Here is a 143,876-nt window from a genome sequence, read left to right as displayed (position 1 = left end):
GCACCGTTAGGCAAACTAATGCTTCATTGTGGGCCAGTACTGCTGAAAACTGGAAGTAACTGCTGAGTTTTGGCACAACCATCATAAAACGTGGTCGTGTGACTGTGGAATGCTGCAAACAGTCATAAAAGTGAGCTGGTCGCTGAGCGCTTGACATGCAGTCACATGACTGTGGGAGGGGCAACTCTCAGAACTTTGATCCAGGTCCCTGAAAGGTCCCTGAAAGGATTAGAGCATATACAGAGCAGAGGTGGGTTTCAGCAGGTTCTGACCAGTTCTGGAGAACCGGTAGTGGAAATTTTGAGTAGTTCAGAGAACCGGTAGTAAAAATTCTGACTGGCCCCACCCCCATCTATTCTCTGCCTCCCAAGTCCCAGCTGATCGGGAGGAAATGGGGATTTTGCAGTAACCTTTCCTGGATTGGGGAGGAAATGGGGATTTTACAATATCCTTCTCCTGCCACGGCCACCAAGCCACGCCCACCAAGCCATGCCATGCCCACCAAGCCACACCCACAGAACTGGTAGTAAAAAAATTTAAAACCGACCACTGATAAAGAGGGTGCCTAACTTGACCTTTGATTCCCTGCTGAAGCTGAGCTCCATTGTAACCTAATGTGCCAACTGCATAAATAAAGCCTCTAGGCGAATTGCCGAGTAGCTAAAATGACTTTTTGTGAAATGTAAATGTACATTTATATTTTACAAAAATGTAAAATGTAAAAACTGATGTGGTAGGAGAAAGGTCTTTTGTTTGAATGTTTATGGATAGTTTTGTAAACCTTACACACCTACAAAGTGTTTGTTTGTTTGTTTGTTTGTTTGTTTGTTTGTTTATTTATTTATTAGTTCAATTTATATGCTGCCCTTCTCCGGAGACTCAGGGCGGCTTACAATGCGTTAAGCAATAGCCTTCATACTTTTGTATATATCTGCTTAGTAGGGCTTTCGCCCCACCCCCCCAAGCGGTGTTCTTTTCTATACAAAGTCATCTTATTGCCCCCACAATCCGGGTCCTCATTTTACTTACCTCGAAAGGATAGAAGGCTGAGTCAACCTTGAGCCTGGTGAGATTCGAACTTGCAGTAATTGCAGGCAGCTGGTGCTAGTTAACAGCACCTTAGTCTGCAGCGCCACCAAGGCTCCTGGTGTTCCTGGTGGTTCAACCAAATTTTGTCAAGTTCAAATCCTTTTCATTCATCAACACAGGAATTGTTGTATCAAATATGGGGTGATCCTGGGAATCCCTCCCTCCCGTGGATCACATCCAACCATTGGTGTTGGATCTGTGGAAGATGGGCATATGCTCAGCTACCTTTAAATTGGGCAGGAATCTGTATTTTGGGAACCATTAAGCCCAGCTTCTTTTTGTTACCCTTTAAACAAGGAGAAAAACTTGGAGTTGTAGTATATGATGAGCTGGGATGAGCAAAAAGAGAAATACCTGGTGGAATAGGTGATTGGGAGAGGGAGAAGAAGTGGCCTCTTGAAAGGATCATTCAGGTGTATGGTCCAGCGGTTTGGGCCAAAGAAGGTAGCTGGGGTTACCAGACCCCAATTTATATGTTGAATAGAATTATTAGATTGCAAGCAGTTTTAGAAATAATTACTAATGAAACGTCTTCCGCCCTTAATTTGCTGGCTAAAACTAATACTCAAATGAAGACTGCTATTTACCAAGATAGATTGGCTCTAGATTACCTTCTAGCCAAAGAAGGAGGAGTCTGTGGAAAATTTAATCTAACCAATTGCTGTATTCAGATAGATGATGATGGAAAAGCAATTGAAGAAATCACAGAATGTATGAGGAAGCTTGCCCACGTTCCTGTTCAAACCTGGGAGGGAATCTTAGACACCTCTGGATGGTTTGAGGGAATGTTTGGAGAGTGGAAGAGAATTTTGTTCCTCATAGCTCTGGCCTTTGGAGGATTGATGATATTACCTTGTTTGATACCTGTAATAAGATCAGTTGTTACTAGCACAATTTCTGGAATAACAGTTGTGGCTTCGGGAAGACAGGACAAGCCTGGCAAAGTTCTTACTTTGACACCTGTACCCAAGCAATATTCACCATTGTTCCAGCAATAGGAAGCATCCTATTGCCTTAAAAAGGGAGGATATGAAAAGGTCCGTGAAAGGATTAGAGCATATACAGAGGGTGCCTAACTTGGCTTTTGATTCCCTGCTGAGCTCCATTGTAACCTAATGTGCCAACTACATAGATAAAGCCTCTAGGCGAATTGTCAAGGAGCTAAAGTAACATCTTGTGAAATGATGTGGATTCTGCTTGTATTCTCAGCAACATAATGAGAGATAATAATGCTAACATAGCTCTGAGTTTTATATGCCAGAAAATGTAATTCTTTCCCTTCTAAGGTCCACTATTTTCAGAGCGCTGAGAAAAATCATGAGGTTTGCATGATATGAAGCTATGTAAAGCTACAGTATATGGAAGCTATAAGAAGTTTGGAAAAGGGTTTTTTTGTGTGTGTGTGTGCCTGATTTTCTCTCTTTGTCTGCTCTGTTAAGGTGGGAGACAAAAAGGGTCATCCAGTTTTGCTTTCTGCAGAAAATAAAAACTGATTATCAGTAGCCTCGTGTTCAGAGTTTCATTGGACTTATCAGATTCTGAGCTGAACTCAAAAATCTTACACAGGTTACAAGTACCTACAAGGGGAGTCGGTCATAACTTTGAACAATCACTTAGCGACTGTTTGTATGTTGAGGATTACCTACCCTGTTCCCCCCAAAATAAGACATCCCCTGATAATAAGCCCAATCGGACTTTTGAGTGCATGGCAAAAAGGCCAAGCACTTATTTCAGGGTTCAAAAAATATAAGACAGGGTCTTATTTTCAGGGAAACACAGTATATACTGTACTGAATTTATATGAAAAGAAAACTTCTCTAAATTTGAGACCGTTCACACAAAAGACCCAACAAGGGAAAAAAGACATTTGTCCTCATTACCTTATCTTTAAACCATGTTAAAGATGAATTATTTGTGGGAAGGGAATGCCTAATCTTCTTGTCAAGTAAAACAGAGAATTGGGCTTCGGATTAATTTTACATTTCAGCCCGAAAACTCCCCCCCCTCCTCTCATTCTCAATCTGCACAGATCTCCCTCCAGTTGTAAAATCTTATCCTCTCACTTTGGCCAACATTTTTCGATCCTGATGCGCAAACACCCAGCTCCAGCCCATTGCAATGCTTGCAAAGCTTGTTCTTCTACTTCTTTCCCTCCTGGCTTTAGCCTTGAGCACTGTCCAAAGACACACAACAGAGGAACACTGTTTTTAACCAAAGTGAATTCCTGGGTCATGGAAAATTTGCTGAATCAGCAGCGGAGGAACGGAGGATTAAAGAAATGTGCAGACATTGAACAGTTTCTCTTTTAAACCTCCGTTCCCTCCTTGATCTAAGCTATCAGCACTAGGGAGCCAGTCCAATGCTCACTCATACCCTTACAACCAAATGTCTGCTTCCCCCACTAACCAAAGCCTAGTCCAGCCTTTATGTGACGCAAATGGGAGGGAATTATACGTGGGGGGCAGATTTTAGTGTGGTTTGGCTGTGGAGCTCCTTGGGGGATTTGGGTGTCTTCGTAAGGGAGGCCTGTGGGGTGAGAGAGAAGGAGAGCATCATGTACCCCATGGAAGGAAGGGTACACACGTACAAGCTCATAGCCTCACATGTGGGATGCACTCCATCTTAGTACAGTACAGAAAATTTCAAGCACATCCAGGCTCAAACAACCCCCAGCTGAAACATCTGCACCTTCATCTCCTGATCCACTTTTGTTCTTTTTGAAGACCCTGGGAAAGTTACGACATAGGCAGCTTTCCAGCTATGGCTCACTTCTCTGGAAACTGACTTTGGGCCCAATTAGAGTAGTGCAACAGGTAAAGCTATCCATAGTATAGTTAACCTGTCTGGAAATATGTATACCCAAAGGAAAAGGTAAGGAAGATAAGCTCTTGCAGTTGAATTGAAGGCTAGCCATTTTCACAGATCTTGCTTCCTTATTATAGAGCTTGCCAGATGTGCTAAACTCACGGTTGAACTCAGGATTGAACATCAACATGATGATGCTACCTAGTTTGATAATGAAACATCTGCAAGAAAACAACCAATCTCAGAGAGCAACAAGAGCAGAGAGCGCCAAGAATCCCATACTAAAAGAACTGGCTGGGAATTATGGGATTTGCTGTCCAACACATGTGGAGTGCATAGTCCATGAAAAGCTGGTGTAGATCAAAAGATGCTTGCCTTGGGTAATCCCAATATTAAAAAACAACAACCCAAAAAACAAAACAAAGGTATCTTATGCTTAAGTGTCTCATGCTTATGGGATAGAGCTCAAGTGAGGTTGTCTGGAATTGCGATTATCATTATTGATTTATCAGATTTTGAAATCACCCATTTCCCTCACAGAGGGACTCTGGGAAGTATACAAATAAATGTGCTGAAAGACACAGGCAAGATATGGGTATTCACAGATATTTAAGGCTATGTAATTACAGAAAGACGTAGGGACACGGTGGCTCAGTGGCTAAGGCGCTGAGCTTGTCAATCGAAAGGTTGGCAGTTCAGTGGTTCGAATCCCTAGTGCCACATAATGGGGCGAGCTCCCGGTACTTGTCCCAGCTTCTGCCGACCTAGCAGTTTGAAAGCACATAAAAAATGCAAGTAGAAAAATAGGGACCACCTTTGGTGGGAAGGTAACAGCGTTCTGTGTGCCTTTGGCATTTAGTCATGCTGGCTACATGACCACGAAGATGTCTTCAGACAGCGCTGGCTCTTCGGCTTTGAAACGGAAATGAGCACTGCCCCCTTGAGTCAGGAACAACTAGCACATATGTGCGAGGAAAACCTTTAATTACAGAAATGTATATATTTATATCTTCCCATCCTTCTTGTTCACATTTTTTGGATTTGAAATCATCTAGCCACTACGGGAGGGAAACTACTTCACATAAATACTTTGTCCTCCATTGTCGCCTCTGTGTCTCTGGGCATAACAATAGCTACCACTGAAGCTGCTCTAGTTCTCTGGTCATGTCCTTTTGATTTTAAGCCAATCTAAGAAAACCTTGTCTGGATTGAGCATTTTAGCAGAAGCTTGTAAGGTATGTAGTCCAGACATCTAACCCCCCCATTAGATAATTTGCATGGTGCTTTGCTCTTCCATTTTTCCAGATAACCAACTGCCAATATGGATGAGTTTCCCTGGGCATATATACTTTTCTATGTGTGATTATATGAGCAACCAGGGTGTTGGGAATAGGCTATGAGGTTGCTGAGGTTGAAATCTTTCTATCTTAGATAACTGGAAAAACAGTGAAATTGTGCACTACAGGACTATTTCTTTAAAAAAGAAAAGCATAGAGAGAAAAGTAGGAATCTCAGAGAAAGAAAAATAGTAATTTTAAAAACCTGTCAGGCTTTGAACCAGCAACTTTCTAGTTACAAGGCAAGTTGTTAAAATTATTATGTTACTGTAACATTCATATACCAGAGATTATGTTAAGTATTTGCTCAGTTGAAGGGCCATAGATGTTCCCTGCGAAAGAGCTAGTGTAGTGCTATGCTTTGTTTGCAACAAACTGAGATATGTTACCCCAAATGGAACAGAACGTTTAAGGCAATACATATGAGAAAAAAATCCTTTGAAATTTGGCAGAAAAATACCCCCTGAAGACATTTCAAAGTGTGTGGAGCATTAATAGATGACAACATCTTTAATTTGTGTCCTTCAAATCCAATTACCTGTCCATTCTGGTGACAAAGTGAGTAAGAACTCACCTGCTTTATCAGGATACAAGTGTTTTTTTTATAAATGTCTGATGTAGGTTTACTTTCTAAAATGAAAGGCATCCAGATTCAGATTGGCCAGGAAGCTTCAATTTTACTATTGGTACAATCTTTGCTCTCTTTTGCCATAGTTGTTCTACTTCTATTTGCAGGTCTTTGTATTTTGTGATTTTCTCCACTTCCTTATTATTTCGGTTTGTCACACAGTCAGCCAGATGTTCAAATTGAATTTGGCATTTTTGTCCACCTATCAAGTCCTCCTCAAGGACCTGGGATAGGCAGATGTTGATGTCAGCCAGATGTTTAAACCTAATTTGGCATTTGTGTCCCAAGGACATGGGACAGGCAGATGCTCTGGTTTGATGGAGTTAAAGGTATCATTCAGGATGTAAGCTTTTCCAAATAAAGCTGCCTTTGGCAATTGACTGATGGTGACTTGATCAATGCCAATGGTGTTCAAGGGATGCTCCAATTATTTTGGGATTGAGCCCAAGGAACCTATTATTATTGCTACTATCTTTGCTTTCTTTTGCCATAGCCATTCCATTTCTATTTGCAGGTCTTTGTATTTCATGATTTTCTCCAGATTATTATTATTATTATTATTATTATTATTATTATTATTATTATTATTATTATTAATGACTCAATGGCATCAGCTTCTGTTGTGTTCAGGGAAGCCACAAGTCAGAAATGCCATAGGATACGTGACCTCTGAGCCAATCCCAAAGGATATGAGTTCATTTCTTTTATTCAATAATAGTCTTAGGGACTCTTCCAGCACCGAGGGAAAAACAACATGAAATGAATGCTGACATCCCTTCTACCATGTTCCAAGGCTCCAGTGCCAGCCTGGTTTGGCTCCAGGGAATCCCGTGCAAAGGAACGCTGGCATCTTCTCCGGATTGGCGTCTAGACATTCCAGGAGAATCCGAGATGCGCTGCCAGGGGTGGGGGTCACCATTTGGGCATGGCGGTTAGACTCCTGAGGTTGCTGCGTCCTTGGGCCAGATGAGCTGTTCCAACAAATCTGGGTCATTTTCTTTTTTTTTTTTTTCTTTTTTCAATTTGCATGAAGAGACGGAAAAACATTTGCTAGCAGGTGGCGGAGCTGAACCAGCCACGTTCGGAAGCCCGTCTGTTTGTGTGTGTGTGTGTGTGTGTGTGTGTACACAAGTACATGTGGCAATTCCTTCTCCCCCCCACCCCCCTTCTTTCAGCCAGATGAGGCATTTAGTATAGAACTTTTCCAGTCTGACTAATGAAGAAAAAATAAAGTATTTTATTGCACAGAGCAAATAATAGGCCAACATTTTTTTAAAAAAAAAAATAGCTAACTTCCCCAAAGAGTGGAAACTCTTACAGTAGGGGGTTGAGGGTCCAGCCTTGCCAACTGCACCCCAGGAATATCCAAGCTGTCGGCATTACACTGACATTCTGCAGTGCTGGATGCAACTTTTTCACATTTGGTTGCCACAACTATTCAGCCAGTTTAAGATTTCAAAACAAAAGGCTCTAAAGGCATTAATTTCTGTCTGCAGTAAGGGAGGGAAGAAGGTTATCTGCACCCACAAATTTGTTCCCTGAAACAGGCCCAAGCCCACATGCCAAACTCGATCTCGTCTCACAGGGTCATGAAATCACAGCTCCCACTCGTCCTTCCTGCCCGAAATCCGAGCCACTCCCCTCCTTTTGAAGAAGGGAGATCCGTTGCTGTCAGCACCAATTCTAGGTTTTTGTGGGTCTGTCCTCCACCCTACCTGACTTCAGTTGTTCCACGCTGGGCGCTGGGGCTAGGTTGGGTGGCTATCCTCTGGGTTGCAGACGCAGTTGTGCCGTGGTCGGACAAGGTCCAGAGAGACAGGATGGGAGTAGGAACAGCTGCTGTTCTCCTTTCTTGCTGCCAAGATACTTTGGCGAGAAGCCCAGCCAGTGCTTGACCAAAGGGAACCTTGGAGACTGAGGCTGCAATCGATCATTATCAGTTTTTCTTATTCAAATGTACCCTCACATGGCCTTCACGGTCTCACAAAACCATTGCAGCCCTGTGAATTTCACAATCCTGATTCTATAATGGCCAGAAGGAATGACCTTGAGGGACAGGAAGAAGAAGTCAACCAAGACAACAGTCAGATAAAAGAAAGGTGAACCCTGAAAACTAAGAAAACTACTTAGACAAGAGCCTCTTCAGCTCTCAATGGACGAGGGTCTCCAAACTTGACAATTTTTGTGGACTTCAACTTCCAGAATTTCCCAGTCATCCATGGAAGCTGAAGTGCACAATCTTAAAGTTACCGAGTTTGGAAACCCCTGTTTGTGAAGATAAAAGGAGGGAGGGGGAAACCCATTCAGATTTGCAATATTCTGTTACAATAATTTTATAATAAGAGTAATATTAGCATTTGTAACTTTGATTTTTTAGTCCCACCTACTTTGTTGAGCCAAAAGGTTCAAATCACCCCACCACTTCCAGCATGCAAGTTGCATGTAAACATAGTACAGATAGTCCTCAACTTACGACCACAATTGAGCCCAAAATTTCTATTTGTTAAGTGAGTATTTACCCCATTTTATGACCTTCTTGCCACAGTTGTTAAATGAATCACTGCAGGTATCAAGTTAGTGACATGGTTGTTAAGTGAGTCTGGCTTCCCCATTGATTAGGCTTGTCAGAAGATTGCAAAAGGTGATCACAGGACCCCAGGACACTGCAACCGTCATAAATATGAGTCAGTTGTCAAGCGTCTGAATTTTGATCACGTGACCATAGGGATGCTGCAATGGTCGTAAGTGTGAAAAATGGTCATAAATTGCTTTTTTTCACTGCCTTTGTAACTTCGAATGGTCACTAAATGAACTGTTGTAAGTCGAGGACTACCTGTACATAGCCTAGCATCCACCACACACTGTATGTTTCGTGGTCTGGAAAACTGACTTGCCAATGGCTTCATTTTACATATTTATTGCATGTTTCCTTTGCATGTTCCAAGAGAAGAGAAAACCTGTTTGGCCAGTTTTCTCTTGTGCCAAACCAGCTTCATGGCACCCCTGCAGAACAGAGGACAGGCAGCATGCAAACTGCAGCCACCACTACACTTTTGAGATCCTGATGGAATAACTTGCTACAGGAAGTCCTTGATTTCCGACTACAATGGAGGTCTATGACAATTCACCAATGCCAACTCACCATGGCTAACTTGTCACAACCAACTCACCATGGCCAACTATCTGCAAGGAATATAAATCCTTCCATTCCCCACTATCCTGCAGAGCTGAAGAAGCTTCTTGGATGAGAAGCGAAACGTCTTCAAAAGAAAAACAAAAAAGTCCAGTTGCCTCCAGAAAAAACACTTTTGGGACAACCGTAACCTGGATGACTGAGAATCTCTACAGACTTTTCCACCACCCCCCCAGGGTTGTTGCTGTAGGGAAAACAGGAAAAAGAAGGAGCATTATTTATGTTCTCTGACTTGAGCTGTTTAGAAAAATAATAAAGGTGGGCTATAAGTTTTTTAAAAAAAAAACTGGGCAGGAAGTAGGGATGCTATTCAGCAGGTTCTGACAGGTTCTGGAGAACCTATCTTAGGACCTGGGTATCTACAAGACCGCCTTCTGCCACCGGTAGCCTCTCACCGGCCAGTACGCTCCCACAGAGAGGGGCTCCTCAGGGTGACGTCGGTCAAACAGTGTCAACTGGCGGCCCCCAGGGGGAGAGCCTTCTCTGTGGGGGCACCTGCCCTTTGGAACACGCTCCCCCTGGAGATACGGAGGATCCCGGATTTATGCACTTTCCGCCGTACCCTCAAGACTTTTTTATTCCAACAAGCTGGGCTGACCTAACTCTTTTTAATTGCTTAATTTTAATTTGCTTTTAAAAAAAGGGGTGTTTTAATTACTTTGGGCCAAATTTGTTTAATATGTTTTAGATTGTTCTTAAATTTTATATTGTATGTGTTTTATCTTTGGCTGTTCACCGCCCTGAGTCCTTCGGGAGAAGGGCGGTATATAAATCCAAATAAACCTAAACCGGTAGCGGAAATTTTGAGTAGTTCAGAGAACCGGCAAATACCACCACTGGCTGGCCCCAGAGTGGGGAGGGAATGGAGATTTTGCAGTATCCTTCCCCTGTCACGCCCACCAAGCCACACCCACAGAACTGGTAGTAAAACAATTTGAATTCCACCACTGGCAGGAAGGACAGAAGAGGCTGAAAAGCAAATAAAGGGCAACTCCTGTCTGGTTTGTTTTGCATAACTGGGGGAGTCTTCCTTTGTCCTCTCTAGTTTCTCCAGGGAGTGAAGTAGAGTCCAAATACATACCAACTTTGAACCTGCTGTCGTCGTGGGATCCCCTCCACCCGGGGTTGCCAGCTTCCCCTCCCTTGGAACCGGCCAGCCAGACCTCGTTCACCAGCAGACAAGCTAAGCCTGGGCTGTTCCATTCCTTGCACTCTCTCTGAACATGAGCCCAGTCTGAGGTTTGGGAGTTGGCCTACTTGTGGTGAAATTAATGGAGCCAACTGCTGGCCGACTCCCTACCGGTCTTTCCTCCCTCAGACAGAGCTCTGATCTGACTCCCTCCGGAGGCTTCCAAACCACGACCGACATCACCCCAGCTCTCCGGAGAGGCTCGGATGCTGGCTGCAGGCCTCCTCCTGACCAAGCCAACCAGCCCTGCTTTTGCCCTCCTGGTCACCGAGTTGTGGGTGGGTGTGTGCGTGTGCATATTTTCTCTTTTTTTAAAGGTCAGCCCCGATACTAGAATTGGAGAAGCATGAAGGCAGACTTCGGAGGAACCTTTTTTTTTACATTACAGGAAGTCCTCGACTTATAACCCGTTCATTTAGTCACGAATGAAGGCAAATTTATTTATACAAGTTCATCTAGGGACCGTTCTAAGTTATAACGGCACTGAAAAAGGACTGTTTTTCACACAACCATTGCAACGTCCCCATCAGTAGTGGATTGCCCCCGGTTCGGGCCAATTCGCAAGAACCGGTAGTAAAACCGGTGGGAGGCTCCGCCCACTGCCCCAGATGTCATCATCAGTGATCTCGCGCATGCGTGCGTGATCCTGTTGCGAACTGGTAGTAAAGGTAAGTAGAACCCACCCCATGATCACATAATCAAAGTTCAGACACTTGACAACCGACTCATATTTATGACGGTTGCCGTGTCCCAGGGTCATGGGATCCCTTTTTGTGACCTTCTGACAAACAAAGTCACTGGGGAAATCAGATTCACTTAACCACTGTGCTAGTAACTTAACTGCAGTGATTCACTTAACAACCGTCTCGCTTGGCAATGGAAATTTTGGGTTCAGTTGTGGTCGTAAGTCGAGGACTACCTGTATTCAGTCCTTGATCACTGCAGGAACCCACTCTGCTCTGTCAAACAGTCCTCTTCTGAAAACCTCCAGTTGGGGGGGATCCACCACTGATCTAAGGAAATTGATCCACTGCTTAGCAGCTGCCACCCTTCTTCCTAATAACACATTAAATCCATTACACAGGGAGCTTCCAGCTTACAATCATTCACTGAGTAATTGTTCACAGTTACGACAACATTGAAAAAAGTGACATGACTGTCCCTCACACTTATGACTATTGTTGAAAGAAATATCCATTTGCTTCAGTTCCAAACTGGGAGAAAGGTACTGAAGACAAAATGGAGGCTGGACGCTGATTGGAAAAAGGGTCTATTTATTGAAGCAGAACCACCAAGCATATGAGATTCTGGGCAGCTGACCCCATGGAATTGAGAGTGGGTTCTCTTGGGCTTTGAGCTTCCTGTTCCTGTGCAACAACATGTATTCTATTGTCTGTTGTAGGGGTTATAGCTGGCTCTTAGGTTGTCTGAGCTAAGTTTGGTTGAAGTTTGGAAGGTGATGCAATGTCCTTAGGAGATTGTGCAATGTGGTGAGCTCTGTTGCTAGATAGTAGTGGGTTAATCCTACCTTTGTTCAGATCTTGCTGAAGGGAGTAATGGATTACCAAATCTGCATTTCTAAAACTGCCCCAACTTACTATCTGCTTGGGGACAGGGAGCTGGGGCTCTGAGTTTCTGTCTCTTAAAATTTTTATTTCTTTTTTAGGAGAAATAATTTATCCTACCTTTCTTAATATTTCTCAAAATTTTTCATTCTTCTAGATGAGAGGTAGGTGATAACTTCCTACACTATCATAGCATCCAGTCATGTGATCAAAATTTGTGTGCTTGACAATCTGCATGGTATTTATGATGGTGACAGCATCCTAGGGTCATATGATCATCATTTGCGACCTTCCCGGCTAGCTTCTAATAGGCAAAGTCAATGTGGGACACTGGATTTGCTTAACGGCTGCATGATTCATTTAACAACTGTGGCAAAAAGGGTCATAAAATCAGGCATGACTCATTTAACAATTATGTTGCTTATCAACAGAAATTGTAGTTCCAATTGTAGTCATAAATCGAGGAGTACCTGTATTTAAATTTCAGCTTTGGGATCTTTATCCTGCTCTTAGCTTGGACCGAGAACACTTCTGCTCTCCCACATCCAGCCCTCTTGCAAATAACAACCTTCCAGATATTTGTCAGCTGCTATCATTAGAGAGTTCCCAAGCTTAAGATATCCAGTCCTTCCAACTATTTCTTGGAGGTTTCCAGGTGCCGTATATTCTTATCCCCTCTCTGAATGCACACCAGCTTCTTCCTGTCTAGTACCCTGAACTGGATAGGCTATTCCAATTCTATACACGGTACTGACCAAAGTGGATCTGTTACCTCATGGGAATGAGAAGCAATGCTTCTGTTAATGCAGCCCAAGCTTACATTAGCCTTTTTAGCTGCCACATCACACTATGTCAGGCTCAAAATCAAGAACGGCACATGGCAATTCTTCCAAGCTGAGTTCTTTATTGTTGCACACCTATAGACAAAATCTTGCCAGAGTGAAGTCTCTACTATCTGGATATATAATATACTCTGTGAACTATTAGGGAGGGTGTCAGAATATTCAGGACTGGACAGACATGGTAACAAGGTCAGCCAATGAATAGGCATAGCAACTAGGTCAGCCAATGAGGTCTGTTCTGCTGAATTGAAACTGAAACTGGAAGGAGCGTGGGCGTGGCTCTGTATTAAGCTCTGAGCTCTGAAGCTGCAAACTTGTCTGTCTGCTGTACTCTCCTTGTGTTTTGCTTGTAACTGCTATGTTGGAAGAATCTGCTATTGATAGTGTACATTTATCTTCACGTACATTTATATAGAATGTATATAAAGAAGTTAATGAATCCTGCCATTTCAGTCTGCCTGTATGTGCTTTCTGAATGTTTGATTTCTGCAACAAACTCTTGACAGAGGGGCTGTCTTTACCCTCTGTCTCTCACACATAATATTTGGACTGAATTGCCTCTTACTTCTCTGGACTGCACTCCATCCCTCCTGGGGATCGACCTCCTGACTACGTTCCTTCATACATTGCAAGTAGTTCTCGACTTACAACCAGAACTGAGCCCAAAATTTCTGTTGCTAAGTAAGACATTTATTGAGTTTTGCCCCATTTTATGACCTTATTTGCCACAGTTGTTAAGTGAATCACTGCATATTTTAAGTTAGTAACATGTTGTTACGTGACTCTGGCTTCCCCATTGATTTTGCTTGTCACAAAAAGCGATCACATGACCCTGGAACACTGCAACCATCATAAATAGGAGTCAGCTGCCAAGCATCTGAATTTTGATCATGTGTAACCATAGGGATGCTGCAATGGTCAGGTGAAAAATGGTCATAAGTCACTTTTTTCAGTGTCATTGTAACTTTGAACAATCACTAAATGAACTGTTGTAACTTGAGGACTAGCTGTATTTATACTCCTACATTCTTCTTACCTGCACTGTCACCATGCCACGCCTCCCCAACCTGTAGCTCTAGTTTTTGTCCTTTTTTGTCCTAGGTGTCCTTTATTCACCTAGGTACTGTCTAAGTTATTAATGTTATCAAATCAAATCTTTATTAGGGTCAAAGATCAACATAGTCTAATATCCTAGGTTAGTGTCACCTGCAAATTTGATCAGCACCCCTGCCATTCCATCTCTTATGTGATTTATACAGATATTGTGCAGCACTAGGCTAAGGATGCAGTCTTGACTGCTCCAGGAACGTGCACAATAATTTCTGAACAGGTTTTATAGATGATAATTCAGCTCAGTTGCAAATCTCCTGGACTGTAGCATCATCTTGCCCAGATGCTCTCAAACAAGACTACCGAATTCAGAGACATGACTTTCTCCAAAGCCCTAACAAGTCTTTACATATAAAATTACCCCTCTTTTTCTTGAGCCTATTTCTTTTGAATAAGTAATACTTGTCTAACGTTACATTCTAATTACAATTTTTATTTTATTAGGTTTCTCTGCTCCCTATCAAGTTGATTTCCCTAGTTTTCTAGAACCCTCTGTTTGTTGCCCTCTTTTATACTGGTGTATAAAAAATGGAGACAGGGAATGTCATGTTTTCCTTGTCTGCCTACTTCCATAAATTGAAGATTTCCAAGGACCTTCCTGTAATCCCTCCACTATCATGCTCAGACATGTTTTTAATTCTAGCACTTCTTTACTAACCCTCTGCCTTCTATTTTATTTAAAGACCCTATTTAAAGGCCTTACTCATTTTCTCCTGTATTTGTTAGATATAGCTTATATTTTCAAGAATCTACTATGCAAATGATGTGAACCATGGATTGGAGACCCAAAACTTTCTCAATTACACCATCTTATTAGTCCATTTTTTTATTTCAAGATTTTGTTTTCCTTTCTTTTCTTTTGACCCATGAACATTGTGATTGGCATCCTTCAGTCTCAAGAGACTATGGTATCGTGCTCTGGAAAGAGGTCCTAAAACAGCATCTAGTGTGACTAAAAAGGCCAATTCGAGAATGGCAATCCCTTCCACGCTGAGGGCAGATACATTCTGTCCACTGCCCAGCCCCCAGATTTCGCTGGTTCCGGGACTGCCTCTTTGCCTCAGCCTGCCGAACAAATGTCTCTTCGAATTGGAGAAGGCCATGCTGCGTCTTTAGCCTCCAAGCTGAATGAGTGGAGATCAAGGTTTCCCAGTTGTTAATATCCATTCCCAGGGCCTTTAGGTCCCTCTTGCAGATATCCTTATATCGTAGCTGTGGTCTCCCTCTGAGGCGCTTTCCCTGCACTAATTCTCCATACAGGGGATCTTTCGGAATCCGACCATCGGCCATTCTCACGACATGCCCCAGCCAGCGTTGATGTCACTGTTTCAATAGTGTATACATGCTAGAAATTGCAGCACGTTCCAAGACTGCACTATTTGGAACTTTGTCCTGCCAGTTGATGCCAAGAATTTGTCGGAGACAGCACATATGTGCTGACCCATGAACAAGAAACATAGAATTACATTCGTACACAAGTAGTTCTTGAGTTATGACCATAACGAGCCCTACAATTAAAGTGTATTGTGATGGTCGTAAAGAGGGTCACCATGTGACTGGATCCAATTTTAAGACCCTTTTGTGGCAGTCATAAAGCAAGCAGTATGGTCGTTAAGTGACATTAATCAACCCAATTTTATGACCCTTTTTGGTAGATGTTGTTAAGTAGGTTAGGGGCCCAGTTTTGCCAGAAATAATCCAGAAATAACTGCTAGTTTTCAGCAAAACCATTACGAAACAGGGCCATGTGACTGTGGGATCTGAAAACATCCTTAAATGTGGCCATGTTGAGCTAAGATTCAGTTGTGTGACCACAGGAAGAGGCCATTGTCAGAACCTGAGAACCGGATCATAGATAGCCTCTAGAAAGCACTGTCCTGACCAGTTGCTAAGCAACCGGTCATAAATCGAGGACCACCCATGCATACTTTTATTCCGTGCAGCAGCTTGTCGTCCAGGGTGACAAAAATTAAATCTGCTTTCATGTCGGCTAATATGTGCCAAACCTGAACCACACAGCCCTGTCTCACTCATTCCCTACAATGCCGGCTTCCCATTGCGTCAACAAGCAGCTTCTCTTCCGCTCTGCTCCCTTCCGTTAGAACGGCATTCGTAACCACCAAGTCCATAATGGTTTGGACTGCATTCTTCTCACATTCCTAGGCCAGTGCCTGATCTACAGGGAGTTCCCTGCTTGATGTCACTCGACTTCAAGGACCTTGGCTGCTTTTGCGGTTGATTCAGATGGAACAACAGTGGCTGCACCCTCCTGTTTTCAGCATGGCTCCCTGTTTTGTGTCCCAACCAGAGGGTGTGAGGCCATGAGAGGAAGGACAAAAAAGCCAAGATGGGCCACAGGAGTTCAGACAAGAGTTTGACTCTTGAGAAAATGTCTTCTCTGAGATCCCTGAGAATGATTGTTATTAATGGTTAACAATCTCCAGCCCCAATTTTCTTTGCAAAAGCATGGATTATGAACTTGGCCAAAAATGAGAGACAGATTGGAGACGAATGAATTTTGTGCTTTCAGAGTTAAGAGGAAGAACCATTTTCTTTTCCTCAGATGGAACATCTGCCATTAACCAATACATTCAATCTACAGCAGGGAAGGGCAACTGTGGCATCTTTATGACCTGTGGAATTCAACTCCCATAATTCCTGAGCCAGTCATGAGTGGTTCAGGAATTCTGGGAGTTAAAGTCACCATCTTATGTCTACAGTCGCCAGTCTACAGTCTACAGTCGCCAGTCGCCAGTCTACAGTCAACATCTTAAGTCTGACACTTTGTTGTTGAAACAACCAACGTAATTTGGGGGCTTTGCCCCTTCGCCTTTCCTGCTTTTTGTAATAAGTTCCTTAACAACTTTAAGATGTGAGTTCTAAAGCAGGGGTCTCCAACCTTGGCAACTTTAAGCCTGGCGGACTTCAACACCCAGAATTATGGGAGTTGAAGTCCGCCAGGCTTAAAGTTGCCAAGGTTGGAGTCCTCTGTTCTAAAGGATCAAATTCTTGCATGGTTTTTTTTTTGTTTTTGTTTTTGGCCAGCCCAAAAACAATAAACTATGATCCAAATGTGGATTTAGGATTTTTTTTTCCAACACGAAAAAAGGTTCTTCTTTCATGCATAAGATTTGGGTTTAGTGCATATATTAGGATAATAATCCCCTAGAGTTTTTTTGCTGAGACCCCCATATTTCTACAGATGTACAGAAATTGATCAAAATGTCATGCCAAAAAGAAGAAGTAAGTTCTATAGTGAAGTCATATTTTATTTTCAGAGATTTTTGCATTTTAAATGAATGTGTAATCTGATAAGGAATTTGATACCCATAATCTGAAGTGTGGCATTCCACATAGGAATAGCAATAAACAACTCAAGGTTATGAATGTACACAATACTCCTTTCTCCTATTTTCCCCACAACAACAACCCTGTGAGGTGGGTTGGGCTGAGAGAGAGTGACTGGCCCATAGTCACTCAGTTGACTTTCATGACTAAGGCGAGACTAGAACTCAGAGTTTCTTGATGATTGGCCCAAAATCACTCAGTCAACTTTCATTCCTAAATCAGGAATAGAACCCAGTCTTCGATTGGCCCAAAGTCATCCAGCCACCTTTCATGAATTAGGCGGGACTAGAACTCAGTCTCTTGATGATTGGCCTAAAATCACTCAGCCGGCTTTCATGACTAAGGCGGGATTAAAACTCAGAGTCTCCTGGTGATTGGCCCAAAGTCACCAAGCCAGCTTTCATGGTAGAACTGATGCCTTAGCCACTAGACCAGGGGTCAGTAACTTGCGGCTGTGGAGCCACATGTGGCTCTTTCATCCCTCTGCTGCAGCTCCCTCTCACTCAAAATATGTGTCACAACCGCCAATGTGTGACACCCGCCAGCACTCAATTTATTGAACTTTTCAACCCCGGTAGGCCAACCATGGATAAATCCAAGAAAAGAAAGTTTCAAAAGAAAACAGAACATTTAATTCAACTACATATGCTAGTTTTGTGGCCGCTCAAGAAATAGTCAGGCACGGGAAGGGTTTTGTGGCTCCCGGTGTTTTCTTTTCTGTGGGAAATGGTTCCAAATGGCTCTTTGAGTGTTTAAGGTTGCAGACCCCTGCACTAGACCAAATTTACACATGCTCACTCAGAATTCCCATTGTATTCAATTGGGTTTATTTACCTGCTAGTGGAGATAGGACTGCAACCGTCACAACAACTCAAGTAATGACTAGCTCATTATGTTTGAGTAATCCTGATTACATTAATGGCACTTATTTAAGAGTAGAAATGTATAGGACTGCACTGTACAGTATGTCAAGATCCAAAGTTTAATGCGATGTAATGCAAATAAGGAAATTCAAAAATTGCAGAGGATTTTTCTGCTGAATATTTCCTGGTGCAAACAGGTATACATATTGTGGTCAAGATACTCCAATTTTCCTTAGATGTCCAAATTAAATTCAGGATTCTTATGCTAACATATAGAATCTTGAAACAGCTTGGGCAATACTATGAAGGAAGGAATTCCTCTTGAAATGTTGAATTGTTTTTGCAGGAGTTTTGGTTGCCATGAGGTAAAAAAAAGATGCTGAGACTCTAGAAAGAGTGCAGAGAAGAGCAACAAAGATGATTAGGGGACTGGAGGCTAAAACATATAAAGAACGGTAGCTGGAAATGGGTATGTCTATTTAATGAAAAGAAGGACTAGGGGTGACATGATAGCAGTGATTCAATATCTCAGAGGTTGCCACAAAGAAGAGGGCGTCATCCTATTCTCCAAAGCACCTAAAGGCAGGACAAAAAGCAATAGATGAAAACTAATCAAGGAGAGAAGCAACCTAGAACTAAGGAGAAATTTCCTGACAGTTAGAATAATTAATCAGCGGAACAGCTTGCCTTCAGAAGTTGTGAATGCTCCAACACTGGAAGTTTTTAAGAAGAGATTGGACAACTATTTATCTGAAATGGTATAGGGTTTCCTGAGCAGTGGGGCAGCAGGTCCTGAGCAGGGAGTTTCCTGAGTAGGAAGTTGGATTAGAAGACCTCCAAGGTCCCTTCCATCCCTGTTATTCTGAGTGGATCTGAAAAGGGACTCTTGGAAATATCTTTAAAAAAGGACTTCCCCCCTGCTAGCATCAGAATCTAAGGAGCTTTCCCATCCTTATAAATTTGGACACTCCCTTCCTCATTTATGAAATCTTGAGAAAGTAATTTTTACCTTTGCCAGACCTTCTTTAAAATGCTGCCCAGGATTTTACTATGGTGGCTAAGAATATTCTATTGCTTTTTATTGTTATTATTTATAGAAGACATAATGTGTTATGATGGTCTAATGTATTTTAGTGCTTATTAGCTTTGATTTATGATGTCGGAGTTATATTACTAGCCATCAGAGGCTGCTTTGCAGTCAGAGAATGGAGGAAATAAATAAATATATAAATAACTAAATCAGCAGGGAGAAAGCCAACCATCCAAAGCACATTCCCTAATCTTCTCTTTCCATACTAAATAACGGATTTTTTAGAAAAAGAAAAAAAACCAAATTATATGTTTTTGTGACAAAACAATAGATGAACAAGAAGATTTTTATGAGATAGATGTTGTCACCTGGAAAATAGAAGGAAAAATAGTTACCTATGGAAATAACCAGGAGATAAGTCCTTGAAAGTTTCAAGGTCAAGTTGGAAAAGTTTGAGCAACCAGATTTTCAGAGCAATCAATGTTTTGTGTTAGGTCGTTAGAAGAAATGCATGGTAGGGCTGATTGGTAGTATGGAAGTCCATTTTGTAGCTCATTGTAGCTAACAAGGTAAGTGCCTGCAAGTCTCCTTAGCAGTGGTGGGTTATCCCCGGTTCGGACCGGTTCTATAGAACCGGTAGTAAAACTGGCGGGATGCTCCGCCCACTGACCCGGACGTCATCAGAAGCGATCTGCGCATGCGGACATGATGCGAATCGGTAGTAAAGGTAAGTAGAACCCACCCCTGCTCCTTAGCATATGCAGCTGAGTTTTATTTGCTGATGCTACTGAAGTAATTCAGCCTGATGGCTTGTTCCAAAACAGAGGCGATGCTTTCTCTCTCTCTCCCTCCCTCTCTCCCTTTCTCTCTCTCAATGTACAGATCCAAGTTGCTTTTTCGCTGTCAGCAGATATGAATTGCAAAACCTGATTCTATCAATTACCGTAGATGGCAACAAAGCGATACAGAAAACCTACACTTTGTTGCCATCTAGTGGTCATCTGTATTTTTGCCAGATGTGATATAGTAGTTCTAAAAGAATAACATAATTACAATAGAATAGCAGAGTTAGAAGCAGGGGTGAAATGCTCCCGGATCAAACCAGATTGCCTGATCCGGTAGCAATTTTTCCTTATGGTTCGGCGATCCGGTAGAGATCGCCACCCAGGTGTCATTATTTCCTGGTTTTAACCAGGAAATAATGTTTTTTTACCTTCTGGGCATGCATGTGACATGCGCGTGTGCGTGCTTCCGAACCGGTAAGGAAGGTAAGTAGATTTCACTCCTGGAAATTTTCTAATCCAACCCCCTGCTCAAGCAAGAGATCCTATACCATTTCAGATAAATGGTTGTCCAATCCTAGCTTGGATTTCCTACAGAGAGTCTTTTCTTTTGTAAATCTCAGCGCTTAGGGTCTCATCTTAGGCTGTTTATTTATACTCCACCTTTACTATCTTTATAAATAAGGCAGTGAGCATACCTGATTCTCCTTCCTTCTGCTATTTCTCTCACAACCACCACTCTGTGAGGTGAGTTGGGCTGTGTGTGTGTGTGTGTGTGTGTGTGTATGTGTGTGTGTGTGTGTGTGAGAGAGAGAGAGAGAGAGAGAGAGAGAGAGAGAGAGAGAGAGACTAACTAACCCAAGGTCACCCAGCCAATATTTGTGCTTAAAACAGGATTGGAACTCACCATCTCCTAGTTTCTTGCTGTTGCCTTCACCTCTAGACCAAACTGGATCTCAGGTTGCTGCAGAAAAGCTAAGACTGAGGTCCACAACACCCGGACAATGGACCAGTATCGGGCCATAGTTAAGAAGATGAAGGTGAGCAGCAGGAGGGCAAGCAAAGCTTCACCTGTAACAGAGCCATGGTGGTGCAGTAGTTAGAATGAAAGATTGCAGGCTAACTCACCGTTCACTGCCAGGAGTTCGATTCTAACCGGCTCAATGTTGACTCAGCCTTCCATCCTTCTGATGTTGGTAAAATGAGGACCCAGATTGTTGGGGGAAATATGCTGACTATTTGCAACCACTCCCCAATGCTAGCATCACCACCTCAGCTCCACCTCAGATCATCACGCATGAGATTCTCATAGGAGCATGACTCCTACTGTAAACTGCACATGCGAGAGGTCTAAGTCACGTGCTCCTCCTCCTCTCCCCCAGTCCATGGAAAAATTGTCTTCCACCCTGGTGCCAAAAAGGTTGGGGACTGTTGAACTAAGAGGTAGTGAAAGTCTTGAATTGTCATTAAATAGCACCAGCTGCCTGCAATTACTGCAAGTTCAATTCTCACCAGGCTCAAGGTTGACTCAGCCTTCCATCCTTTCGAGGTAGGTAAAATGAGGACCCGGTTTGTGGGGGCAATAAGCTGACTTTGTATAAAAAAGGACACCGCTTAGGGGGGTGGGCGAAAGCTCTACTAAGCAGGTATATACAAAAGTATGAAGGCTATTGTTTAACACCTTGTAAGCCACCCTGAGTCTCTGGAAAAGGGCGGCATATAAATCGAACCAATAAATAAATAAATAAATAAATAAATAAATAAATAAATAAATAAATAAATAAATAAATAAATATTGCAAACCAGAAACAGGTCTGGGAATATGTGAGACAGATGTCAAAATGAGATTCAGTGATTTTCTAAAACTTGCATTTCCTGGATGTTGAATTAACCAATCTTCTAAATTGACACAATATTGGGGAATACTCAATAAACCTCTTCTATGGGAGCTGCCTGGGAAACTTTGTGATAGTCACCAGTGGTGGATTGCTACCGGTTCTCCCTGGATTGGGCAAACCAGTAGAAGCAGCAGCAGGAGTTTTCGCCCACCTGCCTGGACGCTTCTGTGCATGCGCACACATGCCCACGAGTGAACCGGTAGCAACGGGCTTTGAAACCAGCTCCTGATGGTTACTCTTCCAGCCCATCTTAGGTCTGTTATTGTAAGAGAAAATGGGAGGGAGGGACTCCAAGAGAATGCTTTCAGGAAAAGTATACCTCACAGGAAGGGTGTTCTGAGAGAAAAAGGAGGAAGGAGCATTATGCATAACACCCCTTAAACTGCTGAAGGGACGGGAGGATATAAATCTAAGAAAATAATTGGTTAGGTTTGTGCCACATATGAATCTGCGGAAAGTAAGCAAAATGAGCAAGATGTCGGAATGCATCTTTTAGGTTTTTAACCCATCAGTCTTTAATCCTCTGAGTTAAAGTGTGTTGCGTAAATGCAGCCAAGCTATCAGTTATCAATTCAAATGAAGTTGTCCATCTGTGGAAAGGAATAATATTTGAGAATAGCTAGGAAATCTGGAGGTTTTGAGTCCTCATCAAGTAATATGTCAAGAAAGAAAGAGAGAGACAGACAGACAGACAGGGGTGTGAGGTGAGAAGGGAGGGAGGGAGGGAGGGAGGGAAAGAAAGAAAGAAAGAAAGAAAAAAAGAAAGAAAGAAAGAAAGAAAGAAAGAAAGAAAGAAAGAAAGAAAGAAAGAAGGAGCAAATAACCAGAATACAAATGCCACCTCTCTTCCACCTTTTTATGGATGTGGAAAGGGACATTTCTAATATTGTGGCTTTTTGTTCACCAATGGGAAAAAAATACAGTTGTTAGCAATGTTTATCCTTTCTACGTTTCTGTTTATATCTGGGTCTAGAGGTGGAGGAAAATGCCATATTTAATACAGCCAATCTTAAATCCATTCAGCTTTATGCCACTGCCCCTCCAAAGGGAGTGGGCGACTCCTAGTGGCTAAGACCAGTAGTACGCAAAAGACACCAGCAATTGCCTGCTTAGAAAAAAACATTTCAAACAGCTCCAATAAAGGACAACCCAGATTCATGAGCTCCAGCTCCTCTTCCTTTGTTCTACTCTCCTGAGGTTTGGGGTCTTAATGTCACCCCTGGCTATGCTGGATGAGGGAAGCACCACCCAAGAATTCATCTGGTTAGGAAAGATTTAAGTCTGGCCAAGGAATTGTAGAGCTTAAGGGTATGGGATTTGGAACAAAGGCGGATACAGGGAGTCCGTGACTTATGACTACTCAAAGTTATGATGAAGCCCCAAAAAGCTTCCTGGATTCAATGTTCCAACAGCTGTTCCCCTCTTTATGATCATGTGACTCCATTTTGGGTGCTCAACAACTGGCATGCATTTATGACCATTTGCAGCACCTTACAGTCACATGAATGTCATTCATGACGTTTTTGCAGGAAGTTATCATATGCAGGTACTCTGACTTACAACAGTATGTTCAGTAACCATTTGAAGTTACAACAACACTGAATAAAGTGATTTATGACCATTTTTCACACTTGGGATCATTGCAGTATCGATTTACTGGTTCATATTTACTCGGCAACTGACTCACTTAACCACTATGATACTAGATTAACAACTTCAATGGTTCACTTAACAAATGTGGCAAGGAAAGTTATAAAATGGGATAAACCTCCCTTTAAAAAAAAATCTCACTTAGCAACATAAATTTTGGGCTCACTTGTGGTTGTAAGTTGAGGACTACCTGTACGTCTGGCTTCTGCTCCCCTAAAATTGTAATTGGGTCCAGTGATGTGATGATCCACTTAATGTCCATCACAACTTGTGGGCTCAGTTACAGTCATAAGTCAAGGCCTATCTGTACATCTAATTCAAATTGGGATGGTGAAATATGATGAAATTTGCGGCCCACACAAATCCCTGACTTTCTTCTTGAGTGCTACTTAAGGGTAAATTCAAGGATGAAAATTACACAATTTATGTGATGTTTCATTCATTGCAGGGCATCTTTCTTGATGCCCTCAGAGGCCTATGATGAGGGAGACTTAAAGATAAGCCCACTCTCAAACACGGAAACTCTCTGGGTGACTTTAGACCATCTCAGGCACAGTTTTCACTCCAGCCTTCCCTGCAGGGATGCTGTTGAGCAGACAAAGTAAAAACAGATTTCTATGGAACATTCTTGGGCTTTTAGAGGGGAGATGGTAGAAACCCAACAACTAAATAACTAAATCTGTATATGATCTACTTATACAAGAAATGTTTCAGGACCATTAATTCTGCTTTGGTGTGGCTTTCCTATTGTTGTGGCTTATTTGGCCAACTATAAAATAAACGTAATTAACTTACAAGGCATAACATTGTATTTACTTACTCACTCACTCAGGTTTCTATGCTGCTCTAATCCAAAGATTCCTGTTCCAGTAAATATCATTAAAACAATAATAAAAAAAGTCAAAATAAACAACCTATCCCAATTGCACCACATTGGTCAACAGTACCAATATCCTTTGTGGGGAAGGGAGTGCAATCATCCTCCCCTCTCAAGAATGTCTGCAATGGGGTGTCAAATATAAAGTCAAAAGGATGGCTTTGATTTTGCAAAGTCTATTGATTTTTTCCCCTTTTTTAATCTTCTTTTTTTGGATACCCCTGTCAATCCCCAAAGCCCTCTAGAAAAAAAACCACCAGATCTACAGAAGTGTAGCCAGGAGAAGGCTGACTTTGCCTTTAAATTGTTTGGGGATGGGGGGGACACTTTGCTCAAAATGCTCATGCATGACTTGTTCTGTTTAGATATTTCTATCGCTTGGATCTAAGGACTCCTTCAATTCTGTTGCCCAAGGGGAAAAAAATCCGTGCACAAAATTGTTTAGATATGATGCTGAACAGTAAACTAGACAGCTACACGTTGGCCTAATGTGCCTTGTGAACCAAATCCTTGCAGTTAATATATGGGTCAATCTGTTGTACAAATGGTGAAAATTGGATTAATGGAATAAACCATGCTTAAGTTCACCTTGGGTAATTCTGGCAGAGAGGATTGGAATTTAAATGTCCTTTGTGAATAAATATTTCCCCTTCTGCAAGGGGACACGATATGAACGCTGAGGAACAATCAGAAAATTATTGTTTCTCTTGAACAAGATGTAAAAACTAGCTGTCTCCAAAGTCCATTTTAATTTCTAGACCACATTTTTTTAAGGTAATGGAGGAGACCCCAGTACAGGTAGTCCTTGACTTATGACCGGTTGCTTAGCAATCGTTTGAGTTCCTACAGACCCCCTCCAAAAGGTGCTTATGACACAGACATTCTGACGTCCCACAGTCATATGGTCACATTTTGGGCACTCAGCTGCTGGCCGACATTCATGGCCTTTTGCAGACTCCCCTGTCATGTGACCACGATTTAATTTTTTTCTGAAAATCAGCTTTTATTTCCGGTTTGGGGCAAAAACACCCCCTGGCAAACAATGGATTCGTTTTAACGTCTGTGGGGGTTTCTTAATGACTGCATTGTTCATTTTATGATCACTATAAAACAAAAGTCGTAAAATAAGGTCGGTTACTTGGTGATCCACTTTACAACTGTCCCAATTTACCATCCTAATTGACAAGCTCCAGTAGGGTCGTAAGTCGAGGACTGCCTCTAGTTACTGGAGGGTGTGTGTGAAACTGGTGTCCCTTCAGATTATGACATGGCAGTCACAGCTGGGAAGATGCTGTTGGATCCCATCATTTCCCCTGGGGCTCTGTAGCTATGACCTCAGTTTCCAATAAACTACAACCTCCATGTTTTATGAGTCTGACATGAAGAGAACGGAGGCTGTATTTGCATTTAATAACTCTTGATTAGATTCCCTTCTGTGCTGCGGGGCGCCAAGAACAATGGAGCCACAAGCTGCTGGGAATTTGAAAGTTGGCGTCCTGTTTGAGAACCAAGCATAAATATCCATCTTCGATCCTTGGCTGTGTGGGGTAAAGTCATAAGTAGGGGCATGGAAAGAGGGAGGAGGGCTGAGATCAGCAGGCCGAATTAAAGCAGCCCGCTTGAAAGAAAACTTTTCTGGGGAGAGGAAGTTATTTAAAACATGTTAATTTAGGGCAGGGGTCCCCAACCCCTGGACCACGCCCACGGGCCACTTCTGGGCTGTGAGCTGTTGAGAACTGGGCCGCCCAAAGCTTGCCTGCCACTCACACAGAACTATCGCCTCTCCTACCCACCCACCCCTCAGTCTGAAAAGATGGAAAGTTGGAGAATTCTGATTTAAGGGAATTATATATTTTTTTTGAAAAAGTTTTTTATTTTTCTCATCAACATATCTTAAATGTACAGTTTCTTATCTAATATACATATTGTCTTTTAACTTTCATACTAATATAATCTTCATCCTAAACAATTTAATTATATTCGGGGTTGCTCTTCTACCATTTCATCTCCCTTGTTTTCCAACAATCCTTCTTCTCCCTCTCCTTCCCCTTCCTTTCCCCCACACCTCCCTTCTTCCTCCCTTCTAACCTTCTCTCCTACTCTTGTTTTCCCTCTCTTTCTTCCTCTCTTCTCTCCTCTATCCCCCTCCATCCTCTCTCTATTGTTGTATTCATTTTCAATTTAGTATTTTCCAAAGTGGTATTCGAGCAATCCCGATTTTTACTTTCTTTTCAATTACTTTTTCATTTTACTATGATTTAGGGGAATTAAATGTTCTGTTTTCAGGCAATTTCTACACACCCTGTGACAGGCCTTCAACTCAGGGTCTGTATATAAATAATCCAAGAGCTTCTTATAATCCCCTCTTCTTCCTTTCTGGCAACATCTGTCCAGGTACTTTCATTATACAGAGGAGATCCCATTGATCTTTTCCACAACACACAAATGGGGATTTTACTCCAGGCTACCTGAATGAATCCCAAAGACTCAAGAATTGTTTTGGCTGAATCAATCCAGAATTACAAAGTGACCCATCTCGAATCATCTTTATTCCTTGAATCATAAAACCCAGATAACCAGAAGCCAGGTACAAAGACAGGACATCTTCTGTTTCCTGGATGGCATGCTAATGACCACTCAGGATCCCTTCCGAAGCTAAACCATGATGCTACTCAATGACTATTAATGACTCAATGACGTCTCTGCTCAGTGCTGAGTGATGCGCATTTTCTATGCTTAGGACAGATTATAGATCTGGGCCAGCTGAGCAATTTCAGCTGGCCCAAAGAGGGAAACAGAACCAGAAATTTTGCAAGGAGAACCCATGGGGGTTCAAACTTGAAAAAATTATGCATACTATGCAAAGACCAGCAGTGGTCTAATGCTTTATAAGGCCCCATAGATTGAAGACACAGCTGCTAAAGCATCAGCATTCCTCATACCATCAACCTCCTCTCTAGGCCATGGGATAGAAAAGTGTTAAAACATTGCTGATCCTTGAGTACAGGTAGTGCTCGACTTACAACAGTTCGTTTAGTGACCGATCAAAATTACAATGGCACTGAAAAAAGTGACTTATGACTGTTTTTCACAGTTATGATCTTTCCAGCTTCCCCATGATCATGTGATCAAAATTCAGCTGTTTGCATAAACCCAGCCATCTGATCTCTGTACCTATCGACTAACCATTTATAAAAAAGTTCCCATGTCATAAAATATTCAGAATCTTCTTTTTCTTTAATTTTTAGCGTTAACCTGGCGTTATGTGAAATATGGATTATATGAGAAAGAAAAATTGATTAGTAAACATTTTGATGCTTATATAATTGATGTTAATATGGAAGATAGTATACTTTATAACAATGATTGATAATATCTACCATATGTTTGTATGTTGATACGATCATAATCAGTGCTGAGATTCAGCCAGTTCTCTCTGGATCGGGCAAACAGGTAGCAGTGACTGCAGGAGGCTCCCCCACTTGCCCGGACGTAATGCGCAAGCACTGTGCATGCACAGAGGGCCATGTGCATGTGCAGAGGAGCTGCGAGTGAGTGAAGCGAGCATGTGCAAGCGCTCATATTTGCAAACCGGTAGGGAAGGTAAATTAATCCCACCTCTGAGCATAATGATTATGAGAATATTTAAATGTTAACACTTTTGTTACCTAGAAAGCACACTGTTCAATTTAGAAATGGAATCTGTGATATTAAAACAATAAAAACAGTAATAATAAAAAAAATTCAGCTGTTTGGCAACTGGTTCATATTTATGACCATTGTTGTGTCCCGGGGTCATGTGATCTGCTTTTGCGACCTGACAAGCCAAGTGAATGGGGAACCCAGTTTCACTTAACAACCGGGTTACTCACTTATCAACTGCAGTGATTCAGTTACCAACTGAGGCAAGAAAGGTCGTAAAATGGGACAAAATTCACTTAGCAAACGTCTCACTTAACAACAGAAATTTGGGGCTCAGTTGTGGTCGTAAGTCGAGGACTACTTGTAGTAGCATAATTTTCTCAAATTTGAACACCCGTGGGTTCTTCTTGCAAAATTTGTAGTTCTGTTTCCCTCTTGGGCTAATTGAAATTTCTCAAGTCTATGATCTGTCCTAAGCACAAAAATGCCAGCATTCAGCACTGAGCAGAGATGTCACTGAATCATTAATAGCCATTGACGAGATACAGCTGCTAAAACACCAGCTTTCTTCATACCATCGGCCTCCTCTCCAGCCCTCCCGCAGCCCCCAGTACCTCTCAGAACCAGCTTTATCATGCCACCCCCACCCCCCCGCCTCCATTATCCATCAACTATTTTCAGGACTATTTTTTGCAGGTTTGTCAGATCCCAACCCAGAGACGACATACAAAAAAAAATCCAATGAAATCCAATCCTTTATTTGCATACACTGAATGGACAGAATCTTTCCAGACTAAAGCAATCAACTTCTAACCTAACACACATCCTGAGAGATTCTAGGGCAGTGATGGCTAACCTTTTTGCCATCACGTGCCAAAAGCAGGGGGAGTGCAGGGTTGTTGCGCGTGTGCGTGCCCACACCCATAATTCAATGCACCCTGCCCCCCACGCATGCGCGTGTGATCCCTCAGTCTTCCCACCGCTTTTGTCATGTGATGGGCAAGGTAGGCCCATTTTTCGCCCTCCCCAGGCTCCAAAGGCTTTCTAAGAGCCTGGGGAGGGCAAAAACAGCCTTCCCCACTCCCCCCAGGGCCTCCAGAAGCCGGAAACAGCCCACTTCCGGTGGGCCTAAAAGGCCCGAAAATCAGCTGGCCAGCTTGCACATGCGTGCTGCAGTTAAGCCAAGGGCAACGCTCGCATGCCCACCAATACGGCTCTGCGTGCCACAGGTGGCATGCGTGCCATAGGTTCGCCATCACGGTTCTAGGGTATGCTACCTTCCAGGGCTTTAAAAAAGCACTAAAACTGTGCTTAAAAATAGCCGGAATAACAGATGAAAGACAGGAGGGGTATCTAATGCAATAGCAGAACTTTTCAGCAGTTCACCACAACTTTGCCTTTTTTAAAAAAGACTCCACAACATCGTCTCACTCAAAATCCGTGTTTTCTTGTTCTTCCTGTTATTCCCCCCCCCCACACACACACCTTTCTTTCTTTTCTTTTCTTTTTTGTACTTTGCAAGTTCCCTGCAGCATAAACCTGTCTCTTTGCTCTGTTTTAAAGCTTTGCATCCATCCACTCAGCATGGGAACAAGTTGCCATAAATCAGAAGGCCAGAGACCATCACCCCACTCCAGTTAAGATTGGGAAAGATTAGCATTGTAACTCCAGGTTGAAACTGCTCATCAATATGCTCGATGATCCTCAGTGAGGGGACCTGGAGTAACCTAACCTTCCTTATGGCCTGTGGAGAGGAAGCAGCAAGATCGGTGCGGGGATGAGTTTTTATCCCATTCCCCCTTGCTAGTGCAGTCCATCTCTACCTCTCACAATGGGTTTGGCCTGCTCTGGATCCTGAATCCCTGAGCCCAGGCGCCTGGTTGCTAAGTGACCATTCTAGAACCCCCAGGTTCTATGACACTTCTCTGCGATTCTGACACCATCCACGCCACAGCCCAGCCTCCTCCCCAGGCCCACCCGGACTGCACAATTTGAAGATCGGCTTACCAATCTTTCCCCAGTTCCTGTGAGGAGCCTGCAGTGGGCATCTGCCCCACATGGAACTGACATCCCTAAAGGGAGAGAGATATGAGCCAGCCTAGCCTGGCTTTATTTATTTATCTAGTGCTGGTTTTGAAAGGTAAGAGAAGAAGGAATCAGCTTCAAGAAGCATTGCAGTGGGAGGGGACACCAGCAAGGGACTGCCTCTCCCATCCTCCTCCTCCTCGTTATCCTCCTCCTCCTCCTCCTTTCTGATTTTGTGCCCTTTCCTCCCACCAGGTATTAATGGAAGTTTCTTCAGGCCTCTCAGTGAGTAAAATCCAGCGTTTATTATTTCCTTTTTCAATTTGTGCTCATTTTTTCCCTCTCCTTAAAACATTTAGCCCAAAGGCTGCATTCAAAAAGGTCAGAGTGCTCCCTCTGGAGGCAACAAGAGGAAGCACAGCCCCATGTGTCAACATTGCTGTTTTGGGGGGACATCTGTAATGTTGACCATGAATACACTGTAGTCTGGGCGGTAGGCTCGGCTTTGGGATCAACATCAGTACCTGGTCTTGTTGCAAAGAAAGATAATTCTTTGAGGAAACTCAGCTTTGTACCTTGGTTCGAATTGTTCTTGAATGTGGGAGTTTCGAATCCCTAGTCTCCTGCGTGAGCAGCGGGTTGGACTAGATGACCTCCAAGATCCCTTCTAACTCTGTTACTGTTAAACTCAGGGAATGGAATTAGAGATAAATCAAGTGGTCCTGGCCTTAATAGTGCTCCTTTAGAGCTTTCCATGGTGAAATGTAAACAGAAGCAATATTCTGACTGGTGTTCTGCCCCAGCTCCGGATTCCCGAGGATATTGACACACACCAACGGTCCTTATCAAATTTATTAAGTAGCAAGAATAAACCAAAGTCCGGCAAAGATTGGCAGCCAGTCCAGAAAGCAAGATACGATAAGACTTTTCCAAAAATGCTCTAATGATAATTACAAGTTGTTTCTAGCAAGAAACTTACTAACGGCGTGTGACTTAAATAGGCTAAGGGAATGGCCACTGAGCCTCAAGCCTTACTCTCGAGGAGACTTCCTCCTCCTGAGTAACCACTCATGCCTTCTGCGTGCTCGAGCATTGAGGAGAGGCTCCTCCACTTCGCTCTCTCCACTTGAAGGAGCCTCTGGAGGTTCTGAAGGCCCGGGCTGAGTCTCTGCCTCTGGCACCACATCCTCTTCAGCCTCCTCGATGTCCGACGCGAGCGCAGGCTGCTGGCGCGACACCACATCAGCCTCCTCGTCGTCGGGATCAACCACGATCCACGCAGGCCGCTGGCGGGCCACAACACTGGGATGGCCCATCGTGGAAATTCCTCCCTTGCTGCTAAATCAAAGGACCATTTCTCATTTTGAGTATTCAGTGTATTTTCAACTGTGATGCCCAATTCTTCTAAGAAGCAACACAGGACTACAGATAAGCCTTCCCCAACTAGATACTTTCAAATATCTTGAAGCCATGATGGGCCATGTGATCAATCTAGCATATCAGCGACTATCGCAGTTTAGAGAAGGCAGGGGTAGAGTTTGGAGATAAAATAGTTGTTTCTCCCTGGGTTTCCAACCCCTGAGGCCCAGGTAGCGTCTCCTTAGTTTAGATTGGTTCTCTACTTGATTAGTTTCCAATTGTCTTAGATTTGAACTAGCCAGCCTTAAAGAGAGGACTGCAGGAAGGACATGATGTGGCCACTAATGTAATACAAAAGAGGGCAGCAAAGTAAGGCAGGTGAAGATGTAGTTTAGGACTCTTTACTTGCATGGACCTTATAATGTAGAAAGCTGCCATTCCATCATCTGACATTTTGCTTTATCATTAAAGAGGCCTTCTTATAGTTAAATATGGCTGCCTGTCACCTTTAGCTCCAATTAAGCTTTTTTTTGTTTACAGTTAACAGGCACATTCAGCTCCGCTCTACTTGCTTTTGGGTGGTTTGCATCCAGAAATAAGTACAAAAGTTCATTAAAAAATTATTTCCCTATTTGATTGATTAATATTATGATTTGGTCAGTTTTCAAGAATGTCTGGTTAAATGCCTCTGGGAAATTCCCAGCAAGGCATAGTGAGTCTTCCCTCATGGTCTTTACGTCAACACAACATGTGAAGCCATAATGTTAGATACCACAACTGTGCTGAGTTATGTCTTTGTGTTAGTGTTGGCAAGAGGGAAGAACAAAATGAGACAGATACTTAGGTGATATGTTCTCCATTTCTTCTAGCCTGCCGACTGGACGCCACATCGAAAAAACTCTGTGGTGGTGAAGCAGAGATTTTCTACCCTCACCAATGCTTACTGAAAGGATGCTGTTATCTGAATAACTCCTGCTACTTCCACGTTCTTGATGGTAAAACCAAGAACAATCCAGAAATTGCTGCTCCTGTTAATGCCCATGTCTAGTTACTTTCTTTCTGAGGAACCAAATCTGTTTCAAGAAGGCCATTTTCTCCCATGTCCCTTTGCGAGTATTTTCACTATAAACTTCTACTAATTGTCATATCTAGGTGACAATTAGTAGATTATATGTCATATGTCATATGACATATAATATGTCATATCTAGGTGACAATAGGGACATGGTGGCTCAGTGGCTAAGATACTGAGCTTGTCAATCGAAAGGTCGGCAGTTCAGTGGTTCGAATCCCTAGTACTGCGTAATGGGGTGAGCTCCCATTGCTTGTCTCAGCTTCTGCCAACCTAGCAGTTCGAAAGCACGTAAAAAATGCAAGTAGAAAAATAGGGACCACCTTTGGTGGGAAGGAACAGTATTCCGTGCGCCTTTGGTGTTTAGTCATGCCGGCCATATGACCACAGAGACGTCTTCGGACAGCACTGGCTCTTCGGCTTTGAAACGGAGATGAGCACTGCCTCCTAGAGTCAGGAACGACTAGCACATATGTACGAGGGGAACCTTTACCTTTACCTTTAGGTGACTTCCAGCAAAGGATTCTGGAGGTTGTAGTTTGAAGAAATGTCCAAAAGACCTTGAAAAGCTTTCCTCAAAGGATGCTTTCCAGCTGTGTTTAGAGTACAACTCTTAGCCTGGAGGATGGAGAAAGACTGGATTAGTAGCTTGTTCCTTGTTAGCCTTCCCCAGCAAGCTGCCCTGCCAATGGGTTGAGGCTTCTCAGATATACTAGCTGAGAAGGTAGGTCAGATGTCCAACTTTTAAGACCTGTGGAGTTTAATTCCCCACTTAGTCATACTGGCTGGGGAATCTAGGAGTTGACCTCCACAAATCTTAAAGTCACTAAGGTTAAGATAAAGGTAAAGGTTCCCCTCACACATATGTGCTAGTCATTCCCGACTCTAGGGGGCAGTGCTCATCTCCGTTTCAAAGCCAACGAGCCAGCGCTGTCCGAAAACATCTCCGTGGTCATGTGGCCAGTATGACTAAACGCCAAAGGCACACGGAACGCTGTTATCTTCCCACCAAAGCTGGTCCCTATTTTTCTACTTGCATTTTTTACGTGCTTTCGAACTGCTAGGTTGATAGAAGCTGGGACAAGTAACGGGAGCTCACTCTATTATGCGACACTAGGGATTCGAACCGCTGAACTGCTGACCTTCTGATCGACAAGCTCTGTGTCTTAGCTACTGAGCCACCGCGTCACCAAGGTTAGACATCTCTAAAATAGGTGTTGCAATTTTGAAACATTGGTGATTGTCAGTTGGAAGGGTCTTCTCAGCTTTCCCCTTTCCAAGCAATGTCATTTTCTTAGGAGATAGCATGACAGCCAAACCAGTTTGCATCTGCTCTATAAACATAAATGGTACATTGTACTTGGAGAAAACATTTTCTGTTTTTCTTAATAAGTGGGAGCATTGTGATTTGGAGAGGCTTTTGAAGCGCTGGCTGTTTAAGTGTCACAGGTCCCAGTTGGTCAATGCCTGTGACATAATTGACAATAAGGAACACAAATATTTCCCTGATTCATCCATACCACGTTCTGCCAAATATGAATGTGCCATGACTAGGAATATGAATGAATGTGGAAATGATTGCTCCATAAAGCTTCTTAGGCATTGCTCCGTAAAGCTCCTTGGGATTCATTAGAAGCAATCCTGTTCCCAGTTTTGCATGTAGATACCTAGAGGTAACTATATGCAAAATGTGGTGGCTCAGCGGCTAAGATGCTGAGCTTGTCGATCAAAAGGTTGGCAGTTCAGCGGTTCAAATCCCTAGTGCCGCATAACTGGGTGAGCTCCCGTTGCTTGTCTCAGCTTCTGCCAACCTAGCAGTTCGAAAGCACGTAAAAAATGCAAGTAGAAAAAATAGGGACCACCTTTGGTGGGAAGGTAACAGCGTTCCGTGTGCCTTTGGCGTTTAGTCATGCCGGCCATATGACCATGGAGATGTCTTCAGAGAGCACTGGCTCTTCGGCTTTGAAATGGAGATGAGCACTGCCCTCTAGAGCCGGGATCGACTAGCACATATGTGCGAGGGGAACCTTTACCTTTACCTAGAGGAGGCCCCAGTGGCTCTCCAAAGAAGATGCAGAATATGATATGGTGGACCCTATTACAACAAGGTGTCATTCCTCCAAGGTAGATCAGATTAGGAAACCAAAATTATGCATGTTTATACTACTTTTATTATAAATTCATAGGAATTCTGAAAGTCTACATGAGCTTCCCTCCTCCCTTCCTTTATCTTCATGTCAGTGGACTGGGTCTTGTCCAAAATGCTTCCTTGAGTTACAGATTGGCCCTGGACTCAAGTTTCTTTTATCTGACCTTTGGCTTTTATTTTATCTGGCTTTTATTTATGGTTTCTTTTATCTGACTGTTATGTCTCTCCTTCATATTCCTCATGGTTATTCCTTCTGTCCATTCCTTCTCTCTATGGTTATTCCTTCTGTCCATTTGAAATAGAGAGGTTCGTTGGACCAACTTAAAATAGTTCAGTAAGGCTGTAGAATTAAGGGACTCATATCTCTTCCATTTAACTTCCTTTGTTTCGGAAGGACACTGAAATGCTACAGGAAAACCTAGAAGTGGTTTGATAACTACATTTATCAGTGGGGTGAAGGAACCCTCACATCTAAAGCTTTCCCCAAATAGTGCCTTTTTCACATAAGGAAACATATATGTTGCAGAAAAAGCTAGGCTGGAACCCTATTATTCCCTAACAATCCATACTGGGGGTTATTCTTTTCAAGAATAAATTTCTTCTTTTCAAGAAGAAACAAAGCTAAACAAGCTGCCAACTGAAATTTTTTAATTTTTAGCTGACCATTAAATATGAGGGACATTTTTATTTGCAGTTAGAAGCTGCACTGTCCAGCAAATGATATACTGGTGGAAATCGTTTAACTAACATTGCTCAGGATTAGCTTTTCCACTGCTGAGATAACTAGAATCAAAATTACACAGACTGCCCTTGAGACTGGGGGAGTTTAATTTTCCACTGACTTGATAGACTGGTATTCTTCTCACAAAGTAGAAAAAAAGCAGGGTGGAGTTTGACAATGCTGTATACTCTTTGACCAGATTGCCTCGCTCTTCTGCTATTTATTATATGTGGGTTGGTAGTGCAGGATAATGCATTTCAGGCAGCTTATTTTAAGGTCTATTTGTACTGCCAATGAGGGCCTGTTTGGTGTAGTGGTTAAGGCAATCAGGATAGAAACCAGGAGACTGAGAGTTCTAGTCCCACCTTAGCAGTGGTGAAATCTGAACCGATTCACTACCAGTTTGCTGGCTGCGCATGCACTGTACACACCACGCACCAAATGCGAGGTGCGCGCACACAGTGCACGCCAAAAGGAGACGTGCATTAAGTAGAACAGCGCGCGAGGTGGGGGTGATCAGCTGTGGCACACAATATTTTTTTAACATTTAAAAGCATTGCATTTAAAAGTTAAAAAAAAGGCCTCTGACGATCATGCGGCTCAGCTGTGATCGTCAGAGGCTTTTTTTTACCTTTTAAAAATATTTTTTTAACAACCTCTTCAGCCGAAGATCCCTTTAAAAAAAAAAAAAAAAGCCTCTGATGATCACGCAGCTCAGCTGGGCATGGGGGGGGGGCAGGGATTTTTGCTACCGGTTCTCTGAACCACCCGCCACCATCGCTACCGGATCAGGCAATCCGGTCTGAACTGGGAGCATTTCACTCCTGCACCTTAGGTACAAAGCTAGTTGGGTGATCCTGGGCCAGTCATTCTCTCTCTGGCCTTGGAAGGAGGCAATGGCAAACCACTTCTGAAATGTTGCTAGTACAATTTCAGGAATTTGTCCAGGCAGGTGCCAGAAGTCAACAGAAGCTTGACTGCACCCCCCACTCCACCCCCAAAAAACTGTCAATAATATTTGAATGCGGTTTGTGGGCTGGACCCCTTCACATTGCATGACGGCATGTTATCTGGGGATGGGAGAATATCATAGATTAAGTTGGAGTCATCATCCTCACATGCTTATTTTCTACACATTTTCTTGGGATAAACAAAATGTTGACATAGACAACCCCATCAGCCCAACTCCAGAAAATAATACTGTTTTTCCACTGGATTCTGCTGCATGTATTTCATTGATCTTGCATTCTTTTTTTTTTTTTAATGTTGTGCACATTAAATTATAAACCTCACGACAAGTTATTGCTGAAAGGCATTACATACGGAACAAAATAAAATCAGTCCAGAGATTGGCCAGAAAAAAAAAAAAGTAGGAGAAGCATGATAGATATTATCATTACAACCCTTTGAACTGGACAGGAATCCTGGAGCTGAGAAAATAATGTCCAAGTACTATATATACTCTATGAAATAAGTTCTTCCATAAATTAGAGTTCTCAGACAAAGACCATGTAGGCCTTGCTGGGGATAGCTGTCCTGCCTCTCCTTTCAATGGTATTTTCTCCCAGGTGTTACAGGAAGTGCTAAATTGTGGACTATTAACCAATGTTCATTTATTTATTTATTTAGATTGGAAGGCTGCCTGACTCCCAAATAACACTGGGCATTTTGCATAGTCAAAAGGGGTGGGGTGGGGGGGAACCAAAACCAAACAATTGAAAAAGAGATGTATAAACAAACAAATAACAACAAACATTCTAAGGAATCCATTTTAGGCCTGGAGCAAAGCCAGATTTTCAAAATCTTATGTAATTCTTGTAGAGTTCAAGCCACATAGAACATAGAATAATAGGGTTGGAAGCAGTGGTGGGATTCAAATAATTTAACAACCAGTTCTCTGCCCTAATGATTTCTTCCAACAACCAGTTCACCAAACAGCTCAGAAAGTTAACAACCAGTTCTCCCGAAGTGGTGCGAACTGTCTGAATCCCACCACTGGTTGGAAGGGATCTTCTAATCCAACCCCGTGCTGAAGCAGGAGATCCTATACCATTCCAGAAAAATAGTTGTCCACCTGAATAGTTGGTGAGATGCTTTTTCAGACAGATGTCGTGATGGAGAAGGTACACTTATAGAATAGAATAGAATAGAATTCTTTATTGGCCAAGTGTGATTGGACACACAAGGAATTTGTCTTTCGTGCATATGCTCTCAGTGTACATAAAAAGAAAAGATATATTCGTAAAAAATCATAAGGTACAACACTTAATGATAGTCATAGGGTACAAATAAGCAATTAAATCATACTAGGAAACAATCAGTATATAAATCGTTAAGGATACAGCAACCAGTTACAGTCATACAGTCATAGGTGGGAGGAGATGGGTGATAGGAATGATGAGATCCCACTAGACAAAATGGGATCCCACTAGACAACACTGCTTAATTTAGGGGATGCAGCATTCCTCCAACCCACCCCATTTACAGGTGATACCTCAAATAGCCATATTCCATAAAGAATTTTATAGGTGAAAACCAGCACTTTTGAACTGCACCCAGAAGCCATCTGGCAAACCAGGGAAGTGACAGAGCAGTAATGGCACATGGACATATGGAGGCACATCCATTACTGCTTGTGCTACTGCATGTCTTTTGACGAGTTGTCACTTCTGGATGGTCTTCAGATGCAGCCCCAGTAGACCATTTTGCAATACTCCTGATTGTGAGGTGAGGAGGGCACAACTGACAGTCTGAAGGGCCTCCTATTCTAGGAATGGGTGCAATAGGTACATAAGATGGACCCACGCAAAGATTCTTCGGGCTAGTTGCCACCAGCTCTCTAAGCAGTCATTTTAAGCCGAGGAAGACCCCCCAGGCTGTCCCCAATATCCCACAAAGTTCCCCCCATGGGTTCATTCAATGACACCGTAGGACATTAAAAATCGTAACGTGGGGACTGCCGTCTTCAGTTGCACAACTCAGCAGGTGCCCCAGTCCTGCATACAATTGCATATTGCTGATCACACTGCCACAACCATTATCAAGGGGTAGGGAAACCAGAGCTTTGCAAAAAGTTCCTACAATTTGACACCTTCTGACCTCACATCTCAGCCTGAGCAACATCTGTTGTTGTTTTTTTCCCCTTGCAGTTGACAAACAACGGCGCAATGCAGGCATTCTTGGAGGAATCCTTGTTACTCTCACCATCCTCTTGTGTATCTTTTTCTCCTGGTAGGTTTTTGGTCCTTGTACTTGTAGAACCTGGCTACCATATTGTGTTGTAGGACATTATGGGGAGGCAGTTTTCAGCATTGATTGGCATAACTTGTTGATTCATTCTTTGGGGTTTTAGTCATCAAAACATCAGGACCCTGAGCAGAAATAGGTAGTCCTCAATTTACAACCGGTCATTTAGTGACCATTCAAATTACGATCGAGCACAAAAAAAAATAATAATAAGGTACAGATTTGAAATTTTAATATCTCCTTATCGCCCATGTTTGCATTTTGGGTGCTTGACGATACGTCAGCATTTATGACTGTTTGCAGCATCCTGTGGTCATATGACTGGGATCTATGGGTCTTTTTGTCAGAAACTGTCAAAAACAATGGGACAGTGGATTCGCTCAATGACTGCAGCAGTTGGGTAATGATTGCAAATTCATTTAATAACCGTGGTGATTTGCGTAACAACTGCTGCAAAAAAAATAAATCAGGCTGGTCTCACTTAATGACCAGCACAATTTACAACTATAATTCCGGACTCAATTCCAATCATAAGTAGAGGATTACCTGTACGTACTATACTCTTTTTTTTTGCTCAATTCTGAGATTTGTGGGAGTTGAGCATCCAGTAGGCAGCAACTGCATTCTGCACTTTTTGGGGGGTTTGGTGGCTCCCATATTTTCAGATCATATCTAGAAAACTATCCATATTACAGCTTTTCTGTTGGAATCAAATAATAGGAGGTGTGGAAAATGCTCCCTGTAGAAGACAAAAGCTAGCTTTCATGCCTAAAGTGGGAGTAGAACTCACTGTCTCCTGGTGATTGGCCCAAAGTGCCTTGTTGGTTTTCATGCCTAAGATAGGACTCACTAGAACTAAAATCTCCTAGTGATCAGCCCAAAATCCCCAGCTGGCTTTCATTCCTAAGGCAGTTCTAGAACTCACAGCCAAGAGATTGTAACCTTGTAACCTTGTTCTGTGTTGAAATCCTTCCTTTCCGTAACAGCTGAAAGTTGTTGCAAGAAATAGAATAGAACAGAACAGAACAAAACAAAACAAAACAAAACAAAACAAAACAAAACAAAACAAAACAAAACAGAATATAATTTTTTATTGGCCAAGTGTGATTGGACACACAAGGAATTTGCATAAGAAGGAATTTGTACATAAGAAGACAAGATACATTCATCAAGAATCATAAAGTACAACACTTAACGATAGTCATAGGGTACAATAAGCAATCAGGAAACAATATCAATATAAATTGTAAGGATACAAGCAACAAAGTTACACTCATGCAGTCATAAGTGGGAGGAGATGGGTGATAGGAACGATGAGAAGACTAATAGTAATAGAAATGCAGCCTTAGTGAATCATTTGACAGTGTTGAGGGAATTATTTGTTTAGCAGAGTGATGGCATTTGGGGAAAAAACTGTTCTTGTGTCTAATTGTTTGGGTGTGCAGTGCTCTATAGCATCGTTTTGAGGGTAGGAGTTGAAACAGTTTATGTCCAGGATGTGAAAGATCTGTAAATAAAATGCACACAGGCACATCTTTTACTTCCCGTCCCCGATTCTGATGTTGTTCTTTCCCACACAGGAGATTTAAAGAGTTGCAGAAGAAGGAAAAAGCATCTCGGACGTCACGAGGCGGGAGCGAAATGGCCGATTACTTAGTCAAGCTCTTAGATGAGGAAAGCGAAGCTGACGACTACAAGGGACACGAGCTACTCGATTCCTGGGCCCAAGGAAGCTATTCACCCGAGCCAGGAGGAGGACAACAGTGGAGTCCGGAGCTTGGCTCTGAAACCAGTCCTGAACCAATTAAACTAGCGGAAGAGTCTCCACCGAAGCCAGAACCTGCAGGTGGACCCCCGCCACCTTCGGAGCCCCCACCTCCAGCACCACCACCGCCAGAAGCAGCACCACCCCCACCCCCACCGCCACCGCCACCGCCACCCCCACCGCCACCCCCACCCCCACCACCTCCAGAAGGAGCACCACCCCCACCGCCAGCACCACCTGGAGGACCGGCACCACCAGCACCACCACCCGGTGAACCAGGAGCTCCTCCTCCGCCACCACCGCCGCCGCCACCACCACCACCACCTGGAGAACCTCCACCTGCTCCACCACCTGCTCCACCACCTGGTGGTCCACCTGCTCCACCAGGAGCCCCTCCCCCAGCCCCTCCCCCGGCCCCTCCTCCAGCCCCACCGCCGCCCCCGCCCCCTCCCTAGCGTGATTTTGGAATCTCCTGACGCATTTATGGTCACCAATAAAAGAGTATAGTTTTCTTTCTGTCACGTTGATTGATTGAGTCAGGGTACCTAAATCTATGAGCACCCCAGAAGAATTCATGCCTTTCCGCAGGGCTCAGGAATCTCTCTCCCTGCTCAGCTCTCCCTCTCTCAAACCTGCCCCAGGTATTCTTCTCACTTTCTACCTTACGGCTTGTCTGGTTTCAAAGCTTAGAGATAAAAAGTTATTCCCAAAATCGTTATTCGTTCCCATGTGTAGAAAGTTGCCGTCACAAATCTCAAGGGGACAGGACGTTTTTTAGACTCATATGAACCAAGAAAGGATGAGAAAGTAGGCTAAAAAAAGAATGGAAACTGGTTGGATTTAGAATAGTAATGGTAGTATTACAGTAGTAGTCCTTGATTTACAGCAGTTCGTTTAGTGACTGTTCAAAGTTATAACGGCACTGAAAAAATGTGACTTAAGACCGCTTTTCACAGTTACGACCTTTGAAGCATCCCCATGATCACGTGATCAAAATCCATATGCTTAACAAGTGGTTCATATTTATGACCATTGCCGTGTCCCCGGGTCATGTGATCACCTTTTGCGATTTTCTGACAAGCAAAGTCAATGGGGAAGCCAGATTCACTTAAGAACTGCAGTGATTCCCAAAACTCACTTGACAAATGTCTCTCTTAACAACAGAAATTTTGGGATCAATTGTGGTCGTAAGTTGAGGACTACCTGTGGTAGTAAAAGGAAAAGTAATAATAATACCACACCTGGTTCTTTAAATATATATATATGTATACACTCTCTCTAAATATTTATATATTTATAAACATAAAGAAAGCAAAATTCACCCAGTACTGTACAGCAATAATATCACAAGATACTATGTGGATATGGGCAGGAGTTCCAGGGTATTGAATGAAGAGTCACATGCTTTTCTCAGTGAGGTCCAGTTTTAGAAGAATGTCCAGCTAAATCCATCCTGCAGGTAGAGCACAAAAACAAAAAAAAAAACCGAGTTAATCACAAGCTTTTTACAAATATTCATCTACCATGAATAAAGGGAATAATGAGTAGGTTTGGATAAGAGAGGAAAAAGAGTCAATAATTTTCAAGCCCTGAGCTTAAGAGATGATCTATTTAAGGGACAAATTTTGTTCAGAAGATACCCACATCGGTTTCTCATGGAAAGAATGGAAAAGACCCAGAATTCAGGTGATATAATATATCGATAGGTCTAGATAAATGATTTTGTTCTGGGAAATGCTGGAAATGTTACCGATACCACTCAACATACGACTGTAATTAAGACCAGAATTACAGTTGTCAGTCATGGCAGTCGTTAAGCAGGTCACCATGTGACTGTGCCTGGTTTTATTTTGCACCTTTTTTTCCTGTGGTTGAGCGAACACCGTGGTTGTTAAGTGAACACAGCAATTGTTAAGCAAACCTGCTTTCTGCAATCGGCATTTTTGCCGGAAGTCGGAAATAAATGTCGAACACCCATAAAACAACTGGAGAACTCGCAGTCTTTTGTGACCACGGGACACTGCAACTGACTATGAATGCAAGCTGGTTGCTAAGTGCCCGAAATTCAATCATGTGAGTGAGTGTGTTTGTGAGAGAGAGAGAGAGAGGGAGGGAGGGAAAATGCACACAGTCACCAGAACTTACTAAAAGAGGCCCCAAGTAGCCTCCGGGGAGATCATTTGGCCAGGCAGAGAGATTGGCCTCTCCCAAGGTTGGCCTTCCCAAACTTTTTAAAGTCATGTGATGGTTGATGGTTGTGTTGTATTCAACCAATGATGTAGATCAGTGGTCCCCAAATTTTATGGCTTGGTGGCCCAGCAGTGTGGGGAAGAAGGGAACCAGCCCACCGCTCGTGCAGGTCAAGCTGCACATGCCCTGCCCAGCTGCTTGTACACTCCGGTTTCGAATAGGCCGCGGCCCAGTTGTGGGGTTGGGGATCCCTGATGTAGATGTAGCATAGGAGACTGTATTTGCAAGCCAAGGCCATCCAAGGCAGAGCAACAGGAGGAAGTCTCCGGTTTCATCCAGACATGAAAAATGATATCTGTGGCCTGCTCCGAATATGTGGCATTAAAAGTTTAATGAGGATGCTGAAAGATAAACTAACGCAGTCAGTGAGGGAAGTAATAACAGGGAGGCCTGAGCTCTAAAAGCAGCTTCTAGGCCACTGCAGGAAAGAGACTGCTTAATCATATAGGACCTTTATCCGGTCCAGTAGGACACCTAGAAAAATAAAAAATAAAAAATTGGAGAGTCTGAGATCAGTCCTTTGTTTCAAGGGAAGGCAAAGAACGGACTTTGGTTTAAGGAAGCAGAAGCCATGAAGAAGTTCATCCACAATTGTCCCCCGCCTTCTCGATTACACGTACTGTGTTTCCCTGAAAATAAGACCCTGTCTTATATTTTTTTGAACCCCGAAATAAGCGCTTGGCCTTATTTTGGGGGAGATCTTATTATTTTGGGGTCTGTGGAGCAAGATGGGGCTCCTCTTGCTGTCTTACCTGATTTCCAGCTCTGTGTTTAAATATTTTTGGGGAGGGGTTATTTTTGGGGGGAGGTTTATTTTAGCGCATGCGCTCAAAAGCCCGATTGGTCTTATTATCAGGGGATTTCTTATTTTCGGGAAAACAGGGTAGTCCTAAACTTAACAACAGCTCATTTAGTGACCGATTGAATCATAACGGCATTGAAAAAAGTGACTTATGACTGGGTTTTTTTGCACTTAAGACCGTTGCAACATCCTCATGGTCGCATGATCAAAATTCAGAAGCTTGTCAACTGACTCATATTTATGATGGTTGCAATTTTCCGAGCTCATGTGATCCCCTTTTATAATCTTCTGACAAACAAAGTCAATGGGGGAAAGCCAGATTCAATTAACCACCGTGTCACTAATTTAACAACTGCAATGATTCACTTAACAATGATGGCAAGAAAGGTTGTTAAATGGGGCAAAACTCACCTAACAGACATCTCATTTAGCAACATTGAAATTTTGGGTTCAATTGTGGTTGTAAATCGAGGATTACCTGTATAGCAGGAACAAAATCCAGCTGGTTCTGACAGGTTCTGGAGAACTGGTAGCGGAAATTTTGAGCAGTTCGGAGAATCGGCAAATACCACCTCTGGCTGGCCCCAGAGTGGGGTGGGAATGGAGATTTTGCAATATCCTTCCCCAGGAGGGGGGAGGGAATTGAGTTTTTGCAGTATCCTTCCCCTGGAGTGGGGTGGGAATGGAGATTTTGCAGTATCCTCCCCCTGGAGTGGGGTGGGAATGGAGATTTTGCAATATCCTTGCCCCAGGAGTGGGGAGGGAATTGAGTTTTTGCAGTATCCTTCCCCTGGAGTGGGGTGGGAATGGAGATTTTGCAGTATCCTTCCCATGCTGCAGGCACCAAGCCACACCACCAAGCCACACCATGCCCACTAAGCCACACCCACAGAACCGGTAGTAAAAAAAAATTGATTTCACCACTGCTGTATAGTATGTGATTTGAACTGCATTTCTAAAGGATCCTCTTTTTGCAAGGAAGAAAGATATTAGCCTTCCTTCTATCTTAAAATGAGGTGGATTGTTCACTGCAGCTGTGGCCAATTGAACCTCTAACATATGAACCATGGAACAGGAAGTCCACAGTTTCATTCTCACTTCTGCTGTGAGAACAGCTTTTACTTTCTACGCCTTCATCTCCTCCCCACTTGCCTTTTATTGTGGATTGCCTATAAAAAGAACGAGGACATGGTACATACAGTACATTCCACAGTGTTTATGCTCTGGATATGAGGTCAAAGAGAAGTAAGACTGATAGAAGAGAATATTTGAAGCTCAGAGTTGAACTGTGGGGTCCCTGATGATCTCTGAGCTTGGTTGTTTTCTTGCAGATGTTTCATTAACCTTCATGATGATGTTACCTAGTTGGGTAATGAAATGTTTGCAAGTAAACAACCAAGCTCAGAGAGCACCAAGGAGCCCACAGAAGCAAGACTGTCTACTTTGGACTCCTATGATCTATGCATCAGTTATCCAAACCTCTCTCTTTCCACCAATGGTGGGATTCAGCCGGTTCTGTCCGGTTCAGGAGAACCGGTAGTAGCGACTGTTGGATGCTCCGCCCACCCACCCGGATGTAATGTGCAAGCACTGCACATGTGTGGAAGGCTGTGTCCATGCACAGAGGAGGTGCGTGTGAGCGAAGCAAGCGTGCACGCTCACATTTGCAAACTGGTAGGGAAGGTAAGTGAATCCCACCTCTGCTTTCCACAGAATGTTTCTTGGGAATGAGAAAAACCCAGTGCATGTAGTTGTGACCAGGAAACCTGACTGGCAATCCTAAGAATGGAGGAATATGGTCAGAAGTGTCTCAGGTTGAAGGGCAAAGCTTTGAAAACACTCTATACACAGTGAAGTGATGGTGATAGATAGTGGGATATACATATTTAGGAATCTTCATCTGTATAAAACCCAGAGTTCTATTCCAGTAACAAGAGTTGGCAAAATTATATATATATACATATATATATATATATATATATATATATATATGTATGTATGTATGTATGTATGTATGTATGTATGTATGTATGTATATTTTCTCCCCGTAAAATTTTACACGGGAGAAAACCCGAATAACCAAAGACCTACACACACACACACACACACACACACATACATATACATCAAATCGATATTTTGCTGATAAATTGATATTTTGCTGATAAATTTGGTATAAAATTGTTTGTCGTGAATGCGACTGCTTGAGGGCTCCTGGATTGGAGCTGAAAGGCGAAAGGGAGCAGAATGCCTACTCCCACATGTTGGGGTAGATCAACATGTGGGTCCAACATGTGTCTTGATAAATACTATATATATATAAAATGTATATGTTTATGTATCTATAGTATATGTATATGTAAATACAAACACCCATATACACAAACACCCATACAAACACACAACATTAGGATCTTGTTGATATGTGATTCATGCTACCATGTTTCCCTGAAAATAAGACCCTGTCTTATATTTTTTTGAACCCTGAAATAAGTGCTTGGCCTTATTGCCATGTACTCAAAAGCCCAAAGATTGGGCTTATTATCAGGGGATGTCTTATTTTGGGGGAAACAGGGTATTTAGTCAGTTAGTAGTCATTGCCAATTGGTTAGTATTTTATTTCATTTTGAATTTAGGGTTAGTGTTCTGTTTTATTTTATTTTACTTTATTATTTCATTTCATTCTTTTATTTTATTTATTTCATTTTATTTTTACAGGTAAAGGGTTACAAGTAATCCTTATGTAGCACTGCCTCAATTATTGTCCATTCGCAGCTACCAAGAAGGTGAAAAAGTAATTTTATGACAAATGCAGGTAGTCCTTGATTTACAACAATTCATTTAGTGACTGTTCAAAGTTACAATGGCACTGAAAAAAGTGACCTATGACCATTTTTCAACTATGACCTTTGCAGTATCCCCATGATCATGTGATCAAAATTCAGAGGCTTGTCAAAGGGTTCATATTTATGACTGTTGCTGTGTCCCAAGGTCATGTGATCACCTTTTGCGACTTTCTGACAAGCAAAGTCAATGGAGAAGTCAGATTAACAACCAGGTTACTAATTTATCAACTGCAATGGTTCACTTAACAAATGAGGCAAGAAAAGTCATAAAATGGGGCAAAACTCACTGAACAAATGTCTCACTTAACAACTGAAATTTTGGGCTCAGTTGCGGTCATAAATAGAGGACTACTTGTACTCACATTTACAACCTTCACATGTCTCTAAAGCAAAGGAAAGCTGAAATAAAGCCACTAAGCATAGTTGCAGTTTCACTTAGTGACCACTTTGTTTAATGATCAATTTGCCAGTCCCAATTGTGATTGCTAAATGAGGATTACCTATAGTATCATATTCGGACTATAAAAATTCCAGATGACTAATAGATGAACAGAGAAATAGAGAAAACGGTTGCTCTTTGCTGCCATCTAGAGATCATCTTCATTATTGTAGTCCTGATATGGTACTCCTTACTATTATGTAATGGCTGCAAAAAGCTGGCCATGAGTTTTCTTCGGAAAGCATAATCCTCTGTTGGCTAGATTAATACCTGTCTACCGTAAGTCTAGTCTATAATGAACAACCATTAAAAAGATGTGAGAGAAGCTATCTTTCAATAAACTAAGTCAGCTATATGATGCATTCTATTAGGGGCTATATTTATATCATAGCAAAATAACAGAATAACAGAGTCGGAAGGGACCTTGTAGGTCATCTAGTCCAACTCCCTGCCCAAGCAGAAGACTCTACACCATTTCACCAAAATCAATCAAATCACATAATAATTTAATACCCTTTGGTTAGCAAACCAACATCACGTGTTGTATGAACTCAAGTTATATATACATTGTTTTTTAGTATACTTTTTGGCATATAATGACTTGTGCAAATGTTTGCTTTTTTAAATCTGTTATTCTAATGATTCCCTTCCAATATTGTATCACACTAGTGGGCACCACCCAGCTCTTCACAGCAGCAGTTTGGCAAAAAGTCAAAAAGGTATTTGTTCCTGGCATAGACTCATTGGCAGAGATTGCTGTGCTAGCCAAATGAACACATGTTGTGTTCATTGAAAAACCACCTTTGCATGAAAACCAGGAAGACAACCTTAATTAACACATCTAGAAGAATTGCATTTGACTGAATGCTGGACAGATTCTTTCCAATTATATGGTTACTGTCATATATTTGTTTCTTGGGAGCATCCTGGATGACCTTGGAAAAGATATCTTTGAAATCAACCGTAATCAAGGTTAACTTGAAGAAGATATTATTTTCATTGACCTTTCATTTGCAGTAGATGTTGAAAGCAGAGGACTTCCCAGTCTCTCTAAACCCAGCCTTTCCCAGCATGACGGTTTGTAGATGGGCTGGGCTGTAGCTACCATTTACCTCTAGCTCTGCAGGCTAAGGACAAGGAGAATGTCTTCCACAGGGTAACATATAAATGAGAAACTAGGATAATACCATGGTAGGGTGAAAGAATATGGAAATTACAAAAGTACAGGGGAAGATAAAGAAAAAAATTTCATAAGTGTCAGATCCACAATCCAGCTTTATTTACACTAATGGAAACCAGCTCTTTCACAGCAATTCCACAAAATGCTGGCATGATGTGGAAATCTGTGACAAAGTAGATATCGTGATGATGATGGAGAGCAACAGAAAATCATGCAAGGAAAGAAAAATGGTAGCTGGTCATGCTATTCATCCAATCCTATCCCTGTGAATGACACCCTACTACTCAACTTACAACCACAATTGAGCCCCAAATTTCTGTTACTAAGCAAGACATTTATTACGTGAATTTTGCCCCATTTTATGACATTTTTTGCCATGGTTGTTAAGTAAATCACTGCAGCTGTTAAATTAGTGACACGGATGTTAAGAGAATCAGTCTTCCCCATTGACTTTGCTTGTCAGAAGGTTGCAAAATGACCCTAGCACATTGCAACCATCATAAATATGGGTCAGTTGCCAAGGGTCTGAATTTTGATCACTGACCTTGGGGATGCTGCAATGGTCCTGTAAAATATTTCATTTCATTTCATTTTATTAAATTTGTATACCGCCCTACTCCCGAAGGACTCAGGGCGGTGAACAGCCATAAAATAAAACATATAAATACAAAATTTAAAATGGAGATAAAACAAATTAAATAAATTTGGCTGAACCATTTTAAAACCCCAATAATTTAAAACCAAATTTAAAATTCCCATTTAAAAAGAGGAAAGGTTTAGGTCAGGCCAGCTTGATGGAATAGGAACGTCTTAAGCACGCGATGGAAGGTACCCAGATCCGGAATCCTCTGTATCTTGGGGGGAGGGGGGAGATATAGTCAAAACTCACTCTTTTCACTGCTGCTGTAACTTTGAACAAGTCACTAAACAAATTGTTGTAAGTAGAGTACCTGTAATCACTAAGGTAAATTGCAATCCCTATTTGTGCATTGACTACAAAATCAGCCGAGGTAATTCTTTTTAATGCTGCTTAATATACATGACAAACTAGATAAAAATAAAGCCCAGAAGAAAATTAGTCTAGATTACACAATGCACCTGTTTATATTACAGGAATGGGAGCTGGGCTAACTATGAACTCCCAAAGTCCCAATTACTGTTAGGATTGCAAATGATTCCACAATGGAACAAGAGATGGTAAAAGTGGCAGAGTTGGCACGGACTATTCTAATTAAAGAGAATTTATCTAGTTTTGTTTCCATTTGGAAACAATTTCTCGATTTTGTATTTGAAGCTGAAAAAAAATGAAACTCTAATTTTAGATTTTGACAATTAAAATTATGTTGCTGTTACAGAAATGGCAAAAGGTTGAGGCTGTAACTTTTTTGGTATTCCACTGCATTGAAAACTAGGAAGATGCTATTTTTTTTCTTTCTTTTTCACTTCTTTCTGCAGCTCTTTTTAATTTTCTTGGATTTTGTTTCTATTTGCATTTTATCGTCTAATACTTGAATAAAAAAAATTAAAAAGATTGCTAATGAACTATAAATAAACCCAGGGCACCTTGCTATAAGACGGTTTCATATGGAAGTTAATATGAAGAAATCAGCACACAATTTTTGATAAAAGGAATAAAAGCCAGGGATTCAGATGCACGTATAGCATAGTTTAGAGAGGAGTTGGTTGCTCTGTTATGAAAATCCTGATGTGATTTGTAAGGAAAAGAGAGCATATGTTACCTCTAAGCTGCTTCTCGGCTAGTTGGAATAGTCCTCATGGCCAGCCCACCACCTTGGCGTCGCGACCAGGTCCGTGAGATCTTCCTAGCCAGCCGTGCCAGCGTGCCTTTCTTGGCATGATAATCCCTTGCCAGCTCTTCAGGGGCGATCTCAATATTGCCCGTGTACCACATAATCCAACCCAACAGGCTCAGGAACACCAGCACCGCACCCGAGTAGATTAATAGATCCCCAAAGTCTCGGCCTCGCAGCCTCAGTCTAGCAAAGATGCCGGTCAGCAGTGCCCCGGTGCCTGCAGCGTCCATGAACACCGCAAATGCAAGGGCCAGCCGGCAACGGCTCAATCCAGAGGAGACCATGGGACTGGAGCTGCTGAATGAGGTGCACTTACTTGAAAGGAGTTGGGGAGCCCTTGAAGAGGGGGGAAAATAAGGCTCCCAAAGCACAGGTTGCAACGGCAATTGGCAACTGCAAAGGGGGTCCCTCATAAACCAGTATGCAGATTTACAGCAAACCCAGCTGAAAGAAAGGAAGTGGAGGAAAAAGAACAGCGGGAAAGGCAAACTATTCAGGCTGGGAGTGGAAAGAAGGAGTGCCCAGTGAGTGCACCTAGAAAGTGGTTCAACCAGTTTCAGAAAGGGAGGGACCAACAGTTTAATTAACCCTCCTGTACCCTCAGAGCTAAGAAACTTGGTTAAGCTCCCACTTGCTCACCATCCTCCTTCAAATTTCTCCCAAGGAACTCAAAAGGCCGGGTCCTCAGACACCCCCCCCATTCCTCCCCCCACCCAAATCTGCCTTCTCACACAGCTGGGAGAGTACTGGGTATTCACTGTCTTTGGTTCAACTAACTTCCTTGCAGAAAGCAGGAAGTCTCCGGCTGTGTATTTTCTTTTCTAAAATCCCCCACCATCCACCTTTCCTAGTGATACACTTGGATGCTCCGTTCTCCCCCTTCACAATACACTGAGCCCGTGATGGTGAACCTATGGCACGGATGCCACAGGTGGCACATAGAGCCATATCAGTGGGCGCACAAACATTGCCGTAGCTCAGCTCCAGCGCACATGCGTGCACCGGCCAGGTGATTTTTGGGCCTTTTGGTCTCACCAGAAGTTGGGAAATGAGCTGTTTCCGGCCTCCGGAGGGCTTCCGGGAGGGGGGGGAGAGGCCATTTTCCCCGTCCCCAGGCTCCTAGAAAGCCTCTGGAGCCTGGGGAGGATGAAAAACGGGCCTACTGGGCCCACCATGCCATTGCATGCTAAAAGCAAGGGTGGGGCGCAGGAGGACGCATGCGCACGAGCGGGGGCTGGGTGCATTGAATTATGGGTGTGGATGACCTCCCCGTGGTCTCCCCGCTTTTGGCATGCGATGGCAAAAAGATTAGCCATCACTGCACTGAGCTGTCCATAAAAGGAATCTCACCCACTGACGTTTTTCAGGGCTGCTGCTTGTGGATCCGTTCACACACTCACCTGACAGCCATCCAAGTACAAGGAAAGAAGGTGAAAAGAATTTGAGAGGGTTCAGGGTGAGTGAAGAGCCAGATGGTGTGCGGCAGTACATTTTGAAGTCCACTTTTGCAAAGTTATCATTATTATGTTTATTTCATAGAATATAGAGCAGGGGTATCAAATTCATGGCCCGGGAGCCGAATCTGGCCCATGCAGTGCTTAGATCTGGCCCATGGGGCTGCCCTGGAAACAGCGAAGGACTGGCCCGCAATGTCTCTGCCAGCGAAAATGGAGCTCCGTTTTCCCTGGCAGAAGGTTGCAGGAGGCTGTCGCAGCTGAAACAGAGCTCGGGAGCCCATTTTCACTGGCAGAGTGCTTGGGCCACCACAGGTTCCCCCAACATGAGTGACGTTGAGCTGGCCATACACACTCTGGCCATGACTCCCCCTGGCCCCCGCAAGGTCAAACACAACCCTGATATGGCCCTCAATGAAATCGAGTTTGACATCCCTGATATAGAGTAACAAAGTTGGAAGGGACCTTGGAGGTCTTCTAGTCCCACCTCCTGCTCAGGCATGAAACCCTATACCATTTCAGATAGTTGGTTGTCCAATCTCTTCTTAAAATCGTCCAGTGTTGGAGCATTCACAACTTCTGGAGGCAAGTTGTTCCACTGATTAATTGTTCTGTCAGGAATTTCTTCTTAGTTCTAAGTTGCTTCTCTCCTTGATTAGTTTCCATCCATTGCTTCTTGTCCTGCCCTCAGGTGCTTTGGAGAATAGCCTGACTCCCTCTTCTTTGTGGCAGCCCCTCAGATTTTTTTTTTTAATTTGATTTGTATGCCACCTTATCTCCATAGGACTCAGGGTGGCTCACAACAATTAAAATCAAACCAGATAAAAACATATTAAAATACAAATTAAACGTATGTTAAAACTCATTTAAAATAATCAAATCCCATCAGTCCAGGCTGGGCGATTTAAACAGCCATGTCTTTAGTTCGCGGCGGAAAGTGCAAAGGTCAGGGGCCAACCGGAGCCCAGGGGGAGTTGATTCCAAAGGGTGGGCGTGCCCACAGAGAAAGCTCTACCTCTGGGAGCTGCCAGCCGACATTGTCTAGCCGATGGCACCCTGAGTAGGCCCTCCCCTGTGAGAACGCACCGGGTGGTGGGAAGCTGTTGCTGGTTGCTGATGGTCCGACAGATATCCTGGGCCTAAGCCATGTAGGGTTTTATAGGTCATCACCAGCACCTTGAATCTCACCCGGAGGGCAACTGGCAACCAATGCAAGTCGCGCAGGAGAGGTGTAACATGGGAGTATCGGGACCCTCCCATCACAACCCGCGCGGCCGCATTCTGTACCAGCTGAAGCCTCCGAGTGGTCTTCAAGGGTAGCCCCAAGTAGAGAGCATATTGGAACACTGCTATCATGTCTCCCCTAGTCCTTCTTTTCATTAAACTAGACATACCCAATTCCAGCAACCATTCTTTTTGTGTTTATTTGATTTTTATCCCACCTTTATTAATTTATAAATAACTCAAGGTGGTGAAAATACATAATACTGGGTTGGGCTGAGAGAGAGTGACTGGCTCAAAGTCATGGTCTCCTGGTGATTGGTCCAAAGTCAACCAGCCAGCTTTCATGCCTAAGGTGGCACCAGAACTCAAGGCCTCCTGGTTTCTAAGCCAACACCTTACTTACTAGACCACAGTGGCTCTCTATAGAATTAGAAATAGATTAACAGATTTGGAAGGAACCTTGGAGGTCTTCTAGTCCAACCCCGCTCAGGCAGAAAACCTTATATTATTTCAGACAAATGGTTATCCAATCTCTTCTTAAAAATTTCCAGTGTTGAATCATTCACAACATCTGGAGGCAGGCTGTTCCACTGGTTAATTGTTCTGACTGACAGGAAATTTCTTCTTAGTTCTAAGTTGCTTCTCTCCTTGATTAGTTTCCACCCATTGCTTCTTGTCCTGCCTTCAGGTGCTTTGGAGAATAGCCTGACTCCCTCTTCTTTATGGAAACCCCTCAGATATTGGAACACTGCTATCATGTCTCCCCTAGTTCTTCTCTTCATTGAACTAGATATACCCAATTCCAGCAATCATTCTTTATATATTTTATCCTCCAATCCCCTATAGATTCAATACATTCCAAATTTATTGACTAAAAACAAAATTCCCCAAGCTCTAAAAAAAATTAACTTCTAAATAAATGTGATTCAAGCTGTAGTGTCTATTTCTTTGGCCTCTCTTTCCCTCAGTCAATGCATTACAAAATGTGCTGTACCAATAGGGGAGAATATTTGTAGCTCAGGGTTGAAATGAGGGGTCCTTTATGCTCTGGGCTTGGTTGTTTTCTCGCAGACGTTTCATTACCCAAACTAGGTAATAGCGTTAGTGAGCAGAAAATACCAAGGACTCCTCAAAACTTGCTGTGGTGGGAATTGGCCATTTTCATGGACTACATATTCTGAATCATGAGCCAAATTGCACCCTCTAGTCTGCTAATAACCTGCAAATGTCTTTACCTTTCTCTACTATTACTTACAATAGGAAAAGAGAATCACCATTTTAGCCTGGAAATTAAACTGTTTTGCTTTCTCCAGGTAACTAAAAAGATTCATTGTAAAATCCTAAATGAAAAATTCAGAAGTAAATACATCAACAGGAGTTACCAATATGTAATATGCCAAGCAGTTTGAACCGCATTGTAAAAAAAGCTATGGCATGGACTATGATCCATGAAACCTTATATGGAGTAATAAACTGGTTAGTCATTGATAGATCATAAACCTCTGTTTTTACTAATGATCCTGCTGTATTCAAAACCAAAGACAGAAAAAACCCAACAATTTGGATATGGGAATAAGAGACTTGTGTTGTCTGATTGATTCATGGGAAATTCAAACTCCATAGTTCAGGGGTGGGCAACTGTGATCCTTTTACAACCTGTGGACTTCAACTCCCAGAATTCCTGAGACAGCCAAGCTGGCTCAGGAATTCTGGGAGTTGAAGTCCACAGGTCATAAAGGGGCCATATTTGCCCATCCCTACTATAGTAGATATTTTTTATTACACAATCAAAATAACAAAGGAGGGTGTGTAACCTTTAAGCCCCAAAATCCTTCGTCAGGCATAAGGCAAGACAATGAAAAGGAACTATCCACTCCTTTCTCTGAGCAATATAGCCAAGACAGACTTTGTGCTAGAAGTAAGGCAGTGTCCCATAGATATTTATCATATGTTGCCTCTAAATCAATAGAAGACAATCTGGAGTTTGTCGGGTGTTTTAACTTCATTTCCCATAATTCCTTGCCAATGGCTTTCTTGAATGAAGCTGACAGGACTCCAAAACATTTGGAGGTGCCTGGACATCTTATTCCTGCTCTAAATAGTGATCAACTCTCAACTTTCCTTATCTAGTTGAACTTATTTTTCATTTCCAACTGAAAACGGAGCTATTCAAGTTTTAAGTATAAAATTAAATATTTGAACAGAGTTACCTATGATCAAAGGGTCATCTGAAGAAGCTGCCCAAAACTGATGGTGCAAAGATTCAGCGAGATGTGACTCTGATGTTTGAATTCATGCCAGGTTCCAGCCATCGCAACTGATTCTTTATTCCAAATTTGCCAAGGGTATTTGGGAATTGCACTCAGGATAATAGCAATACTACTACCTTGGGAATCTCTGAGCTCAACCTTTGTAGTCAGCAGTTGATGAAAGAACTAAGATTCAGAGGTCTCCTTAAACAAGTATTAGGCAACGTAGTCCAGAATGGTATGCTTTGATCTATACAGCTTTGTGAAGTAGAAAAAGCTTTTTGGTTATGCCCCTACAGGAAATAAAACTATTTGCATTTTAAATAAACACTGATGTTTCTTTTTTAAAAAAATATTGGGCTGGAATTAGCTTTTTTTTTACATCCCTGCCTAATGAAAATACTTGTGCAACATGAAAGTTTTCATCCTTTTCTCTCAGACTTTAATCAAATATTCTTTGAAAGTGCTAAAAATTCCACAAACCTTATCTGTTGAGTTGGTCCTTGTAAGAGATAAATGGGCCTAACAGAAAAAGAAAGGTGGAAGAAATCACTCTGCACAATACACCTATAACCAAGATTTTTGTTTTTAAAGTATTTCATTGACAATCATTTATTTTCTCAAAATAATTTCTAAACATAGAGTTGAGATGTTAGCCTACATTCACAGACTCCTGGTGATCCAGACTGGGAATATATATATTCTCCTCGAGCAAAATTAGCACTGGGGGGAGCATGCCTTTTACCCTATATAGCAGTGATGATGAACCTTTTCGGCACCGAGTACCCAAATCAGAATGCATGTATGCCGGAGTGCCAGAAACCAAAGACCAGCTGGCTGGCAAGTGCATGCCTGCTTTTTAGGCGTTTTAGGCTGTTTTTTGGGTCATTTTCAGGCCATTTTTAGGTCGGTTTTCGGCCCAAAAAATGGCCTGAAAAGGGCCTGGAAAACAGCCTGTTTTTTGCCCATTTTTTTTGCCCATTTTCAGGCTGTTTTCTGGTGCTCCAGTGCCCTCAAAGATCAGCTGGCTGGCGTGCATGTGCGGGCCAGAAACCAGAAGACCAGCTGGCTATGGTGTGTGAGCCCACAGAAGGCTCTGCGTGCCATAGATTCGCCATCACGGCTATATAGCAAAGGCAGATGTCCAGCTTTTTTTTTCCTAGACTGGAAAATGTCAGGAGAGTTCTTGGAAAATCAAGGAAGAAGTTACTATGGCTGAGCTGGGAAAAATACAGATAGTTCTTAACTTACAACAGTTCATCGGCACTGGAAAAAAAGTGACTTGTGACATTTTTCACAATTATGACTTTTGCAGCATATCCATGATCATGTGATCAATTTCAGATGCTTGGCAATTGGTTCATATTTATGACAGTTGCAGTGTCTTGGGATCCTGTGACCTTATGACAAACAAAATCAATGGGGAAGCCAGATTCACTTTACAACCGTAAAGTGTTATTAACTTAACAACTGCAGTGATTCACTTAACAATTGAGGCAAGAAATAGAATAGAACAGAACAGAACAGAACAGAACAGAACAGAACAGAACAAAACAAAACAAAACAGAATAGAATTTTTATTGGCCAAGTGTGATTGGACACACAAGGAATTTGTCTTGGTGCATATGCTCTCAGTGTACATAAAAGAAAAGATACGTTCATCAAGAATCATAAGATACAACAGTTAATGATAATCATAGGGTACAAATAAACAATCAAATCATATTAGGAAACAGTCAGGTCATAAAATGGGGCAAAACTCACTTAACAAATGTCTCACTTAACAACAGAAATTTTGGAATCAATTGTGGTCATAAGTCGAGGACTACTTGTATTGGGTTGTATTATCTTCCCAGTAACTCAGATAAATGTCTGGAATTGCCTTCAGATACTTGCCTGAGGGAGGGAAAAAGAGGATTTTCCTTTGGGATTCACACTATCTCTACAAAGGAGATAAAGCTTTTAGGCAGAAGCTATGTGGAATTTTAATTTTTTTTATCTTTTTACTTAATTCCAAAATTATTTATTTCTCTGCACAAGCTCAATGATTGCACATATTTCTGTCTTTTATGTGTAAGGTATATTGTGAGTGTTGTGGTGGCCTAGTGATGAAAATGCTTGTCTTGTCTACATTAGAAGTGTTAGTAACCCCAACGTCATTAATCAGGGAAAATATGTCACATATAAGGATAAAATAAATGAAGAAGGGGGACTGAAATCGAGACAAGAATTAAAAGAACAAGGGGTAGATTTGGAGTGGTGGTCCTATTTACAGATCTAATCATGTTACTTGAAAGACATGAAAGACTGGGGCATCAACAGGGAATTAATGATAATAGATAAGCTCTTTCTGGGGACAAATGATAAATTGGTAAAGAAAATTTATAAATTCTTATTGGATTATAAAATGGAAGAAGAGCAGGTCAAAGAAACGATGGTGGCATGGACAATAAATTTTGAGTACAATATACAACTAGAAAAATGGCAAGAATTATGGGAAAAAAATAGGAAAATAACATTGGCAATACCGTATAAAGAAAATTTATACAAAATGTTCTACAGGTGGCATCTTCCACCAGCGAAATTGGCCAAAATGTTTAGAAATTGATCACCAAAATGTTGGAAGTGCAATCACGAATCAGGCATGTACTACCATATATGGTGTCATGTAAAAAAGCAAAGGAGTATTGGCGGAAAATTCATTTATGGCTGACAGAAGTAATTGGAGAAAAAATAGAATATAAACCAGAACTATTCCTATTGGGAATTATAAATGGGAAATATAGTAAAGGGGTAATTTACTTAATAATACATATTATAACAGTAGCAAGAATGATTTTTGCCCAAAATTGGAAAAATAAGGAAATCCCCCTAGATGAAGTGATCAAAAAATTTTTGACATGTGCGGAAATGGACAAATTAACATTGGAATTGAAAAATAAAGGCGAGTCAGATTATTAGAAGATACGGAGCAAATTTTATTAACTGTTGGAACGGAAAGGAGGGATGAAAAATATGAACTGACTAGAACTTATAGAATGGAGAACTAAGGTTATGTATGTAATTACAATAGAATGAAAGAGGATAAGACAAAAGTATAAGTAATATAGCTAGAAAAATGATGTCTTTATATATGTAAATACTGAATAGACCAAATGTATATAAGTAGCAAGGTATATATAATACTTAGTATCATAGTATGTATGTATGGAAAAGATAATGCCGGGACGGTTACACTGTGTCCAATGTTTTAATATGTGTTTAATAAAAAAACTTCAAAAAAAAAAAAGATGTTCGTCTTCCACTTGGAAGACTGAGAGTTCAGTCCTAGGTAGCATGGCAGATGTTTCTCTCCTACGTTGAAAAGAAAAAAAATATCTGCTGCAAACTTCGTGTGGTGTCAGGAAGGGCATCCAGTCAGTAAATGCCCAGCTCCATCCAGTTGCCCCGAATTAAGGGATTATAGCAGGGCTGTCAAACTGGTGGCCTGCAGGCTGGATACGTCACACGCAGGCTACACCCACCCCAGCTCTGTGAGGGGGGAAAACATCGTGAAACATCACATGACGGCAATGTGATGCCACATGTTTGACACCCATGGATTACAGTGTCATAAAAAGGGAGTTTTTTATGTAGATGATGTATGAAATACATTTTTTTTTCAAATCTATTGGGACCATATGTTCTTGAGCTGTTTAAAACTTGGAGCCTAAGGAAAAATTAGCCCATCAAAGCCAACTTGCAGTCTTTTGTATTTTAGCAAGGATCTGGCTGTTTTCTATTGCAGGGGTCCCCAACCCTATTTGCAATTGGGCCGTGCAAGTGCATGCAGCTTGACTCACATGAGTGGCAGGCCAGCAGGTCGCACATGCAGCACAGCTCAACTAATCGAGCTACGTGTACATGCATGTGCACACCAGCCTACCACTCTTGTGGTCCAATTCTCCTCTCCCCCACTCCCAGCCAGGCTGCCCAGCCACAAAGGTTGGGGACCGCTATTCTATTGTACACTGGACAGCAGTATATTGTAGGTCTTGCAAGACTGTATTTTATAATTTAAAAATGTTAAGTTGATATGTGATTTCATAGATTTTTTTTTAAATAAAGTTTGGTTTTTCTTTATCTCTTGTGAGATTATTCAATCTCCCAAAAGGTAGGCAGACCGATATCTTTAATACTATCTTTAGGACATGGTGCTAGAATAATTATTTCATTCTTGTCATCTATTTACAGAAAGGTAGCAGGGCATGGAAGTCTTATTTCTCACACACACCAGAGGTAAGGCATCTCTTGGGAAATTCAGTGGTAGAAATGGAAACTACTACCAAGTTCTAACCTTGGGCAGAAAATAGGACCAGAGTGAAGACTAAAAGATTTCAGAAAGGAGGCTTGAGACTTTCCAGTTTATCACTACATACAGTATATGATCACCTCCTCTGACCTCATAGCCACCAGATGTGCTCAGAGTACAACACTTCAAATTCTCATTCCTTGGGATTTGTAGTCTTAACACATCTGTGGACAGGCAGATTAGGGAAAGCTGGTATAAGCTGATTACTTTGCTACTGCCAGAAATAAAATTATTTGATAGTAGTTATTCCTTTTTGCCAAAGATGACTATAGAAATGATTTCTGAGTAAAGATGCTAAGATTTTCTTTGTTTATGACAAGATCCTGTATAACTTTAGGTTGTATGTCTTTAACTGAACACCCAAATCCAATTAGATGTGTTAAAACATATCTAAGGTATCTGTATTCTCCTTACGCTTTCTTTCTTTCTTTCTATCTATCTATCTTTCTTTCTATCTATCATTTTACATCCTTTATTCTATTTTCTATCAAAATGGCATGCAATGCTTCTAAAAATGCAACAAGACAAAGTTAAAAACAATAATTGCTCTATAATTAAGCAGCCATTCAAAAAATATCAGAGACAATACTAAAAGTTACAGGAAGTTAAGTATTTTACAATGTTAACAATATTTTGCAAGATATTGTGCAAAAGACAGCAGAATCTCAGTGCTACCACCAAGAACACTCTGCTTCTTACCCTTAGCTGCTATCAAACCTGGATGAAGCAGAGTATAGTACCATCAAAAACTAAAAGCAGTTTAGTACCTGTTTAAATATAAGAGTACCTGTTTAATGAACCTGGGTATAGTTATATATGTACTTATAAAGTAATCATAAATTTAGTGAAGTTTCTTGTTGGGTAATGTACATAAAATTGCATTCTAAAAGGCTGTCCGTCTCAAAACACAATAAAGCAAATTAACATGTTCTATATAAAAATAAAAAACTTATATTGTGCAAACAACCCAAGAAAACCTTTAGACCTGTGTTCCGCAACCTGGACAATTTTAAGCTGGACTTCAACTCCCAGAATTCCCCAGCTCCCCGGAATCCTGGGAGTTGAAGTCCAACTCAGCTTAAAATTGCCAGGTTGGGAAACTGCTCTAGAGACTTATGCACGTGCTGGGAAAAGGAATGGGCGGCTCAAAAGCAAGGCAGCCAAATCTCTAAATAGTAGAGTAACCTACTTGTAAAGCAACAGGGAGTTGCAAACCAAGCTCGTGTTATTCCCCACGGGGAAAACCCAGTATTAATATTATCCAAGACGGTGCCCACACCTGAACCCCTCCCCCCCCATGCCAAAAGGGACTCACGTTGCAATTCCCCACCCTTCTCCACCCAGACAGCTTTTCCAGGTCACATGACCAAGAATCATATGATGCCAGAATCTTCACATACGATCTTCCCCTTTTGCCGGCCCTTCGCCGGAGCACTCCCACCTCCGAGCGTGCTATTGGCTACCAGGCCGCAGGCGGGCGCGCCATTGGCCAGCCTTAGGGCTTTCCTCGCCTGCTACTGGTAGACTTGTGGGCTTCTGGGCCCGCCCTCTTTTCTTCTTGGAAAGTGACTTGAAGTTGGGATCGCAGCGACCGCCGCTGGAGGGAAGCGAATCAGAAGTTCAGGCCAGGGACCGTCGGGGGGCGGGGGAAGAGGCAGAAGGGCGATTGGAGGGGAGGAGGGAGGAGGGAGAGACCCCTGGAACCCCAGAGGCAGTTTTGCCTAGTGGTGAGACCTCCAGAAAGTGGAAGCCAGGGAGTGCAAGGGAATGGATCTATGGGGCAGAATCTAGAGTGCCTATAGCAAGGGGATCGTATCTTGGATCTGGAGGGAAATTGGGAATCGAGTCCTAGGCTACGACCTCCTTGCTTTCTCGGGGGGGGGGGGGAAGCAATCGTATAAGTTGCCTGCTTTTGGGGGTGCGGGCGAGCGGGGAGGGAATTGAAGTGGTCCCGGTGTTTCCCCCTAATTTAGAGGAATCCGGGGAAATCGGGGCAGGAGAGTTAAGGAGCCCAGGCACCCCGTGTGTCCCCAGCGCCAGGCTGGAGAGTGCAGTGGTTAGAGCACTTCGCCATGGATGACCCCGAGGAGACCTTTGGGGGAGATGGAGATGGCAGCCCGGCGCCTTACGAGGAGCTGGTGTCCGTGATGGCCGGTGGTTTGTACGGGGAACTGGAGCGGCTGGTGGGCGCCCACGGCCCTACCGCGGTCTCTGGGCTGCTGCCGCAGGTGGTTTCCGTCCTGGAGGCCCTGCAGGAGGCTTGCGGGCAGGTGAAAGACCGGGACCAGGCACTGGAGCGGCTGCGCGATGACCGTCTGCGGCTCCTGGAGCAATACGAGCGCGAACGGGCAGGGCGCAAGCGGGCAGACGAGGTGGGTATCGCCTTCCGCTCCGTCGGCGGCGGCGTCGACTAACTTTTACGATCTTCAGACCTTGGTTTAAGTCTCAGCTGGCGACGGCAGAGGAGAGAGAGGGACGGTCCAGCAATTCCTGATCAGAGAGCTTACATGCCAACTGGTGCCAGCCGGAGCTGTCGGGCAAGATGATTGCCTCCTCCTCCTCCTCCTCCTCCTCAGCGGTCGGGAGGGGCGCTCTCCTGCCCGACAAGCCACAACGCGAAAAACTTTTTATATTCTCATCTTCTTGTCTCGTCTAATGAAACTTTCCCAGGAAGACTTGTGTAATCATAGCAAACCAAGACCTATCCTGCCCTGGAGACAGACAGACAGACGTGGTTATTCATGGCTAATGCTGCCACGGGTTAACTGGGAAAGCTGAATTGGACTTCTGTCAATTCCCAGAAATTTTTGACAAAAAAAACCAAAAACAAACCACCAGCGAAGGCTCCTGAGCGAAGCAATCGGTCCTGATATGAGACAGATTGTCAGTACAATAAGTGGTTAAAGAAGAGAACGTAGACATAAGCAGCCTCTTCACCAAAGAAGGCAAACTGGAGATTGATCCAAGGTTTTATACTGGCATTTTTCACCAGATGAGTGAAATGCCACGTTTGCTGACATTTCCGAATAATGTCTGATAGTTCAGGTCAAAGAGCAGTTTGCTCTATAGATACCACTGAGTCAAACTCAACTCCTGGATAAAGTCTCACCCCCAATAAGACCTCTTTCGAGGACATTCCAGTTATCACTTTGATCCTGTCCCTACATCTTAGTCATAATTTTTCTGATATTTTTCATTCTCCTGATTTGTCAATCCTCCACAGTTTTCTAGAAGCATTTTAATGTTTCTAGTTCCACAGCATTGTCATTTCAACCCTTATTTGATCCAGAACCAGTTGACTCCTTGCAATTCATAGGAACTGTCTCCAGATTCCTGATTTAAAATGTATATATTTTGTCTTTCGTCCTTTTTTGAGTTTTCATTGATACTTCATGGGGTTCAATATGAGCTAATGACCTGTGATATGTATCAGAGTAAAAATTCTTATCTTCAGAAGTCAACTTAACTGCTGCTTTAATGTAAGGTGGAAGGTGACTCTGTAAACCACTTAGAGAGGGGTGTAACGCACTGTAAAGTGGTATGTAAGTCTATTGCCTTGAGTTACTTCTAAAGGTGGGGAGGACAACGATGGCCTTTTTAAGACATGTGGACTTCATGGACTCCATGCTGGCTCAGGAATTCTGGGACTTGAAGCCCACAAGTCATAAAGGGGCCATCGTTCCCACTTCTGTTCTAAAGGAATAAAGGCGGAATAATATCTACTAATTAAATTAAAAGGGGCACTGTCATGTTGGACAAGGTCTTTTAATCTAAAATATTAAAATGATGAGGTTTTTTTTAGTTTAGGCAAAAAAAGACGCAAATATGGGGAAAATGATCAGAAGTGTATAAAATGATGTTCTGTGTCGAAAGGGAGATAAGGATTTTTTTCAATTCTCAATAGACCTAGGATGATCCAATGGACCCTAACGGTAAAAGGATAACAAAAAAATAAAATAAAATGTGTAGATAAACAAGATGTGATGGTGAATTGTGTGGCTTCAAAAGAGAACAAATTCATGGAGGATAAAGTTACTCAATAACTAATATTCAAGCTTCATTGGGAAGCCAAAATGCTACTTTCATATCATGGCAAGAAAATTGTGTGTATGCATCCATATAATTCGCCAGGAGCCAAAATCCACAGAAGTATTTGTGTGTGTGTGTGTGTGTGTGTGTGTGTGTGTGTGTGTGTGTGTGATGACTATTTTCTATTAAATCCAATACCAGTGGCAATACAGTTACTAGGAACACAAAGGGGATTATTGGGTTTTGTGATCAGAGGAGAAAACAAACAGTACTAATTTATTCATTCTCTTTATATGCCACTCACAATCTTAAAGTAATGTTGGGACCCTATTTTGCTAAAACAACAACTGCTCAGGTTTGTCTTGATTAGGAAAAGAATGTCCCTAGGCCAATGAAATAACCTTACGCTGATAGATAAATCTTAATGCATAAGTGGCAATAATTTCATACTGGATATGGTGGGTGAGCATTTGAACTGGAGTAGTAAAGGTATGAGGCAGAGAAGTAATTGGCCTGAAGGAAATCAGCCTGAAGGGATGGTGAAAGCTTGGAGAGATCAACTAGATCTGTAACAAGAGGAGGGGTTGATTCTTGGATTCTCTTTCCTAGCGATTCATGGAATTGGAGGACATGATGGATCAGGAACGGAAAGCGCATTCAACAGCTGTGAGCCAGTTAGAGGGCCAGAGCCGAATCCTGGACAGCAAAGCACGAAGCTATGCAGATCAGGGTAAGAATTATTTTGCCAAATATCTGTATGATGCCAATGTACTACTATTCCATATTCTCTGTCAACCTGTAATGAGCCCCGTCTGTCTCTTGAGGGTGTAGATTTGCCATGATATGGATAAAATAAATTCAAGTAGCAGGCGTCCAGTTAGTATCTTTTCTCTCATCTTTGCTTGTAGGAACATACAGTCCCTCCTATGCCCATCCCATAATAGGCATGCCCCATTCTGTGCCCTCGCACATCTCCACTTTTGACAGCTCTAGCTAGACTGGTCTATCTCGTTAGCCAAGATTGGGTGTAAGAGAAGAGACACAGTGTAAGTTACATAAACATTTTATTCAAGGTACATCAAAATCATTAGGAAATATAGATTAAACTGCTGTGCAGTTTTGGAGATGAGAGTTGAAGGCCATTGAACTGAACAGGGTTTAACAGCTGGATCAATGAAGAGAATTTGATTGCCTATCACAATATTTCAAGTGATGCAGTTTTGCTGGATTTTAGCTTCTGTTTAGCAGATAAGCCTGATAATTATTTTAAGTTTACAGCTAATAAAATATTCTATTATGGAAACACTTTAATAATGCTATTGGCATTTGTCAAAATGTTAACTCACTGCTTCACTGCCTCCCTTTGTGTGAAGGTTTGTTTTAACAGGATTATATATGATCCCTAATTGTATCTATGTATTTTTCAGACATTGCTCAAAACAGCCTATTTAAGAATTGCCATAGAAAAGAGAATATTCTATTAACGTTGCTTTTTTTCAAAAACCAGTTCCAGAACATGCAGATGGTTATTTTTTTTAATGCTAATTTTAATTAAAGTTAGTTTTATTTTTTTCAGTTCCCAATTTTATTTTTCACATTTCTATCCCACTGCAATCAAACAATACTTGTCAGCTTATGTAGAATATAGAACAGATAAAAACATCCATGGTTTTGGAAGAATCATTCTTCCTTGAAAAAAAAGTGCTGTATACTTAGCATAAAGCATTGCTAGCAAAAGTCTCTGTTGCCTTACAAAAATGAGAAGATTTGTATAAGTCCATCCTATAAATTTCTTCTTTGAAATAGACTTTTCCACATTCAAATGAGATTGATTCCCAAATGGATGTAGAATTACAGCCTCAGCATTCTCTGCATTAATCTACAACATTAGGGTATTTTTCACACAGGAGGTTATTGGAACTGGATCATCAGAGTTAAATCTTCCAGGAAATGGATCCTTCCTGCTCTGTTTCCCACTTGAGCTGTGCAAATAAAATATGAGGAAAATATTTTAGCATTAAACAGTTTGAACAGTTTGAAAACAGCCAAGTTAAGGTTGATTTAAGGTCTTGTTAGTGAGAAAAAAACCCACCATTCTCTTGCTTCGCAGTGGCTGGCTTGGAGGAACAAAAAACTTCACTGCTCAAGGAGATTTCGATTCTCAATCAGAGCCACACAAAGGTACTTTTGAACAATCGGAGTGTTTCCGTGGCCCTTCTCACCTCCCCTCCCCTTCTCTTTCCCAGCCAAACCACTGTCACACTTCCTCTTCTATTTCTTTCAGATGGTACAAAGTTACAAAGAACTGAGATCACAAAAAGCAGCATCAGCTGGTCCAGGACAAACTACTACTTCATCCACAGAAAATAAAAGGTTTGGAAGGAGGGAGGGAAGGACTGTGTGTGTGTGCAGGATTTTAGGACCAAAGCAGGAAAGATGCCTGGAGAAGTTGTGAGGTAAGGTCAGTGCCCTTTAAGTGGCTTCTTTTCCTGGCTGTGCACTCCCAGGAAAATATTTTTTGAGGTCTGGAAGCACTGATAGTGCTCATTTCAAAAAAGCTTGTTGGACTTAATTCAAACATGTGTTTTCCTGAGATAAATGCAGCTCAGGAAAAGATACCATTTCCTTAAGAAGGTATCAACAAGGACAGTGTCTATGCCCACCCTCCTCCTCCGAAGCCACTTTCTTTTGCTTTAGATCCCCCCTCCCCTTGCTGAAAGGAAAATTTGGGATCTTCTAGAGCCGTGATGGCGAACCTATGGCACTCGTGCCAGAAGTGGCACACAGAGCCATCTCTCTGGGCACGCGAGTCATCGCCCATTGCTCTTCCAGGTTCTGGCACACCAGCCAGCTGGTCTTCACACATGTGAGAGTGCTGGAAACCAAAAGAGTAGCCAAGATGATTTTCTGGTTTCTGACAGGCACAGGCGCCCTGGCCAGCTGGTCTTCGCATATGCATGCGCGGCAGAAGCCGGAAGACCAGGTGGCCAGTGCACATGTGTGTGGTCCCATTTCGGCATTTGGTGCCGAAAAGGTTCGCCAACACTGTTCTAGAGAGTCCTTATACTGAGTAGAGCAGAGTCTCTCTTATTGTCAAAGAAGAAAATTTTTGTCCATGATCCTGGCTCAAATCAACAAGTTTGACTTCATCGTGTGTTACTGATTAATGATTTTCTACTCCTTCACTTACAACCGTTCACTTAGCAACCATTCAAAATTGTGACAGACGCCCTCCCCAAGATACTTATGACCCAGTTCCAAAGTTCCTATTACTGCACTCCATCTCATCCTCCCACAGTCATGAGACCACATTTTGGTGCTCGGCAACTGGCCCGCATTTATGGTTGTTTGCAGTATCACTTGGTCACATGACTTTTACAATGCTTTTGCCGAAACCCTTCATTTGCTTCCTGTTTCCAGCAAAAATTACCAAGTTCCGTGCCAATCGAGTTAGAGGCCCGGTTACAGCATGGAGACGGCATTGGTCGCGCTGGTGGATGCTCTCTGGAGGGCTCGGGACAGGGGTCATTCCTCGGTCCTGGTCCTATTAGATCTCTCGGTGGCTTTTGATACCATCGACCATGGTATCATGCTGCGACGCCTCGAGGGGTTGGGAGTAGGTGGCACCGTTTTACAGTGGTTCGCCTCCTACCTCTCGGGTTGTACGCAAGTGGTGTTGGCAGGGGGGCAGAGGTCAGCCATGAGGCCCCTCACTTGTGGGGTGCCCCAGGGGTCGGTCCTCTCGCCCCTTCTGTTAAACATTTACATGAAGCCGCTGGGAGAGATCATCCGTGGTTTTGGGGTGGGGTATCATCAGTACGCTGATGATACCCAGCTTTTTATATCCACCCCGAACCAGCCTAGTGATGCCCTCGATGTGATGTCCCAGTGCCTGGAAGCGGTACGGATCTGGATGGGGAATAATAGGCTTCGACTCAACTCGGCCAAGACCGAGTGGCTGTGGATACTGGCATCTCGGGCCGAGCAAGACGTTCCAACGCTGTCTATTGGGGACGAGGTGTTGCCCCCCGTAGACAGGGTGCGCAACTTGGGCGTCCTCTTGGATTCACGGCTGAGTTTGGAGGGTCATATCACGGCCGTGACCAGGGGGGCATTTGCCCAGGTTTGCCTGGTGCGCCAGTTGCGCCCATACTTGGACCAAGATGCCCTACACACAGTCACTCATGTGCTAGTCACCTCCCGGATCGACTACTGCAATGCTCTCTACCTGGGGCTACCCATGAAGACCACCCGGAGGTTTCAGCTGGTACAGAATGCGGCCGCACGGGTTGTTGCGGGAGGGACCCAATACTCCCATATTACACCACTCCTGCGCGGCTTGCATTGGTTGCCGGTTGCCCTCCGGGTGAGATTCAAGGTGCTGGTGTTAACCTATAAAGCCCTTCATGGCTTAGGCCCAGGCTATTTGTTGGACCACCTGCAACCAGCGTCAACTTCCCATTGCCCAGTCCGCTCTCACAGAGAGGGCCTACTCAGGGTGCCGTTGGCTAGACAATGTCGGCTGGCGACCCCCAGGGGTAGAGCCTTCTCTGTGAGCACCCCCACCCTCTGGAATCAACTTCCCTTGGGGCTCCGGTTGGCCCCTGACCTTCGCATCTTCTGCCGTGAATTGAAAACCTGGCTATTTATGTCCCCCGGCCTAGACTGATGGGGTAGTATATTTTAAATTTTTAAAAAACTTTTTTTATTCTTTTGTGTATATTTGCTGTTTTTAACAGTCACTTGGTCGATTGTCGTTGTGAGCTGCCCTGAGTCTTTGGAGATAGGGTGGCATACAGATTTAATAAACAAACAAACAAACAAACAAACAACAAATAATAAATAAATAAATAAAATATAAATAAATAAATAAATAAATAAAATCTCCCAAGTGAACAATGGTCATAAAATCGGGTCAGACACATGATGACCATCATGACTTATGACCGAAATCGGCAGCCTCAGTTATGGTTGTAAGTTGAGGACTCCCTGTAACAAATTAAGATATAAACCGTGATGGTGAACCTATGGCGTGAGTTCCAGAGGTAGCATGCAGAGCCCTCTCTGCTGGCACGCATGCTGTCACCTCAGGTCAGATCTCCGTGGCGTTTCTTTCATGAGCTTCTGTTTCCCTGCAAACAATGAAACAAAAGTTCACGAAAGAAAAAGATTTTACCTCTTGCCGCACTGCCAATGTTGGGATGCCCCGCCTCCTGCCGGCCAGCTGGTCTTCGGGTCTCTGCTGTGCATTTGCGCATGTCCCTGCATGTGCAGTTTGGGCACTCAGTGTCTAAAAGGTTCACCATCACTGATATAAACCAATAATTTGAAATTCCACAATGGCTGGGTGAATTCTGAGATGATAGGGAGTTGCAGGATGTCCCAGTTAGCCACATACCACAGGAGCCAATCCATCACTGTTGTTGACCATTTGCAACGGAAGGAAAGACTTCTGTGCTTGTCCAGCAATAGCATATTGAAATAAAGGCAGTTCTGAACTCTGGCTTGTAACGCACAGGCAACTGCCACAATTTGCACATATTCAAGATTAGTTAGCTTTGTGTATGTGTATGTGTTTGTGTATGTATGTATATGTGCAGTGACATTTACCTCCTCCATAGCTATGACAATTAGTTGTTCCCAAAAGACTGGGTAGAGATAGATTGCTACTGAGTCCTTTAACTACCTTCAGAAATCATGCAGGGCACTGCAGAGAAAGCCTTATTTGGTGACAGGTTTACTGTATTTCATTCAAATCTGGCTAGTATTTGCCTTCTCTTGCCTTTTAAAAAGATAACAAATAAGTCTCCCAGGCCATTAACAACAGCAATAAACTATTCATCTTTCTGTTTTTATTCAGTGTGTTATATCGGCGCCCCAAAGGTATTTTTTCCAAAAGGCAATTGGACTTTCTTAGGTTTTTTTTCCCTTAGAAAACCTTTTGCTTCTCATCCAAGAAGCTTCTTCAGTTCTAACTGACTGTTGGGGAATGGATGGATTTATATTCTTTGCAGGCATCTGGTCATTAGGACTCTGCATTTTGCAGATGACTGCAAAGAAGACAAATCCTTCCGCTCCCCACAAGTCAGAACTGAAGAAGCTTCTTGGATGAGAAGCCAGCAGTTTTCAAAGGAAAAAAAACCCAAATCCAGTTGCCTTTTGTAAAAAGCACCTTTGGGACAACCATGACCTGGATGATTGAGATTCTTCACAGACATATATATTAGTACCCCTTTAAAAATGTTTTTTTGGGGGGAGGGAAGAAATAATGTGTGCCTATTTTAATTACATTGATAATTAGAGTAGTTTAACTACCTGCCTCCGAGGGTGCAAAGAGAAAATATCTGCTGCAAACTTCACATAGGCGTCAGGAAAGGCATCCAGCCAGTAAATGCTCAGCTCTATTCAGTCACCCCAACTCCACCCTGAATAAAGGGATTAAATGGTCATTAAAAAAAAATACTGCTTTTAAGTAGGGTGGAAGGTATAAGAAATGGCACTGACCTAAACTTTCCAAGACATTTAAACAGACCAAGGCAGACATGAGAAAATCAAGATCTTTTTCTTCTTTCTCCCTCAATGAACAGGTTGAAGCCTCCACCACTTCGTGTACCTCCAGAGTTTCTATCAAGCCCCTCAGACTTGAAGCCTCCTGAGACCTCAATGGTAGGTGGAATCTGGTGAGGGGAATCTGATGGCTGCAGTGATGGCTGAGAAGACTGGTGAGAAACGGGGGCATTAAGGGGAGCCATAAAACAAATTCTGTTTTTTCTCTCCATCTGCTGGATCTTTTTAGGAACATGGAGAAATGAATGAACTTTCTCATTCAGAGAAAACGCCCCAGAAGGTTGCAGAAAGAAATGCGTTTCCCTTGGCACAGGAAATTCAGCCAGAAAAGGATGGTATGAAGGATATTTTCTCTTTCTCTCTTTGGTAGGATCAGTTTTAATCCCAAACTGGAGTACTATTTCAAGTAGATTAAAACAGGTCCCTATGGTTTTCTTGGCAATATTTTTCATGAGTGCTTGGTCACTACTTTCTTCTTCCTAGGGTTGAGAGAAAGTAACTAGCCCAAAGTCACTCAGTGGGTTTTTGTCCCTAAGGCAGGACTAAAAATTCATGGTTTCTTGCCTAAATGTTTTTAACTCCTACATCATGGATTTGTGGATGTGGGGATACTGGGGCCAACATTTTTTTCCTCATGGTGATTACTTTTGCCAGGAATCATCTGCTGGAACCTCAGACAATAACGAGTGCTGAAACAAGCAGAGCTCTGTGTCAGCCTTAATACCAAGAGTCAATTTGATCTAGGCACCAGGCTAGAAACCAGGAGACGGTGAGTTCTAGTCCTGCTTTAAGATGAAAGCTGGCTGGATAACTTTGGGCCAGTCACTCTCTCTCAGTCCAATTCATCTTGTTGTTTTTTTGGGGGGGAAATAGGAGGAGAAGTGCCCTGAGTTATTTATAAAAACAATAAAGGCAAAGTAATGAATGAAAGAATAAATAAATACCAATATCACTTTTTTCTTTTTCTGATACTCTTCTTCCTCTCTCCTTCCCTCACCCCACTTCTTTCCCTTTCTGGTACTCTCTTTTCTCCTTCTCCCAAATAGCAAACTGTAAGGAAGGGGCAGGTAAATTTTCTGAACTAATTGATTGCCAAAGGCTGCGGATAATAGTCACCAGCTAGATGTGCCTCTTTGAGTTTAAGTTGCTGATCCCCAGTCTCTAACACTGTGCTCTTATTTGCTTGGCTGTATCTCTCAGTGGTCTTTGAGAGAGGTCCTTCTCCACCTGTGCTCCTACAACAGCCAAAAACTGAAGTTATGGCTTTCTCTATGCCTAAACTATGCTCCACTGACTTTAACGAAAAGCTGTGGTGGTGCAGTGGTTAGAATGCAGTATTGCAGGCTAACTCATTGCTCACTCCAGGAGTTCGATTCTGAGCGGCTCACGGTTGACTCAGCCTTCCATCCTTCTGAGGTGGGTAAAATGAGGACCCAGATTGTTGGGGGCAATATGCTGACTCTGTAAACCACTTAGGGCCATAAAGCACTGTGAAGCGAAATATAAGTCTAAGTGCTATTGTTATTGGAAGTCACACTTGCCAGCTTTGAATTACTTGCAGTGTGGATAATAGAGTTCTGAAGTGATAGAGTGGGCTGTGTAAGTTTAGGTTAGAAGCCATTGTGGGATCTCTCTCTGGGTAAAGGCTCAATACAAATGAAAGCAAGAAGGTTGGACGGAATGTTTTTTCTACTGTGTTTTACGGGTAGTTCTCAACTTACTCATAATAATTGAGCCCAAAATGTCCATAGTTAAGTGAGCCACTTGTTAAGTATGTTTTGCCCTATTTTATGACCTTTCTTGCCACAGTTGTTAAGTGAGTCACTGCAGTTGTTAAGTTAGTAACACAGTTGTAAAGTGAATCTGGCTTGTCCATTGATTTTGTTTGTCATAAGGTCACCTGATCCCAAGATACTGCAACTTGTCATAAATATGCACCAGTTACCAAGCATTTGAATTTTAACCATGTGCCCATGGGGTGCTGCAATGGTCATAAATGTGAAAACGCTCATAAGTCACTTTTTCAGTGCCATTGTAATTTCGAACAGTTACTAAACGAATGATTGTAGATTAAGGATTACCTGTACAGATCCTTACTTAAAAGTAAATCTAGGAATTCTTTCTGGCTGGGGAATTCTGGGAGTTGAAGTCCACACATCTTTTTTTTTTTTTTAAATTAAAGAGTTTTACAAAAAATTTTTTTACAAATATTTCCCCCTCTCCCCCTCCCTTACCCTCACCCCTCACCCCCCCACCCCGAACTTCCCGGAACAAAATACAGGGTATAACAATTAACAATAATATACTAAACAAAGCTAACTATCTATGGACTCCTATCCCCCCCTTCACATTTTAACTCCCTTTTTACTTAACTAAATATGAATACTCTTAATTTTTCTATTCATTCATAAGCTATTTGATACTTTTTAGTCCGATATTTGTTTTGAATATAATCAATCCATCTTCTCCATTCCGATATATATCTTTCTTGTGAATAATCTTTCAAATATACTGAAATTTTTGCCATTTCTGCTAAATTCGCTACTTTTAATGTCCATTCTTCAATAGTAGGCAAATCTTCCTTCTTCTAATATTGCGCCACCAAAAGTCTAGCTGCAGTTATTAAATTTAAAATCAATTTAGTCTCTATAACCGTACAATCTGTAATTATACCCAACAAAAACAACTGTGGAATAAATCTTATCTTCTTTTTAAGAATATTTTGGATAATCCACCATATTTTAATCCAAAATGCTTTAACTTTTTTACAGGTCCACCATATATGATAATAGGTAGCATCATCACAATTGCATCTCCAACACTTAGATTGCAAATTCGGATACATACAGGCTAACTTTTTAGGATCTAAATGCCATCTGTAAAACATTTTATAAAAATTTTCTCTTAAATTTTGCGCTTGCGAAAATTTCACATTTCTAACCTATATTTTTTCCCAAGTTTCCATCATTATTGGTTCCTGAATATTTTGTGCCCATTTTATCATACAATCCTTAACTAATTCCGTTTCTGAATCTATTTCTATCAATATATTATATAATCTTTTCATATGCATTTGGCTTTGATCTCTAATTTGTTTTACCAAATTTTCCTCGTTCTGCATGATACCGATTCTCTGCTCGTCTTTCCATCTAGCTTGCAGCTGTCCATACTGAAACCAAGTTTGAATTATCCTTTCTTCTTTTAATGCATTTAAGGACTTTAACTGCAATATACCCCCTTCCATTTTAAGAAGCTCTTTATAGATAATCACCTCTTGCTTTTGTTCTACACTTATATTCTCTATCGCATGTCTGAGTATTGCCCATATAGGTATCTTATAATTTAACTTATATTGATACTTTTTCCAAACTCGTAACAAGGCATTCCTTAGTATATGGCTTTTAAAGGTCTTATTCACCTTCTTATCATATAATAAATAAGCATGCCAACCATATAACAAATCATATCCTTCAATATTCAATATCCTTTCTTCTGTTGAATTAATCCAGTCACTGATTATTGATAGGACAGCTGCTTCATAGTATAATCTTAAATTAGGCATTTTAAGACCTCCTCTTTCACGTATATCTTGTATTATTTTTAACTTTATTCTTGGTCTTCTCCCTGCCCAAACAAAATTATTAATACCCTTCTGCCATTCCCTCAAATTTACATCTTTCTTGAGTATTGGTATCATTTGGAACAAAAATAAAAACCTGGGTAAAACATTCATTTTTATTGCTGCTATTCTTCCCAACAAAGATAATTGTAATTTTCCCCAATTCTCCATCTCTTTCTGTATTTTTTGCCATAACAATTCATAATTATTTTTATATAATTTCACATTTGAAGCTGTAATATATACCCCTAAATATTTAACCTTTTTTACTATTTCAAATCCCGTTAATCTTTCTAGTTCTTCTATTTGCTTTACCGTCATATTTTTAGTTATTATCTTTGTTTTTTGTTTGTTTATTTTGAATCCAGACACTTGTCCATATTGGCTAATTATGTCCATTAAACCTATAACTGATTGTACTGGTTGAGTTAAAGTAACAACCAAGTCATCTGCAAATGCTCTTAGTCTATAATCATGATGTCTAATTTTAATTCCCTTTATTTTATTTGACCCTCGTATTTTATTCAATATAAGTTCCAAAGTTAAAATAAACAATAATGGTGACAAAGGGCACCCCTGTCTTGTTCCTTTTTCAATTTTAAAAGTTTCTGTTAAACCACCATTAATTATTATTTTTGCTGTTTGTCTCTGGTATATTGCCCTAATAGATTGTGTAAAATACTCTCCAAACTGCATCTTTTCTATTATTTTCAATAAAAATTGCCAATTCAATAGATCAGATGCCTTCTCCACATCCAAAAAAATAAGCGCTGCAGGGACTTGGTTGTTTCTTTCCAAATATTCCAATAAATTTACAATTTGTCTTACATTACATTTCATTTGTCTCCCACTTATAAATCCAGATTGATCATTATGAATCACTTGTTGCATAATTATCATTAACCTATTTGCTAATATTTTAGCAAAAATCTTATAATCAGTGTTTAAAAGCGATATTGGCCTATAATTTTTGGGTTGACTATGATCTTGATCCTCCTTTGGGATCAATGAAATAAAAGCTGTTCTCCAGGATGGGGGTACATCTCCTCCAGCTTGAATTTTGCTAAATAATTCCTTATGTTTCCACCATTTCTAACTGCAAATTTTTATAATAAACAGCTGTCAGTCCATCTGTGCCTGGAGCTTTACCCCCTTTTAACTGCTAAATTAAATTAATTGCTAAAATAATTTCCTCCGAAGTTATTGGTTGGTTCAATCCTTCCCTTTGCTCTGGTGTAACTACAGGAATATTCTCTTCCTGTAAATATCTATCTATAACTTTACCTTGAATTGTATCACTAGCATATAACTTTGTATAAAATTCTAAAAAAGCTTTTTTAATCATATTTTGTTGATATACCCCTTTACCTTTGTATTCTATTTTTTCTATAGTACGTAGCTTTTGTTTTTTCCTTAACAAATAAGCTAACCATCTACCTGGTTTATTCGCATTACAAAAAGTATTATGTTTAGCATATTGTAAATTAGTTGCCACTTGGTCTGCCATCAGCATATTAAACTGCCCTCGCAACAAATTTATTGTTTCCTTTATTTTCTTATCTGTTGGACTCAATATAAGTGCCTGCTCTTTCTTTTTTATTTCCTCTTCTAAATCCCTCCATTTCTTTTCTTGTCTACGTCTATATTTATTATTCAAATGTATTAAAATTCCTCTCATATATGCTTTACTTGCATCCCAGACCATCTCCATAGGTGTACCCTTGTGCATATTCATAACAAAAAATTCTTTCATTTGTTTTTTACATTCTTTCACATTTTCCTCATATCTAAACAAATTTTCATTTATCCTCCAAGACCTTCTAGCTCCCTTTTCTTGCTCAAATTCCATCCACACCGGGCTATGATCAGTTAAAGTTCTTGAAAACATATCTTCGTCTTATTCAACTTAGAAAAAAAATCATTAGTGATTAGTATAAAATCAATCCTGGAAAAAGACTGGTGTCTATCAGAAAAAAAAGTAAAGTCCTTTTCTTCAACATTTCGTTCTTGCCAGATATCTCTCAGCTCCATATCATCCATCATATCAAAAAAAGATTTAGGCAATCTAGCACAATTTTGGGTGTTTTGAAATAATCCTTTTTTGTCCTTTTGAGTATCTAATACTCCATTCCAAACACCCATTAATATACACGATTTGTAATCCCATTATATTATTTTGGTGTGCAAAAGCTTATAAAATTTTTCTTGCTGTTGGTTGGGAGCCTATACTCCAATTAAGAGTGTTTTCTTCCCTTCTATTAAAAATTCAATTGCGATGTATCTTCCTTGAACATCTGCCTCAATTAGTTTGGCTGTTAAATCTGTCTTTAGGTATATAACTATACCGTTTTTCTTCTCTGGAGCAGATGCAGCAAAATGTGTTCCCAATCTTGAATTTATCAAATATTTTTGATCTGTCACTCTAATATGTGTTTCTTGTAGACAAATTACATCATTTTTAAACTGTTTCAAATAGTGAAATATTTTCTTCCTCTTTTGCGGTGAATTTAAGCCATTAACATTCCAGGTCAAAAATTTAATTGCCATTCTTGGTACCTTGAAGCTTCTGGAGCGCTAGCTGGAAATCCTCCTGCACCTTTCTCTTTGGCCTTGCTCCTCCGACTGCTTCTGTTTTTGTAGTTTCTTGAACTTTCATTTGGGTTTGCTGTATCTTTAAGTCTTGTTCTCTTCGTTTGGCTGCAGCTCGGGTCTGTCTTTGATCTTTTGGTTCTTCTCTTTTTTCTGCTAATTCCAAAGGTTGAACAGTACCAAAAAATTGCAATAAATCTTCTTCAATAAGCGAAGTCTCTCCTTCAGCTTGTGGCTGTTTACCTTCCTTCTGTCCCTGTATTGCCAGCTCTTCTTTTCTTCTCCTCATTTCCAGAGATGATGGGCATCCAGCCTTTAAAACATTAGTATAAAAATCTTTTGCCTTCCAAATTGTGTTAAGATGATGCCTTTCTCCCAAGTAATTCACTACTAGTCCAGCTGGAACATCCCATCTAAACTGGATCTGTCGGTTTCTAAGTTCATCCACCAAAAAAGCAAACTCTTTTCTGCTCCTCAACATTTTTGGAAGGATTTCTTTCAATACTAAAACCTCTTGTCCTGCCAGTTGGAATTTATTTTTATAGAAGGCTTGTAAAATTTCATTTCGGATCCTCCTCGTTGTAAAATAAATCACAATATCTCTTGGCAATTGTTTCTGTCCGGCAAACCAGGAATTAACGCGATATATTTTGTCAATTTCCAATGAAAGATCTGCTTGTTGCTCTCCAGTTATCTTTGCAAAGGCCTCTGCAAAGATCTCTCTCAAATTCTCTCGATTGTGCTCTCTCAAACCTCTTACTCTCAGGGCAAACTCCATCGCTGTATATTGTAACATCACCACTTCATCTTCTACCCTATCCATCTTGATCTGAACTTCATCCATTTTATTTTCCAAATTCACATTAGACTGATTAATTTCTTTTACCCTTTCATCCAACAATTCAATGTATTTTGCCAGACCCTGAAATGCCATTACATTTCAGAGTCTGGCATTTCATATCTTCTCTTATTTCCTTATTCCGAGTTTGGATAACCTCCTTAATTTTAGCCATCTCATCAGACACTCACTTAATTTATCCTTCTAAAACAGAGGTTTGCTGCTTAAAAGCCTCCTGTAAAGACTCTTGTAAAACTTCCAAAGTCAATATTTGTGGATTTGAAGTAGACAAAGATTGTAGTTTTGATGGGTGTGCTGGTGATCCTCCAGCACTTTTAAAAGAGCCGGGTTGTTTTTGCTTAGAAGCCATTTTTAACTTTCAATTTATACTTCTTGCAGCAACCAAATCAATAAGTCCAATTATTTTTAAATCTTTTGTAAATATTGTAATTTATTTAAGTCCATACTGTAATCTTTCCACTTTAAATCTTTCTTTCTTTAATATAGAGTCCAATAACCTTGAACACCTTAAAAGCGCTAACAATGTTAACAATCACTTTCACTATAACTTTCACTTTTCCATGCCCTGTTACAGTTCAGACACCATTTTTCCTTTCCTTTTTTAAGATGATCTTAGAAGGAAGAAATATGGATACAGAGTTAAAGTTCAGTACTTGCAGTTACTAGGACTCCTGTTTTTGTTCTGCCTGCTTTGGGATTAATTTGAAGCTGAATGTTGATTGCAGGGGTGGTTGCGGCATCTTGTTCTACTTAAAGCAGAAAAGTCCCGGATCCGGAGCTCTGTCGGGCTACCAGGGAGCTCTCACCCTTCAAGCCCAAGAATTATTCCTAGGGCTTTTGGGGAACTCTACCTTCGTCTGGCTGCTCGCCTTCCCCTCTTCTCCTGAGGGGAAGGTTTCCAAACCGCTAGACAGCTGATTTGCGCTGTCTTGGCGGTTTTACGAGATCGCGGGGCTGACGATCCGAAAGGAACATCTGCCAGCGCCTGCGGTGCCACCGGAAGTCCAAAGTCCACATATCTTAAAGTTGCCAAGGTTTGGACTCTGTCCTAAAAATCTGGGAGAGAGGGATAATAATAATCAATAAGAATAATAACATTTTTGTGATTTTCCCTTTCTTTTCTCGTCAGCTTCTCCTAGTCAATCTGGCTTTGATTTGGACGAACTTTTAAGCTCTACTCCAGAACTCAAATCTGACCCCCAAATGCAAAACAGGTAAGGGAAATGTATTCATTAATTATACTTCTAAGCAGAAAGCACAGGTTGGACCACTATAATTAATATACACCTACTAGGGATACTTCTCCAGGGGAATAAAAACACACCTAGGTCTTTCTTTTCTGCCATCTTTATCTCAGCATGATCTTAATCTCATCCTCAATTATCTTCCCTTTCCAATCTCTTCACCCTTCTGGTGCTATCGTTTGATGGCTGTTAGCTCTTCTAGGTATCCCAATTTCTGTTTTGGAGGATCATGTACCATTGAGTTTGAGTTTGATGGCCAGACAGGTAGCTTTTCTCCTTTCACACATGTCTTCTGCAGCTGCTGTTTTGGAACCATTGCAGTCTTGGATGTAATGGAAGAAAGGTACAACCTTGAGGAGCAGGAGGAAGGGCTAAATGATGTCCAGATAAAAGAAATCTGAGTCTGGGACAGAAATATAATTAAAGAAAGTGTCTCAGACATGACCCTCCCTAATTCTCATGAAGATAAGGTGGGGAGGGGTCATTGAGACTTGCAGGGCTCTGTTACTGTAACCTTATATTAAAATTTATTTATTTATTTATTGGTTTGATTTATATGCCGCCCTTCTCCGGAGACTCAGGGCGGCTTACAATGTGTTAAGCAATAGCCTTCATCCTTTTGTATATACCTGCTTAGTAGGGCTTTGCCCCTCCCCCCCCACGGTGTTCTTTTTTATACAAAGTCAGTTTATTGCCCCCACATACCAGGTCCTCATTTTACCTACCTCGAAAGGATGGAAGGCTGAGTCAACCTTGAGCCTGGTGAGATTTGAACTTGCAGTAATTGCAGGCAGCTGGTGTTACTTAACAGTGCTTTAGTCTGCTGCGCCACCAAGGCTCATAAAAGTAGTATTAGCATCTTTGGTTTCCAAATTTGATCATCTTTGGACGACTGATAACATCCTTGCAAGTCTCAATGTGCTTTTTCCTATTGCCTCTTTTTATTTTTGTGAGAACTGAGGAGGGTCTTGTCTGAGATGCTATCTCAGGTTAGTGAGTTTTGGTTCTAGATTCCTTTTTATCTGACCTTTGTCTTGATTGTGGCTCTTCCTTCTGTTCCTCAAGGTTATCCCTTCTACCTCATGCATGGGATAGACAGAGAGGTGACAAACTGATGGCAACTGAATCCAAGTTCTTCTCCAGGGACCTTCCCTCAACACAGACATCATCCCTTGCCCCTTCACTGATTTCTGTTTAGTGTAGTGTTGCACATGGCTGTGTCTTATTGGCAGGATGGAGGTGGGTGGGGACTCTTGTCTATTTGTTTGTCTGTCTGTCTCTCAGCCCCTTGAATACCACCCTCGAGCGCAACACGGTCTCCCTTTTCGCTGAAGTTTCAGGCCTCAGCCCAGACCTCCTCACTGATATGGATGATGGTGCTGATTTGCAGGGTAAATATGTTTCTTTCTGCATTTCCCCCCGCTGGGATTTAGAATTCAGGAATTGTCATTCCCCAAAACCCCTGTAGCTTTCTTTTAATGGGGCATTCTGATTTGGATGCATAAAGAGCAGATGTCAACTGATGTCCATGTGTACTGTTTTTGTAGGGGATGCCTTAGAAACCTTGTTAGCAGAAAACACTCAGCTTCAAGAAGCACGGTAAGACCAACTACCTAGCTTGCCATCTCAAATTAATGAAAGCCAGAAACCTTGTTAAACATAGATTCAGACCCGCTGTCTGTAAAACTGTTCATGTTTTAGTTGGCTTTAGAGGCATGTCCTTCTGAATTTTGAAGCTGGCTTTAAAATCTTTATGTCCTTGGCCATCCCATCTCCAGAATCGCTTTGGATACAGCCCGCCGCCATCTTATTAACCGCGTGGAGGAGCTCAGCGAAGAGCGTGAATCCTTACGGATGGAGAATGAGAGATCATTGATTGACCTGCGTAGCTGCCAAATGCAGCTGAAAGAAGCTGAGTTGGAAATTCTTCGGTAAAGTTTGGCCACTCTCCATATTTATTCCACCTCCCCATATTTATTCCACCTCTTTGTCTACAAAGGAACACTGGATTTGATAAAACAAAGTATAGCTAGACCTCGCTTACTGACTTCCTCATGCAGCTATTCAAAATTACGATGGTGCTGAAAAAATAATTTTACAACCAAGGCACACATTTATGACCTTCACAGCATTGCTCAGTTATTTGATTACCCCTACAATCATTACTTGTTATTATGTGTCTGATCAATTTTGTTCTTCCCCCATCCCCAATTGCAGACCAGAGGGATTGGAGAGGAAGGGATTATAGGAGAGTAAGCAGGCACACAAGGATGAATACACATCAGAGGAATACACTAGAACCATTTGTATGCCTGATGCACTTGGGGCTTAGAGCTACATGCACACTAGGGCTACCATATTTTTTTACTACTGTTTAAATGGTGCATTGGTTGTCGAAATAGATATTGTCTAGAACATCATTCTAGGAAGGACATTCCTTTTTATTTTAGAACTGATGACTAAAACAGGTTTAAAGATTGAGAAGAAAGTAAAATATCTGGGTATTGTATGTTATTTCAAAATAATTATGTTAAGATATGGAATTAAAATATGTTATGATGGAAGAAAGTACAATTGTCATTGCTGGAGAGATTTCTGTGGTAAAAATAAATATAGACCAGTGTTTTGTCAAACTTTTCATACTTGGTACTTTTAAGATGTGTGGACTTTAACTCTGAAAATTCTGGGAAAGTCCACATATCTTAGAGTTGTCAAGTTTGGAAAACACTTGAATAGACTATTGTGGGCCTTTCAAATTTTATGTTGGCTGTCTTTAATTTTTTTTTTAACCCTGGAGAATGTCTTCATTAAAAATTAATGTATGCGTATGAGGGCACTGAATTGGTTATGTGATTTCAGATCCAGTTTTAGGATATTAAACATCTATGAATTTAAAAAACAAAACAAAACATGTGTTCATATTTCTCTTTCAAACTTTGAATTTCAGGATCCGGCAGGAACTTAAGGAATCAAGGCGCTCCAGTGAGGAAGGAGAGGTAACCACCCAGGATCCCCATTCTTACCTGGCGGGTGTTGAAGTCTCTGGGATACAAAGGCAAGAGTGTATACCAACCCAGTGCCCTCCAGCTGTGTTGTGTGTTTCCATCCAAATGCATCTGGCTGGTAAAGTCTGGGAACCACCACCTCTACATCTGGAGGATACTAAGCTGGGAAGACTGGGCTTCTGGTAAAAGAGGATTCAGAACTTTGTATGGCGATGAATACCTGAGCTACTGAGTCAAGGCTTGTCATTTCCTCCACAGGGTGAAGGGGGGCTGCCCCGAACTCAGAGGTTCACCCGCGCGGAGATGGCACGCGTCGTGATGGAGCGTAATTTGTATAAAGAGAGACTGATGGAACTACAGGAAGCAGTTCGACGGACTGAGCTTCTGAGGTGAGCCATATTCAAAATTGCAGAGAGAGAGAAGAATCTGTGACTACACGTAGTCCTCGACTTATAACCACAATTGAACCCCAAATTTCTGTTGCTAACCAAGATAGTTGTTGAGTTTTGCCCCATTTTATGACTTCTCTTGCCTCAGTTAAGTGAATCGCTGCAATTGTTAAGTTAGTAACACAGTTGTTAAGAGAATCTGGATTTTTCATTGACTTTGCTAGTCAGAAGGTCACAAAAGGTGACCCCGGGACATTGCAACCATCATAAATACATTCCAATTGTCAAGTGTCCAAATTTTGATTACATGACCATGGAGATGCTACAACAGTCGTGAGTGTGACAAATGGTCATGCGTCATTTTTTTCAGTGCTGTGGTAATTTCAAACGGTCACTAAATGAATGATTGAAAGTTGAGGACTATCTGTATCCTGCTGTCATGGTCTTTGCCAACCCTTCCAGATGAACTCAGGAAGTAATCCGCCATTGATTTAAAACTTGTCTTAAGCTAGTCATGGCTTTCTAAAACACTTGGGTTACTCTTTGGTATGATTCAGAGGTGACTGGGGAATTTTTCATCCATTGCTTCTGGTCCAAAGATTTTATTCTTGCTTGTTATAACAGCATCCCAGGGACCAAGATGGGAGAAGAAGAAGAGAGGAAGTCTTTTTTCCATGGCTGATTAAGCAGCTACAGCTAAGGAAATGAGTTACTTTGGGAATTACAAATTGGTGATGCTTATATTCCAGTCTTAGCAACTTCCTGGTCACATTGAGTGTTCTTTCTCCAAGTCCTGTTACTAACTAATGCAACAGTACCTGGACTTTTTCCTTCTATGTTTTTCTTTCTTTAAAATTGAAATATGCTTCAATTTTATTTTTATAGCCCACTTTACCAATCTGAGTTCACTTTGCTGCCTAAAGGACAGAAGTTGTGTTAAGGTTTGTTTTAGGAGTACACTTTAGTTGTAAAATTTGCAGGACATTTATGAAACGCAAAAGTGTAATGTAGGTAGTCATTACACCCGTTAACCCAATTTACTTAAAAAGCTTTATTTTACACTATATATTACATCTGCAGCCAATTAATTAATTATTTTTGTCAGTTTGACAAGTTGGCTAAAAATAAAGCTAAAGACAGATGACAAAATTATATATTTGGCCTTAGACACTTCAGTTTGTTCACAGTTTCACTAAAAGAGCTGAGGAAAACGGGGGGGGGGGGGGGAAACAGTAGCAATCATTGCACAGAACTTTTGCCTGTAGACATTGAATCTTCAGCTTCCTTTTTTGAACTAATACTACTATCAGCAATTTCTGTTTTTGCTGAGCCTGAAATTTCATTTTTATCCTTCTAATAGATTTCTGATTTTGGCAAGTAAAATTTGTTCAGATTCATACAAGCTTCTCTATTCTTTTGCATGTTTGAGCGCTGCAATTTCTATATACAGGTACTCCTTGATTTACAATAGTAATGGAATTTGCCCATTACGGTCATATGTCAGGACAGTCATAAAATGGATTGGCATGTGACTGGATTTTAATCTTTTTTGCAGTGGTCGTTAAGAGATGGAGGGCGTTGGAACTTCAGAATTGGGTCATAATAATCTTTTGGGGGGATCTGACATAACTTCAAACGGTTATTAAGCAACCGGTCATAAGATCACCTGTATTGCAAACTGAAATAGAAAATGGTCTTCCATTGCACAGAATTGGTCAAAAGATGGACAGCTGTGATTTAAATAAATAAATAAATAAAAATAAATGACAAAGTTATTCTAACAGAAGAGATTTTTCAGATGTATTTTTTAAGTCACCAAATAAGGCACGAGAGGAAGGAGGGAGACTGCTTTTACCAGTTTTTCCCAGGCGCTTTTCTGAATCGTCATATCTCTAGTCTGCAATTGTTATCGCTCCCAACTGTCATTCTATGTTTTAAGCAGCAATTAGAATATAATTAGGGCTGAGCACGAAATGGTTACTTTCTTCCTTTTTCTAGTGGTTCTTCAGAGTGACAGAATGAATACCGTCAATACACAGAGACAGGCACCCCTCAATAATTGTTTGTTTCTTCTTAGGGCTTCCCGGGACGAACAAGCAATTCAAATGAAGAAATCATCATTTTGGAAAATGTAGGTCTACTGCAATAATGAAATCTAGCTGTTTCGAGATTCTGCTGTGGAGTGTCCAGCACTGGGTACACGGCTTAGCAGCTTGAGCTTCATCTTTTCTTTTTGTTTTAAAACAAAGACCATTTCTCGGTCTCCTGGGTGCAAGCATTGACTCAAATTACGTGGGAGAACAAGTAATATTTCAGAAGCTGCAGCTAAAGATTTCTAGCGGGGCAGCCCCAGCTGCTATTATTGCTAGGAATAGAAAGGGGAACTAAACTTTGCAGGGAAATGGTTTTTGTGCTTCTGTTTGTTCATTCAGGTCGCCAAGGTCTCCTGCCCTTGGTGCAGGAAACTATTGTGACCTGCTTTCAGATTTTTTGCTTCTTTTTTTAGGATGGAACCCTTGCCCTTCTCTTTCCTCTAATCATATTGGTTTTCCTCCATCCCGGCAGTTTTGATCGCCTGTTCAACCCATCAGATGCTCCTGAGAGCGCTATGGCCTCTCCTCTACCAGCAGGGAGGTCCCGGCCTAGCCGTAACAACCAGAGAGATCCAGGACGGAAGACCCTGAGATTCATGCCACGAGCAATCTCACCCTCTGAGTAAGTTTACAAGATTGGAAAACCAGATTCTTAATTTTTCCTACCAGGAATTCTTAGGAAATACAATGCAAGTGCGTTTGGATGTGTTTTTACCACTAATTTGCTCTGCTCAATTTTGCCTGCCCTTGTTTGCTCACAGCTTTTCCAGCGTCCCAGCAGGTTGGGTATTTTTCCTTTGGGGTATAGGTAGTCCTCGACTTATAATAGTTAATTTAGTGACTGTTCAAAGCAGCAACAACACTGTCTTATCTTCATTTTTTCACATTTACGATCCCATAGTCATGTGATCAAAATTCAGATGCTTGTCAACTGACATATTTTTTTGATGGTTGCAGTGTTCTGGGATCTAGTGATCACTTTTTGTGATCTCCTGACAAACAAAATCAATGGGGAAGCCAGATTCACTTAACAACCATGTTACTAACTTAACAACTACAGTGATTCACTTAACAACTGTGGCACAAAATATTGTAAAATGGGGCAAAATTCACTTAATGAATGTTTCACTTAGCAACAAAAAATTTGGGCTCAATTTTGATCATAAGTCAAGGACTGCCTGTATTTTTCCCTCTCTCCTTTAATCCAAAACCCTTTTTTTTTTTCATTCTTAACTGGGAGTGACACTGTGAGTCTTTATGCAGGCCGGACCTTCTCCCAGAATACTACAAGCTTATCTGCTTTGTAATGGATTGGATTGTTCATCCATTTAACACAGGGCTGATGGCTCCCCACAGCAGAAGCGGCGAGAGCTGTATGGTGAGATCCGCTCACACATCTGGCAGGAACATGGACGGGCACAGATCCATGGGTGGAGCCAGCCACCTTCATTTCAGGTGAGGATTTTGGGCATGTATACCAGAATCACATACTTTGAGGTGACCCTACCTACATAAGTCCCATGTTGAGACACCAGTTCTCTTGAATTAATGCTTTTAATGTAATCTTATCTAATAAAACACAAGTTATTATTGTTATTATCTTCCTATATAATACTGTACTAAATTTCTTGTTCTCATAACCTTTAACTGGGCTAAATGATCCATCATAAGGAAGCAATTTTTGAACAAAGGTAACTTGTATGGGATAACTTACAGAATGTGTCCAAAATTTGCGACCCATGACTCCTGTGGAATGAAATATGGCAAATAACATTGTCATAAAACTCTTTATGACATAATACAAAATATCATAAAACATTTCTTATGCTGATGTTTGACTGTGTTATATTATTTAACATGGGCTATTTTTAAGACACATACATCTCTGAATGTAAGCAGCACATTAGAAGTTCTGTCACTGTTAAAGATATTCAGGAACCTGGTTAAGGAAATATCTCTGAAAGGATGACCCAACAGATCACGGGTTGTCTGTTTATCATTTAAATGTATACACGGCCCACCACTCAGCAACTCTGAGGGGTTATAGTTTTCACATTGTTTTTTAAAAAAAGAAAACAACAAATGATAAAAGTGAAGAATTAAAAATAGTGAAAATGACAGCATAAATGGGAACAAAAAAACCCAAACTACCCAAATGAAAGAGAGGTTCAGTCACCCCAGGGGTGCTATTCAGCAGGTTCTGAAAGGTTCTGGAGAACCTCAAATTTTGAGTAGTTCAGAGAACCGGCAAATACCACCTCTGGTAGCCCCAGAGTAGGGTGGGAATGGAGATTTTGCAGTATCCCTTTGGGAGGGAATGGGGAGGGAATGGAGATTTTGCAGTATCCTTCCCCTGCCACGCCCACCAAACCACGCCCACAGAACTGGTAGTAAAAAAAATTTGAATTCCACCACTGAGTCACCCTTACCAAAGGCTTGAAAGGAGAGTACATACAGATAGTCCTCAATTTACGACCACAACTGAACCCAAAATGTCCCATTGTTAAGCAAGACAGTTGTTAAGTGAATTTTGTCCCATTTTAAGATCTTTCTTGCCACATTAAGTGAATCACAATTGTAGTTGTTAAGTTAGTAACACAATTGTTAAGTGAATCTGTCTTCCCCATTGACTTTGCGTGTCAGAAGGTCACAAAAGGTACAACCATCATAAATACATGCCAGTTGCCAAGCATTTGAACTTTGACCATGGGGATACTTCAATGGTCATAAATGTGGAAAATGGTCCTAAGTCACTTTTTTCAGTGCCATCGTAACTTCAAACAGTCACTAACTGAATGGTTGTGCATTGAGGACTGCCTCTACGTGTTTTATCACTCCTGACATGGGCAATGGAGGGATATCCGTGTGGAAAATAAAACCGTGGCATTTGGTCCTCTAAGTTATAGGTAGTCCTTGAGTTACGACTATAGTGGAGTTGTAACAATTTTATAATCTTTTTTGCAATGGTTGTTAAGCAAATCACCCTGGTTATTAAGCAAATTTGCAGTTGTTAAGAGAGAGCACTGCAGTTGTTAACTGCAGTGGGCCTAGCTATCTTCGAGACCGCCTGCTGCTACCGACGACCTCCCACCGACCCGTGCACTCCCACAGAGAGGGCCTCCTCGGGGTGCCATCAGCCAAACAATGTAGGCTGGTGACCCCCAGGGGGAGGGCCTTCTCTGTGGGGGCACCTACCCTCTGGAATCAGTTGCCCCCAGAGATAAGGAGAATCCAAGACCTCAGTGCCTTCCGTCATGCCCTTAAAACCCATTTTTTCCAGCAAGCCAGGCTGGCTTAAGAAGAAATTTTTAAATGTTTTAATTGGTTTGTGATTTTTAATTTTGGGGCCATATTTATATATATTTTAATTGTTTTTTAATATTTGTATTTCATGTTCTTAATTCTGGCTGTACACCGCCCTGAGTCCTCAGGGAGAAGGGCGGTATATAAATTGGAAATAAAATAAAATAAAAAATAAAACCATTGTTCACTATGGTGTGGTTTTGCCAAAAACCAAATAAGTACCAGTTTTTGTCAGTAACATCATAAAACAATCATATGACCATTGGACCCTGCAAACAGCCATAGATGTGGCCATGTTGCTTAGTGCCCAAAGTGCGGTCACATGACCATGGGGCGGGGCAACTGTTGGAACTTCAAATCCAAGTCCCCTTTTTCGGGTCAGTCATAACTTATGAGTCATCACTAAGCAACCAGTCATAAATTGAAGACTATCTGTAATTGAGGGACTTGGGAAGTGCAATGGTGTCTTAACTTTTTAACTTTTTCTTATCCAGTAAAAAGAGTTCTATCCCCAGGTTGGACCTATTCCCGTTTCAGGCTTTGAGTTTTTGCCTGTTAAAATGGGGTTAATATTTTGCTGCAGGACCCTGACTCACCTGCAGGAACTACTGATGTACCTGTACTTGTGCAGCTGAGAATGCTGGAACAGAAGGACCCCAGTACCAAGGTGATGAAGAAAGCTGCCCCCAACTCCTGAACAGTTGAGGGCTGCTTTTTTTTGTTCTTTCTTTTTTCCCAAATTAAAAAGAAATGGAAACTCGAGTAAATCTTAATAGAACCAGTGTGAGTCATTGTGGTAGCCTGCAAACAAAAGAGCTTTGTGGTAAAGACTGTAGGAGTGAAATAGAGAAGCCAGACCAGAGACGATTGAAGAGAAATTGGGGGCAGGTCAATCTGTGATGTGTCTGTGCTGCAATTTGTTTGGATGAGACAGTCACATCTGATTCTGGAAGATTGCAACCCCAATCAAGGTGGAGTAGAGAAAGAAGCAAAGTGGACCAGGGATCCCAAACACTCCCCTTATGCTCAGAGGAAACACTTAATTTCACTGGTGCCTCTCTTGGATGATCTGCTTTGGGAATTCCTGATCCAAGCATCTTTTTTAAAGCATGTCTTTTATTAATTTTTTAAGTGTAGAAAAAAAACTAAGTTTTTACTGGTTGATTTAGTTATGGCAAGAATTAACACAGTAATTGCAGGGGTGAAATGCTCCCGGTTCGGACCGGATTGCCCGATCTGGTAGCGATGGAGGCGGGTGGTTCGGAGAACCGATAGCAAAAATCCCTGCCCCCACCCCACCCCATTGCCCAGCTGAGCCACACAATCATCAGAGGCTTTTTTTTTTTTTACTTTTAAAAGCATTTTTTCTACAACCACTTTGGCCACAAAAATGCTTTTAAAAGTAAAAAAAAAAAGAAGATCTCATGATCGTGCGGCTCAGCTGGGATCATCAGAGGCTTAAAAAAAAAAAAAGAAAGCCTCTGCCGATCAGGCAAATCAGCTGGGATTGTCGGAGGCTTCAGATCGTCAGCTGAAGAGGTTGTAGAAAAAATGGCTTTAAAAGTAAAAAAAAAAAGTTGGCCACGCCCACTCAGTTATATTACCCCCACACCCCACCAAGCCACGCCCACAGAACCGGTAGTAACAAATTTTACATTTCACCACTGAGTAATTGTCTTACGAGCATAGTTGAGACCAGAATTTTTGTTGCTAAGCAAGGAAGTTGTTAAAATAGTCCGATTTTACAATCATTTTGCCATGGTTGTTAAGCGAATTGTGTGGTTCTTAAGCGTATCCTGCATCCCCTATTGAGTTTGTTTGTCAGAAGCCAGCTGGGAAGATTACAAATGGTGATCACATAATCTGTTATGAAACCATCATAAACACACGCCAGTTTCTAAGCACCCAAATTTTGATGATGTGTCCGTTGGGATGTTTTAATGGTCATAAACGCAAGACCCGGTTTTTAAGTCACTTTGGGCGATTGTAAAGCGGTCAGTTTGGCCGCCTCAGCAAATTCCAAGCTCTTCACTATCCATTCATCCATTGTAGGTGAAGTCAGATCTTTCCATCTTTGTCCATATACTGTGTTTCTCTAAAAACACGACCCACCCCAATAATAAGCCCAACCCTAATTTTTGGGCTGTGGGCTTAATATTACCCCTACCCCGAAAATAAGTCTGGGGGGATAGGCGTGGCCAGCACGAGTGGCGGCACAGGTGAGGGGCAACTGTCCAGCTCAAGTTGTAGCCCGCTGGCCCCTTGGGGCAGTGCAAATACCGCTTGTGCCCTTCTCTTTCTGGGCGCAGCGCTTCTGCTTGTTGGGCCGTTTCCCCGAAGTCACAGCTAGCTGCTTTGCTTTTTTCCTCTTTTTGGGAAGCTCGCGGGAGGGTTTTTGGCAAACGGAAGGGAAATGGGGAGGGAAATTTTCCTGCCTGTCATCCATTCCTCAAGCTCAGCACAGACTGAGGGAAGGATGGCAGGCAGGAAAATCCTCCTCCCCATTTTCTTCCCGTTCACCAAAATGCCTCCATTCCTAATGCTGAAAGTTCGGAATGGAGGCGCCGGTACGTCCATGGCATGTCCAGCTCAAAGAGTCTGGCCTGCTGCACCTCAAAAAAGGTAAGATCGCCTTGAAAATAAGCCCAAGTGCTTATTTTCAAGTCTAAAAGAAAATAAGACATGGTCTTATTTTCTGAGAAACACGATAGTACCCTCTGTCAGGGTTCCAAGTAACACCCCCAATAGAATCAAAACTCCAAGGCAGGCATATTCCTCAAAGTACAGATTTATTAGGCATGTCATATTGGCACATCTGGGGAAACCCGAATCTAAAATCCCCCATGGTTTCCCCTAGTAAAAACCACAGTTTTACCTCCTGCTGCCCAGAGGTGTTATTCAGCCGATTCGCACCAGTTTGTACCGGCCCGCCCACCGGCCCCAGCTCTATGACATCCTATTTAGGCATGTTTTCAAGGTTGGGCGCATTCGCGGGAGGTGCACGAGCGAACAAAGTGCGTGTGCGGAAAGCTGGGCGAATGCGCAGAAATCCGAGTTCATGTGTGGAAGGCGCACATGCGCAAAGTGAGCATGCGTGCGCAGGGTGAACCAGCGGTAAGAATATTGGCAACCCACCACTGCTCTTGCCCCATCAGACCATCACATGACCCAATCAGGTTACAGTCCAAAGTTTATCTGGACTTGCATCCCGCCTCTTCACACCTGGTGGGAACCTCCTTGGTTCTCAGAGGAAAGAATTTTGTTTTGGTTACAACCCCCACTATCTCTACCTCCCCCTTCCTAACACCCTCATTGCAGTCACAGCAAACATTTCTGAGTGTATGTCAATTAAAAGTTCATGAATGAGGGATTATTTAGTTAGTATAAAAATGGTAGAATGAGAAATAAGATCCCAAGGGAGAAATATAAAAGAGGGTACAAAAAGTCAATAAATGATGAAGTCTCAAAAATAGTAAGAGATGATGGATAGAGATAAAATACCTCTCAATATGGTGAATGTATTAGAAATTAAAAGAAGTAGAAAATACAAATTGGAAAAACAGTAAAACATATATAGATAGATAATAGAATTTACTATAATTAAAAGCAAATTAAGGTTAGAAGGTGGAAGTCTATGATATGGTAACCTGTATTATTATTAATGATGTGTAAAAATATTGTCAGGTTCCAAGTAATGCATCCATCACCATTGAGAATCCCACACCCCAATCAAATTCAGGCTTAACAAATGTATTGAAATTTATAATTTTAGGGGATTGGAGATATAATCCCGGGATTGATTAAATTTGGCTAATGCTTGGTCTTATTGGTGTTTTTAAACAATTGGGATATTGGATTTATGGTGGAATATTGAGTAATTTCTAAAATATTAAAATACTAGTGATTTAACAGGGGATAACAAACATACTGCATGAAGGATTGTTATTGAAGCTTATAAGTACAATGTGCAGGTTAAGGTTAGAAGTTTGTTTCCCCGAAAATAAGAGATTCCTGATAATAAACCCAATTGGGCTTTTGAGCATATGGCAATAAGGCCAAGTGTTTATTTCAGGGTTCAAAAAAATATAAGACAGGGTCTTATTTTCGGGGAAACATGGCATGTATGTATGTATGTATGTATGTATGTATGTATGTATGTATGTATGTATTATGTTCCAGCATAAGTTTGGAACGCCTCGAACAATTCCAAGTAAACTTGGTACATAGATGACTTACCCACTGGAGACAAACACTGTGGGGGTAAGATACCCCTAACACCCCTCGGTGTGTGTGTGTGTGTGTGTGTGTGTGTGTGTGTGTGTGTGTGTGTGTGTTCTAGCATAACTCTGGAACGCCTTGAGCAATTTCAACCAAACCTGGTACACAGATGACTTACCCTCTGGAGACAAACACTGTGGGGGTAAGACACCCCTCGGCGTGTGTGTGTGTGTGTTCCAGCATAACTCTGGAACGCTTTGACCAATTTCAACCAAACTTGATACACAGATGACTTACTCTCTTGAAAAAAATACTGTGGGGGTAAGACACCCCTAACACCCCTCGGGGTGTTTGTGTATGTGTGTGTCCTGACATGCAGGTGGCACACAGAGCCCAGCTCACTTGCACCGCACATGCGCGCGCGCCTCCCACTGGCCAGCTGATATGCAGGTCTCTGCCGCGTATGTGGGGGGCAAGGGGAGTGCAGAGGGGTGCGGCGCGAGGCTCCCCCTGCGGCCCGTTTTGGCTGCAGGGAGGCGTACTAGGTCAAAAACGGGGCACAGGGGAGTGGTGCGGCCCTCCCACAGCCCGTTTTGGCTCACAGGAGGATGCAGGGAAGCCTACTAGGCCTAAAATGGGCCCCAGGAGGTGTCGTGCGCACATGCACAGGAGGCGAGGGGGATTAGGAGGAAAAATACCTGGGCAGTGCTGGGTCATCAGCTAGTGTGTGTGTGTATATATATATATATATATATATGTTCATGAATGAATGTCAAGATCATGCTTGTCTCTCTCTTATTGCAGCTCTGGTGTGCCGCAGCATCTGTTGGGCCAGAGCCTCGAGAAACATCACAGATTGTAAGCACTGATTTCTGTCCTCACAACTTCCTCCCGTGCAAATTTACACAACTCAGCTCCTTTCATGCTTGGGATTTTGTTATTCTGACCTTCTGTTTGGGAGTTACTTGAACCTTAAATACAGCCTTCCCTGAATTGCCTAGAATCCCCTAACTAATATGGTGGCTGAGAATTATGGCAATGATGAGGTGTTCTTCTAACATAATCTGGAATGGTGCCAAGATGGAGAATGGTTTTTCTTCCCTTATACAACTCTGTTATTAGATGGTACACAGGTAGTCCTCAATTTACAACCACAATTGAACCTAAAATTTTTCTTGCTAAGCAAGATGGTTGTTAAGTGAGTTTTTTGCCCCATTTTACGACCTTTCTTGCCACAATTGTTAAGTGAATCACTGCAGTTGTTAAATTAGTAACACAGTTATAATGTGAATCTGGCTTTCCCATTAATTTTGCTTGTCAGAAGGTTGCAAAAAGCCAATCACATGACTCTGGGACACAACTGTCATAAATATGAGTCAATTGCCAAGCATCTGAATTTTGATCATGTGCCATTGGGGATGCTGCAAGGGTCATAAGTCACTTTTTTCAGTGCCTTTGTGGCTTTGAATGGTCACTAAAAGGACAGTTGTAAATTGAGGCTTACCTGCAAATCCTTGCTACTGGACAATTCAGGCCTTGAAAAGTTATATTCTCATGTGATATTTATTGTGTTTACCCGAGCAAGCAGATGTTGTAGCACAGAAGACTCAGATGAGGGCTGGATAGTTAGAAAAAAATCATTTGTGTAAGATTTCTCACCAGTTTACCTAAAATTTCAGATTAGGAGCTGCAGGTGGATCGAAGATGGGAAGATGGGTTTGTGAGTGCCTGCCTTTTCCTGACCCTTCTCTTCATTTGCTTTCAGGGTAACCCCCATTGCAGCTCTTCCGGCAGCTCTCAGCTGTGGGTGGCTGCTGGGACCCACTCTGCTAGCGAAGTGATCCTCTTCAATGCCCCCAATACTAACCAGCTCCTGGAACACTTTGTGCTGCCTGGAATTCACGTCCTCTCCATGGCTTGTGTGCCTGGTCAGTGAGACAAAGGACAGGTGGACAATTGGGAGGTGGGATTTGAAAAGCTGTCAGAAGGAGCAGGGAGAACAGTACGGGATTCTGTGGTCCAAATATCCAGAGTGAGACACATCCTGTGAGGTCAGGAGAACTTGGGTATTAACTAGGGTCAAAACTTTCAGCCAATTTTTGATGGAGAGTTTGGGGAGTAGGGCAGTGGAAAAATTGACCTGGTTTGTGGGGAAATTAAGGGGTACAATGGGTACCAGCCATTTAAACATTCTTTTTCTTTCCATTTCCATTTCCAACTCAGATTTTGATTCTACCCAACTGGGTTTTTTTTAGGGGCTACAGTTTGATCTGAGTTGTATGCATATCTTGATCAATCTTCAAAGAAAGGATCTCTCCAGGATCATTTTCACAATTATTTGAAATAATTGCAAACTCGTTCTCTGGAGTGTCACAGTTAATTGAATTATAAACTAACCAAAGGGGATGGGTTTGGAAACACGCTAAGCCATGGCCAAACCAAGGTTAAACTAAACTAAACTTTGTGTATTGTACAAATGAGTCAGCTGGACTTGAGGTGATCTGGTTGAAGCTGTCATGCAAATTCAGCCAAATTAAGACTGGGCATAATTTACATGCAACCTTCAGTTTCTTTTACTTGACACAATAGCAATAGCACTTATTGCCCCCAACAATTTGAGTCCTCATTTTATCCATCTCAGAAGGATGGAAGGCTGAGTCAACCTTGAGCCTGGTGAGATTCGAACTGCCAAACTGCAGGCAGCTAGCAGTCCGCAGAAGTAGCCTGCAGTACTGCACTCTAACCACTGCGCCAGTGCAGCTCAAATAATTGGACAGATATATTTCTGTTGGTTGTTTGGCTTAGAGGTATGAGTTTAAAGTAGTTTTGAGTTTCAAATCTCAATGTAAGCTATTTTGGAAGAAAACTGTACCACAGTCAGGGAGCCTGAAAACTCAAAGAATTGCTTTTAATTCATATGGACACCACTTAGCCACATGTAGTTGATGTAAGACAGGCTCTATATCAAACAAGTCTAAAACTTTCTTCCAATGAGATTTTTCTAGATTGATTTTTTCATTATTCAGTGCTTTGGGGACTGTTGATGTTTATTCTCAAACTTAGATATGTCTACATGTCTAAAACATATAAAGAATAGTTGCAAGAATTGGGTATGTCTAGTTTACTAAAAAGAAGGACTAGGGGTGACATAATAGCAGAGTTCCAATATTTCAGAGTTTGCCACAAAGAAGAGGGAGTGAACCTATTGTCCAAAGCCAGCTGAGGGCAGGACAAGAAGCAATGGATGGAAACTAATCAAGGAGAGAAACAACCTAGAACTAAGAAGAAATATCCTGACAGTTAGAAAGGTTAATCAGTGGAACAGCTTGTCTCCAGAAGTTGTAGATGCTCCATCACTGGAGGTTTTTAAGAAGAGATTGGACAACCATTTGTCTTAAATTGTATAAGGTTTCCTGCCTAAGCATGGGGTTGGCCCAGAAGACCTCTAAGGTCCCTTCCAACTGTGTTATTCTATTCTATACATGTCCCTGAAAAAAAGAATGTCCCAAGACCATGGCACGCATGTCAGAGGTGGCACGCAGAGTCCTCTCTGCTGGCACGCATGCCGTTGCCCCAGGCAGGGCCGGATTTTCCTATAGGCTAACTAGGCTTCAGCCTAGGGCCTCAAGATCAAGAGGAGCCTACATTCAAATTGTTAGCAAAATTAAAATTACACTTTCACTATAGGTGAAAGGGCCTCATAAGTGGAATAGCCTAGGGCCTCTTTTCATCTAAATCCAGCCCTGGCCCCAGGTCAGATCTCAGTGGCGTTTCTTTTGTGAGCTTCTGTTTCCCTGCAAACAACGAAAGAGAAGCTCACAAAAGAAAAAGATCTTACCTCTTGCCGCGCTGCCAATGTTGGGATGCCCTGCCTCCCGCTGACCAGCTGGCCTTTGGGTCTCTGCACACAATCACGCATGTCCCTGCATGAGCATATTTGCACATGTCTGCACATGCACATGTTCACACATGTCCCTGCATGAGCACGCTCGCACGCGCACACATCTTTTAGTTTCAGCATACATGTGCATGCAGTTTGGGCACTCTGTGTCCAAAAGGTTCGCCATCACTGGCCTAGGAGTTGAAGTCCGCCCATCTTAAAAGTTGCTGAGATTGGGAAACACTGGTCTAGTTGCTTTGAAGGAGCCTCAGACTGGCTGTGAGATTTCAAAGCGAGATCCCAATGTGTTGTGGGTTCCTGATAGATAAGCATTCCCTTCCTTAACGTTGCTTTCCCTCTTCTTCTATAGGCCTGACAGCACCTGTTGATGAAAAGCCAGTGGTACAGCCAGAGATCCTTGAAGACCCTTTGGCACCCCGATCTGACAGTGATGAAGAAACAAGGGAAATGGAGGCAGTTGGTACAGGACCAACTGTCTGGATTGGGACCCAGGAAGGCTGGTAATGGAGATCAAAGTGGAGAAGAAATGAACGTGTCTGATATAATATGCCATTCCTGCCTATGTTGCTTCAGGCAGTGTCTGGCTCTTCCTGTTCTCCTCCTCCTCTCCTCCTACCATTTTCTTCGTGTTGCTACTGTTACTCTGTAATTCTACCTGTTAGCCTGAGGAGGGAGCTGTCATTCTGGGGAGAAGATAAAGCTCACCTGCTTTTACAGGTGGTCCTTGATTTATGACCACAATTGGGACTGGAACCCCCATCACTACATTAAGTGAGTCACACTCACTATTACAACCTTTTTACTGCAGTCATTAAGCAAGTCACCATGGTCATTAAATAAATTGTGTGGTTATTATGTGAATCTGGCTTCCTTCATTGACTTTGCTTGTTGAAAACCCTTCAGGAAGCTCACCAGTCATAGGTGTGAGGTCTAGTTGTAAGTTTTCAGTGCCGTTGTAACTTCGAATGACCGGTAAATGAATGGTCATAAGTCAAGGACCACCTCTACAATGAATATGCCCAATACAGTAATGATACGGTGACAGCAGAGACTTTAATGCTGTCTCCCAAATATGAACAGTTAATGAATGGGCATGTGTTTGATGGCTTAGTGGTTAAAGATACTGAGCTGGTCATTTGGAAAGCTGACAGGCCAGGTTCAAGATCCCAGCGCCGTGAGACAGGGTGAGCCCTGGCTCCTGGCCTCCTAACAATTCAAAAGCTTGCAAATGCAAGTAGATAAATAAGTACCACTTGTAGCTCCGTTACCTGAGCCTGTGTTATCGGAGGGAGAAGGCTCCGAACATGAAGGAGAGGACTTGGCCAGGCCTCCCTCTCCAGGACCCTCCTCTCTGGCAATGCCTCAGGTGACTCCTGAAGGAGAAGAGATTGGCCAGGAGCCAGGTATCTCCTCGCAGTCGGACAGTGACGGAGATAAGTCTTGGCTGGATCCACGCCAGCGTCGGAGAGACAGGCACGCGTAGCAGAAGAGGAGGCGTGCCAGAGATTAGTCTGAGTCACTGGACCACACCCCACAGGGGATAAAAGGGGGTGAGGTGGCCATTCAGACTCTGTGACGGACAAAACAAACTACTAGCGAGTCACATTGTATCTTTGAAACAATGTTATCTGCCTTGGATTTAATACGGACTGGACTTGACAATTCTTGAACTGTGTGTATCTTGTTTGGGTTTATCTGTCGGACAAACACCCCCTCCCTCTGAGTAAAGTTCCTGGCAAGCAGCTACTGGGTTGCTGCCAAGTCTCTTATCGAAAGAATTTGTTGTCTGCCAGTTTTATTTAACCCCTGGCTATCTGTTTGTGTGCGTGTGTGAGACGGGGACAGAACACACTTTGGTGGGAAGGTAAGAGTATTGCGTGCACCCGTGCGCCTAGAATCAGACACAACTTGGCAGGGGAAAACTTTACCTTTAATGAATGGGAAGCTAGGCGTCCGGGCTGGTACTGTGCTAGTGGCAGAGTTGTGTCGAAGGGTCTAATAATTCTGTTGGATATGCCTCTTATTTCTGCTATTTCTTTCTGTTTTACAGTATCTATATTCATTCCTCTGTGACTGACTGGCGACATTGCCAAGGCAAAATACGTTTGAAGGAGGCTGTCCATTGTATTGTGTGAGTATGCAACTCTTGCCCAATGTCGGAAAGCTGAGTATCCTCAGTGGAAACTGCCCGTCTTCCCATTCTAGTGCTAGTAAAACATGCCTTTGTGTTATTCTGCCCTATCTGCTCCAGGCATACCCAAGGCCGCGTTGTAGCTGCCCTTGCTGATGGATCTCTCGCTATATTCCATCGGAATGCAGGTAGGCCCTGTTGCTTGGATTCCTTCCCTCTCCATTTCCCCCATGGTTGAGACCTTCTCCTTAATTTCTTGATGAGAGAGAGAATGTATAGAGGCTAGGAAAGTAACAGAAGAGTAAATAACCATAAATAATAAAGAGACAGAATGTGAGTCCATTGACAGCCTGTCTTACAAACAGCAATGAAGCCCAGCTAGCAAGAAAAATGGGAAGAAGCATTTCCAAGAGATTTTATCTTAACAAACTCATTGTAAATGAGGGTTGGAAATTCTTGACATTTCCAAGATTCTGTAATTACCCAAAGACTTGCATTAAATATACCTTACTGAAGTCTGCGTAGATGTTGCTTCCTTGGTTTTGCCCAGCTTATGTGGGTCATTGACACTTATTTTATTTACTTATTAATTAAACTGATATGCTGCCCATCTCACAGTTCAAGGTGACTCTGGGCGGCTTACAATATAATAACTTGTCTTTTCTTAGATCGCAACTGGGAACTGCATGCCCCACGCCTGGTTCAATTGGGACGGCCACGGCGCTCCATTCGTTGCATCATCCCTGTATTTAATTGGCTCTGGTGTGGCTATGGAAACCGAATCTACGTGCTGGATCCTCGGACCGCTCGCATTCAGGTGAGCCTGTTGAGACATGAGGCCCTTATTGGAAGCTGGGAAGTCAAGAAGTTGTCCAGTGGAAAACTCAGATGGGGCTGGAACAGATTCAAGTCACTGGAATGCATCTGCATTCTTAGTAGAATTTTGATCATGTGACCATGAGGATGTTGCAACGGTCATAAATGTGAAAAACAGTCATAAGTCACTTTTTTCAGTGCCTTTGTAACTTCAAACGGTCACTCAATGGCTGGTTGTAAGTTGAGGACTACCTGTATACAAAAGAGTTCTTGCCCAACCAACAGGCCATAGACTTCCTGCACTCATGCCAGAGAAAATTGGCATGCCTGTCATTTGTATCTCGCTCCCTGCCACCAATTTGTTTTCCTTCCTTCCAGCGATACTTTGAAGTGACATCACACCCTGAAAGCCATGTCCGGCACATGGCAGCTGCTGGTGGTGGCATCTGGATTTCAGTCCGTCTGGAGACCACTCTGCGTCTTCTCCATGCGGAGACAGGGCAGCCATTGCAGGAAGTGGAACTGGAGCCCTTCATCAGCCGCACGTTTGGTGAGTGGCTGTTCCTGGAAGTGGAGTTAAAAGAGCGATCAGCCTAGAATCCCTATGTAGCCACAACTGAACTAAGTCCTACCCCCATGAATTCTATTAACCCTTATCTACAGTAGTTGCCAAAATTGTGGAAACCTTTTGGGAAAAGTGTATTTTCTAAAACTAGCTAATAACACCATTTTTTTTTCATGAGTAGTACCATAAAATTATATATCAATGGAAAGATAATTTAATCAAGAATGTAATGCAATAACTTTTATGAAGGATTTGCTATTAGAATAGCAGTTACAGTATAAAGAACAAAAGTGAAACACATAGAAAAAACAAGTTATACAAAAATTATCACGTCAGTTAATACTTAGTTGGGTAACATCTTCCCATGGAGTGAACCAAGTCTTTTAGTTCTGCTATAATGTGAAACCAAGATTGAACGATTGCTTCTATTAACTGGGTTTTATTACTGGGTCGCTTCTGACTAACACGTTTCTTTAGTCGGCTGCATAGATTTTCAATTGGGTTAAGGTCTGGGCTATTCTCAGGCCATTCCAGCAGTGGAATATGATTATCTTGAAACTCCAAAAAAAGTGGTGTTATTAGCCATCAAACCTCAAAAATACATTCCACAATTTTGGCTACTACTGTAACTCCAAGCAGGTGCTAATTGTTGAGAAGATTCCTGTGCATAGGCATGATTAGCAATAAATCAGTTTAATTGGAACTTCAGGTGGACTTGATCTTTTGTGCCTGACTGGGTCAGGAACCAGAGGGCACCCGGAGGCAGGATCTTGGATATTGCAGAACAGTTTCTCAACCTTGAGAACTTTAAGACATGTGGACTGCAACTCCCAAAATTCCCCAGCCAGCCATGCTGGGAATTCTGGGAGTTGAAGTTCACACTTCTTAAATTCTGGTTGAGAAACGCTTTGGCAAAGGGGAGGGGAGGAGTAAGCCAGGCAGGACATGATCTGCAAGCTGCTCTGGTTCCTGGAAGAATATGAGTAACTGGAGGGTTATTGAAGGATCATAAATTTTTATAGAAAGCTCCTTAGCTATTGTAGACTCCATTTCCCAGATCATCTGTTGTAGGTAGAACTCCTAAACCAGGATTAGGTCCTTCAAATATCACAGAAGGACAGTCCCCGGCATCTCTTCCTGTGGCCTTTGTTGACTGGGGCTGTTGAAAACTGTAATTTTGCAATACTTCGAGAGGCACAGGTTCCCTAATGCCTATATCCATTCTTGTCATAAATCATGTGTGGATCTAGACAGGAGTTCTGGTTTGCGAATGCCCAGAGTTATTGGGAATCAGGTGGCATTTAACTGTAGATGATGGAGAAGATAGAGGAGGGGAGGGAGGGAGGGAGGGAGGGAGGGAGGGAAGGAAGGAAGGAAGGAAGGAAGGAAGGAAAGAAAGAAAGAAAGAAAGAAAGAAAGAAGAAAGAAAGAAAGAAAGAAAGAGAGAGAGAGAGAGAGAGAGAGAAAGAAAGAGAGAGAGAGAGAAAGAAAGAAAGAAAGAAAGAAAGAAAGAAAGAAAGAAAAAGAAAGAAAGAAAGAAAGAAAGAAAGAAAGAAAGAAAGAAAGAAAGAAAGAAAGAAAGAAAGAAAGAAAGCTTGAATGGCCTTCTCCTGCTTGGTGCTCAGGTCGGAGTACACAACCTCCAGAATTCCCAATCATGATGGGATATTATGTCTCAGCACCTCTGAGGGATCCCTGATGCTCTCTGAACTTGGTTCTTTTCTTGCAGTTGTTTCATTACCCAAGCTAGGTAACATCATCGGTGCTAGTCTGTCAAATATATACAAGCTCACCCTTGCTTTCTCTTTTTCATCTCCTCAGGGCCCAGCAGTGTCAGCTTAGCCTTGAACATCTCAGCTCTTGGTGCTTTTGGAAAGCGACTGTGGGTTGGCACATCCGGTGGCACCATTATATCTGTGCCTTTTGTCTCTGGTAAGCAAATATGTCTCCTTCTGATTGTGGGAAAATTCATAGCTGAGCTGTTTAGTTCTGAGATGGCTTTTCCTGTTTCTCTGCAGAATTTTCTGAAAGCGTGAAGACTTCTCCCTCTGCTGGTATCCCTTTGTGTGCTATGGAACAAGCCCAGATCAGCTATCATGGGCACCGCGATGCTGTCCGTTTCTTTGTCTCTGCCTCAGGTAGTTTGCAAGAAATGTCCGAAACCCATTTCTTGATTTTTCAGGAAGGGCTACTTATGTGCATGACAGTTCGGCAGAATATGACAAGTTTCTTCCCTGAGATGTTTACAGAGTTTCCTGGCATGGGAAAAACAACAGAGGTGGAGGAAGGAAGTGGAGGCTGTGATAAACAAGGCATTCATGTCAGCATCTTGGCTGGGAATTTTTGGAAGTTGAAACCAAGCATAGGCAGAAAATGCTAAATTCAGTGAGACTGGATTCATGTATATTAAAGTTTAAATGAACAAAATAGATATATCCCTTTACCCCCAAATAGAGCGGAACCTTTAAAATAGTAACTGTGTTGTAAATGAACTGAATGAAACTTCAGTGGTAGGCTGATATAATGTCTTGCTTTGCAGGGCAGTGGGTTGTGTGTTTAATCGGTATTAGTAAAGGGTGTGGATTCTGCCATTGAGTAAGAGTTGCATCCTGATTTTCTCCAATTCTGATTCAGCAAGAAATAGGATTCTAAACTGTAGCTTCTAACGATTTGCTCTTTTTTTTTTTTATGGACTGGATATTTGGTTTGTTTATTTTGGGCACATCTGTGGCCACAGATATAACACATGGCCAGATTGGCAGAAGCAACCAGAAAGTCCATATTGGTTAATTTGTAGGCAAATTATCTTTTCTTTGCCTTCTGTTTGGAAGAAATCTAACCTGCCTCATGGTGAATAGCGTGGATTTCTACACTAGTTGCAGAGAAGGTTATCCTCCCCTGTGGCCCTATGAAAGTGCAAGTTAATACTGTATTTTTTCTGGCTAACAATGTTTAATGGCCTTATTTACCAAACAGTTTTGATATACTACCTTCATTAGCTTTTATTCCAGGGTTATTCACAATACAAGTTAAAAAAACAACAACACTAAAAGAGCTAAAATCAATAAAACACCTAACCTAAATAACAATTAGAAGGAGTAGAGTGAAGCAGTTCATTTTCTGTTTAAATTTTAGTTCCTCTCATTGCCTAAAATGCAACTCATTAAAATACATTAAAAAACCAAGTTAGCCAGAGCTGTAAAATACAAGTTAAGTGAGTATGTTATTTATTTATTGGGTCATAGACCAAGAGACAATCTATCCTATCATACAGCAAGAAGACATTTTTAATAAAAGAAAGATGTAGGTACCATATATCATATAAACAGAGAAAACATCAGATAAATAGTAAAAATGACTGGAAGAGAAAGGAGAATAGGAAAGAGAGGGCATATGTGGATGAGTCTAATCCAGTGTTTGTCAATCTTAGAAAATTTAAGGTGAACTTCAATTTTCAGAATTCTCCAGCCAGCATTCTGGGAATTGAACTCCATACATCTTAAAGTCACCAAGATTGAAAAATACTGGCCCAATCTAGCAGGAATACCTAGAGCTGCATCATAAGCCATTCCTCCTCCCCCCCGCAAAAAGAAATTAAACTTTTAAAAGTTATAAACTTATAAAAAAGACATAGAAAAAATAATTAAAAAGAAAGAGGGAAAAATAGGGAAAAAGCAAATTTGGCAACACACACAAAAGCAGTGGAGAATAGAAAGACTTTCTATAGAAAGGCTTTAGAAAAGAATAACTTCTGACTTTTTTTTGGTACAGATACAAATATGAAATACAATGACCTTTTAAAATAGGGTAAACCACAGCACACTATACTTCCCTAGTTGTAAACACGTCTAATCATCACATCCCATGGTTAAAATTCTGTTTCTTTCAGTTTCAAGCAAATTATCCAAGAGTGGTTTCCAAACAGAAATAAAACTAGAATAAAGTCTTTTCTTTAATCAGCCCAGCCAATTTTTCCCTTTCCGCCAACTCCATTAATTTCACCATATAAGTTTGCTCTTATATATGACAACAACAACAATATAAGATCAAAAGCCATTCTTCTCAAATCCCCTCTTCTTCTCCTGTAGCTATAGGTAGTCCTCAACTTATGGCCACAATTAAGCCCAAAATTTCTGTTGCCAAGCAAGACAGTTGTTAAGTGAATTTTGCCCCATTTTACGACTTTTCTTGCCACAATTGTTAAGTGACTCACTGCCGTTGTTAAGTTAGTAACATGGTTGTTAAGTAAATCTGATTTCCCCATTAACTTTTTTTGTCAGAAGGTCACAAAAGGTTATCACACGACTCCGAGACACTGCAATTGTCATAAATATGAACCAGTTGCCAAGCGTCTGGATTTTGATCACGTGACCATGGGATGCTGCAATGGTCACAAGTGTCAAAAATGATCATAAGTCATTTTTTTCAGTGCCGTTGTAACTTTGAATGGTCACTAAATGAACCGTTGTAAGTCAAGGACTACCTGTACTATGGGACAGAATTTTGTGCCCTTTGTGGTGATCGTGCTGAGAAAAATTGATTTCAAATTGAAGCTAATCAAAATGTTTGTTGATGAGAGAGATTTATTCTAAGCACCAGGTGTGACTGAGGGAAGAAGAACGGTATCCTCCCTCCATATCATCCTGAAAGGATGCCATTCCTATCCAGAATGGGTTTGGAAATCATTATGATCGTTTCAGTTTTGGTGCCTTTAGGATTTGAATAGCTCTGACTGATTTTTATTTCTTCTAGGATATGTGGATCCATCTTCTGCAGAAAACTTCAAGGATTTGCACAGTCAAGAGAAACCAAGCAAACCTTGCAGCTTGGTGCTAAGTGGAGGGGAAGGCTATATTAATCTCCGGATAGGTAAGCAGGGATGGAGAAACTACAATAGTCCAGAGCTGACTCGGTTTCAGCTCCGGCCCCCTTGGCCAATGGCAAGGGATGACGTGGTGCTATAATCCAGTAATTAACACACCTGGAGAGGAAATGGGATTGGGATTTCTTTATAAAGTCAAGTCTTTCTTGATACCAACAGAAAAGAAAATTTGTACTCAGGGTTGAACTCTGAGCTTGGTGGTTTTCTTACAGATGTTTTATTACCCAACTAGGTAACATCATCAGTGCTAGAAGGAAGCAGGGTTTGCTTTCTGTTTATATACTAGTGGTATGCCCAGTCAGTGTTAGTGGGAGTGTTTTTGGTGGTTCCTTGATAGTCCTTTGATATGCTTGGAGTAGACCTGATCTCTTTTCATGTGGCCACTGTTTTCCTCCATGTCCAGGAGACAACTCCGATAAGCACTACGGTGACCTGCTACACCCGAACCCACGCCTCCGTCGAGCCGAGAGAAGCCACCTCATTGTCTGGCAGGTGCAGGACTGAGATCATGATCATGGAGACTCGGGACATCTCCTTCCGCCTGGGAGGGAACGACACAGCTGCCAGATGTTGGCACTGCCTTCCCCTTGTTGTTTCCTGCTCTCTTCCCTCACTCATGTGGTTTGCAGAATTGAGATAAAACATTTTTACCTTTTGAGACTGGTGATGGAAAAAAGCCACTGGAACTCTGGAATGTTTGGTGAATAGGTTTGGTGAAGAGAACATCTGGTGCATCCTCAGATCCTTCCATTACTTTATATCATCCTTTCCATTCTTTCATACTGGAGATGGGCAGTTTGTATCTAGACTGAACCCCTTCAAATCCTGCTTTTATTGCTCAAGCCACCCTCTGTTTACAAAGAATAACAGTGTACCTCTTGCTGGCCAGTCGCTTGGGAGTTGATAGCCATGAAGTGTCTAGTACCAATGGGGATTGAAGGCAGAGCTTCAAAACAATTGGAGTCCAAACTGCTAAAAACTGGGAAATAAATCTGGAAGAGAAGCAGCATCCACACTGGTCAAAGTGAAGGCTCTCTCCTTCCTTTCTGCCTCCCCCACTTGGCTGTGATTGAAACTGATGCTTTTCTACTTCTAGTAAATGTGGACATTCTGGACTAGAACGGGTGAAACCTGTTGATGTAAGCTGCTGTATTACTCAAAGAGACCTCAAGGGGGAGCTTCCTTGTCCTTGCTCTGGGATTACTACAGGTGGTTTTTTCTCCTCCCCCTTTGCCCCATGGAGTTAACCAAATCCTGCCTGGAACTCTGAAAAGATGCATTTGCTTCAAGACACACACACACACACATATACACACGGTTTAATTTCTCAGGGTTTATTTAACTCTCCAGGAATTGAGTCTTTAAAGGAACTCAGAATCTCTCTTTGTGGGTTGGTTTCACAATAAAGCTACTGTTATTCTTATTCCTGCTGTGGCTGGTACTACGGTGCTACTATTGTTCTGATCCTCTTCCTTGCTTAGGGATTGCATTTGGAGGCTTTATCCATGGCAGAAGATAAAATTTCTCACAAAAGACAGCAGGAAACTTGTTCCAAAGGTGCTTTTTTCAAGAGCCAACTGGACTTCCTTGTTTTTCTTTGAAGACATTTCGCTTCTCATCCAAGAAGCTTCTTCAGCTTCTTGGATGAGAAGCGACACGTCTTCAAAGAAAAATAAGGAAGTCCAGTTGGCTCTTGAAAAAAGCACCTTTGAGACTGACCTGGATGACTGAAAATCTCCATAGATATTCAGCAGGAGACTTCTTTGTCTAAAGTATTCTTGGTACCCAGAACCATACCTGCATTGTTAAAGTAGTCTGTGTTAATGTAATGCTGCAGAAACAACTTTTTATCCAAGGAAAAGAAAGGACATGTTAAAGGCTAATTGTTAATGTCCGTCTGCATTCAAGCTCCATCTCATTAGAAAAAAGTTGTAAAATAGCTTTCCATTTGATTGGACTGTGTATACTCTGCTGCATAATACAGGTAATCCTCAATTTACAACCATCTATTTAGTGACTGTTTGAAGTTACAAGAACAGTGCAAAAAAGTGACAACTCGTCCTCGCTTAACAACCTTTGCACTCTACACATGGTCATGTGATCAAAATTCTGGCACTTAGCACCCAGCATGTATATATGATGAGCCTTTTGATGCAAGGAGTTGGAGAATTCCTGATGCAATTATTATTGTATTATTTCTATGGCAACTACAAGTAGTCCTTGATTTAACAACCATTTGCTTAGTTATCATTCAAAGTTACAATGGCACTGAAAAAAGTGACATGACCATTTTTCACCATTACAACTGTTGCAGCATCCCATAGTCATATGATTAAAAATAGGATATTTGGCAACTGGCATGTATTTATGATAGTTTCAGTATCCTGGGGTCATGTAATCAACTTTTTGTGGAATTCTGACAAGCAAAATCAATGGGGAAGCCAGGTTCACTTAACAAACATGTTACTAACTTAACAATTACAGTGATTCACTTAACTCTGCCAAAAAAGGTCATAAAATGGAACAAAGCTCATTTAACAACTGTCTAGCTTAGCAGCAGAAATTTTGGGCTCGGTTTTGGTTGTAGGTCAAGGACTACCTATAGTCTTATACTTCAGCTTATGTCCTTCCAACAAGTCGAATCAACTTCTAAAATTTCACATTGGCTAGAAATTCTGCAAATTGAAGTTCAGACATCTGGAGCACATCAGGAAAATGCTATATTTATCCCATAGGAGATGCCTAAAGAATAAACAAGGGTCCTATTTTCTCCAACAGAAGTAAAAATGAAACCTCCCCATCCAGAATATCTGCAAAGATATCAAGACATGCTAGCTGCAGTTCCATGAAAGTGCTTTAGGTTGCTAAGAGCCAATGAGATCACCTGGTAGAGATGCACCTCTGGACATCCCTTGCTTCACAGAGTATGTAATAAGATGCCCCAACATCCCAACCCAAAAGTTCCAGTGACGGGCAGTGACATCTATTGTAGCTGCTGCCATCATGACATTCCTACGAAGGCAGACCCACACTCAACACTCATCACAACTAGCTTTGTAGAGCATAGCAAATAAAAGATTTTTTAAAAAAGAGGTCCATTGGGCGGAGAAACTGGATCCCACTCTGAGTGTGAAGCTCAAGTTCCACCACCTGAGATTTTTCTATGGCACCAGCCCTGTTGGGAATGCAGCCTAATTGCCCTATCATAGTTGAGAAAAGGTGCTGGAGCCATCTGTGACAAGTAAGTCATTTGCCTGATGAATTAAAATGGCTGGGGAATTCCGGGGGTGGAAATCTACACATCTTCAAGTTGCTAAGGTTGAGAAACACTCTGCTTAAATCTTAGCCTCGCCTTTCAATTAATATATCACAGTGTTTCTCAGTCTTAGCAATTTTTTCTGGGAGCTGAAGTCAATTCATCTTAAGGTTGAGAAACACTGATATAGACACAGGATTTAAATCTGTTTAAACCTATGAGAATTGAAGTTCACAAAGTTGGAAGCAAAGGAACTTGAAGCCAGACAGGGCTGAGGCCAGCTACAAACTAAAACTAAGCAGGCACTGATCTAGAGCAGGGGTCCCCAACCCCCAGGCTGCGGCCCAGTCCCGGGCTATGGCATGTTTAGCGGCGGGAAAGTACATGTGCGCGCAACTCTGCTTGTGCAAGGTAGCGGGCAAGCGCACATGTGTACAGCTCCATTTGCACAAGTGGGTGATAATGCACACGGTTGTTCCACTCACACAGAACCATCTCCATTCCTCTCCCCCCCTCCTCCCCCCGGTCCACAAAGCCGAAAAGGTTGGGGAATGCTGGTCTAGGGTGTCAGTTTGGGGGCACTCCTGCCACCTGACCTTCCAAATCGTTCTAAAGATGCCATCTTTGCATAAGCAGAAGATGGTACCATCAGTCAATGTAGCCTGGGGGCACCATATAACCTTGAGTTAACACTGGATAGGACCCTCATCCAAACCCCATCCAAGGTCAAGGACCGAGAAATGAAAAGTGGGTTTGGTTTTTTTAATCACGTAAGGTCAGAAGAAACAATACAGATTTCAACCAAGAATCTGTTATAAATAGAGAGCTTGATTTTGCAGTAGCTGGTCTTTTTTATTATTAGGGTATCCAGTATCTGCAATTAAAAAAAAATCATCTGGCCAAGATTTGACTCTTCTATTGTTTAAATTTCAGTTGAGTGCTGTTTATAGGACAAGAGGTCAGCATCTTTCTTCTACAAAGAGGAAATCCTTGCTTAATGAGCGGTTGTTTAATGACCACTCAAAGTTATGACCATCCTCCCAAAAGTCAATTACAACCCCTCCTAGACCTTACTGCTGCTGCACCACCATCACCCAACAGTCACATGATTGCATTTTGGGCACTTGGTAACTGTCTCGCATTGTACACCTAGTTACATTTTCCAATATTAGTTGCTGGTTTCCAGCACCAAATCCCCATTTAAGAGAATGGATTCCCTTCATGCTCAAGTGGTTTGCTGAACAATTACATCATTCACTTAATTACAATGGTGATTCACTTTATGACCCTTGTAAAACAGTTGTAAAATTGAGTCAGGTCATGTGGTGACCCACTTAATGTCCACAGTGATTTACAATGGAGATTCCAGGCTCAATTGTGGTAGTTAAGTGAGGACATACTCTCCCTTGAGCAGATACACTGGCATTTGGGACAAACCATAGAGACGTGTTTCTTAAGGGGGAAAAAGAGGGATGAGGCCAAAAGGAAAAAGAGAGCATGCAGGGGCGCCCCTTGTGGTTAGGGAAAGAAATGCTTATGAAGGGAGGGAGGAAGAGACCTCAGTAACTGAAGGTGTATTATAAACAATAGGCTCATTATATCATTCAAATCATTTATTAAAATGGGACAGTCCTACATCAGGTAAAAGACAGAATTGCAAACTTTATTTTTTTAGAATCACTGCAAGCAGGAGATAAGTATGGTATTTCTTTTTGAGATAATTTTAGGTGGTCGGACAGATCCAGCCTATGGGCTGTTGGTTTAGAGTAGTGGTTCTCAACCTGTGGGTCGGGACCCCTTTGGGGGTCGAACGACCCTTTCACAGGGGTCGCCTAACACCATCCGAAAACACATATTTTCAATGGTTTTAGGAATAATTTTATGGTTGGGGATTACCACAACATGAGGAACTGTATTAAAGGGTCGCGGCATTAGGAAGGTTGAGAACCACTGGTTTAGAGGGATTTGAAATGCCAACAAAAACCTCTCCTTAAATATGCGTTGCTAAAAAAGATGGAAAGGATACTATAGATTGCCTCTTTGTTTTTATTTGGTCCCAGTAATTTATCTATCTGCTTTTATGACCAAAGCAGAGTATTTTTCAGCACTGTGCACAAGATACATTTTGAGATAATAAAGCACTTACAGGTAAATCTATTTTAGCTTTGTATTTTCCAATGGTAACATTCCCTGAATCGTCTGGCAGTTCTAAGAGGACATTTACCTGAAGGAATCACCTGCACTTTTCCAACAGGTAGACTTACCATTGCTTGGAATATTGCATCCTCTTAGATCAGAGACGAATGCTTAGAATTTCCAGATTGTGAACTCCACCACCTAAGAATATTTTCAGTTGTGGCATCAAAAAACGTTCCTCATAGCTAGAGAGTGGCATTCATCCAGCCTCCATCTTCTTGCTACCTCTCTTTTGACCCTTTGATGATTTTCTCTACTCTCCAACAATCCAGCAGCCCATCCCCTGCTTTCTTTGTTGATGTCACAATGCACAATAATTGGCAGACAGATTTTCCAGTAGGAGAGACATGCCTTTCAGCCAGGAAAGATGGAATCTGGTGAGAAGAGAGGCCTTAATGGGTACAGAAACTGGTAGCTCCAAAACCCATGGGGGGGTCCAGCCCCACCCAGAATGATGAGCCAGAATTTTGTGACCCAGAAGATGCTCTTGTTCCAGTATTATGATAATCAAGCAGGGATTATAGCTTCTCCCTGAGCTCCACTCAGTCCTAGCTATGTTCTCACACCCTGCAGGTGGGAACAATTTACATTGCGTAAACTTGCATTCTTGCGTTCTTCAGCTGGGTAGTGAGGAAGGATCTGATATGTGAGGATGCTGGTTGAGTTTCATACCTTTAAAGGCTGCATTAACAGAGGGATAGAATCAAGATCACGTGAAGTGTTAATACCGCTTTATAATGCCTTGGTAAGGCCACACTTGGAATACTGCACCTAGTTTTGATTACCACGAGGTAAAAAGCATGTTGAGATTCTAGAAAGAGTGTAAAGAAAGGCAAAAAAGATGATTAGGGGACTGGAGGCTAAAAGAACGGTTGCTGGAATTGGGTATGTCTAGTTTAATGAAAAGAAGGAGTAGGGGTGACATGATAGCAGTGTTCCAATATGCGAGGGGCTGCCACAAAGAAGAGGGAGTCAACAAATTCCAATGGATGGAAACTAAGCAAGGAGAGAACCAACCTAGAACTAAAAAGAAATTTCCTGACAGAACAATTAATCAGTGGAATAACTTGCCTCCAGAAGTTGTGGATGCTCCAACAGTGGAAGTTTTTAAGAAGAGATGGGAGAGCCATTTGTCTGAAATGGTATAGGAGTTCCTGCCTGATCTGGTGAAACTTGGGGCGTTTTAATTTCGTTTATTTAAATCTTAAAACAAAATTTAAAATGTGTGGGGAACCTATGAAGGGTCACTTAGGGGGTCTGTAGTTACTGTGAGGCTGGTCTCAGCAGGTAGCAGATGGGTTTGGAGAGTGGAGGATATTTTCCTCACATTAAAATCGCTCCTATATCAGAAAGGAGCAATCAGATGTGGGTCAGCCCTACAAGGTAGTCCAGACAAGCATAAATCCTGAGTACTAGCACTACCCTTTATTGTAGGGTTACGTAACAGCATCTTACAAATCTTAAAGCATTTTTCAAAAAAACTAGAGACAGTCACTTCTGAGGCTCTTCCCACACATTTTTTTCCTTCTGAATCAGAAGGAAATCAGAATTTCATTTTTTTAATGTATGCCGATGTGTTAACAGAAAAAAAAGTGACAATAAAGGTTAACTCATCTCATCTCATCTCAACTTAGCTTATATCTCTCCTCTCCTCTCCTCTCCTCTCCTCTCCTCTCCTCACCTCACCTCACCTCACCTCACCTCAGCTTACTGCACCTTATCTGTGGGCTGAAATGTGGGCTGAAATATCTTGTGTATTATAGTTGTCTAGGCTGCAGCTTCTTCTTCCTTCTCGTCTCCCAAGGTCATTTCCACATAATATTACCACATGGAAATATAAGTCATGGCACCACATTGGCTTACAGTGCTCAAGAACAAGAGTACAGGTCCATGCCTCAAGTGGTTGTGGTTTGAGATAAAGAGGAAAAACAACAACAACTGTGGATGAAGACCAAAGGAGCACTCCAATGAGGATGTAGGATAGGCCCTGGAAGAGACATGCCCAGTCCTATAGAGTAATTAAAAATATTGTGAGATCTTGCACACCCTGATTCTTGTAATACTTCTCACATATGCTCTCTTTTTTTTATTACTTTGCTGCCTTCCAGGAAGGGAACCAACAAGGAGCCAATGGAATCCTTCAGAAGATATCCATGATCAGGCTCTCCAGGGCTGGTCACCATCACCTGGCAAACTGCAGAAATTGCTGCAGATGCCAGAGTACAGTGTGTTTAGAGGTGCACAAACCTTCGAGAGCAACTTTTTCCAGGTGATTGGATGTTCTTGTTTAGGAATGAGCAGAGCTTTTCAATAGAGAGAAACTGCTTCTCTGTTATGACAACAATTGGAACCAGAATTTATGTTGCTAACCAAGGCAGTTGTTAAGTGACTTTTTTTTTTGCCACAGTTGTTAAATGAATCCAAAATCCAGCACTACCTTTACACATTACCCTCAGAGATGCTTACAGACCTGCTCCATAATTTGAATTATGCTGTCTGACAAATCATTTCACCAGCAGTCACTACATGATCTTGGTACTTGAAGATCCAGCAAATGGACAACTGTTAAGGGCAAAGAAATCTCACATCACTACTTGTATTGATGCCTTCCTTCCCATAAACAGCATTTTATTGCTAGGGAGTAAGAATGGTTGGGTGGGATCACAGCTGTAAATGTTCATTTTAGTTACAGGTAGTCCTCAACTTAGAAGCACAAAAGGGACCAGAAAATTTGTTGTTAAGTGGTGTGATCATTAAGCTAGACATCACATGATTGCAATTTGTAACTTTCTCAATTGACTTTGCTTGTTGGAAGCCAGCTGGAAGGTCGCAAATGGTTATCATGTCACTGCAAGACACTGCAATGATTGTAAGTGGAAGGACTGGTTGGTAGCTACTTTTCTCAGCACCGTTGTAACTTTGAACAGTCATTCAGTGAATGGACATAAGTGGAGGACTAACAAAATGATACTTATTCCTAAGTAATAAGGCTAGACTGATAGCAAACTCCACCTCCCCCTTGCCCTCCTTGCTTCCCCCCCCTATTCATTTTTAATTTCACATGACCTTTCATTGTTTATTGATTCTGTTGTTTATCTTTATGGCTTCTTTACTTTGATACTGGGACTGTTGGCTAAAATACCTATCCATTGGGGTGTTTGTGGATGTTATGTTTATGTTTCATTTCTCCATTTTTACTGTTGTAAACCACCTAGAATAGCCCCTTGGCGAGATGGGCAGCAAATAAATTTAACAAACAAAACGCTATTCTATGAGATCATTAAAAGGCAGCTTCTAAAATTACATAAAGGAAAGGCATCTCAGAGCACCTTTGTCTTTTCTCTCCATACAGGTGACCAAAGATGGCCAATTCAGTAATATCCACAAGCATCCCAATGTAGTCACCATAGGTATTTTAGCCAGCTGCCCCAAGTTGCTCCTTCCTGACCTGATGATTATTGCCCGAGAAAAACAAGAAACAACGAATAGAAACCTGAAGTCTAGAGCATTAGAAATCACCCGGTAAGACTGGCACAGCCCTCACCACCCTGGCTTCCCAGGCCTCCTTGCAAAGTTTGAGTTCTCGTGTTGCTTTTCCTTACCTACAGGTTGATCCCACTGGACCTGGTGGAGATTTTTGTTCATGATGCGAACAAACGGCAGCTGAAAATGCAGCTGCCCACGGGGGACAAGTATTACCTGCAACTCTTGGTCAGGGAAGAGAAGGCGGATTTTCTCTTTGAGTGCTGGTTGCGCCTGATTTACCTGATGCGCCTGGCCAGTGGCAAGATCAAGAAACCAGAAAATCTCCCTGGGAAGGAACCCGAGGTTCGCACTTTATGGAAGAGTAGCCCTTTGCAGGCTAAGCTCACGGAGGTGAGATAGAATTGGAAAATGCAAGAAGTGCCAGAGAAGAAGCGCCAGGTCAAGAATTTAACTGGATATTCTTGACCAAAGGAACCAGGTTCTTTCCTAAACTAGTCCTTTTGAATTGAATACTTTATTTGCCTAGTGTGATTAGACGCACAAGGAAATTGTTTCCAGTACAGAAACACTTAGTGTGCTTGCAAAGCAACATAAAGAATAATCACCATCATAATACTTATAAAAGAGGACAATGATAAATAATAATACTACAACCACACTATATAGTTAATACAAGTAGTCCTGAACTTATGATCACAACTGAGCACAAAATTTATGTTGCTGTTTGACACATTTATTAAGTGAGTCTTGCCATGTTTGTTAAGTGAATCACTGCAGTTGTTAAGTTAGTAACACAATTGTTATTTGAATCTGGTTTCACCATAGACTTTGATTAACAGACGGTTGTCAAATGTGATCACATGACCCTGGGACACTGCAACTGTTATAAATGTGAATTGATTGTCAAGCATCCAAATGTAAATCATAGGACCATGGGGATGCTGCAACAATCATAAGTGTGAAAAACGGTCCTAAGTCTCTTTTTTCAGTGCCACTGTAACTTTGAACAAGTCACTAAGTGAACTGTTATAAGTCAAGGACTATCTGTATACGTAGACATTAGACAGAACTGCGAGAATTAAGTGTTCAGCAGAGTGATGACACGAGGGAAAAACCTGTCCCTGTGTCTAATTCTCCTGGCATACAATCAGGGGTGAAATCCAGCAGGTTTTGGAGAACTGGTAGCGGAAATTTTGAATAGTTCGGAGAACTGGCAAATACCACCTCTGTCTGGCACCAGAGTGAGGTGGGAATGAAGATTTTGCCATATCCTTCCCCCAGGAGTTGGGAGGGGATGGGGATTTTGCAGCATCCTTCCCCTGGAGTGGGGTGGGAATGGAGATTCTGCAGTATCCTTCCCCTGCCATGCCTACCAAGCCACACCCACCAAGCCACACCACGTCCACCAAGCCATGCCTACAGAACCGGTAGTTTAAAAAAAATGGATTTCACCACTGCATACAATGCCTTATAGTAGTGTCTTGAGTGAAGGAGTTGAAACAGTTTATGTCTGCTCAGTCCTCCTTCTGACCCACACAAGGTATAGGTCTTCTATGAAAGGCAGGCTGGTTGCAATTATTCTTTCTGTGGTCTTGACTATTCATTGGAATCTGTACCTGTCTTGTTTGGTTGCTGTATCAAACCAGATAGTTATTATAGTTACTAGCCATTAAAGGGATGGGTGAGATCTTGGTATCAAGTTGCTTGGGAACATCTTGAGTAAGGAGGGATATTAGTGATAAGGTTACCTACCTTTTGAGCTTTAGCTGAACTATGTTACTATGACTACTGAAGATGTATGCAGGATGCTGCTTTTAATGATTGGTTTAATGATGTATGCTCCCAGGATTGAAACAGAGATGAGCACTGCTCCCTATATTGGTAATCCATGATTTACAACACTTCATTTAGTGACCGTTCAAAGTTACAACATCACTGAAAAAAGTGATTTTTGACCATTTTTCACACTTACAACCGTTGCAGCCTCCCCATGGTCACGTGATCAAATTTCAGACTGTTGGCAACTGTCTCATATTTATGACGGTTGCAGTGTCCCAGGATCATGTGATCAATTTTTGTGACCTTTGGACAAGCAAAGTCAATAGGGAAACCTGATTCACTTAACAACTGTGTTACTAACTTAACAACTGTGGCAAGAAAGGTCGTAAAATGGGGAAAACTTGCTTGTCTTGCTTAGCAACATAAGTTAGAGGTTCAGTTGTGATAGTAAGTCGAGGACTACCTGTTGATAGGTAACAACTAGCACAGTGATGGCTAACCTTTTCCGGACCAAATGACCTGAGTGCATCCGAGTGCGTGGATGTGCGTGCGTGCACCCAAACTCCCAAAATGCAATGTGCATGTGGCCCCTGCACATGTACCTACCCCCCGTGCATGTGCATGTGGGGCCCCCATGAACGCGCCCTGCACATGCACCACTCCCCCACACGTACCCTGCGCATGCACGGCAGAGACCCGAAGACTAGCTGGCCAGCAGGAGGCATATGCACATGCGCAGCAGAGCTGAACTGGGGCGATGGCTCACATGCCCACACAGAGGGTGCTGCGTGCCACCTCTGGCACTCGTGCCATAGGTTCGCCATCACGGGACTAGCAGAATAAAATCTGTAGGGAACCCCTTATGCTTCCCTGGCAATGTATCCTTTTCAAAATTGTATGAAAAGGGATCCACTCCAAGCAAGGGGAATGCCCATTTGGAACTTGCATTTGGGTAACCCTTTTATTTACAAATAAGAGTTTTCCTTTCCACCTATCTGGCTTGCATGCTGGGTAAAAGGACCCAAGCTTTCTGGGATAATACCATTTTATTTATTTATTTTATTTTATATCCAATTTATATACCACCCTTCTCCCTGAGGACTCAGGGCGGTGTACAGCCGAATAAAAACATAAATTACAAACATTAAAATAGTATTAAAAGGATATATATAAATTTGGCCCCGCAATTTAAAAACAATAACAAACCAATTTAAAACATTTTAAAAAGTTAAGCCAGCCCGGCTTGCTGAAAAAAGAAGGTTTTAAGGGCACGGTGGAAGGCACTGAGGTCTTGGATTCTCCTTATCTCTGGGGGCAGTTGGTTCCAGAGGGTGGGTGCCCCCACAGAGAAGGCCCTCCCCCTGGGGGTCACCAGCCTACATTGTTTGGCTGATGGCACCCCGAGGAGGCTCTCTCTGTGGGAGTGCACAGGTCGATGGGAGGCCGTCGGTAGCAGCAGGCGGTCTCGAAGATAACTAGGTCCTATGCCATGGAGCATATATGAGACTATATCTTTCTTTCATTACAGAGGCCCCCTTCTGGAGAACAGGCTCAGCATTCAGTTCCTAAACTGAAGAAGGAGTCTGCAGGTAAGGAGTCACCAAAGGTCCTCCAACCCAAGTCGCAGAAGCAGTCTCCTCCCAAATGGACTTCCGACGGCTTCACCTCCAGGGCACCTGAGCAAACTTCAGCAGCATATCAGCTGAAGAATGTCAGGGAGCCCAACTTTGAGAAAAAGAAGCGCTTTTCATCAAGAATATCATCTGAATCTAATCCCATCCCAGTCACACTTCAAAAAAGCAAAAAAGAAATATGTTTGTTACAAAAGACCAAAATGGCATCCCCATTACAAAAGAACCCTCAAGCCGTGAGGAATGAGGATCCTGCTGCTGCATCAAGGGCGAACAATCCTGGCCGACCCAAGTCACCTGGACCTCCACCCCAGAGCCAGTCACCACAACAGAATCAACCTGCATCCAGAGTTGAACCAAAGGCATATTCTATGTCAGTGGGAACTGGTCCGTCTCAGGCTGTCCAGAGGAAATCAAAAGTAGAATCTGAGAAACAAAGCTTTCCAATTAATCCTTCTCATCTAGCCAACCAGAGCCAGAACAGTAAAAGTAATAAATGTTTAGGGAACCCAAGCATGATTCTGGGGAACAGGCCACAGGCTTTTTCAAACATTTCCCCAGAAAAGGGACATCTCACTTCTCAAAATGACACTGGGCAGCAAGTGCACAGAGTCACAATGTCAGTAGGCGTGGAGACTTCTCGTGTCATCTGCCAGACGGTGGCCGTGGGGCCCTCTAAAACAATTGACACAAATTTGAGCAACCTTCCCAACAAATTATTGAATGCGAGTAAATCCCACAAAGATCAAAGTAAGACCATAGGAAAAATGGAAATGAGCAGGTATGTTGGTTCAAAATGAGATGTACAATCTTGGCACATGACTCGGTTGTTTGATGGACCTTAATCTATCTCTTGTGGTGTTTGCTTGTCTTAAATGTTTGAACGGAGTTGAAATGCTTCAAATCCCATTGGTTATACGGTGCCACACATTTATGAGACCCAGGATGTAGCCCTTCTCTGCGTCTGGAAAAGCATCCACCCATAGAGTCAATTGGCCCCTATCCTGACCTTGTTCAAGGGCCCTGAACACTTGGTTTGTCCCCCAGGAATTGTGTTAGAGAACATAGTGGGCCCTTGTAGGAATATGAAGTTGAAGTTTATGTCTTCACTTAACAACCACGTTTCATTTAAGGGGGAAAAAAAAGGATATAAAATCATGGTCATGTGATGACATATTTAATAACCACATCACTTAAAGTCTATAGAGATTCTCAGTTATCCAGGTGCCATCAGCCAAGTTATGTCGGCTGGCGACACCCAGGGGGAGGGCCTTCTCTGTGGGAGCCCCTGCCCTGTGGAATGAACTGCCCCCGGAAATGCGTAAGATCTCCGACCTCCGTGTGTTTCGCTGTGCCCTCAAGACCCTGCTGTTCCGCCAAGCCGGGCTATCAATGTAATGATTTTTAAATTGGGGGTTTTAAATTTTGGGGTTTTAAATCTGAGCCGAAATTATGTAATAATTTTAATTATTTTTAACTGATTTTTGTCTTTGTGTTTTTAATAGGCTGTACACCGCCCTGAGTCCTTCAGGAGAAGGGTGGTATAGAAATTTATTTATTTATTTATTTATTTATTTATTTATTTATTTATTTATTTATTTATTTATTTATTTATTTATTTATTTATTTATTTATTTATTTATCCAGGTCATGATTGTCCCAAAGATGCTTTTTCAGAAGTCGTTTTGCTTCTCATCCAAAAAGCTTCTTCAGCTCTGACAGGATAGTGGGGAATGGAAGAATTTATATTCTTTGCAGATAGTTGGCCATTTGCATCCTTTTAGAGGGTCATTGAAGCACTTGGAGGTTTGTCTGTGTCCTCAGGGTCACTTGAGTAGTGCCCCTAATTCCTGTAGTCTGCAATTTTTTCCTCTGGAAATCCATTTCTACTCCCACACCATTCGAAGAGTGTTCATCCCAAATTGTATAGCTAAAAGTCTGAGAGATTCTCAATCATCCAGGTCATGGTGGTCCCAAAGATGCTTTTTCAGGAGGCAACTGGACTTTCTCCCCCCCTTTCCCCCCTCCTTTTTTTTCTTTTGAAGAAAAAGAAAGAAAGAAAAAACAAGAAAGTCCTGAAAAGACACCTTTGGGACAATCACATCACTTAGTGACAGAAGTTTCACTTCCAGTTGTGCTCCTAAGTCAAGGACTACAATACCTATACTGAAGGTTCTGCTAAGCAGCTCTTACATCTGTTGGCTTCCCTTGATCCTTCTTTGCACCAATCTGTTGTCTGAAGATGGAAAAACCAGTTTGTGAAGACCTTTGTTCCTTCCAATTGTTTATTTCAGCCTTTGCTTTTCATTGTCTCTATCACCCAAATGTCCATTTAGCTAAAATAAGAGCAGTTTTTTTAAAATTTGATTTATATGCCGCCCTTCTCCGGAGACTCAGGGCGGCTTACAATGCATTAAGCAATAGCCTTCATCCTTTTGTATATTTATACAAAGTCAGCTTATTGCCCCCACAACTGGGTCCTCAATTTACCTACCTTAGAAAGGATGGAAGGCTGAGTCAACCTTGAGCCTGGCGAGATTCGAACCTGCAGTAATTGCAGGCAGCTGGTCTTAATAACAGGGTGCTTTAGACCACTGTACTACCAAGGCTCTTGTTTTAAGTTAACTACTCTAGAACTTTTGGGTATGATGACCTGGTTCCATGAAAAACAATTTTTCCATGGACCGGGGAGTGCTGGTGGTTGTTACACATGCTACATAGATCCCACGCATGTGCAAATGAAGCCTCACTAATATGGGTGACCCTGTTCCTAATGGGCTGTGGATCAGTACTGACCAGTCTGCAGTCCAGGGGTTCAGGACATCTACTCTAGACAACACATAGCATTCTGGCTGAAAATTAAACCCTTTCTAAAACACCAGGCATAGATGGGAGTTGACAAAATTATGATGTTTATTTCCACCACAGACTTATTTTAAAAACATATTGCCTCAGGGTTCTAGCTCTAAAGACCAATTAAGCATTTGTTAATGATTTTATTTATTTACTTATCCCCGTTATAGACCATCTATCTCATAGGTGGTGAATCTGGGTGGCCTACAATAAAATAAACTATTAAAACAGAATATAAAAGCCAATTTAAACAACTAAATTATTAGTGTAAATAAAAGCAAGATTTCAAGAAGCTTAATTAAGATGTTATACATGGTGCTATCAACGCAGGGGCTCTCTGCCGCCAGGAGATTCCCAGGCCTGATGAAAAATTCACGTTTTGAGGGCTTTTGATGGATGCATTTTGACTTTTAAAATTTACTTGCTTAGCTTATGAACATTATGCAAGACAAAACTAATAAGAATGGAGATCTAGAGGTATATTCAAGATATCATCAGGATTATTTAGAGTTCCTTAAATTTGTCTGATTTAACCTCTTTGTCTTATCAGAAAGCAGGTGCCTGTAGCCAGAAACAAAGTGAAAACTGCACTAAGCACAGGTAGGAAGAAATCTCAATTAAAATGATCAACAGCAGTATGGGTTACAGAACATCCCTTTCTGAAGTAAACGAAGTCATTGAACTAAGGCGCAGTATTGACTATGAGTCCAAATTTGCCCTCCTCCAAATTCAGTAAAGCAGTTTGCAAATGTCTCTGCATGCAATTGATCAGTATAAGTGAATCGAGATGAATATGGCCGGTTGGTAAAAATGAAAAACTAAGAGAAAATGACACTGACAGATTGACCATCCCTAGTTTTTGCCATTTCAGCTGGGAACCTCATAGTTGACCTTTGTTTCGTTTGTTTTGCAGCTAAAGAAAAAACCAGCGTTAAATTTGTAACCCTCTATAGCATCCTGTCCTCTTCATTGGAGAGGCTGAAGAAATCAAGCAAGGATGGTACTAAGGTATTGGTCTAAAGGGGGGGAGTGTAATCTAAAGTAGAGGCTCCCAAACTTTAGGGCACCAGCCACCGGTTCCGTAGAGAGAGGTTTTTCAACGGACCAGAGGGGGCGTGAATTCACGTGCTACCTGCATCCTGTGGATGGGGCTTTGCTTGTTTGCGCCGACCGGTTGCTGGCATGCAATGGACTGATGTCAGTCCACAGACTGAGGGTTGAAGACCCCTGATCTAAAGGATGGAGGAAGATGGCAGGAATTTGTTTTAAGGCTCAGGACTCTAATAGTGCAGAATTTTTCAACCCTGCCAGCTTTCAGATGGGTGGACTCCAACAGCCAGAATTGAAAAACTTTGTAATAGTGATACACTTTGAATTGTTCCAGCTGGTTGATACATTTGTGTGCCTTCAACTGAGAGATGTCTGAAGCCAATATAGGTAATCCTTACAACAGTTCATTTAGTGACTGTTCAAAGTTACAACAGCACTGAAAAAAGTAACCTATGGCTATTTTTCACTCTTACAACCATTGTAGCATTCCCATGGTCACTTGATCAAAATTTGGACATTTGGCAAATGGCATGTATTTATGATGGTTGCAATGTCTCAGGGTCATGTAATCATCTTTTGTGACCTTGAGACAAGCAAAGTTATTGGGGAAGACAGATTCACTTAACCGTGTTACTAACTTAACAAGTGCAGCAGTGGTGAAATCTAAAATTTGTTACTACCGGTTCTGTGGGCGTGGCTTGGTGGTGGTAATGTGACTGGGTGGGCGTGGCTAATTTTTTTTTTTTTAACTTTAAAAACCATTTTTTCTACAACCTCTTCGGCGAAGAGGTTGTAAAAAAATGCTTTCAAAAGGCTCTGACGATCCCAGCTGAGTTGCCTGATCAGCAGAGGCTTTTTTTTCTTTTAAAAGCCTCTGCCGATCAGGCAACTCAGCTGGGATTGTCACAGGCTTTTAAAAGAAAAAAAGCCTCTGCCAATCAGGCAACTCAGCTTGGATCGTCAGAGGCTTTTAAAAGAAAAAAAGCCTCTGCCAATCAGGCAATTCAGCTTGGATCGTAAGAGGTTTTAAAAGCATTTTTTTCTACAACCTCTTACCCTTTAACGATCCCAGCTGAGCTACGCGATCATCAGAGGCTTTTTTTTTCTTTTAAAAGCATTTTTTCGGCTGAAGAAATTGTAGAAAAAATGCTTTTAAAAGCCTTTGACAATCCCAGCTGAGCTGCACGATCATCAGAGGCTTTTTTTTTTACTTTTAAAAGCATTTTTTTGGCCGAAGAGGTTGTAAAAAAAATGTTTTTAAAAATAATTTTAAAAAAAGCCTCTGATGATTGCATGGCTCAGCTGGGCATGGGGGGGGCAGGGATTTTTGCTACCGGTTCTCCGAACCACTCACCTCCATTGCTACCGGATCCAAACCAGGAGCATTTCATCCCTGAACTGCAGTGATTCCCTTAACAACGGTGTCGAGAAAGGTAGTAAAACGGGGCAGAACTCACAACTGTTTTACTTAGCAACAGAAATTTTGGGCTCAATTGTGGTCAAGGACTACCTGTATTTAGTGTACATTATAATAAGCATCTGCTATATTTACCATCCTTGGGCATGGTATTTATTTAAGGAGATCCATAAAGCAAATTTCAGCAGTTCTCCCAATTCATTAATATGCATTTCCATCTGAGTATCACAGAAAGTGGTTTGAAATTTTAGAGGGCATCCAGTGCATTCCATCTCAAACACGAAATTACAACAGAATAACCAGTGGGGGAAAATAAGGTGAATGAAATCATTTTCCCTGGGGAAGGCTTTTGGTTGAAATGCACTGGGTCATTATCACCTAAATAATTGACTACTTTTGAGAATGAAGCCTTTACCAACCTTTCTGATTTTTCTTTCTCTATCTGATCTCTCACAGCGCATGACTCCCAAAACTTCCAAACATGTCACAATCTCCGGGGTGATTGCCAAATCAAGAAAAAGTATTGTGCTGCAGGAGGAGAAGACTGGCAAGACTGTAGGTGTTGGCACCTCCAACGTTGTAGGGCTCATCTCCAAGGAAGCCGCTTGTGTGGTGGCGAAGAAAGATTATCCTCCATCTTCCCAGCCCCAAAAATCATTGAGCAAAGATGCCATTAAGCCCCAGACTCCTTTGGCTAGAGCGGGCCTTTTGGAAACAGATGAAGCCACAAAATTAGGCTATCCAATTGCTGCCAAGGAGCCTGGTGTGACCAGCATCACTTCCCAAGCACCACACAAGAATACAGGTGTGGAATAATGTAGCGTCCCAGGCTTGGAGAATTGAGAGGCTTCTAAAAAGACTTTGCCTGCAACCAAAATAGCTGAGAATCCTAGGAATGTTGCTACTACCCCTCTGCAATCACAGAAGAAACCCCCATAAATGAAATTACTCCAACCAAAATTCATCCTCCAATCTCCATAATCCAGAAAAGCACCAAGGAAAACCTAAGGGACTGGTTTTTCCAAGAATGTCGAAATCTGTAAGCATGGGCTGTTCAGCCATAAGCAAAGTCACTGTGGTAGCTGTTCCTGCCATCTGAGAAAACCACAGCAAACTCTCTGCGGTTCCTGGTGCTCCCATCAAAACCAGGGTTTCAAAAAGTATGGGTTACTCTGTAAAAAAAACCCAAAACTTAAAATGCTGGGCGTGGGGCACTCTGTGATGGGCATATTTGCTGAAACAATTAACTCTCTTGAGCCAGTTAGCAGTACAGGTAGTCCTTGATTGATGACTATTCATTTAGCGATCAAAGTTATGATGGCACTGAAAAAAAGTGATGACCGTGCCTTGTACTTACAACCATTGCAACATGGTCGTGTGATCAACATGTGGGTGCTTAGCTAGCAACAGCAACAGCAATAAGATTTATATACCACTCCATAGTGCTTTACAGCATTCTCTGAGTAGTTTACAAATGTCAGCATATTGCCCCCAACAATCTAAGACCTCATTTTATTGACCTCGCAAGCAGCAGGCACGCACACAAAACCATTCCCTCCGCCCCTGCCCCCTGCTGCCACCACTGCTGTTGGTCCATGAAGTCGGATTGTAGTATCTCAGGGTTATGTGATTATCATTCCAGCTTCTGACAAACAAAGTCAGTGGGAGAAGCCAGATTTGCTCGACAACCACGATTCACTTAAAAAACACAGTGATTCGCTTAACAACTGTGGCAAAAAAGCTTGTAAAATTGGGTGTGACTCACTTAATGACTGCTTCACTTAGCAACAGAAGTTCTGGTCCCAATTGTGGTTGTTAAGTCGAAGGTTATTTGTCAAAGTTTAAAAATCCAATATCTGACATCCAGAGCAGACTTGAACAGGAGGCTGTCAGAGATTATGCCCTCTTCCTAAATCCCTGTTGCAGGGGTTGTTGGTCATGTAGAAATCAAGATCGTGATGGTGGATGCTCAATGATGGTAGACATTATTTACATTATGTTCTGCTGGCCTTACAAGGTCAGACCATAATGGGAAGGCTGAGATTTCAGGCGAAAAGTGTCCTCAAACCTCAGTGGCTTAAATTTGTTGGAAGACAAATCTGTAGAAAATATGATGGTATTTTTGAAAACCAACACAAGGACTTGGCAGCCATCCATCCATTTTCAGCAAAATTCACCTGCCAGGTGTCAAATAGAATAGCCTCATCCTCTCTAATATGGTAAAATAGAGGAGTACAGTAGAATTCATTTTACTTTCTGGGTTTCTAATTTTTTATTACATGTGAACTAGAAATTGTGTTTTAAAGCAGGTTCTAGTGGAGTGCTAAACAAATCAGCCCTGAACTTTGCATTGTTGCATGGTTGTGTGTTTAACAACTAGCTATAGTTCCTTGTTTGCGGTCAAAAAAATCAAGAATTTGCTAAAAGGAAAATAAATTCAGCTGTTTTATTTCTTCTCCAAATTGTTCAGGAAGAGAAGAGCATGCGTAAACCAAGCACGACAGTATATGATTTTCTTTATGGCCATCCACATGGCACAACATTTTTTTTTCTGTGTTCATCTAGGAGAAAAAAAGAAGACGGAATATATAACTTTTGCAAGCAAATTTATTCACTTGAGATTCCATTCTTTAATATTTTGTTTAGGACTGAGCAAAAGCTTATGCCCCTACCCAAGACATCTGTTCCTAGCCACAATGGTGCCAGAATAACAAAATGTTTGCTATGGTTTCACGATGCCAGTTCCACCCTTTTGCATCTGCTTTGCATCATTGCACGGGAAAACTTAAGGGGCTGAGTTGCCTTGAAATTTATGTTTTGTCCCTCACTTCTTTGCTGCCCCCATGGACGCCTATTGCTTTATTATTAATACTTTTATTCTACTTGGCAGCAGCCTTCAAATAGATGGAATTTGCCCCTGAGTTAGCGAAGCTGTTCTTTCTGGCAAGGAGTCACGAGTTGCTCATTTTTTTCTACTTTTTCCTGCTTCACTGCTTTTTTAAAATGTATATGAGATGCTGTATTCCAATTTATGGGATGTAATTCTAGGCTGGAGGGGAAGTGACAATAATCCACAATGGAGCCCTGGTTAGCCATAAACATTTTCTGAAAGACTTTTTATATTGTCCAGCTACTTTCCAATGTAGCTGTGGCCTCTCATTTAACTACTAACTAGGCTGGTCCTGAGTAATGTTTTTTCAAAATCACCTGAGGCCAATTCAGTGGTGTTGCCTTCTGTGACATCCACAGTTTACAAGTTACCAAAAGTGCAATTTCACAAAATTCACAAACATATAATTCTTTTCTTTAAAAAATAACATTCATTACAATTTTAAAAAACGAAGATAAAAAATAACTAAAATTCCAATATTTTAGAAGAAAGGAAAGATAGAAAAAAAAGCTAAAGTTAAAAATGCAGAAAAAAGGGAACAGAAGAAAATATAAAAGATAAAACAGAAATTTCCAGTTTTCTTTTATATTAGTTGGAAGTATAAATTAACCTCTTACTGTATGGTTACAGCATGACTTCCTGTTTTTCTACAATCTATGTTTTTCTAATCATTAAAGCCATATGAATTCATTTTTTTCTGTTTCATGCAAAAAGTCTATAAAGGGTTTCCAGTCTTAAACTTAGTTAATATATTTTCTTTAATCAAAAATGTTAATTAGTGATCCCAGCAAGTTTCATCTTCTTTACCATCCATTTCTCCGTTGTGGGTAATGACAAATCTTTGTGCATATAATATAATAATCTCACTGCAATTATCATATATAAAAACAAAGCTCCATCAGTCTCAAAAGAAACACCTCTGGTTTCAATTTTGTGTTAATTTTTCAAATCTTCTGAATTAGTATGTGTAGTAGTAGAATCCAATTTTTTTTACATATCCATCAAGCATGATAAAATATCCCCTCTTATTCTTCACATTTCCAGTATAAATTCAAAAAAATCCTTATACATTCTAGATATATTTTCTAATGACATGTACCAATGTTTTTGGCATATAAATTCTTTTGCAATTATAACAATCTAAATTTCAGTCCTTTAATCCACACATTCTTTCTGTTTGATTTGTAATCAAAATTGTTAGCCAATTTTGTCATACATTCTTTCACTTGTTCTTGTTGCAAATTTCAAGAAAAGTTTATATGTTTTAGAAATAATACGATCGCTACTTGTACACAATTCTGTTTTCAAGCTTAGTCTTAAAATATTCAAAACCAAAAATTATTTTATCTACTTTAAATCTTTCTAGCAATTGTACATAAGACAACCATTGAAAAGTACATCTTTCTGCGACCAGATCACTCTTGATTTCCCTGACAAAATTCTAATACGTCAAAATAAGTTAACTATTGGTTTTTTGTTTATCATTTCTCATCTATTAAATACTTCTTGTGCTGACTGCCACAAAAGTGTTTTTGGATATAACCTAGTTTATATCTGTTCCATATTCCCAACATGCCATGTCTAACAGAATTATTTTTAAAAACTTCATTACTTTAGCTTTATTCCTACCATAAGTATCCATGCCACCTAAATCTCAAATCATGACCTTCTAGCTCTGACACCCTTCTATTTCTCGTAATATTTTATATTTAACTCATGTTTTTCCCCCATGACACAAATTTAGATATATCTTTCTGCCATTGTTTAAATGGTACATCAGCTATTAAAGCAGAGATTAATACAGAAATTATTAGCAAGAATGACAATTGTATTTTCTCCTATTTTACAAATATTATTTTTTTTAAATGGAAGGGCTGAACTTCTCAGGTCTCTGTGAATGTGCAGAGTACAGGTAGTCCTCATCCAGTACTTCCAACTTTGTTGTTAAGTGAAGCAGTCATTAAATGAAACTGCGATGATGTTTATGATCTTACCTCAGATTTACTTTCTTTTATGAACCAATAAAGATCATAAATGTGAGGACTAGTTGTAAAATTACTCTTTCATCACCATCATAACTGTGAATGGTCATTAAACAAGTTATTTGCTAAATGAAAACTACTTCTAATATATTTGAACAGAAGGTGAAAGAGGTTTAGAGAAAAAAACAATACTGGGACAAGTACTTTGGACTGGAATAGAGAGAAAATTAAGCACCTAGCATTGAATTGTGGGGAAGAATCTAGAGAATTTATATCTAAACCAAATTCCTGATAATTGTAGCAAGATTTATCCTGCAGTTGTGTAGGCAGCCATACAGCCTGAAGCTATAGGCATCTTTTAGAAGGCCTGGCCTAAAAAGGAAGCAAAGTGTATGAGATGTAAATTGAATTCTCTCTCTTTCTTTAGGACTTCCAACAGTGAACCCTGTACTGTTTAAAGAAAATCTTTCTCCTCTTATCCCAACCCAATGGTGGGAGCCAACTAATTTAACAACCGGTTCGTCCTAAAGACCAGGTGGGAGTGGCTGGGGAGGTCATGTGACTGAATGGGCATGGCCAACTTGATGTCACTCACGGCAAGGTGGGGTGGCGCAGCAGGCAGGCCGAAGCAGCGGTAGCCAGAGCCTTAGACTTACCTTTGTGCAGCAACAGTGATTCTCCAATGCCTCATCTCTTGCTGGGTCTTGCTGCCCGACAGGGTTTTTAAAAAGGTTTTTGCAGCAGGAAATGATGGGAGGCTACTTCTGGCCTTTGTTGGTGCAGCTAGGCACATGACCCTGCCCTGAAACATTGGCCTGCAGCCGCCGGTCTTTTTCAGTGCGAGAAGCCTGCAGCCGCTGGTCTTTGCTGGCGCAAAGAGCTTGCAGCAGTTGCCCCTTTGCCGGCCAGAACTGAGCCGGCAGCAGCAACTAGAGGTGTCTCATGGCGGCAAAGAGCAGCAGCTGCAGGCTTCTTATGCCAGCAAAGAGGTGGTGGCTTTCTCGGTGGGGAGGGGGGACACGGCAAGGCTTGGTTACCTTTCGGGCCCTGTTCTGGGCTGCCGCCTGCTCAACCTCCGCTCTGCCTCGGGTCCCACATCCAGCCCGCGACAAGAGGACATGCTGCTTCCAGGCCAGCCCAGCTGATGGATGGGAGAGTGGACGGCCTTTGGGGGAGGCATTTTCTCTCAGGCCTCCCACCCGGAAAGCACCGTGGAAGCTGAAGCTGTGCCCGAAAGGCGGCCGAGCCTTGCAATGTGTGCCCCCTCCCCCACCGAGGTGGTCCTTTGGCTGAGCACAGCAAGTCTGGAGTGGATCTTCCTTCCCCACCGTCAGCCTTACCTTCAAGCCCATGGGTCTCGCACTGTTCTCATAGTGGTGGCCCGGCATGCGAGCGGAAGCCCTGGGTACAGCCAGAGCCATGCACTGGCATGTCCCCGGACTCAAGATGAAGGGCGAGTGGGCAGTATATGGGTGAAGGCCCCAAGGAAAGCTAGAGCAAGGGACTGATGCGTCCCCCAACCTGAGGCAAAGGGCCTGGGCATGATTCTAGCCACCGGCCAAGGCGAACGAGGCAATATAGGGTGGGGTGGGGTGTGCCGGGCCACCCAGTGGTGGGATTTGCCAGTTCACTAAACTGTGCAGAATCTTAACAACCAGTTCACCCGAACCGGTCCGAACTGGCTGAAACTCACCTCTGCCCCAACCCCTAAAAATTAAAGGATTATAATCTCAAATTAGACAAAAATTATGCCTCTTCTGAATGGCAATTTTTTCTGGATTAGAACAAGAATGTGAAAATCTTTGCAAAGAAATTGTGCTGCTTTTAAATGGTTAGAAGAAAAACTTGATAAGGAAACAGATTTACTATGTCCATCCGCTGACAGATTTTTAAAAAAGGAATATTGATTTTGTATGTTTGTGTGCATGTGTGTCTGTCTAGTGTCTATTTTTATAACAAGAACCTTTATTACATCTTTGGTGAAGCTCTTAAAAAAGAGATCAGTCAAGAAAGTGAAAACGGTTGCACTTTTTTACAGCTCCTGTTTATTTTGATTCTGGATGATATGGTGAACCTGAACAAAAATATTTAAGATTTCTTTTTTAAAAAAATCAAAGAATTGCTTATGACATCACTTCTAACAAAAGTTCACGCTAGAATGTGTGATATCTCAGGGGAGAGATGGTTGAAATCTCTAGAGTGATGATGTTGCAAAAAATGGCCTTTTTAAAAATGTTATTTGTACAAAGTGCCTAAAAATATTGTTAACCTCTATGTTTTAGAGATGTAGTTGCATTTGCTTTGCAAGCTGTCTTGAGAGCTTTTAAAATGTAGAAAGCAGGGCAGAAATATCATAAACAAAAAATGTGTTTTACTTCCCTACTCTTCTCATGCACAAGAAACAGAAAATACCCCATGTTGATGGTATTTATAGCACATTTACTCCCAGTCTTAATCTTTGTTGCCTAGCAAATCAAATAAGTATGCCAACGATCAGAATATTTTAATAAACATTTTTAAATAAGCAATGTGTTAGTAGATTACAGAAATGCTGGGGACACAATATATTTTTATTCAGCAGAGTCCCAAAGAACCCCATGACATTCTGAGTGCAGGTATAACATCAGAACCAATTAGTCCAAGAAGTGATTAACCCTTTTTTATTGGATATGTTCAAGCAGAGGCTAGACAACTAGAAATGCTTTAATTTGGATTCCTCCCTAAGAAGGAAATTGGACTGAGTACCTAAATGGCTTTTAAAGTTTAGGATTTTATGCATTTTTATTTCCCTGCTGGTGTTCAGAATTCAAAATAGTAATCAGAATTCAATTCAAACGTGACATGCAGAATCCAGAAATTGATCCGTTGAGCCAGGCGCAAGAGGAGAAAAGTGAATTTGACCCACAAAGTGAGGCAGTTGCCATGGTTTTGTGGGGCTTTCAGTCCCCTATTGCTGGATTGTTTGAAAAACAACTGTGAGAAATTTTCCAGAGTTCTGAAATTAATTATAAATAGCTCTTGGGTTCCATTGGCAATTGGGACCAGGATTGTCATAGCTAAACAAATGGGGTCCTATAGTGTGATGTCACATGACTGCATTGCTTAGTGATGACAATCTCAGCAATCCCAGTTGTTTTTGTAACCCTAAGACACAGGTTGTTAGGTGGGAAGCAGTGGAAATCCAAAATAATGAGTGCAGGGGGGAGAGGAAAGGGTGGTCTGGAGAAGCTCTGGAGTGACCAGTGCAGCTACAGGTGAGTTGGGGAGGCTAGGGGAAGGGGGTGCTGCAGTGCCACCTGAGCAGAGGTAAACGAGGCATTTACTAGAATGGCTTGCAACCTTCCTGCCGCCTTCCTCATTAATATTGCTTGTGGGAAAGCAGTACAGAAAGTCACAAATGGCAATCATGTGATTGTGGCTCTCTGGAATGTGGTAATCACAAACTAGGGACCTGAGTTCAGGTAGTCCTCGACTTACAACCACAATTGGAACCAGAATTTCCATCTCTAACCAAGACAGTTTTTAAGTGAGTTGTAAAAACAGCTTTTAAGTGATTTTACAATCCTTTTTGCCACAGTTGTTAAGCGAATCTCTGCAATTAAGTGAATCATGCAGTTGTTAAGTGAACAGCTTTCCTCATTGACTTTGTTTGTTGGAAGCTGGCTGCAGAGGTCATAATTATTATTAACTAATCAAATCATAAAAGACATTAATTAGATGTGAGAATTAAACAATAGAAAACATTGATTTTAGGAAATGTTCCACAAGTGAGAAATTTATAAGTCACATCACTGCCTTTGCTGGTTCAGTTTGTATCTTTTTTAATACTTGCAAATGTGTTCAAGGACTTCCATATATGCTTTATATTGTTTAATTCAAGGGTGTCCAACCTTGGCAAGTTTAAGATGTGTGGACTTCAAGTCCACGAACTCCCCAGCCAGCAATGGACACCCTTCCCCCTGATTTAGTTGCTGAAAAGGCCATTTCTTGCATAACAATCAAACAGATAAACCAAACAAACAAAAAAACCAAACAAATAAAGTAGGAAGAGGAACAAAGAGGAAAAACAGTCTCCTCAAATTAGAAAAATAGGGTTGGACTGCTATGCTAAAATGCTAATATCACTTTTATTAAAAAGGTAATAATGAAGCCTAAAATTCCAGGTAACCCTGTCATGGCTGAAACTTCAAGGATTGGTCATATACTCATATTTTTAGTGCTGCTAAAACTTTGAGCAATTACTGAATGAACGGACATAAGCCGAGGATTACCTGCACTTTCATGTTTTAAAAACTATGTGCCCTCACTCCTTTGAGGAAAGCTACAGCTAAAAATCCCTATAGCTCAGTGGTGAAATCCAAATTTTTTACTACCGGTTCTGTGGGCGTGGCTTGGTGGGCATGGTGTGGCTTGGTGGGCGTGGCTTGGTGGGCATGGCATGGGGAAGGATACTGCAAAAACTCCATTCCCACCCCAATCCAGGGGAAGGATACTGCAAAATCCCCATTCTCTCCCCACTCCTGGGAGAAGGATATTGCAAAATCTCCATTCCTACCCCACTCTGGGGCCAGCCAGAGGTGGTATTTACCGGTTCTCTGAACTACTTATAATTTCTGCTACTGGTTCTCCGAACTGCTCAAAATTTCCGCTACCGGTTCTTCAGAACCTGTCAGAACCTGCTGGATTTCACTCCTGTTGTAGTTATTATGTTAAAAAGCCCGTAAATTTACATTTGACTATTTTTTAAAGGAATTAATGGAGCCAAAATACGCTTTCATTAGGAAAAAACATTGAATCAGAAAGAATTTACACATCAACTTTAAATCTGTATTACTTCTAATCTGTATTATCTTTTGTTGCTAGAGCTTTGCTTGGCCATATTTTAGTTGTAACACTTAATTACATGTACTATATATAAAAAGTAAAGTCTCCAGGTCAGGGGTGAGTTCTACTTACCTTTACTACCAGTTTGCATCGTGCTCATGCGCATGCACGCTCTTCTGCGCATGTGCAGATCACTTATGATGATGTCCGGGTCAGTGGGCGGAGCCTCCCTGTTGTGGCCCCGCCCTCTGAGCATATCTCATCAGAGGAAGAAGGCTCCGAACATGAGGGAGAGGAGTCAGCCAGGCCTCCCTCTCCAGGCCCCTCACCTCTGGCACTGTCTCAGGTGCCGGCCGAGGGAGAGGAGATTAGCCAGGAGCCAGGTGTCTCGGATGAGACCGAGGAAGGAGAGCCGTCGTTCCTGGATGCACGCCAATGAAGGCATGATAAACGGTTGCAGTAGTTAAGGAGGCATGCTAGGGATTAGAACTGAGTCACTGGACCACACCCCAGAGACTATATAAGAGAGGGTGGTCGCTGGTAAAACTCCGTGACGAACAAAAACTAACTCTGGCTAGTCACTTGAACAACGTCTGAAGCTGCCGAAGGGATATTGTTTTTGCTGGACTATTTGCAATGCGTATGTAATTTTTATGTTATCTGTTGCAGTAAAGCTCTTGGCAGACGGTGCTTATATTGTTGCCAAGTTTGAGATAACGACCTGTGTGCGTGCCAAGTACTTTCTTAACCCTCGGCTGGCTGTGTTTGTGTGTGTGTGTAGACGGGGACAGATCACTCCCGCTGGTTTTACTACCGGTTCTTGCGAACCGATCTGAACCGGGGGCAACCCACCATTGCTCCAGGTCAAGCTTGTTGTGATCACATAGACACATCAATGAAACTGTTGTTTTCGTCCAGACTTTCTTTTCAACTTTCTAGTCCTCAGCGTTCCCAATGGTTCCCATTGAAATACTAATCAGATCTGATCCAGGCTGGCTTAGCTTTTTGATATCAGCCAAATCGGGGGTTGCCAGTCTGTATGTGTTAAGTTGGGTGAATGAGGACACAGCAAGCCAGGCAGTGAGTGACAACAGCTCTTTCTTGTAGGGTGAGAACCCAGCAACTGACCTGGGGAAACAGCTCCCCTTATATACCTTGCAGTTGTGGTGGTCAGCCAATCAGCTGATGGCTAGTTAATTCAAACTTCCCGCCAAAACCTATATACATAACACTCCTCCCCTCCCAGAAGTCATTTGGGGTGGACATTAACATACATAGTCCCTCAGATGACCAGGGTGTGTCCGCACCCTAGTTGATCTGCGCAGTGCAGTCAGAGGTGTGGCGTCGAGCGGGTCGGAGGAACTCCCTGCTCCGCCAATGGAACCTCCGAGAATTCATTGTAGGCTGCGACTTCTTCGGCTGGTCGATCTTTCGCGATAGGGTGGTGCTGGATCTCGGGGCCGACAGCTAAGTCCTCCGACTGACTTGGGCTTGAGTTAGTTCTGGTGTTCTATTGGTAGCTAGGGAGCGGTTCATCGAAGATGTCTTCTGTGTCGGCGGTTAAACGCTTCCGTAACTGATCAATGTGCCAGCGCCAAATCCTCCCATCTCCCATGTCTACCCGATAAGACTTGGGCCCAGTTACCTCCGTAATTATCCCGATTTCCCAGAGGGGCCCGTTCCCGTAATTTCTTGCGAAGACTGGCATCCCTATTGTGAACCCCCTAAGCTTCCTCTGCCCCTCTGAAGTTGTCAGGGAAATAGCTGGGGTGTAGCCTGTCTAGGACTCCTCAGAGCTTTCTCCCCATTAGAAGTTCTGCCGGGCTCCAGCCTGTGGCGGTGCATGGTGTGGCGTGTTGGGCCGTTAAGAATTTGTCTATTCTTTTCTGCCAGTCCCCGGGGCCTAGGCGTGAGATGGCTTCCTTAGCCGTTCTCACAAATCTCTCTGCCAATCCATTGCTAGCCGGATGAAACGGGGTGGAGAGTATGTGTCTGATCCCAACTCCGCCAAGTACCCCTCAAACTGCGTGGCTGTGAACTGGGGCCCGTTGTCTGAAACTAAGGTGTCCGGTAGGCCGTGGGTGGCAAACAACTGCCTTAGCTCCCTAATGACTGCGTCGGTGGTAGTGGCTTTCATAAGTCTAATCTCCAGCCACTTTGAGAAGGCGTCCACGATGACCATAAATACCTGCCTATGGAATGGGCCAGCAAAATCTATGTGGATCCTAGACCAGGGACCCTGAGGCCACTCCCACTCCCTTACCAGTGCTGTCGGGGGGTCTGGCCTAGACTCTTGGCAGGGCTGACACTTCCCCACCCAGTCAGTGATGTCCTTATCCATGAGAGGCCACCAGATGTAGCTCCTAGCTAACCCCTTCATCCTTACGATCCCAGGGTGCTCCTCATGCAACAGATTCAACACTTTCTCCCTTAGGCACAAAGGGACAATGACCCGATCACCCCACAATAGACAACCCCCTTGCATTGTCAGCTCGCCTCTTTTGTTAGCGGTGTTTGAATTCCCCGCCCTCAGTCTTTTCCGGCCACCCCCTCGTGACCCAACTCGTGACTTTACAAATCATGTGGTCTTTGGTAGAAGCCCTCGCCACCTCTGCTGAAGTGATGGGTCCCGAGTCCAAGACGTCAATCAGCAGGACTGGGACTCCGGGTGTGGGGCCTCTATTTTGTCCAGTAATGGGCAACAGCTGAGGGCGTCAGCATTGCCCATGCTCACCCTTGGTCGATGTACCAAGCGATATGAGTATGCTGCCAGGAAGATGGCCCAGTGTGTCATCCTGGGAGACAGGGCTGCTGGTGTGGGTCGGTCCCCTGCTATGACACCCAGGAGGGGGCGATTGTCTGTGGTGAGGTCGAAGTCTCTGCCAAACAAGTATTCGTGGAACTTCTTGACTCCTGAGACTGCTGCCAGGGCCTCCTTGTCAAGTTGACTGTAGTTCCTTTTGGCGCTTGAAAGAGTCCGGGAGTAGTAGGTGATGGGTGCCTCTAGACCATTCGGTAGTCTATGGCTCAGGGCGGCCCCCATGCCGAATGAGGATGCATCACAAACTAGAACAAGGGGAAGCGTAGAGTTGTACTGGATTAGAAAACTCGTAGCCGACAGAAGTTTCTTTACGGCTGCAAACGCGGTAGCCTCAGCTTTCCCCCAAATCCATGTGGACTTCTTGGCCAACAGTCTGTGCAGGGGCTCTGCTACTGTTGCCTTGTCCTTTAGAAAAATGGCGTAGAAATTCAACAGTCCCAGGAACACTTGTAGTTCCGCCTTGTCTTTGGGGGTGGGGGCCTCTTGGATCGCCCTAATCTTGCTCTCGGTGGGGTGTATGCCAGTTCCATCTACCTGATACCCCAAGAATTCCACAGAAGGGACTGCGATCATGCACTTATTGCGTTTGACCCTGAGTCCGGCACTTCTGAACTTCCCTAGGACTTGTCTAAGTCTCTCCCCTAGCTGTTGCTCGTCTTCTGCGGTGATGAGAACATCATCAAAATATGGGACCACCCTGGGGATCCCCTGTAACAGTCTCTCCATGGTGCTCTGGAACAGTCTGGGAGCTATGCTGACTCCGAATTGGAGCCGGGTACACTTAAAGTCACCTCTATGCGAAACTATAGTCTGTGCCTCTGCGGTAGCGCCATCTATACGCAATTGCTGATACGCCTGTGCCAGATTGAGTTTCGTGAATATCTTGCCGGGCCCCAGGGAATGCAGCAGATGGTGTACAATCGGAACCGGGTAAGCGCTCTGTTGGAGAGCCTTATTGATCATACACTTATAGTCCGCGCAGATGCGCACAGACCCATCAGGCTTAATGCGGGTCACTACTGGGGTCTCCCACCGGGCATGATTGACTGGCACTAGCACCCCTTGCTTAATCAACTTGTCCAGTTCCACATCTATCTTGGGCTTGAGGGCGAATGGTACCCTCCTGGGCTTCAACCGGATGGGGGCAATATTGGGGTCAAGGTTGAATGAAATAGGGGTCCCCACATACTTGCCAAGTTGCTCATCGAACACGTCCCGGAACTCCTGCATCAGGTTGTCCTTCAGGGTGCTTCGCACGTTGCGGACTCCGGTGAATCCCATGCCCAGGGCCATGAACCAGTCCATGCCCAGGAGGCTTGGGAGCTTTCCGCTGACTACGATGAGGGGAAGCTTCTCCCGGAATTCCCCGTACTCCACTTGGAACTCGCCGATTCTTTCCACTGGGATGCGGTTCCCCTGGTAATTGCGCAGTCCAAGCCGCTGGTGCCGTAGGTGCCGTTTCTGGACACTGGGGACGGTCTTCCGTAGCTTGTCCCAGGATATGATGGTTATTGGAGATCTGGTGTCGATCTCCATAACGCACTCATGCCCCTCGATTTCGACCATCATGTAGGTCTTCTCCCTGGGGGATGTGCAGGTCCAGCCGATTTGAATGGTGCAGGCTTCAAGGTCCTCGGATTTCGTGCCACCCTTCTGATGGCCACCCTTCTGATTGGTCTTCTTCCGCTGCGCCGGATGGCTTGTAGTTGGGAGTCTGCTTGGATCTACAGACTCTAGCAATATGACCCTTCCGATCGAATTGCCGGCAAATGGTGTCTCGGAACTTGCAGGTCTGGCGCGGATGGGGTCCCCCACAGCTGGCACAAGCGTCTCGGTGACCCCGCTGGTCCTGCCGGTCCTGTTCAGTTCTGCAGACCTCTTCATCTGACTCCGCCTCGCTCTCAGTGCCTACGGTCTCTTGATGAACCAGTGCTGACCTCTGTGCCATTCTGACCGGTGTCGTCCCCTGTAGTCTCTCGGCTGCTTTGGTAGAGGATTCTTGAGCCCTTGCCTCATCTAGTGCCATATGTAACGTTAGATTCGTCTTTGCAAGCAATCTCCTCTACAAGCAAATATCTCTCACTTTGCAGATTAGTTGCTCTAAGAGCATCTCATTTAAGTCTCTGTACTCACACTGGTTTGCAGCCTTGCGCAGGGCAGCGATGTACTCGCTGATCGATTCCCCTTCCTGCTGTACGTGTTGCCGGAACTCGTACCGCTGGACATACTTCGATGGCATCGGGGCGTTGTTGCTGCTGTCCTTCAGCAGCGTCTGGAGCGTTTGCCACGAGATGGTGTGGACCGAGTTCGGTTCCAACAGGGCTTCGGCCATGTCGAACACCTTGGGTCCACAATGGCTCAGGAACAGGGCTTTCTTCCGCACGCCGGGTAGCCCCTGTAGATCGCTGGCCACCAGGAAGCATTCGAAGCGGGACATATAGGATCCCCACTTCTCTTCCGTTGGGTTGAAAGGCGCTGGCGGTACGTAGGCAGATATCGTTGGTAGATTCTCCAGGTACTCCGCTCGCTTGCCTGGCTGGATTCAGGTTTGCAGCTCTCTTGTCGGCTCATGGCTTCAGCTCTTTCCGTGGCTTCTGGCCTCAAAATCCCATCCTCGTTGCCAATGTTAAATTGGGTGAATGAGGACACAGCAAGCCAGGCAGTGAGTGACAACAGCTCTTTATTGTAGGGTGAGAACCCAGCAACTGACCTGGGGAAACAGCTCCCCTTATATACCTTGCAGCTGTGGTGGTCAGCCAATCAGCTGATGGCTATTTAATTCAAACTTCCCGCCAAAACCGATATACATAACAGTATGCTGCAGCAGTATATATAAATAGTCCTTGATTTATGATCTTGAGCCTGAAATTACAGTTGTAAACTCTGGGAGTCGTTAAGCAGATATGACTATGCCTGATTGTACAACATTTTTTCAGAAGTCATTAAGAGAATGCTGCAGTCATTAAATGAATCCATTTTCTTCAATGGGCTTTTTTTTTTTTTGCCAGAAACCAGAAATAAAAATGCCAAAAATTACAGTCACATGAGTGTAGGACTCTGCAAACGGATGTAAATGTGATTACAGGAGAGAGAGAGAGAGAGAAAGAGAGAGAGGGAGGGAGAGAGTGTGTGTATGCGTGCACAGCCATTGGAACTCCAGAACCAGGCTGTAAGTAGCTCTGGGGAGGTCCAGATGATAACTTCAAACAGTTGCTAAGCGACGGTCATTAAGCGAGGATATCTGCATACGTGCACTAGAGCCAATTAGAATACAAATTTCAAGAGCTGGAATTATCTATCAAAAAAAGGATTTCTCGGTGCTATTTGAGCAGTTAGTTTCCACCATCTTGTGAAAAGGAGCCATTTTGTTACTCCTGCTTCAGTTAGAAATCCCACTCACTCCTCCTTCCATGCCACTTCCAGAAGATTCTATGCCTCCAGCCTATCATTAGGCAGCAGAGCATTAGCCACACATCTGATTGGTCTGTTTTTTATATAAATATTCTGCCAGTCCTTGAAATTCTGGCAGTTATTCCTAATTTAACTGGGGTGGGAAGAAGTGAAGATAAACCCTTATTCATTCTCTAGAAAAAAGGTAGCTAGCTTACTTTGCACCATGGTATCCCAAGGGTCTTAACTAAAGGTTGGCCCCAGAAGGAATTCCCTTCAACTTCCCCCTTAAAAGTCTGGATGAGGCAGAGTGTTCATTCAGTGCACTAAGAGTGATTTATTTATGTAGCATTTATTTATGTATCATCTCTGCCCGTTTCCCTCAGATTTTGGTTCTCTCCAAAATAACCATCCCATATTTTTGACAAGGGCTTGCCTTTGGTCAGAAATAATGTTTCAGGAATAGGAACAGGCAAGATTGGAGAGGACTGAAGGAACCCATGGAAGGAGCTCCATCTAACCTGCTATTAAATATTTTACATGATTCTTTTTGATTCAAGGCTGCAAAGCAATGGGTTAAGATTAGGGAGCTTTTCAAATTGTGTTGAGGCTACAACTGAGATGAGGCCTACCAGTTTCCAGCTACTGAATCAGACCAAATAAAAGCCGCTTCACTTTTTCTCTCTCAGGGGTCTAGAAGTCACCACAGCAGTCTGATACAATAAATTAATAAGGGTATTGGGAGGAGAGAGAGGAATTTTTCCCAATATTTTTAACTGGAGGTGGAAAAAAGCAGGTTAGGAAGTAGAGAAAAATATTCCATCCAGAGTAATATTAATTTGAGATATCGCCAGTAGAGGGAGTGCACAGTTCTGTACAGAAAAAAAAATGCAAAGCCATCTTCAAGTCACAATCTTGGCAACAAAATGGACCTGATTTGCCATTCCCATATTCTGTAATATTGGGAGGGGGAAGGGGATCTTCACAATCTTTATTTATATGCGTATGGCAAATACATGGTATAGTATTGAATATAGTAGTTCAAATGTTAATGTCCAGTCCACTCAGCCATTCAAGGACAGGGTTGCTGTTGAAAAAAATCAGACATTGAGCCAGTGTAAGCTCCTGATGGACATTTGGACACAATGTGATGGATATTTTGTCAAGGAGCACCACATTCATACTGAGGGGTATGACCCCACTTAAACAATGAGTCCTGGCAGACACCATGTTGGGTTCACAGTCTAATCTAGAACTATAAGGTTTTCTGATGGTCTCTTATCGAAGTAATAATCAGCTCTGAGATTAATCCTATCTAGCTATTTCTGTGATCAACCATTATTGAGTAGGTCAGGAGCTCAATCTGATTTGGGCTCTACAGGGAAAAATTAAAATGATCTGTAACAAAACAGCAGAGCATCCATGGCCAAAACACTCTGGAATTTCTTGTTTACATATGTTTGCATATCAATTTTTTAATTACGAATTCTTGACAATACAGGAAGCTGTATAATTCCTCCCTTGAGGAGGGAAATTTAGACAAAGACAGTGGTTAAGGGTTCCTTCATGTGCTTTATCTCTCAACTGATTTCATCCTCTTTGTTCTTACATTTAATTTGCCAAAAATTAATCTGAAAGGAAAGGAAAAATCAGAATGAAGAATTTATCCCCAGATGAATGAACCGTTAGGCAGCTCTGCAACTGTCAAATGATATATGTTGAGTTAGAGATATTAGGATCAGCAGGGCTATGAGAAGTGAGGACTGGACTGCAGTTCAAAGAAGTTGGCTTGCAGTAGTTGGGAGTAGCTACCATGAACTGGGATGAAAATTAATGATGAGATGAAGCCATGTCAAATTAGAAATAAATTGAAAGGAAACTGTCCAAGTTAGAAATGAAGAGCAATTTCAATAGCAAGGATTTGAAAGAAGTAATTTGGAAAAGAAGGAAACTACTAGGCTAAAATCCCAAACTGAATTTGGTTGAAGACTATGTTTGGATAAGAATTAGATGTTATTAACTTTCAAATCCTTAGAGAAGAGAAATCAATGAGAAGATATTTCTGAGCCAGAAACCCTCAACTGTCTATAAAGGGAATAAAAATCATTGGAATTGTTATAATATTTTTTCTCAGTAGCAATGAATAATTAGATTAGTTACCCAAATCTCTGAAATGAGGACTTCTTTGGGAAGCTGATTTGTCTTTGGGAAATTGATTTGTTCTGAGAAAGGACAAGCAGCATATCAATTTGACTCCTCCATGTTTTGCCAATACACATTCACTCTCCTGTTCTTTCTCTCCTTTTCACTTTCTCAGAAATGCAGAGTGTTTCAGCTGCTATACTAGACACCAAGAAAAGAAAAGTCCCTTTCACAGCTCCTTTTGATCCTCGCTTTCCATTCACCAACCAGACTCGTAACTGCTACCAGAATTACATAGGTGGGTAAAAGACAAGATGTGGCCATAAGGATTAGGATAATTTTTGCTGAACAGCTTCTGAACCATGCAGGCATATAAAGTAAGCTTGTCTGTCTTCTTGACTTGTCCAGTTTGTCATTCCGGTAGCATATTTTAAGTACAGATTATGGAACACAACTGCTGCAGGAATTTGCTCTATATACCTAGCAAAAAAAGAGACTACTAACTGGAATAATCTTATCACTGTACTTAGTGTAAGGAATTAAAGAAGAAATTGTGCTTTGTTTCAGATGTAGAGCTCAACAATTTACAGTATTGCATTTGCAAAGAACCCAGTTCCAGATGTTGTGCAATGCACCTGTTGCAACTTACCTATATATTAAACTGTGAATAAGCACAATGGATGACACTATTTATTTCTTGCATTTATCTACACTACCATCACCTTATCCTCATAAGAAACTTGTAGTTAGCTTGAGAGACATTGACCCTAAGTCAACTACTAAACATCAAAATGAAGAAAATATTCTAATGTGAATTTCCCATTTCTAGTTCAAGAGTTGAACAATTATCAGACGATATCAGCTTCTTCTCTGTCCTTGCAGATTATTACCGTTGTCTGAAGATTATGAAAACCAAAGGCAAGGATATGCAGAAGTGTGAATGGTACCATAAGGTTTTCAAATCCTTGTGTCCTAGCAGTTGGGTAAGTAGAAACAGCAGTTATGGAAGGGAAAAAAAACAATCATTATCTTGTTTTCCTACAGAATCAGTGCCTTCCTTCCTTCTTTTTTGGAGTGATGGATCATTTCAGTTAGAACCTGGGGCAAAATATGTACTTTCTGGAAAGTCTTATAATTGTTCATCCCTTTCAAAAAAAGTTATAACTGCGTTTATCCCATACCATTTTTCTATATCTGAACATGGCCTTGTTCTGAAAAGTCTTGATTATTTATCATAGATTTGTTACTCCTTAAACATATGTGTAATATCCATGAAACTTCTAATAGTAAACTGGTCTTCAATCTAATAAATATTTTTAAAGAGGTACTCACCAGTGCTTCAGACCAACTGGCCTATCTTTATTAGTTAATTGTAGTGTAACAGGAGAGCCTATGATGTGGCCTTGTCTTAGCCATGATTGTAAAGGACTTGTCCTACTTTTTTTCTCAGAACCACACAACACCAGCTAGTTTTCAAACACACAGGATAGCAATGCATCAGTCAGCAGCTCTTTTTATCAGCAAGGGAGGTCTGGATTTCATCAAAGTTCACATTGCTACTGTGAAAAGGCTATAAATGTGAATCAAGTCGATTTGCTATATATAATGCATGGATGTGATCCCTGTTTACAATATTTCTTCAAACACTGGCTGTATCAATCTTTTTGTTTTAAAGACTCACCAGACAGTAGATGTTAGATTATCATTAATGGACAGATAATAGCAAATTGCTTTGATCGACATTCCTTAATTCAGTAAACCCTGAATAATTTAGCCTACAAATACAGGTAGCCTGGACATCTGATCACAATTGGGACGAGAATTTCTGTTGCTCACCAAGGTAGTTGTTAAGTGAGTTGCACCCAGTTTCATAACCTTTTTATCAAAGTTGGGTGAATCACTGCAGTTAATAAATGAATCATGCCATCATTAACTGAATCCTGCTTCCTCCATTGTCTATGCTTGTAAGAAGCCAGCTGGGAAGGTCGCAAATGGCAATCACATAACCCCAGTATACTGCAACTGTCATAAATATATGCCAGTTGCCAAGCGAAATTCAGTTGCCTAAATTTTGATCATGTGTACATGGGGATGCTGCCGTAGTCATAAGTTCAAGGACTGGATATAAATCATGTTTTTCAATGCCATTGTAATTTTGAACAATCACTAAAAGAATGGTTTTGGACTACCTATACTGCTGAATTTGCTGTCTAGGAATTTGAGAGCAAGCACATCTGCAAGACATGGAGAATAAAAAGATGCCATTTTGAGATCTTCAGTGTCATAGAGAGGAATATTGCTAGTTTTGTTGTTATTGTTCCAAGAACCACAATATCATGTGTCTGTGCCTAAGCCTCCTTAAGGTTCTTATTTATTCTTCAGGTTAATCAGTGGGATGAGCAACGTAAACTGGGAACTTTTCCTGGCAAGATATAAAGATCTATCTTCCATTGCCTTCATGAAGATAGCCTGGGAGGTACATTTTCGTCTAATTCCAATTCAACGCTTAGTTACCTCAGCAGAACTCTGAATCTTCACCCCACTAAAACAGAACAAAATGCAAATAGAAGTATTGTTTTAAAAAAAATCAAACAGAACAGTAATTTCCAATAAACAACTTTTTAACAACTGAAATGTTTAGGTATTTTTAAATGCTTTTCTCCCCAGATTCTTATATATGAAACTTTGATTCCCCTGCTATCTTCAAATTTATTTATGTTTTAGGTTATATCTTATTTATTTGTTCTTTCTATCTCTGAAGAAATCCTGTATTAGTATATTTTCTCAAGTTTATTCAAGACCCATTTTCCCTCTGCTTCTTAGATATTTTGGGCTATCATAGCAATCTTCCTATTATCTTGAGCAACTGGAACTGTGGTCCAATTTATATGAAAACATAGTTGTGAATAGCTGCTTCAGAATCAGTTGGTGGTTTTAATTGGAAAAATGATACAAGAAAGGATTGAATTTGCCTCTCACATCTTGGTTTTGATCCAGATCTTAACAGGTGATTTATGCCCAAACAGAAAGAGCCAGAAAAAAGTAGATCTAATTTTACCATATAAGGAATCACAAAATCTGAGGCTTCAGAGGTAAACCCAAGATTGCTTTGCCAAGCTTTTTGCCTTCTAAAACAAGATTTTGTATGCAGATATTGGATCCACACCTCAAAATATACAAGAGATAACGAACGGGAAAGGTGTGAAGCCAGGACATAAATACCACGCCTTTCCCCACACCCAGGCATACTGGCTAAGGAAAATAGTTGGAAGGGAAATGCACACTCATGTACTGAGCAAGCACACACCCAAAATCAAAATTGGGGTCGAGAAAGTGTTGACACACCCTGCCAGGACAACCCCATCCTCTGCCTATGAAATGGAGTGTGGCAAAGGGAAAACAAGTCTCCTCTGGAATAATAGCTCAGGAAACAGGTGCGGGAAATCTCTTGATGCAAATGCGAGATTGGATGGACGGTAAGCATTGCTGAAGCTGCTATTCCATGGCCCAAACAGACATGCTCACCCACCCTCTGTCATTTCTGTGCCAAGGATCTTTCTCCAATAGTCATACTCTTTCTGCTTTGGATTATGCAAGCACTGGCTGTGCCTGTTGCTTTTCCTAACCTTGTGGTTACTTTTGCTAAGTGGCGGCAATCTAATAGAATCTTGGCCCTGGTGCCCCACACTTTGAGAAGAGGAACTATGGGCTGAATGATCCATTGGACATTGAGTTGATTGAGGAACTCTTTTTTTTAAAAAAAACCTTTATTGTTAAAACAAAAGTTGGACATAGTATAACCGTCTTGGCGGCATCTCCGCCATACAAAATATAAACATATACAAAATATCGCCCATGTTTCTTATCTCTTCAATATGCATTACTACTTACTAATTCTATATACATACTTAACTTATTTTACATATTTACAGATATATACTATATTACATATTATTGCATCTTGTTTCAGGCTATACTTTCTTGTCTGTTCTGACTTCCATTTCTTAAATCTAACCATTGATAAAATTTATTCCAAATCTCATAGATTCTGTCTCTTCTTTCTTTTTCAGTTCTAACTTCAGTCTATCACATTCTGCACATTCAATTACTTTTATTATTTCCCATTCCTTCGGTATGTTTTCACTCTTCCATTGTTGGGCATAAGCTATTCTTGCAACTGTTATGATATGTAGTGTTAAATATATTAACTCTTTACTTAAACCTTCTTTAGACTAGACTAGACTAGAATTCTTTATTGGCCAAGTGTGATTGGACACACAAGGAATTTGTCTTGGTGCATATCCTCTCAGTGTACATAAAAGAAAAGATACATTCGTCAAGAATCATAAGGTACAACACTTACAACACTTAATGATAGTCATAGGGAACAAATAAGCAATCAAATCATATTAGGAAACAGTCAATATAAATCTTAAGGATACCAGCAACAAGGTTACAGTCATACAGTCATAAGTGGTAGGAGATGGGTGATAGGAATGATGAGAAGATTAATAGTAATGCAGACTTAGTAACTAGTTTGATAGTGTTGAGGGAATTATTTGTTTAGCAGAGTGATGGCATTCGGGAAAAAACTGTTCTTGTGTATAATTATTCTGATGTGCAGTGCTCTATAATTTTATAATTCCTAATAAAAATAGTTCTGATTTGAATTCCACTTTCTGTCCTGTCATTTCTTCTAGCCACATTTGGAACCTTTGTCAATATTCTTTTGCTTTTCTACATGTCCACCATAAGTGGTAATAGGTGCCTGGTATGTGATCACATTTCCAGTATTTTGGTGACAAATTTTGTTATGTATCATAGGAAGTGTTATGACCATATAAGGAGTGAGTCATAGGCTTCACTCAGGTCCTACTTGAAACTCATTAGTTAAGCTGTCTGGCAGCCCTCTATAAACAGGACACTGCCAGACAAGCAGGTTGTTGGGTTGCACTGGTCTACTAATAAAGAGCTGTTGCCACTAAAGAAGAGCTGTTGTCACTAAAAAAGAGCTGTTGTCTCTTCCATCATCGAATCTAACACTGGCGACGAAGGTAGGATTGGAAGAATAAGGACTCGTAGACCAGAAACCCAGCGGAGTAGGGAACAACCGGCATCACTCACTGTGCTGCAGAATCACCTTCTGCCAGCATGA

General features: G+C 42.0%; 5 protein-coding genes across 7 annotated transcripts; 4 read left to right on the top strand and 1 right to left on the bottom strand.

Moving 5' to 3' along the window:
* Window positions 1-29,795: 29,795 nt before the first annotated feature.
* Window positions 29,796-40,695, top strand: LOC117666854 (uncharacterized). Its single transcript, XM_034419860.3, has 5 exons — window positions 29,796-29,988; window positions 30,129-30,158; window positions 32,102-32,227; window positions 38,324-38,405; window positions 40,001-40,695. The coding sequence occupies exons 1-5, from the start codon at window positions 29,937-29,939 to the stop codon at window positions 40,638-40,640; spliced, it is 930 nt and encodes a 309-aa protein (XP_034275751.2). The 5' UTR covers window positions 29,796-29,936; the 3' UTR covers window positions 40,641-40,695.
* A 326-nt stretch (window positions 40,696-41,021) lies between these two features.
* TMEM238 (transmembrane protein 238) lies at window positions 41,022-50,034 on the bottom strand. The gene is made up of 2 exons (XM_034419874.3): window positions 49,442-50,034; window positions 41,022-41,638 (listed from the first exon to the last, which is right to left on the bottom strand). Exon 1 carries the CDS (start codon window positions 49,927-49,929, stop codon window positions 49,444-49,446), a length of 486 nt encoding a protein of 161 aa, XP_034275765.1. The 5' UTR covers window positions 49,930-50,034; the 3' UTR covers window positions 41,022-41,638; window positions 49,442-49,443.
* Window positions 50,035-60,211: 10,177 nt separating this feature from the next.
* Window positions 60,212-104,427, top strand: LOC117666706 (C-Jun-amino-terminal kinase-interacting protein 3-like). Its single transcript, XM_034419513.3, has 27 exons — window positions 60,212-61,166; window positions 63,433-63,553; window positions 64,934-65,004; window positions 65,108-65,196; window positions 69,411-69,489; window positions 69,620-69,725; window positions 77,587-77,671; window positions 78,986-79,092; window positions 79,249-79,300; window positions 79,480-79,632; window positions 80,649-80,697; window positions 80,965-81,095; window positions 83,173-83,226; window positions 83,661-83,810; window positions 84,526-84,643; window positions 87,075-87,158; window positions 91,514-91,567; window positions 92,475-92,637; window positions 94,960-95,110; window positions 96,661-96,741; window positions 96,862-96,929; window positions 97,410-97,558; window positions 97,936-98,107; window positions 99,944-100,054; window positions 100,141-100,260; window positions 102,875-102,991; window positions 103,408-104,427. The coding sequence occupies exons 1-27, from the start codon at window positions 60,867-60,869 to the stop codon at window positions 103,506-103,508; spliced, it is 3,036 nt and encodes a 1,011-aa protein (XP_034275404.2). The 5' UTR covers window positions 60,212-60,866; the 3' UTR covers window positions 103,509-104,427.
* A 4,378-nt stretch (window positions 104,428-108,805) lies between these two features.
* Window positions 108,806-121,932, top strand: LOC117666707 (uncharacterized). 2 transcript variants are annotated; one of them, XM_034419518.3, is made up of 8 exons: window positions 108,806-109,029; window positions 110,565-110,725; window positions 111,809-111,978; window positions 112,065-112,284; window positions 115,250-116,133; window positions 118,756-118,805; window positions 119,119-119,213; window positions 121,129-121,932. In XM_034419518.3, the coding sequence occupies exons 1-8, from the start codon at window positions 109,011-109,013 to the stop codon at window positions 121,486-121,488; spliced, it is 1,959 nt and encodes a 652-aa protein (XP_034275409.2). In that variant the 5' UTR covers window positions 108,806-109,010; the 3' UTR covers window positions 121,489-121,932. The 2 variants fall into 2 exon arrangements, with proteins under 2 accessions (XP_034275409.2, XP_034275408.2); XM_034419517.3 differs by having other exon boundaries at window positions 112,065-112,332.
* A 14,693-nt stretch (window positions 121,933-136,625) lies between these two features.
* COX6B2 (cytochrome c oxidase subunit 6B2) lies at window positions 136,626-141,355 on the top strand. 2 transcript variants are annotated; one of them, XM_034419519.2, is made up of 4 exons: window positions 136,626-136,671; window positions 138,897-139,019; window positions 139,604-139,704; window positions 141,104-141,355. In XM_034419519.2, the coding sequence occupies exons 2-4, from the start codon at window positions 138,899-138,901 to the stop codon at window positions 141,155-141,157; spliced, it is 276 nt and encodes a 91-aa protein (XP_034275410.1). In that variant the 5' UTR covers window positions 136,626-136,671; window positions 138,897-138,898; the 3' UTR covers window positions 141,158-141,355. The 2 variants fall into 2 exon arrangements, with proteins under 2 accessions (XP_034275410.1, XP_087747968.1); XM_087891842.1 differs by having other exon boundaries at window positions 136,661-136,784.
* The last annotated feature ends 2,521 nt before the right edge of the window (window positions 141,356-143,876 follow it).

The sequence above is a fragment of the Pantherophis guttatus genome, chromosome 4, assembly GCF_059756535.1.
Source record: "Pantherophis guttatus breed Tessera chromosome 4, ASM5975653v1, whole genome shotgun sequence".
In the NCBI taxonomy this organism is placed as follows: domain Eukaryota; kingdom Metazoa; phylum Chordata; class Lepidosauria; order Squamata; family Colubridae; genus Pantherophis; species Pantherophis guttatus.
Note: the sequence above shows the minus strand (reverse complement) of the source record. Positions and strands in the feature narration are given on the sequence as shown.

Bases quoted from the DNA above. Each gene is read 5' to 3' on its own strand.
- LOC117666854 (XM_034419860.3), top strand. From the start codon at position 29,937: ATGAGCCAGCCTAGCCTGGCTTTATTTATTTATCTAGTGCTGGTTTTG. The intron at 30,159-32,101 runs GTGAGTAAAATC...CATTTCTTCTAG, and splicing joins AAGTTTCTTCAGGCCTCTCA to CCTGCCGACTGGACGCCACA. The intron at 38,406-40,000 runs GTAGGTTTTTGG...TTTCCCACACAG, and splicing joins TTGTGTATCTTTTTCTCCTG to GAGATTTAAAGAGTTGCAGA.
- LOC117666707 (XM_034419517.3), top strand. The intron at 111,979-112,064 runs GTAAGACTGGCA...CCTTACCTACAG, and splicing joins AGAGCATTAGAAATCACCCG to GTTGATCCCACTGGACCTGG. The intron at 112,333-115,249 runs GTGAGATAGAAT...CTTTCATTACAG, and splicing joins TGCAGGCTAAGCTCACGGAG to AGGCCCCCTTCTGGAGAACA.
- COX6B2 (XM_034419519.2), top strand. From the start codon at position 138,899: ATGCAGAGTGTTTCAGCTGCTATACTAGACACCAAGAAAAGAAAAGTC. The intron at 139,020-139,603 runs GTGGGTAAAAGA...CTGTCCTTGCAG, and splicing joins CTGCTACCAGAATTACATAG to ATTATTACCGTTGTCTGAAG. The intron at 139,705-141,103 runs GTAAGTAGAAAC...TTTATTCTTCAG, and splicing joins CCTTGTGTCCTAGCAGTTGG to GTTAATCAGTGGGATGAGCA.
- LOC117666706 (XM_034419513.3), top strand. From the start codon at position 60,867: ATGGATGACCCCGAGGAGACCTTTGGGGGAGATGGAGATGGCAGCCCG. The intron at 84,644-87,074 runs GTGAGGATTTTG...ATTTTGCTGCAG, and splicing joins GCCAGCCACCTTCATTTCAG to GACCCTGACTCACCTGCAGG. The intron at 91,568-92,474 runs GTAAGCACTGAT...ATTTGCTTTCAG, and splicing joins CTCGAGAAACATCACAGATT to GGTAACCCCCATTGCAGCTC.
- TMEM238 (XM_034419874.3), bottom strand. From the start codon at position 49,929: ATGAGGGACCCCCTTTGCAGTTGCCAATTGCCGTTGCAACCTGTGCTT.